The following is a 144,179-nucleotide window of genomic DNA, read 5'->3' as shown; positions in this document are numbered from 1 at the left end:
GAGCGCCAGCATGCCACCTTTCCCATTCACTCTCCACTTTTTCATGCATGTTCCTTGGCATTGTACCTATGTTTCATAGTTGTTTCCAACACTCCAAGGTACGTCTAAACGTCAAGAACTCATCCATAAACGTGTGATCATATACCTTGAATCCATAATCTAATTCAAGGCGAGTTCGGATCAAAGTCAAGCAAAGAGTATAGAGTTTCAAGCTAAGTAAAGAGTTTCAAGTTTCAAGTTTCAAGTCAAGCAAATAGTATAGAGTTTCAAGCTAAGTAAAGAGTTTAAAGTTGAGTTCATTTCTCAAAAGCTATTAGGGAACTAAGTAATCCCAAAGAAGTTTATAAATGTTTTTACATTTGAGTAAGAGGGGAAACGTGTTTCCCAAAAGACCCTTTGGGCTAAGTTTTGAGTAATTACCTCAACTAAAGAAAGATGTGTTTAAAGACACTTATGAGCCAAAGTATTTTTGGGATTAGTATTGAGCACCGAGTTGGGGACACGAGTTCATCTTAACTCAACTCTCCATAAGAACCATGAGCCAACATGGGACTTGACGGGTCATTCTTTTTAGATGATCACGTAAGATTAAGCTAGTGGATCCACTAAGTTAAAGTAAGGTCCTATATCACGGCAAGGTATAGGATGGTCCTTGGGCAACGGAGGTAAAACGTTGTATCACCACTAGGGCTCATAGTGGTGGTTGTCGGTTAAAGAATCTCCCACTAAAGTTATATTACTTTTATATAAGTAAAGTTGAGTTTGTTATTGTTTTATCATTAACAAGCTAAGTTGTTTACACTGTTTTACAAGCTTTATATATTGCATGTGTCTTATTGCTTTATATATTGAGCTCAATTATTCATGAGTCGAACAGAGCCAAGGTAAGTGTTCTCTTGTACTCCTTTCAAGCTTAAGTTGTTGCTTAGTTTTCCATCTCGCATATTCGTACATTCAATGTACTGATGCCAGTTGTCCTGTATCTTATGACGATGCAGACACAGGTACCTAGGATCAGCATCCAGCACGCCGTTGATCCAACTGAGCACTCCAGAGTCAGTGGTGAGACTCTTTGCATTCCGGAGGACTCAATTATTTTGTTCTCTTAGTTTTGTTTTATTAGGATGTTGCGGGGTCTGTCCCAACATCCATCTCAATGTTATAGAGGCTTCATAGATAGTCAGTCAGTTAGTTAGTTTTGAGTCTCTTAGCTATGTATATATATAGTATTCTATCTTGAGACTCGAGTTGCCTTTTTGGCCAGATTTTTATCAGTTGGTTTGTTTTATGACCGTTTATTGCATTGAGTTATTCTGTTGAGTTAGAGTTCTGCTGAGTTAAGAAAGCCAGGCCAAGGGTTCGCTTGGGGCCAGCAATGGTCTCCGGGTGCTGGTCCCGCCCGGGGTGTAAGCTCGGGGAGTGACACCTTCATGGCTTTACAACGCATCACTAGTTGGTAAGGCTTTCTTACTTATATATCCAATATCTCTCCTACGTTTTTGCCGATGTGGGACTTGTTATCTTAAGCTGGGGCGTCATAATCCAAGACCAAGATCGAACATTCAATATTCCGGACAACAAATTAATCAGAAGCTAGGTCTACTGCTTAAAACTTTTCCAATTTATGACAATGTTAGACTTAGACATATGATTTCAAGTAAGAATTGAAAATAATTAGTGTTGGAATGTATGCGTCCACCAGTGATCATAGGATCAGGTCCCCCAACAGAATAAAAGTACAGAAAATAAATAGCACATCATAAAACAGGCACAAGAGTTTTATGTGGAAACCTCCTGATCAAGGGAATAAAACCACGACCTGTCACACAAGATTTTCAACTATTTTCACTAATCTTCTCAAGCAAAAGTGAAACACAGATTACAACCACAACAATGAGATTAATACCCTAATCCCACACTATGTAATACTCCTATTACTTAAACGAGCCAAAGCAATAATCCTATTGCCCACTAAACCAACTAACTCTAGTTGATCTAGACTTTAAGAACCCCCAAGGCTTAATCTAGCCACCAACTCTGATCTCCAAGACAAGAGCTTAAACGAGTAGCAACTCTGCTGCACCACACATCAACTAACTCTAGTTGACACTCCTAGGCATTGTTTTAAAAAACTCTATTAGGACTCGCCTCGGGGCTCGCCCTAGGGCGGGTCTCTAGCAAATCGCCCTGAGACTCAAGTGCGGGGCATAGTTCTGTAAGACTTACGCCCTAAGTGCCCGACTGTATACCCTAAGCACGCCCAAAGCCCAACGCTCTAGACTCGCCTAACAAATCTTACACAAATTATGTGTTAAAATCTTTAGTCAACATTGTTGACCCTCATAATTCTTGAATAATTGAATGATACATAATAATTTTTAATCTATATAGATAAAGTAGATTGAGAATAACTCAAATAACAAGTTTTAGTATCGCATCTTTCCTATTTGGTAACATTGTGAAAGTAATTATATATTACGTAATATTTCTTTTATAAATACGTCACGAAATTTTACTTTTTCACTTATCATTGGTCTTCATGGTTTTGTCATATGTCTCAAAATTATTATATTTTATATAGCTATTTGAAAGTAATTTTATTTTTATTCATGATGGAGTGATGTTTCTATTATAATAGTAGTAATGAAATTAATTATTTTCTTTTAGGGGGTAAATCGTATAGTATGATAAAAAAATATTTATGAGAAATAATGATTCTTTATTATTAGAAAGTTATGATATTAAATTATTTATACTTGTATATGTTAGAAAATAGCATTCACAGCGGAAGCATTCCAGAATCATACATCTTGCACGAGTATAGACAACAATCACAAATACGTATCACATACAAGGTATGCTGAAAATTAATTCAGGATTACCTCTTGAAGCGTGTGCAGATATCTTGAAGCAAATCCAACTCCAGCTCTACAGTCTTCTACAGTGATCCCAAATAACAATTGAACTCTCTCAATACTTGGGTGGGCAAGTATCGTATAGAATACTGAATTCTGTTTCTAGGTTAGAAGAATCCCTACTTATAGAGATGTCTTCCTAGTCCAAAAAGGAGAAGAAAGTATAAATCCTTATTCTTCAAGAAAACCCCAAAACTCACGTTTCTTTCTTGGAGGAAAATATACACGTTACTTTTCCTTCTTCTACTAGAAAATAGGATTCTGAGTTCTAGTTAAATTGGGCACTGGAGGGACCACATAATTTATTACTGAGGTTTCCTATTATGGATATAATTCCAAATAATTAATTTGAATTATTCTTACCATAATAAATTACAAATCATTCCACTAAAAATTCGTAATTGCACTCCTCTATTTATATTTCGAAATTCACCATTAAACACTTATGTAATTCCCCATGTTAAGATTCCAGATACTAATCAATAAATTAAATTACTAACAAATTTAATTCAATGATTAATTTCCTTTAGAGCAACACTTAACTTATTTCATGTGCCAGATTCATAAATCTACCGGCAGAGTTTACACATGAAAACTTATAAGTTTCTCATAAAAAGGTGTATCATCAATCTCTATACTGAGACATGGATTCCATCAACTAACTAATTATTTCACCAATATATATTATTATCATCCAATCTACCAGACATATTGACCCATCTCAGAATCTCACCTTTTAATAAATCAAAACAATAATTAATATATACAGATCATAATCGTTATATCAAGATTAAGAATATAAGTACATTTAACAGTTTAGAGAATATGTTTTTATCAGTCAGTCTAAAACATCTATCTCTGCTTGGTCCCGTTCAATACATACAAAATGCACTAGCACGAGAAGTTAGAACTATACCATTCTCATAATCAAGATAAATTACATTTAATCTCGTGCTACAATCTTTTTGATGGTTTTGTCCAAAATTTTCATCTATGATTGTGAACTATAACTTTTAACTTATAAGAACCGATGATTTAATCTTCTGTGTATAAGCTTAAACTCTATACACCAAATCATCTACTATATAAGTTAAGGACACATATATGACAATTGATCTATTTAATGCAACACTTTATTGAATTGAATAAATGAATAAACAATTGTTCAATAATAATACTATATCAAAACGCATGGTTAATAGTATATCCTAACAGTATAATCATGTTAGAACTTTTATTTTCTATTAGTTTATTTAATCATATTTGTAATTATTTCAAACTGTTGATTTATTTTTATAATTTTGTGTTATTATATTATTATACTATAATATAAATTAAAAATTTAAAGATCCATAGGGCTTACGCCCCACGTCTCGAGGCTTACGCCTCGCCCTATACTAAGTAAAACGTCTCGCCTCATGCCTCTGCCTTTTAAGACACCGCTCCTAGGCAACTCTACCCAAGAGAACATCAAAACAATGATGTGAAAAGGCTTGACTAAAACAAGATGATCCGACTAACTAACTCTAATTAATGCGACTCAAACTAAATACTTAGATAAACACTGCTCTACTATCCTTTATAACTTAGGAGTAGATTTACAATTTAAGCACATAAGATACAAAGCACAAAATACAACAAAGACTCTTTAGCACTATATCAGGTCCCTTTATTGAGTTGAGCAGTGTTCTTCCTTGAAGATGGCCTTCTTTTCAAGCTTATGAATTTTTAGAGAAAATCCAAGTTTTTGTTTCCCAAATCTTGATTTGTGTTTTGTGTTTTGAGATTATATTGAATGAACACAAAACTCTTGAAACGCCCCATTGGCTGAGAGCCTGCTTCTCCAAAAGACGTGCACCTACCATATCAGAGGTGGCAGTTTTTCTGACAGCTATTTTGTTGTCTTTTCACATACGCAGTCTTGCAGGGACCAGGTCCCTTGCAATGTGTTCTTAGTGAGTTCTTGAGAAAACTTGCTAACTCTCTCTCCTTTTGAATGAATGAATCTACTTGTTGTTTGTCATTTTGATTATATCAAACCAAAAAATATTATTGTCCATTGAACAAACAACCTCGTCCATTTCTATTGGTGAAGTATGCTGACGACTTCACCAACCCATTGACAGGACATCTTTACAGCTGTACACCATTATAAATCTAGACGAGAGAACTCTGCCAGAAAGTGGATCCCTGTACTAGTGAGAATCATCAAAACAACTAGAATATAATAATTAGAGACTCCAACTTTACAAGGAACTGACTTTCTGATACTAGAATGGCAATTCTTACCGATACTTGTACTCCTCTTAGGTCATTGCGTTAAAGGATCTTCACAATTTATATTTTTTGAGACCTCATCAAATATATGTGACCAACCATTAAAGCACTTGTTCTCCTTTCACTACAAGGCTTAACATTCTTTCTACAGAGATCCAATTGTATACGCATCAACAACTCAAAAAACAAAAAAATTACCGGGGAATTCGAATATTCAGCTAAAAACAAGGATGTTCAAGGCCTATGATTCCATAAGCGGCTGTGGGTACATAATGTATGAGGTGTAATCTTAATCTTTATGAGCACACTAGTTATGGACATGTGCATTGCACGTGTATTCCTATCAAGTATTTCAAACTTTCTAAAATGACATGAATATTAGTACAACATACATGTGCAAGTGTTTTCAATTTGAAAGTGAAAATACAATTTTTCATGTGAAAATATATGTTGCAACAATATAAAAAATTGCAAAAGACGCTATAATGTTACTCTTGAACAATATAATTCAAGTAGAATATTGAATAATCTTGTTGACTTATATTTACTAAAATCTAAACAATATGAAGGTTAATTACTCCATTCTTATAATATTACAACCAAATAAACAAAATGAAGGTTAATTACTCCATTCTTATAATATTACAACCAAAATGTCCAAAAGCAAAATTGTCATCACACCAACCATTTGAGTTTTAACACTGCATAAAACTACCATCAATATAGATTGCTCATATTTAAGAAAATTATTAGGCTTAGTGTCGCACAAATATAAATGGAACTCTCATTTTTATTTGAAAATTAAGTTGTTAATCTCATTCATACATATCGTAGAAAAACTAAAAATAAAACAAAAAAGGTTAAAATGAACAATATATATGTGTCCGCAACAATATATTAGATAGACGATAAAGTAACACAATTAAAATCTTTCATTCAAAGTAACAATTTTAGCAACCTTTATTTAAATTAATTTGAATTTAGACAATTGACAATATGGATATCTGAGCATATTGCATATATTATTCAAGTATTATCAAACTCATCATACAATAATAGAAGTTATGTCGATTAAGTAACACTTACAAGAATAATAACAAAATGACAAATAAAAATAAATTTCCACAACAATGCAAAATGATACAAGAATTACATAAAAATGTGAATTGCATACCTAATTTAATTTGGACAACCATACCTTGACTCTCAAAATGGAAAAGAAAACTTAAAATTATGAGCTAATAAACAAAGATATCAAGGAATAGATCATCTCTTCTATACTTCTAAGCTCAACTATTCTACAGTAAGAAAACTTGTCTTTTTCATGATTTAATTTCTTATACTTCTAACTTCAACTATTCTATTGTAAGAAAGCTAACTTCAGAATGATGTCATATGTTCTTCTCCTCAATTAGCTTCTTGATGATATGTTATATCATTATCTAGGAAGAAGATTAGAGAACCGTAGATGACAAAAAAGAAAAGAATATGATGATCTAGGGACAAGCAAATTGTGGCTATAATTTACTGATATTTATAGTGATATTTAACTGTCTTTTCACCTACCAAAATTCAATAATGAGACACATTGAATCATGACACATAAATTTTATTTTTGGTTTCAAAATTCAAAGAGACACTGAATTGGAAGAGTTTCAATAATGAGACACATTGAATCATGACACAAATTTTATTTTTGGTTTCAAAATTCAAAGAGTCACTTAATTGGAAGAGCTCCATACATTGTTTTCTCTTCTACTTTAATTAAATTAATTAATCTAATCAACTATAATTATAATGCCATAACACAATAATTAAAGTATAGTTGTTGGGCATCATATATATCATTATGTAATTAAAATCTTAATATTTAACAAATTAAGTAATCATATTTTGATTTAGTAGAGGGGCAAAATGGTAATTCAACTTTGAAGGTTGGAGTTTCCCACTTTTAAGTAAATTGAAAGAAAATATATATATATATATATATATATATATATATATATATAGATAGATTATTTTAAGTAAATTGAAGGAGAAAATAAAAATAAATACAATTTTTTTTTTGAATAAATGTAACTAATTTATTTTTTAAAAGGATAAAAATGTCTAACAATTTCTATGAATATTTTTTCTTTGAATTTTTTACTTAACACCTTTCCACCTTTAGAATTTAGTGTAATGTAATAATATTATTATATAATTGCTATTTAATATTTAATTGATTAACTATTTCATAATATTTTTATTTAGTGTAGGGGTAGAATTTTTGACTTAACACTTTTCCAGTTTTAGAATTTAGTGTAATATAATAATAATATTATATAATTACTATTTAATATTTAATTGAGTAGCTATTTCATTTTATTTTTGTTTAGTGTAGGGGTAAAATGGTATTTCAACTTTTAACTTTTTTTTGGTTCCACTTTTAGTAATACTAGTTCCTGAAAACGTGCGTTGCAGGTTTGTCTCATATAATTATTATATAGAAAATGTTGAAATTAAAAATATTAGTTTTTCCAATTTATATTTTATTCATTAAATAAAATTCAAAATAATCGAATAGTACATTGACCATCAAGCAAGAAATATGGAAAACTAATTATGATACTATAGACTCTAATAATATGAATATATATATATATGACTTATCCTTAATAATCTCTCATCACGCTCCCATATCAGTAAGTACACAAATATGTAGCTACTTAAAGAAACCGCATCAGCAAGGAAATGATAAAAGAAATAAAATATTATAAAAGTACATTTAAAAATGAATATAAAAGTCATAAATTAATAATTTCAGCACTAATAAAAATAGACTTATAATATTCATAATTTTATAGAAGATTAAATTAAAGAAGTATAAATCGATAAATAATACAAAAAAATTAAACAGATAAGAACAAATACAACATTCATATCCTTCTTAAGACTTTAATTATAACAATATATAGTAAAAAAAAATACATAAGGAGTAGTGTTCTTGATGATATCGTCTTCCGTAACCAATCAAAATTCAAAAGCCTTAATAATGATCCAAGTGCTTCACTCCTCATGAATGGTACATAGCATATAAATTTTAAAATAATTGAAAATCCAAAAAGAGCAAGAAAAAGTTAAATGATTTTCTTGACCACAAAGATATGCCCGTCACTTGGACTTCCTAAATACTATTAGTTTAAAATTTATATTTATTACCGAAAATTTTACAAATCTAAATACTAAAAAGAAACTCTAAAGGTTGAATAATTGTGGAATATGAAAGCAATTCCACCACATTGAATTGAATGAACTAATGAGTGAGAATGTATCTGTTTTCTATTGTTTCATTTTAATGAAATATTATTAATATATAGGTAAATTTACTTTTTAATACCAATAATTAAAGAATTAGTGTTTAATCAAATACTCAAATGACTATTCAACCTATAAAGGATAATTTGTAATTCAACTTTTAACTTTTTTTGTTCCTTATTTTAGTGTATATATATATATATATTTCCATACGGTTAACATGAATATTATATGTAATTGAGCACGTCCAACTGATGCTATATATTTTCACATTATTCAAACAGATGTCAGTTTAAACACATTTTTATTTCGAGTTTAAGTTTACCATATGAACCACACATTTTAACATTCAATACAATAAACACAACATTTTAACATTCAATACAATAAATACAAGAGAAAATGGTCTAAAACCCCCCAACCTATACCCAAAATCCCAACTACACACTCCAACTTCACGGATGTCCTATTGCCCCTGAACTTCATATTTCTCTATTTTCTACACACTTAAACGCTGACCTCAACACATAAACCAAACAGATAGTCCACGTGATTGCACGCGCAGGTCCCCATTTCTGTTGATGATCGAAGGATTTTGCTGTGTATTTTGAACTTGATTTCGTAGTTATCAACTAATTTTGGGTTTGATTCATCCATACAAAGCTTATTCAAGTTTTCATTTGCCATTTTTGATGAATTTTGAGAAAATTCAACATTCAAATTAGAGACCTAAATAAGAAATTAGAGCAGATTACAAACCTTAAATTCAAGATTTGAAGTAGAAATGAACATAAACAACTAAACCCTACTTAGTTTTGAGAGAAAATCGTGAATTTTTGAAGGAACAAGGGTTAATGGTGGGGAAGAAGAAACAATGGTTTATTGAATGGTGGGGAAGATGAGTGTTGGAGAAAGAGGAAATTTTCGTCAAAATTCACTTCTAACGCGCCTAGAGGAGGTGAGAACACCTCCTATGACAGGTCAGCGTTTAAGTGTGTAGAAAATAGAGAAATATGAAGTTCAGGGTGTAATAGGACACCCGTGAAGTTGGAGTGTGTAGTTGAGATTTCGGGTATAGGTTTGGGGGGTTTTTAGACCATTTTCTCTAAATACAATAACTACAGAGAGTGGCTATGTAACTTTTTGTTTATAAACTAACATCTTATCAAAGAATTCTGGTCCTCCAATGGGGAAAATTATGTGTATACCATTATTTCTTGTCTAATGTTCAACACCAACAATTCCTAATGTTAACAAAATCAAATTTTACGACAGCGAAAGAACAGTTCCGTTAAGCTTGTAATGAAGAAATAAAACAGAGTTCCGAAGGTGGAATTTGGTTCAGGAGCTCAATTTAGCGCAGCATGAGAAAGAAAGTGCAATTCTATACTCTTACGAATAAGGGCAATAGAATAAACTACCTCACCAATCTAATAAAAAAGAATATTTAATGAAATATGGCATGCCGGGCCTTATTGAGAGCTCTTCTCTAATGAGTTGTACAGGATGCCAACTCTGACTTGTATTTTCATTAAATATGTAGACTTGTGCTCCTTTTAATTGTAATTGAGGAGAGTACTCACTCAAATTCTTCAAACGATATATGAAGCATTTAAATGTTGCCTTTGTTGATCGTATCTCGAGTCTCCTAGGATGACAACTCCATAGCAAAGCATCCAAAAACGTTGGGCACTCCGTAGAATTGACGCACACATTCGTCCATTTGCAATTGGCATCTAAAACGTCCACTTTGGGGGTAGCAACTCCTTGCAAATCTGTCAAGTTGATCACATTGCATTTGGAAAAACGAACGGAAACTTGAGGACAAGAGGTTGAATTTGATAGAAACTTCCTCAAGTATTAAGAAGGGAAAATGCATAAGTACCCCAGCCTATGCCCAAAATCCCTGAGATATACCTAACCTTTACTAAGCTCCTATTACCCCCGAACTTATTTTTAATTAATTTTCTACCCCTTTTCGGCCTACGTGACACTATTCTTGAAAAAATTATCAACACGCGCTTGGCCCACAAGATAGTGCCATGTAGGTCGAAAAGGGATAGAAAATTATATATAAAATAAGTTCGGGGGGTAATAAGACCTTAGTAAAGGTTAGGTGTGTCTCAGGGATTTTGTGCATAGGTTGGGGGTACTTATGCATTTTCCCAGAATATAAACTATTTTAAAAAAAAATATTGAACTTGCAAGCAATTTGCTACGAAATTGGATTTTGTAGTTTGATAAAAAATGAAAATTCTCGGAAGAAGATGAAGAAGAAAGGGGGTTGGCTAGTGTGGGGTTGAGTAAACTGTGTTGTCATTTCATTTTTTTTTTAATTAAAAATAGATAGAAAATTTATTTGAAATAATTTTCATTCTTTTTAACCTAAAAAAATAATAATATTTTATAGTCATTGGGGTCAGTGACACATGTATCTTTTAATTAGTCATTTTTGTCCTATCATAGCAAGTGTATCACACACTTTACTTTTTTTACTGATTATCGAAAAAGGTGTAATATGAACAAGTTTTGGATAGATAAAAGTGTTCAATACGTACTAGCTCTAGTTGAGGTGTCTAAGTGAATTATGCGGACAATTTTAAGGGGTTACATCAGTGGCGGAGCCAGAATTTTCGCCAAGGGTGTTCATACTTTAGGACAAGTAAAAAAATAAACCTTGCTAGTCAGATTATAAAGATTGGCTTCAAAATAGTCATACCTCAATATCAAATTAACCAACTATCCAAAATGAAAATTCTTAAAACGGAAACTTACAAAATATCAATGAATAAACTAAGGAAGATGAAGTAGGACAAATATATTGACGGATAGTTTCATACACACCAAAATATGTAAATTGTAAAGTGGTAACTACAATTGTACTCGACGACACTTCATCTCTTGAAATGTTTTCATAATACACTCATTAGAAACATCTTTAAATACTTTTTTCTCTACATAAGGCACTATGCAACCATCTAAAAATTCATCATCCATTCGATTTTGCAAGTCATTCTTGATAATCTTCATTGCCGAAAAAGCTCTTTCAACTGTAGCAGTGGCAACAGGTAGAAGCAAAGCAAACTTCACTAAAAGAAATACGAGAGAATAGGTTAAATGCTTCTTTGTCTCAACCAACTTTCTTGAAAGTTCTCCAAGTCCACCCAAATTGGAGAACCTTTCATCAATATCACGAACATCAATAATGTAATTAACAAGTTGATTCTCAAGAGCTCTCATGTTGGACCCATCAAAATCATCAGGATATAATTCAGCCATTCTCATTATCTTCTTTATGTCAAACTAGAAAATGAATCAATTGGATTCAAGCAAGATACTCCATTAAGCAAATCACTTGTCACCTCATTGAAATGATCATTAAGTTCTTGTAGTTGCCAATAAATAATTTTATAAAACACATCCACACAATAATGATGCAAAGTAGTACAAATAACTACTTTACGTCGTGATCTCCTAGAATTACCATATGGATCATCAAAATTGGGTAATGAAATGACATGCTTGATACAAAATGCTTCTACCTTTTCTTTAAGTGAATCCCATCCAATATTTTTTTAAAGAGAGGATCCCATTCATTATCTCTTAAAGCTTGCAACCTTCTCTTTGCTACCTTTACAAGAATCATGGCATTTGCAATGTCTTGCTCCTTTTTCTGTAATGAAACATTAAGATCATTTGTGATTCCTAAAACATCTATCATCAAATACAACAAGAAAATAGTCTCAAACGTTTGACAACTTCTGAGAAATCCCGATGCGCTTGCTCTTTCTTCCAAAGTACTTGCATTTTCAACAAGAGTATCAAGTACATCAACAATAGAGTCAAAGCTACTAATAAAGTTTCCAAATGACTTGTAGTGAGATCCCCAACGAGTATCACCGGCTTTAACAAGACCACGTTCTTGATTCAACCCTCTACCCGTTTCTAGTTTCCAAATGACTTGTAGTTATTGTTCACACCAACAATTCCTAATGTTAACGAAATCAAATTTTACGACAGCAAAATAACAGTTCCGTTAAGCTTGTAATGAAGAAATAAAACAGAGTTCCGAAGGTGGAATCTGGTTCAGGAGCTCAATTTAGCGCAGTGTGAGAAATAAAAAAAAAAGAAGTGCAATTCGTCAATAAAGGCATTCAATTTGCAATGGAATAAACTGCATCACCAATCTAATAAAAAATAATAGTTCACCGTCTTCCACTTCCAATCGGACATCTTCCACTTCCAATCGGGAATTGAGAGCTCTTCTTTATTGAGTTCTACACGATGCCTATTCTGACTTCTACTATCATCAAATATGCAAGCTTGTACTGGTCCAGCAAATATGTATGCTTGTGCTCCTTTTAATTCACGATGCCATGGCTCGCTAGAGTGACTCAAATTCTTCTTATATATCAAACGATTAATGAAACATTCAAATGTTGCACTTTTTGATATTATGTTGAGTCTCCTAGGATGACAACTCCATAGCAAAGCATCCAGCAACGTTGGGCACTCCCCATCCGTCCATCTACAAATGACATTTAAAACGTCGACTTTGGGGGTAGCAACTCCGTGGTGCAGTTGCAAATCTGTCAAGTTGATCTCATTGCATTGCCAAAGATCAAGGGAAACTTCAGGGCAAGAGATCGAATTTGATAGAAACTTCCTCAAGTTACAGAACCATGCAGCTTTTAAACTGCCTGAGCAGTTAAGAACAACTTTCAAGTGCTTCAATTGTCTTGCACTTTTAAGTTTAGGAATTTTATATCCCATATACACAAGTGACTCCAAATTCGAAGAATCAATCTCCATTATGTGCACACAAGATTGAATCTTCAAGTCCTTCAAGGGTTGAGATCCAAAAATAAGGTTCTGCAGAAATCCATCAGATATTCTCACACGTGATATATCTAAAGATTTAAGATTCGGACACTCAACAATATCGAATTCCCCCCCTTCATAAGTCAAGTGTTCAAGAGTTGGTGCTTGGATTTTAACTAGTTGGTTTAGTTCTCTCCTGTTCTTAATGTAAACTGACTTAATCTTTTGAAGATTCAACAACTCAATCTTTTTCGACCCCCAACATTGATCAAAGATGAAAATGACAATCAAGGGACAACAATTAATTAGAGTTTGTAGAATGTTTTCGTCTAAATTGACATCTGTTAGAGAAAGCTTTCTCAAAGAGGTGCAATTCGTCACACCACTAGAAAACGAAACAGGTATAAGAGTACAACTTTCCACAACCAATTCTGTTAAAGATTTTCCTGCCAAGATTGTGAAAATAGGCAATAAAAAGTTATAAACTTTAAAGAAGACATACTTTGCACCATTCGTAATGGCAATGTCAAGCCACTTAACAATAATATGATAAGAAAAATTATAGTATGATAATTCAAACTTATCAATTGGAATTTTTCTGTCTCTGTATCTGTCCATGATCGTATCCACTAGTTCCGAATTTCTTCCTCCACCAAAAGGATATTTGAAGTCAATGTTGGGATGCGTAAACCACGATCGTAGCCATATTTTCGAGAGAATACTCATCTTGGCTGCATCTTCAAAACTAAGGTAAGAGACAATTTTTTCAATGAGACATTCAGGCAATATGTCAATAGTGGCTCTCTCCCTCATGAATATTTCTAGATGAAAACAAACCCTAATAAATGTGAACTTAATTTATAGGTTGCTGTGCAGTGTTTGTAACAAGCCGCACTTCTATAGTTACCATCTTTACAGATTTAACAAGTTATTCTTATAAAAATAATTTCGTCTAACGAGTATAAATATTTTTTTGGCAAAATTTAGTTAAACTTCTATTACAAATATTTAGCCCAAAATTTAGTTCGGCATACAACATCCTGTATATATACAATAACATATAAAACTGCCATATTGCCATATTTTATTTTAGGCTTAATACCCAGTTGTCCGCATATATCACTTAGACACATTAACTAGGACTATTACTATCACCTATTAGGAATGAAAAATATTTTTCGATAAAATTAATTGGATCCTCTCAATTTTTCTTTGCAGTTGATTTCGGGATGAGTAACCATTGACAAACTCTCTTTCTTCATCACTATTGCATCAATCTCTTTGAATTCCCTTCTCTCTCACATATTAAGAATATAAACTATTTAAAAAAAAATATTGAACCTGCAAGCAATTTGCAACAAAATTGGATTTTGTAGTTTGAGAAAAAAAAATCTAGGAAGAAGATGAAGAAGAAAGGTGGTTGGGTAGGGTAGGGCTGAGTAAGATGTGTTGTCATTTAATTATTATTTTTTATTAAAAAATAGATAAAAAAAATTATTTTAAATAATTTTCATTCTTCTTAACCTAAGAAAATATTCTATAGTTATTGCCTTATTGGAGTCCAGTGACACATGTATCTTTTAATTAGTCATATTTTCCATATCATAGCAAGTATATTACACACACTTTACTTTTTTTTTACTGATCATCGAAAAAGGTTTAATAGGAACAAGTTTTGGATAGATAAAAGTGTTTAATAGGTACTAGCTCTAGTTGAGGTGTCTAAGTAAATTATACAGACAACTTTAAGGGGCCAGAAATGACTTAAGTAGAGGCGTATCTAGAGGGGGTTCCTTGGGTTCACGTGAACTCATGCTCCCCTCTCTAGATTATATGTAGTAGTGTTATATTTCTTAAAAAATATTTAAAGAGGTGTGAACCCACGTTAAAAGTAGCATATAGTAATACGATAATGATTGAGTGCACATCTCTAAGCAAGGATAAAAAATTAATTCTTATATCTATCTTATTTTTGTTAGTAACACCCCTCCAAGTGATTATCAGTAACACTTTTGACGTTTCAATCAAAGTTTTTTTTGCTTTTAACCTTTCAAAATTTTCAAGTGTGTAACATTGGAAATTCCTAAAAAAAATTAGCACGCTATAATTTTTATATAATTAAATGAAATGTGTATTTAAAGTTTAAAACTAGTAGTATTATATATGTTGGACCTATAATTTTTAAAATTTAACGGTCAGTGTTAAGAATGTAAATGTCAAACCGATCAAATTTATATCTTAGATGCATCTTTTCGTAATAGTGCAACCATCCTTCCGAAATACTGGATACGCTTAATCCTTTATTTTATAAAAATGTTTAAATACTTGATGTATCATATCATCATATATACCATATCATTACTACACACACATATATATTACTAAAAGTGGGAAGCTCCAAAGATGAAAAGTTAGATTGCCATTTTACTCCTAGGCTAAATTAAACATCTAATTAACTAAATAATAATATTTTAATTATTATTTGAATTGTAAGTTATTTATTAGAAAGACAATGAAAGAATCATTATATATATATATATATATATATATATATATATATATATATATATACACACACACACACACCCAGGCTAAATTAAACATCTAATGAATTAAATATTAAATAATAATACTTTAATTGTATTTTGATTTGTAGGTTATTAGAAGCAGTGGCGGATCCAGGATTTTAAGATTATGGGTGCTCACTTTTTAATATAAATGTATAATTATTTTCATTATCGTGAAAATAAAAGGCTTATTATTAGAAATAAGACTTTTAGTCATAAGTTACCGAGCGAACTACGATTAATATTAATAATTTTTTTTTTTAAAAGAAGCTTCTAGTAGTACGATTCTCGACGAACTTTCATATTTTGAAGATATTGAATAATTGTATCATATCATTGCATGTTGACAACTACAAATATTTACACTCTGGAGTTTTTAAAAACTTAAGTTTTTTGTTGTAATAAATGAGATATAGGAAATTCAAAAAGTGAAAAAATAAACTAAAAAAAAAAGTTAAGATTGAAATGTTAGCGGAAAAATGGGCGAAGATTGAAAAAAAGAAAAAAGAAAAAAGAAGAGAAAATGTTTAGTAATATATGAAAGGAGTTAAGTAACAAACCTAAAAAGAATTGCTTCCCTCGAGATTCGAACTCTCGTTATCTCGGGTGCTGAGCGTTGTATATTCAGCTTCAGAACCAAAGCGGCTAAAGCACTTTAGTGTTTGTGGGTGCTCAACTGTTTAATATATTAATTTTAAAATATTTTATGTATAACTTTATACATTATGCGTTGAGATTAGTGGGTGCTCGAGCACCCAAAACCTACAACGTAGGTCCGCCCCTGATTAGAAAGACAATGAAAGAATCATTAATTAAATTGTAAGTTACAATGAATTGTTTAATATATTTATCATTTTACTCTTATATATATATATATATATTGCCCCTATTTTACATCAAAATATAATTAAAACATCTAATTATCTATTTTATTCATATAACAACTATATTGCAATTAAATTCATTGCATGTCTGGTCTTTTTTTTTCCAGAAAATAATTAATTACATCATTTTCTTGCGCATGAATCTTCAGTTACGAGTTCACTTTTATAATTTTCATATATTTAATCTTCATATTCTCATTTCTTAATCTTGACCTTTCAAATTTCTCACACAAATAAAAAAAAGAATACAAATGAGTAATTATTCTTTAAAGACAAGAAATTAAAGAAGATTCTTGTATCTTTTAAAGTTAAATTTCATGCTCTATCTTTTTTATATTTATTTTAATAGTATTTGAACTTTCAATTTTTCATGTGACTTTTCATGTTTCCGTAATTTTTGTCCTATAAATTTAACTTTTTCAAGAAATACTTTTATTTACTACTCCTATAATTCTTGTGTGTAGGAGCTCTAAACAGGTGAAATAATGTCACAATTTGTGGTGAAAGTTGTGAGATCCCCTTATACAATCAGGAGAATAGACAAGAATACAATTACTAAAGCATTGTAGATTGGTGTGTTAGTTTTATACTTATTTGTAGTAATTTGAATTATAATAAGACTTTGTATCTCTTTTGATATAGTTGAATTGTTGTTTTGTTAGCAACTTGCTTTAATTTCATATTTTTATTTTGTATGCTCAAATATTCAATTTACATTATAGAGACAAAAGCAAAAATAAATGCCTAATTGTCTTGCTCAAGTGTATCTTTTATTTGTTCTTTGTACTTATAATTTTACATATTCATTAACTTTAATCCTTAAGTGTAATACCTCGGTCTTAGAAATAGCTAAATTTAGAAAGAGTCAAATTGAGGATTTGGCTATGCTTAAGTTGTGAGTTTTGGGTCAACTTCAAACGGTCATAATTTCTAGGACATGATGAGTTAGGTGGCCTATAAGATATCAAATGAAAGGTCTTTGAATCCTCTTTCCAATGCTATCGAGTTTGCTAAATTTTGAATTCATATGAGGGATATATGCTCGTTTGAAATCAAACTGTCCAGTTAAGAAAGTTTACCCGAATTAGTGTGGGGTATTTTGGTCTTTTCCTTACCCCATCAGCTTAAAACATTTTTAGTAAGGTTTTAGGGGTCTAAAACAATTTGGGTCAATTTTCATAATCCTAAATACACTTAGGATTTTAGAAGAGAGTTCAAGAAGATAAAAAAGGAGAAAAAGAATAACGATCAAGATTTCTTGTGAATCGAGGATTTGTTTCGCCAAATCGAGGTATGTAAGTTCTCATAGTGTTGGATTCATTAACCCACACGCCAATCATGTGGTTTTTATCCTTAATTTCGTTCTTTAGGTTGAATGCTTTGAGTTCTTGAGGTTTTGTGCTTCGTTCTTTGATAATGAAGTTCTTGTTGAGTTCTTGAGGTGAGAGTTGCGAATGAGTTGAGTAAATTGTTTGTTTCTTGTGTGGGTTTCGCTGAGATTGTTCTGATTTATAAAAATTTGAGAGTTTTGACCTTAGAATTGCAGTGGGTATGAGTTGAATCGAGTTTGGGGGAGGAAGAAAAGATCGGGCAAAAATAAGCACCCAGGTCTGTGTCGCGGACATCTTCCCAATTCCAGTCCCCAGAAAAGTACCCCTCTCTCCGCGTCGTGGAGAGGATGCGGACCCTACTGTCCCAAAATTTATTTCATGGCCAAAAAATTTAATGCTTCTCCTTGTCGTGCCTTTGCTCCCCGTCAATATCTTTTTTTTTTTTTATCAAATATCTAAACCCCACTTAATCTTCACAAGATCCTTCATATTATAAATCATAACTCTTGAGTTCATAATTCAAATTCAAGATAGAGTTAAGAGTCAAGTTTGAGAGAGTCTTTCAAGTCATTTTGAGAAGTTTTTTACAAACTTTTAAAACTTGTTTTAAGACTTGAGTACTTGAGTATGATGATGAGTAGAGTTGAGTTTTATTTTTCAAATGAATATATGGGAACTAAGTATTCTCAAAGAGTAAATGTTTTTACATTTAAAATGAGGGGAAACATCGATTTTCAAATGAGTTCATGAGGAGTTTTGAGTACTATCTCTTTTAAGAGAAATCTTTCGACTAATAATCTCAAAGTTTGAGGATGAGGAAATGTTTTTAAACATATGAGCTGAGTTATATTTTGGGAGTAGTATTGATGATGGAATGTACGCGTCCACCAGTGATCACAGGACCAGGTCCCTTGTACAGTTATAGTGCGGAAAGTAAATAACTGGAAGTAAAATATGCACACACGATTTTATGTGGAAACCTCTTTGCTCATGGGAGTAAAACCCAACCTGTCACACACGATTTCCTTCACTAATCTCCAAGAAAAAGTGAATACTGATTTCAACCACAATAATGAGACTAAACACTTAATCTTACACTAAGTAATACCTATATTATTTACTGAGCCAAAGCAATGCATCCATTGCCCACTATATTAACTACCACGAATTAATATAAACTTCAACACCTAAGACACACAATTAACTCTAGCTGTGTTTTTACAACAATATACACAAAGTTTTTGAAACGTTTCTTTATGAATGTGAAACGAATCTTACCATCTAAGAACATAAGACACAAAGCTCAAAGTACAACAAAGACTCTTCAGCACTCTATCAGGTCCCTTGTTGAGTATGAGCAGTGTTATTCCTTGAAGATGGCATTCTCTTTGTAAGCTTATGAATTTTCAGAAATTCAAATATTTGTTTGCCAAATCTTGAGTTGTGTCTTTGGAGAAGAGACTATATCAAATAAATACAAAGACCTGGGGACGACACCATTAGTTGAGAGCCTGCTGTTGTGAAAAGCTATGCACCAACCATATCAGATGTGACAGCTCTTAGCTAGTTGTTGTTTGATTTTTTCACGTATGCAGTCTTTTCGGACCAGGTCCCTTGCGCCAGGAACACTCCCGGGTTGTCTGCCCCCACCCGTTTTTCATCGTTTATCCCGTCTAAGTCCTTCTAAAGTGTACTAACACTTCCTATTGATTCTAACTACTCCAAATGACTTCTAAACATCTAGAAATCATCCAGACACATGAATCCTAATCTTGAATCCATAAATTCAAATTCAAAGAAAGTGAAGAGCCAAGTCTAAGAAGTTCATAAAATCCTTTCAAGAAGTCTTTTGCAAATGTTTTAATCTTGTTTTAAGACTCGAGTTTTGAGTTAAGTAAGAGTAACAAATGAAGTTCATTTCTTCAAAAAGAGTATATGAGATAATCCCAAAGAGTAAATGTTTTCACATTTAAACAAGAGAGGAAACACCGATTTCCAAGAGAGCTTTTAAGCTAAGTTTTGACTAGTTGCCTCAAATTAAAGAAATAGTTTTGTTTTTAAAACCTATGAGCTGAGTATATTTTGGGAGTAGTATTGAGCACCGATATGGGGACGAGTTCATAATAACTCAAGTCTCCATAAACCATGTAGCCATCATGGGTAGAAATGATCATACTTTTTAGATGATTTCGTAGTGCTTTTTAGCATAGACTAATGGATCCACTTAGTTGAGGCGTTCTATATGACGGCAAAGTATAGGACAGTTTTGGCAGCGTGGGCGAGATGTTATATCATCACTTAGGCTCATAATGATGATTGTCGGTTAGAGAAATTCCCACAATATCATATTACTTTAAAGTAAACTGAGTTGTTATTGTATTTCTTTATTAAATTGAGTTATCATCTGTTGTTTTAATTTTTTTTGTATAAAATGCACCATTATTGTTGTTTTTACTTTGCATTTGAGTTGAGTATTCATGAGATGAGTAAAACTAAGGTAAGTGTTCTTTTCAGATTCCTTTCAAGCTTATGTCATGTTTAGTTTTCCCCTTGCATGCTTGTACATTAAATGTACTGATGCCATTTGTCCTGCATCATTTTATGATGCAGACACCGGTAACCAGGATCCACATCTGGTGCCTCGTTGATCCAGTTAAGCACTCAGAGTCAGTTGGTGTGCCTCTTTTCTTTCAGGAGGACTCTTTTTACATTGCTTTAGTATTTCAGTTGTTAGGATGATCCGGTGTCTTGTCCCAACATCCCTCTTTGTTTTAGAGGGTTCATAGACGAGTAGTCACAGTTCTTTAGTCTTGTATATCAGATGTTTTGCTATAAGACTTAAGTTGCCAATTATGGCTAGTTTGAATGTTTATCTTTAAACGTTCTAAGTTTATTTGAGACAGTTGTTTTAAAAATGCATTTGATTCTTGTAATAATGCTTAACGTCTTCCGCTGATAGTCTAGCCAGGCCAATGGTTCGCTTGGGGCCAGCAATGGTTCTTGAATGCCAGTCCCGCCCAGGGTGTAGGCTCAGGGCGTGACAAATTTTGTATTAGAGCATAGAGTTCAAGAGTCCTAGGGAGTCTATGAAGCCGTGTCTGTAGAGTCCTAGTTATCGGTGTGAAGCGCGCCACATCTATAATTAAGAGACTACAACATTTAGGAAATTCTTTTACTTCTTTCATACTCATTTCGTGAGGTAAAATTCATCTCTATAAAGTTTCCTTCTAACTCTTGCTTGCGCGTGTCTTTCAATTAATCATGCCTCCACGAAGAGTTGTCAGAGGTCGTCCTACTAGGCGTAACGTTGAGGAGCAAGGGATACCAAATACACCTGAAGTGCAACCTCAAGAAGAGGTCACCAATGTTGAATTTTGGGAAGCAATCCGAATGTTAAGTCAAGTTGTGACCAACCAGGTTGGGCAACGAAGAGGGGCTTGACAGGAAGAGACTGATACTTCGAGGATCCGAGAGTTCTTGAGGATGAATCATTCAAGTTTCACTTGTTCAAGCACTACTGAGGATCATAAAACTTTGTTGAGGAGCTATTAAAGGTATTTAAGGTTATGCACGTTGTCGATGCTGAGCGAGTGGAGTTAGCTGCATATTAACTGAAGAGTGTTGCTAGGACTTGGTTTGATCACTGGAAGAAGAGTAGGGATGAGGATGTACCGATTTTGAGTTGTGCTGTGTTTGAGGAAGATTTGTTAGGGCGTTTCTTTCCCCGTGAACTGAGAGAAGCCAAGGTACGGGAATTTCGTACCCTTAAGCAGGATTCACTAAGTGTTCATGAGTATAGATTGAAGTTCACCCAACTTTCTCGATATGCTTCGGAGATGGTTGCAGATATGAGGAGTAGGATGAGTTTGTTTGTAGCCGGGCTGTCTCGTCTGTCGAGTAAGGAAGGTAAGGCAACGATGCTAATAAGTGACATGGATATAGCAAGGTTGATAGTTTATGTGCAGCAGGTTGACGAAGAGAAACTGAGGGATACGTAGGAGTTTAGAAACAAGAAAGCTAAGACGGGGAATGAATCCAGGCAGTAAATAAGTAATGTGAATAGTTTTTCCTTTCAGCAAAAGCAAAAGGGGCCTGCTCCATCATTTGCTAGTACACCTGCACCCAAAATCAAAGGTGAGTACAATGGTCAGAATTCACAGAACTTCAGAGCTAAACCTGCACATTCTCAAGGTATTGTGGCACAATGAGGTAACTGGGATCCTGCATGTGCTAAGTGTGGTAGGAACCACCCAGGTAAGTGTCGTGATGGCTCTACTAGTTGTTTCAAGTATGGTCAAGAAGGTCACTTCATGAAAGAGTGCCCTAAGAACCGGCAAGGTAATAAGAATCATGGCAATAGAGGCCAATCTTCTTCAGTTGCTCCACCAGACAGAGCTGCACCTAGAGAAGCTACTTCAGGTACTAGCAGGGGAGCAAACCGCCTATATGCTATCGCTAGTTGCCAAGAGCAAGATGATTCGCCAGATGTTGTTACTGGTATGATCTAAGTCTTTAACTTTGTTGTTTATGCTTTACTAGATCCAGGAGCGAGTTTATCTTTTGTAACTCCTTATGTTGCGATGAGCAACTTCTTGAGCCCTTCAGTGTTTCTACATATGTTGGTGAGTCTATTATAGCTGAGAGAGTCTATCGTGATTGTACAATTTCCGTTAATCACAAAAGTACCATAGCTGACTTAGTTGAGTTAGATATGGTAGATTTTGACGTCATTCTAGGTATGGACTGGCTTCATGCCTGTTATACATCAATAGATTGTAGAACTCGAGTTGTCAAATTCCAGTTTCCTAATGAGCCAGTTATAGAGTGGAGTAGTAGTTCAACAGTGCCTAAGGGTCATTTTATTTCGTACCTTAAGGCGAGAAAGTTAGTTTCCAAGTGTTGTGTCTATCACTTAGTTCGAGTTAATGATTCTAGTGTTGAGACACCTCTTATTGAGTCAGTTCCAGTTGTGAGTAAGTTTCCAGAAGTCTTTTGTTATGATCTACCCGGAGTCCTTCATGAGAGAGAGATAAACTTCGATATAGATATTCTTCATAATACTCATCCTATATCTATTCCTCCATATAGAATGGCTCCAACAGAGTTGAAAAAGCTTAAAAAACAGTTGAAAGATCTCCTTGATAAGGGTTTTATTCGACCAAGTGTCTCACCTTGGGGAGCTCCAGTCTTATTTGTGAGGAAGAAATATGGTTCCCTTAGGATGTGTATAGATTACCGTCAGTTGAACAAGGTTACCATCAAGAATAAGTATCCTCTTCCGAGAATTAAGGATCTCTTCGATCAACTTCAGGGATCCTCTTGTTTTTCAAAAATAGACCTCAGATCTGGCAACCATCAGTTAAAAGTAAGGGAATGTGATATTCCAAAGATTGCATTTAGGACCCGTTATGGTCATTATGAGTTTCTGGTAATGTCATTTGGTTTAACTAACGCACCTGCAATATTCATGGACCTTATGAATAGAGTATTCAAGCCTTATTTAGATATGTTTGTTATCATGTTCATTGATGAGATTCTAATCTATTCGAGGAATAAGAAAGATCATGCTAGCCATCTCAGAATAATACTCCAATCTCTAAAAGATAAGGAGTTATATGCTAAGTTCTCTAAATGTGAGTTTTGGTTTGAGTCTATGGCATTCTTAGGCCAAATTTTTTCTGGTGATAGGATTAGAGTTGACACTCAAAAGATAGAGGCAATTCATAATTGACCTAGACCCACATCTCCAACTGATATTAGGAGCTTTTTGGGGTTGGCAAGATATTATATAAGGTTCGTAGAAGGGTTCTCATCTATTTCATCTCATTTGACCAAGTTAACTCAGAAAATAGTAAAGTTTCAATGGTTTGAAGCTTGTGAGAAAAAAATTCAGGAATTGAAAAAGAGGTTGACTACTGCCCAGTATTGACCTTACCAGAAAGTACCCAAGGTTTTGTCGTATATTGTGATGTGTCTAGAGTTGGTTTACGTTGTGTATTAATGCAGAATGACAAAGTTATAACTTATGCCTCCAGACAGTTGAAAGTTCATGAGAAGAATTACCCCACCCATGACTTAAAGTTGGCTGCCGTAGTATTTGCTTTGAAGATATGATGTCATTATTTGTATGGTGTTCATGTTGATGTATTCACTAATCACAAGAGTTTTTAGTATATGTTTAGTCAGGAAGCAAACAGAGAAGGTGGTTAGATCTACTCAAGGATTATCACATGAGTATTCTTTATCACCCACGTAAGGCTAATGTTGTTGCTGATGCCTTGAGTAGATTGTCGATGGGTAGTACCACCCATTTTGAGGAAGATAAGAAAGAGTTAGCAAAAGATGTTCATAGACTTGCACGATTAGGAGTTCGAATAATGGATTCCACAGAAGGAGAAGTAGTGGTGATGAATGAGACTGAATCATCATTAGTGTCAGAAGTAAAATAGAAGCAAGACCAAGATCCTATTTTGCTTGATTTAAAGGCAAATGTTCATAAGCAAAAAGTATTGGCTTTTGAACAAGGGGGAGATGGCGTATTGAGATATCAAGGTAGGTTATGTGTACCAAGGGTGGATGAACTCTAAGAAAGGATTATGGAGGAAGCTCCTACCTCCAGATATTCTATCCATCTGGGTTCCACAAAAATGTATCGTGATTTGAGAGAAGTTTATTGGTGGAGTAGTACGAAGAAGTGCATTGCAAAGTTTGTTGCTAAGTATCTGAATTTCCAACGAGTTAAAGTAGAGCACCAAAGGCCTGGTGGTATGGCTCAGAATATAGAACTTTCGGAATGGAAGTAAGAGATGATTAATATGGATTTCATTACTGGTTTGCCACGGTCTCGGAGACAACATGATTCTATTTGGGTGATTGTGGATCGAATGACCAAATCAACCCACTTTTTGCGATAAAGACTACCCATTCAGTAGAGTATTACGCCAAATTATACATTCATGAGGTAGTAAGACTTCATGAAGTCCCTGTTTCGATTATATTAGATAGAGGTGCACAATTTACCGCACAGTTCTGGAAATCTTTTCAGAAAGGTTTGGGTTCAAAGGTGAACTAGAGTTTTGCTTTTCATCCTCCGACAGATGGTCAAGCAGAGCGCACTATTCAGACCTTAGAAGATATGTTGAGGGCCTGTGTGATTTATTTTAAGGGTAATTGGGATGATCACCTACCTCTCATTGAGTTTGCTTATAGCAATAGTTACCACTCTAGCATCCAGATGGCTCCTTATGAAGCTCTTTATGGGAGAAGATGCAAATCTCCTATTGGAAGATTTGAAGTTGGTGAAGCTGGGTTGATAGGACCAGACTTAGTTCATCAAGCTATGGAGAAAGTGAAAGGTATTCAAGAGAGGTTGAAAACAACGCAGAGTTGTCAGAAATCCTACACTGATATTAGGAGGAGGGAGTTAGAGTTTGAAGTAGATGATTGGGTATACCTGAAGGTTTCACCCAAGAAGGGTGTTATGATATTTGGTAAGAAGGGGAAGCTTAGTCCTCGGTATATTGACCCTTACAAAATATCCAAAAGGATTGGCAATGTAGCTTATGAGTTGGAGCTATCCCAAGAGTTAGCAGCAGTCCATCCGGTATTTCATGTTTCCATGTTGAAAAAATGCATGGGAGATCCTTCGCTTATCATACCAACTGAAGATATTGGTATCAAGGAATGCTTGTCATATGAGGAGATCCCTGTTCAGATTCTAGACCGTCTGGTTCGCAAGTTGAGGACCAAGGAAGTAGCATCAGCCAAAGTTCTTTGGAGAAATCAATTTGTTGAGAAAGCTACTTGGGAAGTTGAGTAGGATATGAAGAAGAGATATCCATATCTCTTTGAGCCCGGAGAAATTCCAGATCAAGGTACTAATTCTCTTATTAGTACTCTTTAATTGATATGCTTAATGTGTTAGATTTGATTGTTGGGTGTTTGAACTGAATATTTGATGTTACGCCCTTCGCTTATTAAGAGTAATCTCATTTGAGGACGAATGTTCCCAATGGGGAGATATTGTAACATCTCGCTAAGTGAAAGAGCTAGAATTAGAAAAAGCAATTTTTGGAAAGAATGAAAAATCTGGAAATTTGTTTAAGTTATGTTAAGTTGGAGTTTTTGGTCAAATTCAAATTACAATAACTCCTAGCTCAAGAGGATTTAGGTGTGTTTCCAGATACCGTAGGAAAGATCTTTTAATTATCTTTCCAACGCCACCAAGTTTGCTCAATTTTCAGTTCGTATGAGGAAGATATGCCCATTGGAAGTCGGGCTGTCTAGATAAGGAAAGTCAAAACTGGATTTTTAAAGGTTATTTTGGCCTTTTCCGTACCCACTTGATTTAATTCGTTTTTAGTGAATTATTTAGGGTCAAAACTGAATTTGGTTAAGTTTGGACAATTGTACATTCATGCTAGGGTTTTAGAGAGAAGAACTCAAGAGAGAAGATAAGAGGAAAATCAAGATTCATCGTCTTCGTAAGGAATTGATTGCGGATTTCGTCAAGGATTTGATCCTACGAGGTATGTGAGACTTTCATAATGTTGGGTTCGTTCTCCCATGTGCCAAACATGTTTATTTCAGCGTAAATTTATCCTAAAAAGATTGGAAGTTTGAATATTCTTGATGGGTGTTCTTGAATTGCTTTCGTTCTTGAATTTGGGTTGAGATTGAGGAATTCTTGAGAGTTTAATGTCGATTATTAGAGTTACTTTAAGTTAGATTCTTGTGTATATGTTTTGGGTACCTGAATCTAAAGAGATATTGAGAAAAAAGAATCGAACTTAATCGAATTAAAGTCAAAAAATGAGAGAAAAAGTTCGTCAGCTTTGCCTGGGGGGATGCTTGCGTGACGTTCCCCGTAGCGCCAGGAAGGCTAGGGAGGCACGTTAGCAATGCGCCAGAAATGAGCCCCAGTCACTTAGGGGCAGGCGCGCCGCACCAGGAACACCCCCGGGTCGTCTGCCCCACCCGTTTTTCATCGTTTAACCCGTCTAAGTCCTTCGAAAGTGTACTAACACTTCCTATTGATTCTAACTACTCCAAATGACTTCTAAACATCTAGAAATCATCCAGAAACATGAATCCTAACCTTGAATCCATAAATTCAAATTCAAAGAAAGTGAAGAGCCAAGTCTAGGAAGTTCATAGAGTCCTTTCAAGAAGTCTTATGCAAATGTTTTAATCTTGTTTTAAGACTTGAGTTTTGAGTTAAGTAAGAGTAACAAATGAAGTTCATTTCTTCAAAAAGAGTATATAAGAACTAAGTATTCCCAAAGAGTAAATGTTTCCATACTTAAACAAGAGAGGAAACATCGATTTCCAAGAGAGCTTTTAAGCTAAGTTTTGAGCAATTACCTCAAATCAAAGAAAGAGTTTTATTTTTAAAACATATGAGCTGAGTATATTTTGGGAGTAGTATTGAGCACTGATATGGGGACGAGTTCATAATAACTCAAGTCTACATAAACCATGTAGTCATCATGGGTAGAAAGGATTATACTTTTTAGATGATTCCTTAGTGCTTTTCAGCATATACTAGTAGATCCATTTAGTTGAGGCATTCTATATTACGACAAAGTATAGGACAGTTCTGATAGCGTGGGCGAGACGATGTATCATCACTTAGGCTCATAGTGATGGTTGTCGGTTAGAGAAACTCCCACAGTATCATATTACTTTAAAGTAAACTGAGTTGTTATTGTATTTCTTTAATACATTGAGTTATCATCTGTTGTTTTAAATGCTTTGTATAATCTGCACCATTATTGTTGTTTTTACTTTGCATTTGAGTTGAGTATTCATGAGATGAGTAAAGCCAAGGTAAGTGTTCTTTTCAGATTCCTTTCGAGCTTATGTCATGTTTAGTTTTCCCCTCGCATACTCGTACATTCAATGTACTGATGTCATTTGGCCTACATCATTTTATAATGCCGACACAGGTAACCAGGATTAGCATCCAGCGCCTCGTTTACCCAGTTGAGCACTCAGAGTCAGTTGGTGAGCCTCCTTGCTTTCCGAACGACTCCTTTTACATTGATTTAGTATTTCAGTTGTTAGGATGATCGGGGGTCTTGTCCCAACATCCCTCTTTGTTTTGGAGGCTTCATAGACAAGTAGTCACAGTTCTTCAGTCCTGTATTTCAGATGTTTTGCTATAAAACTTGAGTTGCTAATTATGGATAGTTTGAATGTTTATCTTTAAATGTTCTAGGTTTATTTGAGACAGTTGTTTTACAAATGCATTTGATTCTTGTAATAATTCTTAAAGTCTTCCGTTGAGAGTCTAGCCAGGCCAAGGGTTCGCTTGGGGCCAACAATGGTTCTCGAATGCCAGTCCCTCCTAGGGTGTAGGCTCGGAGCGTGACAAACCTGACAAAACAGTTTTACAGTTGTACCCCATTTTGAATCTGGACTAGACCACTCTGCCAATGATCGGGTCCCTGCATTTGTGAGGATCATCAAATCACCTAGAATATAACATTTTCCCCTTTTTTGATGATGACACACAAATATTCCTCACACTGAGTTTATTCATTCATTTCCCATGTCGTTAGTCCCAACAACAAGCATCTGGTCCCTTGTTAGATATCTAAGTTTGTTAAATCATCAAAACTTAACATGAGCTCCAAATTAACATCCCTCCCCCCTTTTTTGATGATAACATACTTATAAACCTTCTTCCCTCTTTCACCAGTTCCTCCTGTCAGCATGACTCTTCAGGTAGCTGGATTGGTCCCCTTATTTTCATCATTTCCAAAGTTTGTCAAATCATCAAAACTTTACATCAGCAACATAATAGAATTTCCCCCCTTTTTGATGATGACAAACTTGTTCAACTTCTTCCCCCTATCGGCTTGACCATGTCCTCTTCAAGTAACTAGCATTGATTCCCCTTATCGGCATGGCCATGTCTTCTTCAAGTAGCTAATGTTATACCCCATTTTAACTCGAAGTCTAAACGGTGTACAACATATTGGTGAATCTTAATGCTAATTTAAAGAGTTGCCACCTAATTAAGTTAAGTTGAATTAGGATACCTATTTTTGCTAAAGTTAGGCTAAATTAGCTCTATATTAAGGTCTACTTAACCTTATGTGATTCTAGGTAAGGTTTTAATTTATCCTAAAGGAAAGGGATAAGGCATCCTTTATGATTCGTTAAAAATACGATTACCGGTCAAACTTAAGTTATTTATATATTAAAAAAAAAGAAGCTTCGAAAAATATGACGTAATCAATATAATTAAGAGAATATATTACAAGTATTTTAAGAGAAGTACCACATAATAAAATAATTTAGACTTTAAAGTTAATTTAAGTAGATAAATGATATGTATATAGAATACTTATAATATAAATTTATGAAAGTAGCAAATTGAGCATTTAAATAGAAAAGTTGATTTTCATGAGTTTGAGTTTATAAAATAAAGTTACAACTATCTTCTCTTGAGTATTGAACTAAAATTAAATTAACTCATTTTTGAAAGCCAAACAATGCACTAAATTGTGATTTATTTGCATGTTATAATCGAAACATTTGATGCAAATAAAATTTGAACAAAGTAAAGAAATATTTTTTAGTCAAATGTTTCTATGAAAATAAACTTAACTTATTTAAAATAAACTTGTTTAAATATAAGAGTAATAATAAGTCATCAAAAATCTTTTCTCAAGGTTAAGGGGATATTTGAATTATTAGATTTCGACTACTAAATTAAATGTCTAGCTACATAGGACACCCCAAGTGATTGCATAGCATTTCTATGTTAATCATAAGTTTCAATGTATAATCCAAAACATGAAGATAAACTCAAACACACCAATAAATCAAAACACAAAAAGTTAGACATAAGAAATGAGTGAAGAAAAGGAAAGAGGATGCCATAGGCACCCAAGCAAGTCATTTGCTCTTATTGCTATAAGATGTGACATAGAAAAATAGAATGTTGACTCCTTGCTTGGATGAGAGATGGAATCGAGTCTATGAGACTCAAATTTTGTGAGAGTCCTAATTGAGACTCCATTTTGCTCCCAAAGCTCATGCAAGTAAAAGAATGAGTTAAATAGTACAATGAATATACTATCCAAATATATGAAAATACACAAATGTCAAACAAAACTTAAAGCCACTACTTCCACAACCTTAAAGCATAAAAATAATGGACAAATCTCCTTATATCTAAGCTACAAAGATATTGTTTATATTATCACTCAAACTAGGAGTAAGATAGTTCTCACATAATTCAACTAATTGGAAAAAGGTAAAAGGGTTCAAAACACATACAAACTTTGGCCAAAATTGCTGTTACACACTCCAACTTTGTGAGGGTCCTATGACCTCCCTGAACTATTTTTTAATGTATTATTGAGGTTATTATCAGCTTAGTTAGATGAGCAAGTGACCAACACTCTTTGTTAGCGCGTAAGGGTGGGATTAAAGTAAAATGAACCCATTAAATATCCTTATTATTTTTTAATTAGGGAATATATACAAATGTCAATTTTTAGTTGGATATCTCTTTAATAAATTAGAATTAATTATTAATTATCATAATATTTCTTCTTCATCAAAAATCCAGCCGCTTCACTGTGTCGATCGCGGTAACAGAAAACTCTGCCGACGCCGACAACGAAAAATTCAATCAACAATTATCAAAAATATAATCACCACCACACGAGTATCCACCTCAATTGTAACAACTACCTCCACACAATCGAAATTGCAAATTTGCAATGAACTTGATCTACAAATTTTACCATTTTCAAATCTCGCCACCACTGAATCGTTATCACTTCGCCATCATCACAGAAAAAACCTCCATCACCACCAAAATGACAAAGACGACCACAAAGTTTTAGTTTTTTTAGAAAGATAGGAAATTTATATGAAAATTTATAGCCGAAAAAATTCATTACTCCTTAGAAAGAAAAACGCAATGTATATATTGGGTTTTCTACTGATTGAATTTCTTAAAGAATTTTTTGTTGATGTAGTTTAAAAGGAAGCTTTTAGGATGTTTTTGTTGGATTACAATGTGAAAGTCTTCATGTAAGGGTCTAAGTTGAAAGGATAGTGTAATGGTAGAAGAAGGTATAAAAAAATAAAGAAAAAATAGGAAAAAATTTGAAGAAAAAAAATTAAAATGATGAATACACTGGCAGACGTGTGTGTGCCACCTTTTGGATAAAAACTTGGTTTTGACCTTTAGAAGAGGTAATAATTCCACTTCAAAATAATACAAGGGGGTCATAGGACCCCCGCAAAGTTGGAGTGTGTAACAACAATTTGGGTCAAATTTTGTGTGTGTTTTGAACCCTTTTCCCTTGGAAAAACAATGATTTAAACTAAAACTCAGATCAACAGAACGGCTTCAAACAATATGCCAACAATTATTATTTTTTTCTTTTACAATACCAAGCTACAGACAAGAAAACAAGATATGAGTGAAGTCAAGCAAGATTTTTTTTTATAGCATCTTAATACAGTAGCAAAGAAAACATCTTGATTAACTAACAAAGCAAATAGAGAGGACGAGGAAGTGAATATCACCTGTTTCCGGGCAGTGAACGGGTGCTTCATTCGAAGGTCTAACTTTGAACAATGACAAACTCGAATAAGCCTAAAAAACAAAGCTTCGGCCAAGATCGAAAGAGAATGTAAAGGCAATATTTTTGAACAGAAATAGTAGTAAGCAGTACTCTGGTGCAATGGTAAAAACCTTTTTTTTAAATGAATGTCTAAGGCTGCTATGGATCATTTTATTAAAAATATATAATTGTCTAAATGAAGAAAACATTAATTAATTTTTTTCCTATATTATCCATGCAATTAATTCTTTTTTAAAGTGTTCACATTTATTTACTAAATTTCCAAAAAAAAATTAAGTGATGAATTAATAAAATTAACTTCTTATTTATGATACTTAATATGCTTGTAAAAAACGAAAATGATCAACTGAGATCGGGAGAGTAATAAAACAACTTGCACTTCGTGTGATAGTGAAGAAAATTATATACATTCCCTTTATTAAAGAAAATACTTTGATTTATTTCTCATCTTAAACCTATTAATTGTCACAAATATGAATACTTAAAATAATTATTAGCCATATATTATTGAGAAGTTAATGTTTTTGACGATTAACACTAGAAAGAATTTGTAAAATATGAGCTATATATCAATTCTCTACTTGCACTTGCTATAACAGGTAGTAATTTATATTAGAGGGGTGCAAAAATCGAATCGATCGATAAATTAAAATGAAAAAAGTGCTATTGGTTTATTGTTATTGGGTTATTGGTCAACAAGTTTTTAATGGTTTTATAAAAAGAAAAAATATATTGGGTTATTGGTTCGATTTTGATTTTTAATATTGGCAATAAGACTATAATAATTTACTATTTTACTCATACATAAATATTAAATATTAATCTCAATACCTTACTAGTTAGTGCATTTGTCCTTTCACCTTCACATCACACTTCATAGTGACTTTAAGTTCAAAAATTTACATTGTACAAAATGTCAAAATATAAAGTAAGAAGCATATTCCTCTTAGTTTCTCTTTGTGTTACATTTGTATAGTTCTTTTCATGTTAGTTATTATTGTTTCTATTTTATGAGTATTTGTAAAGTTACGGTATTATCTTGCCGCGTTAAATTGTTTGAGAAGTCATATATTTGTTTTATAAGTATTTTCTTATTGGTTAAATCAAATATCGAACCGGTAAGGACCCAAAACCAATAAAAAAAATATTTAATTAGTTTGGTTATTGATTAAGCGAATTTATAAACCGACAAACCAAACCGATAATACAAAATTAAATTGAACCGAGCGATGCACATCCGTAAACGAGCATTGTTTATTGAAGAAGAAAAGAAACGAAAGCTACCGCTAATTCCAAAGGTAAATATACATAAGACAATAAATAAATATCTTTTACAAATCACAAGACACAAATACATCAACTTCAGAGAGCAATCAAACATTTATTTATTTATTACAATTACAATTTACAATCAATCATTCTCAAATGCATCTGCAATTCATTAGACATAAAATATTTAGTTGATTTATTAAATAAAATTGTAATTAACATAGCAAACTAACCATCGTGAATTTCATACAGCTTTGCAAGACGTTCAGAGAGAGTAATTGGAGAACCGTTGCCTTGTACAAGTAACAACTTTTTCAATTTAGGCATACTCACATCATTCCTGCACGCTACTTCAGACAACCCATCTGGTTCATCAATATGCAAAACTTCAAGTTGCGGAAAGCTATCACCATCACCAGAGAGATCCATCTTTCTTTCCATATGTTTGCAGAGAAACAATTTAAGTATCCTTAATTTGGGTAATTTCTTAAGTACTGCCATTACATGACCGTCTACCTTACACCAGAGAAGAGTAAGCTTGACAAGATTTGGAGGGAATGCTTCACAGTTCAAGCGCATTGTTTTGCAAGCATCCAAATGCAACTTAACAATATTTGGATAGGACGACAAATTTATTTTCTCACTCATGTCCCTGCAAACTCTGAGCTTCAGAACCTCCAGCGCCGTTGGCACAGGGCTCCATGCTGATAATATCTTAACTGTAGAATCAGTTACTCCTATTATACCCAGTTTTCTTAAATTGATCAATCGGTGCAACAATCTCGCCTCAAAAAATTTATCATCCAGCCACATCAAAGTTTGTACATTATTAGGAGGCAATGAGTACAAGTTTGGGAAAAATGGGCTTATAGAAAAGCAACAGTTAGATGCTTGATTAAAATCTCTATAACGAAGATGTTTCAATTGTGTAGACTTCCAAACACCAGTAGGAAATTTAATTAAACCAATATCGAGAGTCTCTAGATGTTTGAGCTTCACCATACAATTTGGCAGTTTCCCATAAATAGGCCCCTCGAATCGCAGATAGCAAATGTTCCCAAATGTGTTTGGGATAGTAATACGATGACTATCAACTCGAGACACGACAACAACCAACACTTGCAATAATTTGAAGTTAAGATGAGTCATATCAGAAAATATGCAAGGGTTTTTTGTGAAACAGAAAAGTGCACGAAGCTTGTTAGGCTTAGGATTTAAATGGAAGAACTCATTCATGGCATTATCATCAGAGTAGAATGTAATCCTTCGCACCCTAGCAACATTGCTGGGATCACCTAATGCATTGTGCTCGGTGTGAAAGAAGTTACTTTCCTTAGCCAAGTCCACACACAAACTATGTAACAAGTCATGTATGCGACAACTTGAAATTCTTCCATCATATGTCCTTTTGGCAACTTGAATCAAGTTTCTTGAAACCAAATCTTTTAGGTTATCCTCCGCCAAACTTTCAGCCTCTCACCTAATACCACTATTTACAACTATCAACTTCTCAGCAATCCACATATTTGTCAAATCAAAAGCACGAATTTCATGGTCCTCGGGGTAAAGACCAAAGTACAAGAAACATGGCCTTAATGCAATGGGCAAATCATTGTAACTCAGAGCCAATACCTTAGCACATCCATCCTGAATATTATGACCTATACGCTCAAGCACTCTATTCCATTCATGTTCCGTTCTTTCTTTTTTCCTTAACATGCCTGCCGTCACCACAATGGCTAATGGAATACCTCCACATCTCCGAACTATACTTTTACCAATATCTACCAAGACAGGTGAAGCATTAGCCCAATTATTATTATTATCAAAAATAAAGATTTTCTTGGTAAAGAGTTCAAAACTTTTCTCTGAATCTAAGGGTTGCAACTTGTGGAGCGAGAAATCCTCTCCTATGGATCTGCCTACATGATCATATCGAGAAGTGATAATTATCCTACTGCCAATTTTTGAATCACATTCAGGACGAAGGACACGGTTCAGAGCATCCCAGATTTTAGTATCCCAAATGTCATCTAAGAGAATAACATACCTTTTTGTTTCCAAATGTGATCTTAGATTGTTCTCCAAGTGTTCTTTCCTTTGCTCGTCCGGCAGTCCAACTTTCTTGGCTATGTCAAGTAAGATTTCTCCTGCTCTTGGCTGTTGTGAAACGTAGACCAGTGCAGAACACTCAAATTGATGACGGACATGCCTATAAAGTTTCTTGGCAAGAGTTGTTTTTCCTAGACCGGGCATGCCAACTATTGAAACAACTCCATTACACAAATCTTGAACAAGCAATTTGTCTTGGAGCTTGTTGAAGTCATCATCCAAACCGATGACCTCTGTTTCATCAGCATGAAGGAATTCTCTTCTCTGTTCCATTGAAATGCAATCATTATTGTTGTTACTTGTATCTGTGATGTTGAAAGCTCTCCTTAAACTATCAATGTCAGCAAACCTTCTTCTTATCTTCTTAATCTCCGTAGCAAACTCATAGGCAAAAGAAACCGTCTTAAGGCAACAAATTTCGCCTTTGAACTTACTGGATTGTTGGATTTTTGGAAGAAACTCATCTAAGAGATCCTCCACATCACCTGCCAATTCTTGAATATCTTTTAATAAGTTTTTGACCCTTGAATCGCCTCCAACTTCCTTGGCCTTTGCATCGTCTACATATGATCTAATGTGTCTCAGTACTCTCTGGAGCCAATCGATGTCCTCTTTCAAAAAATTCAAGTGGCTCCCTTCTTGAAAGAGTAGATTTGCAGCTATTTCTACAGATTTATTGATGACTGCTGTAAGAAGAATTTCAGCCATTTCTTTTTCAGTAGCTACAAAAAACTGATCAGAATGAGTAATTAGAAAAAAGAAGATAATTGGTAAAGGAAAATTAGAAAGGTCAGCTTAGAATAGTTGGAGTCCACTGCCAAGTCTCCTAATAATGTCAAGTAAATGAAAAACGAAAGAAGAAAGGAACAACACATGCTGTGGATAAGATACTAGTTGAATAGTCGAAGGAAATTACACCGTTCGTTCCAATTTAAGTGTCATTCAATTTAATTCGATATGGAATTTAAGAAACAAACTGTGACTTAATATTTTGTGGCTGATGATTGATAATGTACTTTTTTTTTGAAAAGTCACGTAACTAAGCAAATATCTTTAGTATAATTAATCAATCACACGATATTTTTAAAAAATTACATATCCAGACGCCATTTTTAAATTTCCTAAAATGTCTTGCAAAACTTTACCCAATTTGGGTTCATGGCTGTGAGTTTGGGATATTATGAGACTCAATTTGTATGTTACATGAAAATTAGGCTTTTATGCGATTTGATCCTCTCAAAAAAAAAAAAATTGGTCCGAGTGGACGTTCAGTTATTCGGTTAGATTTTTATTAAACTTTGATTTGGTGGTGAGACATCACCATAATGACTCTAGTGGAATGGTCGAAATGTCTTCACTTTCCTGGTAAGGAATGTTTTGTTCTAAATTTATTGATTAGACTAATTCAAATTCATATCACGTAATGCTAGTTTAAGAAAGAAATACTTTCTACCAGTATTTTTTCATTTTTAGAGCTCGAATAAAAAAAATAATTTATTTTGTTGTGAGTGTAATCTTCAAATCCTTGTGGTATCACGAGGTTATTTCACCAGGACTTACAACAAGGAAAAGAAAAAAAAAAGATATAATTTGAGGAAAATATAAAATATGAAAAAGTCTCGCATTAAAGTTAAAAAATAAATTAAGTAGACGTTTGATCGTGAAATTCAAATATTTTTCACTGAATTTATAGAATTGAAATTGAAAATGGAATTACGTTTAATTATATTTTTCTTGCAAATGAAAGAACAAAATAACGAGACATCAAACTTCTTTGAAATAAAGTGAAAAATTATTTGAAAAAAAAAAACAAATAATTCACATAACATCCGAAAGTAGCTTTCTCAATCTCGACAATTGGAGTTAATAACTTTGATGGTCACTCAACTATCAATTTTTTTCACAGAAAGTCACTCAACTTTCATTTTCAACTCAAAAGTCACTCAACTATGACTTCTTTGCATAGAAAGTCACTTAACATATTTAATTGTTTTTTTAATTAAAATTTGCTGACGTGGAATTTTAATTATTAACCAAAATTTTAAGAACCAAAATATATATCCACTTAAACCATTTAATGACCTGCCCCATTTAACCCGACCCGCTATAAATATAATATTAAACTTTTTATTTTACCATTAATTCTCTAAATTATTTTCCCTTGTCTCCCCCATTCTTTCCCTAATTCTTCGTTCTCTTTTCTTTTCTTTTTTAATTTCTCAATTTCAACTTCTTCTTCACATATCAATAATATATCAAGATTGTGAAGTTGGGTAGACAATTATTTGATGCTAAGTGAGAACAGAGAGGTTATGAAAACTTCAAAAAAAATAAAAATAGAGAGGTTGATAAATTGAAGTAGTTGTTGTCCAAATTGTATGACCCGTATGTCAATAAAACTGGCGTATTTAGATCCACCTGGAGTAAAGGAATCCAAGACAGCAACAAGGTTTTTTTGTAATGGAGGTAGTGAAGTACATGGTGATGGATGACTTGGTGGTTAAGCCGTATGTCAATAAAACTGGCGTAATAAAAAAATAATTTAATATTATATTTATAGAGGGTCGGGTTAAATGGGACGGATCATTAAATGGATATATATTTAGTTCTTAAAATTTTTGTTAATAATTAAAATTTCATGTCAGCAAATTTTAATGAAAAAAACAATTAAATTGGTTGAGTAACTTTCTGTGCAAAAAAATTATAGTTGAGTGACTTTTGAGTTGAAAATGAAAATTGAGTGACTTTCTGTGAAAATAATTGATAGTTGAGTGACCATCTAAATTATTAACTCTGACAATTGCTCATTTACAAGTGTTATGAGTTCGTAGAAGGCATGCTGTACATTAATTCCAAAAATACCCTCTTCGAAAATCAAGGTACAACACCTCTAAGCAGTAAAATTATCCTTTAGTTTATATGGAGCTTTGCAAGTGTTTGGGGTATATTGGTTTTATGTTTGGTTCATGTTGTAGAACTCTTACTCATTGTTTTTTGATGTTTGGTGATAAAAATGAGTATTTTGAGATGGTTTTATGCTTATTTGGTTATGCTATGGTTCTTTGCCTTATTGTTTTGTTATGGTTCTTGATTTTTTGTTACTATGGAACTTTGTTAAGTCTTTGGGGTCTCTTGGTTTTATGTTTGGTTCATGTGGTATAACTTTTACTCATTGTTTTTTGATGTTTGATGAAAAAAATGAGTTTTTTGAGATGGGTTTATGCTTATTTGATTATATAATGGTTCTCTTTTTTCCTTAAATTTCTTTTTTCTAAATGTGAGGATGAAGAAGGGAAAGTAAGAGAAAAAGATGATCAATTCTTGGTAAAAGGATAAGAAAGATGTACTATTTGCTTTAGGTGTTGGAGTCAAAGGCCAAGTCTTGTAGTTACTAATAATAATGTCAAGTAGATGAAAAAGAAAGAACAAATGGACAGAAACAACTACTCGGTTCATATTAAATACAATAATTCATCTTCTCTTAATCATATTAGCTGGTATTTTGTTTTCAAGCATGCAGGGGCGGACCCACCGTTACGCGATGCCCTTAGTTGGAAATTTACGAGGTAAAATTTTAATTTTATAAATATATATATATATATATATATATATATATATATATATATATATATATATTTATACAAGTATTGACACATCTGGACACAAGTTAAAAGGTTTAGTGTAATGGTTAAGGAGTTACGAAAGTTCCTTGAGGTTGTGTGTTTTTGTGCTATTAGCCTCAAATTATATTTTTTTATTACAATTATTGACACCTTAATGATAATCTTTGGATCCACGTTAAAAGTCAGACAATTGAGGCAGTACTACGCGAAAAATTCAATGGCAAAGATGAGTTCACACCGAAGCTTCTGGAATCTCCTTCGTCCGATTATATTTCAGTTCATTAAAACAATTGTTAAATCTTTATTATATATTTCATTTTCAAACAAGAATAAAGAATATTTAGAATCGTCAGTCGATTGAAGCAGTATATGATTATCCCACTAGAATATATATATATATATATTAGTTCTAGGAACGTCCGTTGCACGTTTATTTCCTAATTAACATTAGAAAAGTTAATTTATATAATCATAGTGAAGCGTACATAAATTCATCGCTAAGTTCAAAACTAAGTCCTTTTGTATGTAAATTGAATCGAAAAAAAATACTATTGATTTATTCCTCTTGGGTTATAGGGTCAACAGTTTTTAAATGATTTTATTAAAAAAAATAGTGGGTTATTGGTTCAGTTTTATTTATAATACAACAAACATAGATTGAATGTATAAATAATACAGTTACAAAGGAAATGTGAACAACAAACAAGTGGCAAACTATAAGTTAAAAGCCAGAATCAAATAAAAGTACTAGTCCATTCATTGAAGAAATTTATATTTATAAACAACATATCAAGCATAATATACTTGGATCATTATATTTTTTGATTGTTTGGAGCACAATTTTCGTTACTAAACAACAATCCATACGTGTGAACAACTCCTGTTTTAGGACAATTCTTCATGCCTAAACACAAGTACACAACATTCCATACCAAAACACCCCACAACAAACTCCAATAATAGAAATACAAGTTAATCAAACACACCGCAATTATATCAAGTTCTAGCAAGCATGATACTTGTTTGGCCGAAGTAAACAACGGAGTTGCAACTGCTAAACACGTACCCATAATAGATGCAACTCCCAAACATGTACCCCCAATAGATAGTTCAACACTATGCTTCAAAGCTGTTATATTCATATCACCACCAACTTATATATGTTCTTGATTTCTTTCTCTTTTCTATTTTTTACGAAGTAATGATTTCATTAATGGCATCAAGAAGATGCAGGAATTTACATATGTTCTTGATTTCTTTCGAGGGACTTCATTGATTTATCTCTATCTCCTGGGATTGGACTTTGGAAATACTACAGATTGTGAGTTGCTATCCAATTGTGCTTGCTTTATTGATGAACCAGTTTTTTTTTTCTTCAGGAACCCTATTTCCTCGACAAGTTTTCCCTTATCCTCTTCTTGCATTACTTCAATACATCCCTAAGTCAAATTCGAAAGAGTGAAGACCAACGGAAATTCCCAAATACATACACACGACCAAGCACATATACAATGTACCTCCCTATTGTTTTAGTATGTAAATTTCTATTATTATTAAGTAAACACAAGGTGTTAACAATTCAGTTGATAGTTAATTGTATTATAGAGTTGGACCTATCTCATTGGTAATTACTAATTAGATACATGCCCTACGTTTCTACTTCAGTAAAACATATGTATCACTTTAGATCTAACTATTACTTTTATGGATTAGATTTAACTCCACAATTCTCAATTTCCTTCACTATATTATCTTTATCTACAACGCTCATTCTCATTTTCTACTTCAAGGTATCATCCAGCTTTGGGTGAGTTTCTCAATTGTCCTTTCCTCTTTCTTATTCACTCTCTCAATGTTAAATTTTGTAGTTTTTTTGTCGACGCTTTCTAATTTACTTATTGATGTTCTTCTGCAGCTATATACATATTACAAGTTAAGAAAATATAAGGTTATTAGGTTCTTCTCTTCTATTTTTTCTGATTTTCTTTCTACCGAGTTTGTTTAATGTTCACGTCTTGCGTTCCTTAAAGTGTTGCAATATAAATTTTCTTTTAGTTAACACTATAATTTAGAAATTTGAGACTTTTAGTTAAGATATGATATTGGTGGTTTCTAAAGAGTTTATCCCTTACCTTACTGGAGGACCAAACAATTGAAGAGTCTCCAAATGCACATAGAATCTTTTTAGGATTTCAAGTGGAATAAATGGGCAAGTATGACAAAGATATTGATGTACGAGATCTTTGAGTAGCTCATATTGAAAGCTAACTCCTCAATTTCCGAAAAAATGGTAAGATTTCTTTTTAATATCAATGGTCATGTAATTTCCCTATTGTCATTCCAATGTTTGTTGGTTTAAATTATTTTATTAGTCTCTCTGTTGTTTGCTGGAAGCAAGCTTTGTTTTTGCTGCATCAAATTAAGGAAAGTATTGCAAGATAATAAGTAGACTATAGAATATGTTATTTCAAGTATTTGGAATGCATATTTCGTGTTTCTAACCTTCTTGATGATTTATGAAGTTTTGATGATAGACACATCTGCAATCCGATTTTTGATATGCAATCCGATTTCAAAAGGAGTTCAAAAAGAAGAGTCAAAGAAGGAAAACTTTGAAGCAAGAAAGCAGAGCTAAAGAAGGGAACAAATAAAAGAGGAAGTTGTGTACTAACAGGATTTGTAATAAAAGGTCAAAATAAACCCTTTTCGTACACAACTTTATGTCGTTTCCTTGTACACATTGGACACCAATCTTCCAACTCTATAAAAGGATGTCAAAGCAGACGAGACAAATTGTCTTTTGCAGAATCGAGAAACGAGAGGAAGAAAGAGTGAGAAAATACGCAGAAACCTACTATATTGAGAGTTCTTAGGAATAGAATTCAAGAAGTTCTATAGTTAGAATTTCTTGTGTGAGAAAAGTGTTTTTGATTCATAGTTAGAATCATTGTCATAGATCTTTTGTACAAGAAGTGGGTTTGGCTTCTTGTAGAGTTGAGTTATTGAGAGGTTTGTAACAAGAGGTGGGTTTGGCCTCTTGGAGAGTAGAGTTAGTCGATTATAGTTAGTCGAGAGTTTTTTTGAGGTTATTGATTATTGAGTTGTAATCGTGACATAGTTGTTAAATAATAAAACAAGGTTTTTCCTTCCTTGAGTGAGGAAGTTTTTAACAAAAATATTGTGTGGCTGTTAAAGTGTTCTGTCATAGGCAAATATACAAGAACCTGATTCTTGTTCTAGGGGTAAGGTTTTTTCACTTCTATATCTCTTTGAGGAGTGGGCGGCACAATTTTTGTTTCTTCATTCCTTCTCTAGGAAGGAGAGATGTTGATCAATTCGGGAAAAGCATGATTCCTTTCTGTGCAAAATAAAACGACCAGTATAGTAGTCATTTTATCTGAAATTTTGAGTAGAAACTTTGTAGCTGAAGAGTGAACAGTTCACCAGCCAATTGTCAAAAAGAGAACACACCAATTACGATCTACATAACATGATATCATTACTAATAAAATGAGAAAGCATGGAAATGTGTTATTTATATTTCAGTGATATCTTTGTGTGAACCTTGATAGCGAGAGTTTCATATGTTTGTTCAGTCGTCATGGACATTGTACAACTTCTGTCTATAATGTCAAGCTCAAAAAGGCAACTGCAATGAAAACAAAAGTTACATATAAGTCACTGCCTATCACACAGGATGGTGCAAACCAAGGTAACTCATATGATTTGTAAGGGTTATGTAGGGAAAAAGAGAGCAATAATGTTGTCTTATTGAGTAGACAACATGGTAAAAAGTTTCAATTTAGGTTTTGTACCCATGGAGATATGTTACCGATTAAATGAAAATGGGGAGCTACATCCAAAAAATACTGAGCAAATACATGATAACCATATGGAAAGACATAACAGAGGATTGGCACCATCTGCTTTTTTCAGCAACTTCTCCGAATAACCAAGAAAACCCCTAGGATACGCAACATATACATCTTAGTTAAACAAATCAGTTTCAAAGAAAGAAAACAACATAAGGCTGTCCTATATTAACACAAGCATACAATTTTATACGTACGCCAATATAGCGGTTACCATATTTTCAACACACCAATATCACTTTGAGGAACAAAGTAGGAAAATCTCATCTTCGGTAGCTACTGGTTAATTCATAACTACAAGTACATTCTAAAACAAAGAAAAAAACTACTTGTTAATTTTGGGGAGAAGCTACAGTAAATAGGCAGATTAAAACTAATCTTTTTTTATAAATCTAGAAAATTTTCAAGAGTAATAGCATGTTGAGTTTCCATAGAATGAAGAGCTTTGCTTTTATGACTGGAATTTCTGTTCCCATATGCTAAATCAGCCATCAAAAGGAGTACTCAAGGGGAAAAAGAGTAAATTTGGTTCATATTCGGGTAATTTGTCGATTTTATTTCTCAATATCGTATCCAAAAGGTGAGTACATAATTTTTATATTAGAAGTTATGTTTTTTAAAACTATCTCTTGAAAAAAACAATTTAAGTTGTTGAAGGTCTTTATACCTAGCACCTGCAAGGTGAAGGCTACAAGCCTACAACGAAACAACTCCGGATTAGTAACCGCCTCAACAGTTCCAATCTCAAAAAAACAGTTATACATGTCATTTTATATATCATACACTGCACAGCTCCCAAAATTCCTCGGCAGTGAGGAACTCTCCCCTACGCCTTCTACCATATTCATCTCTATATACACGAGTTCAAACTCCATAACAAAACTCTCGAGAAACTGAATGAATAACTTTTGTACAGTCAGAGACTAACAATGACTTGTAAACAACCAATCATATGAAGGAATGCATAAATTAATACAACATCATTCAAAGATCGATATTTTATACTCAAACAAAGAAAATAAATAAGAAATTCTCATTTATTCTATAGATTAGAAAGCATTTAGAAAATGATAAAAAAAGTTGAAGTCCGTAGAATTTACAGAGAACTTATCAAAATCAAGAGAAGAATAAAAGAAAGTTTATTCACGCTTTCTTAACATCAATTTTCCTCGAACAACATATTAATGTTACCTCTTGTACTTCTCATCTCATCCTAATTTTAACTATAATTATGATTTACCTAAAAAAAAATGAGGCAATTTATCGTTCATCAACCAAACTACAATGTAATTGATATTTTTATTAAAAAATAAAATTTAAAAAAATTATTTAAAAATAAAAAATAAATCCAGAAAAATTAAATTAAAAATCTAGATAAAAAGAAAATTGGGTAAGAATTTTTCATTCATCAAACTACAAAGTATTTGAAATCTTTATTTAAAAAATAAAATAAAATAAATAACAAAAAAAAAAAACATAAATCCGGGAAACTTAAAAATAAAAATCTAGTTACAAAGAAAATTGGATAATTCTTATCTATTTTCATTAACAATACAGTGCGAATTGAGAATGAATTTTTCAAATCTTTTTTTCCTTTAAAAAAAAATGGAGTAGAAGAGCAAATCCCCATATATAGATGTGTTGTAAGCTTTGTAGGAAAAGTAACATATAGAAATTTGAAAGAAAAACATACCTCCTATTTACTGAGCGGAAAGAGAGGATTTTTAACAATAAGATTGTGAAGAAAGAGAGGAGATTAAAGAGAGTGTTCTGAAATGCAAGAGATTAATGAAAGCTCCTGCCTCCTTTGCTAGTGCTAGAGAGAAAGGGGAAGATTTGGATCTTATATAAGATGAAATTACTATTTTGCCCTTATATAGTAATGATTTTTTCTAAAATGCTAGTGGTCGTCCCATGGACTTGGCTCTTCTATATAGTTAAAACTAGGTAAACTGCCCGCTCTTCGTGCAGTGACAATCTACCTTAATTAGCTTACATGTTATTGGATATATTATGCCGTTTATAAAGTTTATAAAAATACAGAAGCACATATCATATATATATATATATATATATATATATATATGATTTTATTTTAACTTGCAACATGAGCAGGTTAAAAAATTTGTAGACAGAGTTGTACAACTATCAGTTTATCTTTTCATTGTCTTTCTATATAGAGTCATCATATAATTGTCAGTTGCTTTTTCTTCTGGTCTATTACATATCTTTATCTATCTACACAAAATCAGTTTCATTGTCATTAGTAAAATTATGTCATAAGAATTCATACCCGTCATAGTGCTAAAATTTAATTTAGTCTTGTGTTGTTTTAATGTACTCAGATAAAATTTAAGCCAGTCACAAAGTGTTGTTTTAATGTACTCAGATACGTCGACTTATAGGCTAGCGTATTCAATATGAAAGAGAGAAATTCATTTTACTACTAAGTTTTCAAATAGTAACAACTTAATAATTCTCAAAGTAATGAGGATACTGTAAAGTTTAAATGAATTTACGGTATAAACATTAGCATACTACTACTGTTAGATTTTTGGCAACCAAATTCCATGTGTGTTAGCATAATATTTCATTCATAAACTTATTTAAACGCACAATTAAAGGAGGATAAGAGTTTCAGGTGGCATGCTGTCCGAGAACACTCTGTTTTGAACTCCATCTGAAAATATCATAAATCTGCCAATGTATACACCTAAACAAATGATGGAAAATTACTAATTTCACAAAGGCCTGCATAAAGCCTTGCAGTAAAAAAGCTTTCAAACTCTGTATTTTTCTCTTAATAAACCGCAAACTATGAACTACCAAAACTGGATGAGTTTTTATGTTATGAGATTAGGAACTATTTGTAGTCAATTCCACTTGAGTATGCACTTGATTATTAAAGACATTGAATTCCTCTAGATGATGCCACGAACCAGTGGAACATTAAACTTTGCACCTTCAATTGACATTCACAGACTAAGTGTACCAAATTGCTTGTGAATGGTTAAGTTGCATACCTTGCCATCTTGTGGGATTTTGGCCAAGTGCTTGATATTTGTTTAGTGCGTGCTTGGCTTTTAAAGTCGTATGCAAAATCACTTATCAATCTGGACAATCAGTCCTAAAAAATTAGTGAGTTTTACAATGTATAAATCCATTCGGGACAAAAATTGTTAGAGTAAACAAACAGAGAAACTCCCAATATCCTTCTTTTACTACAGAGACATGTTTTCAGATTTAGCTTACAATCCTCATTATGTTTACCCGTGATCATTTGTTATCCGTTCATAAACTACACATTCCACACCATTTACAAAAAGGGTGTCTTGTAATGGCTGAAGCAAATTCTGAAATGTGTACAAAATACCTTGTCTAATTCGGCAATTACATCGCATACAATTTGGAACACTTCTTCCAGAACATATTTTTTAATGAAGGCAGTGGTTCGTGTGTCCCTGTCCGCGTTAAGGATGGATCCTTCTCTTGTTGTTACTCCTGATACTGCGACACCTACTTGTACATGGGTGTAAACTGGTTTGGGAAGATACAGTCTGCCCTGGCGAATTGGTTTTCCTTGGCTCTCACTTTTAATCTCGACTCTCCAGCACTCTGTTGAAGAGAATATTGCACATAGTTAGCAAGGAAGAGTTTGTTTGCATAGGACATGTTACTAAAGACCGCATACAGTGGAGAAAGCTATCAAACATGAAACGGAATCTTAAATGGCCCGCAATTATGAAGACAGAGAGATGGAGTACCTGTTGGTCGAGAGAAGAGGACTCATCCAATAGTGGCACCAAAATAGAAATGACTCTACCTCGAGGAAGGAGAAGTAATATAAAGTTGCATATGATTTACCTCTCTAAACTACTCATATCAGGCACCACATCAGTCTTCACTATCATAGTTGGACTTGTCAAAACTCTAATCTCTATTACCAATATGAATATCAAGGCTACACATGTTAAACTTCTATTAGTTCAACCAAGTTTTTGGTAGTGTTGGAGGAGGTACTGGTGCCTCCGCCCAGAGTTTTGAGAATCATTAACCCTCATGAATCAAGTCACAATGTCTGTTTCGTCCATATACAAATGTGTACCCATTCATCTGAAGCACAACTTCACTTCATCGTATTTACGAAGTAATTGTTTTCTACTATCCAAATAATTCACAATATTTTCATTCCAAAAAAATAAAAAAGACACCAACAACTACTAAAGGAATTTCTATTAAATTCTTACGCATATCTACCATATATTCTGAGGTGTAAACAAAAGCATTTAGTATGATCCATACCACAACTCTAAAATACCAAAAAAGAGCAGTCAAACAGAGAAATTTCAAGTGTCCTTAATGCCCACAGATTTATGTCTAAACGTTTTGCATATCATCCTCATTAAGTTTACCCATGCGCATCCGGTAGGTCTGTGCTTAGTATCTGTTTTTGAGATTTTAATTGTACGAAGGACTTACCTACAATGTATGTATTGTATCAGTGAAATTAATTGCTTGATTGGTTATGTCATATAGAACTAAAGTTGTTGTTATGTTCAGCGGCATTGACATTGCATCTCCATCATGAAGCCTCATTTGTATGGCAAGTCATCTGAACATACAATATTAAGAAATGATAATTTGCAATTTATAACTTGTAAGGGTATTTTGTAATAACAAAACTAATTTGAAATGTTTATGAAATACCACATATCTTTCTAAAACTCTTGGGCATGCATTCTCAAAGATTTTTCTATTCATAACATTTTAAATAATTCTCGGGGCTTCTGTGTCCTCGTCTGCGTGGAGGATGGATAATCCTTTTCTTGTTGTTACTCAAGATATGCAACATATAATTGTGAATAATTGTTATGGAAGATACAGTCCCACCTGATGAAGAGTCTGTCCTTGGCTCTTCTTGATTGTCATAGCGTAACATGGTGCTTCATGGACATTTTCTTTTCCAGTTCACAGCCTCATAGGCAGTAAAGTATTAGAAGTCAAGTTAAACTTTATAAAGCATCATACCTGGATAGTGCATAGAGATCTTGGACAGCATGATGGACAACTTCTAAGGCAGTAGGGGGTATTTTTTGGAATTAATTGGATTGGTCCTTAATCTGGGCTAAGAGACGAACTACAATATACATAATGCAATAACAGGAAAGACATGAATGTATTCCAAGAATACATAGAGTTATAAGCATCCACGCATACACACAAAGGAAGTTTTGAAAATTAAAGTGTCAACCGTGCATCTCTGTCCGTCTTTTTTGCGTATTAAACTAAAACATAAAGGGGTAAAGCGTGCAAGAAAGAGTGGAGGAGAAAGCTAGCGGACGGATGAATTAAAGAAGGGAATGGGAGGTTGTGCGGAGTAAGGAAGAAGGTTTATTGGAGGCGTTATTTGAAAGAGTGAAGGGGCAGTAGTGAAGAGTTACGGTGGATGCAGGGAAGGGAAACGTCTGAATATAAGGGAAGGGGTATTTGTGGAATTTTAAAAATGAAAGTGAATGTTGGCTTGTGGTGTTGCCACGTCACCGGGTTGAGGTTTTCCTTTATATATGATATATGATATATGATTAAAATATTGGATTATCGTGTCAACCAATAATCCTTTAAGACTATAATAATTCACTAACTTAAGCCGTACATAAATATCAAATGTTAATCTCGACACCTTACTACTTTATATATCTTTTACAAATCACAAGGCACAAGAAAGCAATCAAACATTTTAATTACAAATACAAACATGCATCAGAAGAAGAGTTAAATCATTCAATAATGCATCTGTAATTTATTAGACATAAAATATTTAGCTCATGAATTGATTAAATAGAAAATAAGCTTGGGATTTTCATATTTTCAGCTTTGCAAGACGTTCGGAGAGACATACTGACCTCTCGCATTTGGTCTCTACAAGTAATAGCATGTTTAGTTTAGGCATACTGACATCATCCGTACATGTTTAGTTTAGGCATACTGACATCATCCGTACATGTTATTTCAGGCAACCAGAGTGGATTTTGAATATGCAAAACTTCAAGTTGCGGAAAGCCATCACCAGAGAAATTCTTCTTTTTAATGTTCGCAGACAACCATTTTAAGTATTCGTAATTTGGGCAATTTCTTAAGCACTACCACTACATGACCGTCTACCATCAAGTGCACAAGAGTAAGCTTGACAAGATTTGGAGGGAATGCTTCACAGTTCAACGGCATTCTTCTTTCCAAATGCAACTTAACAATATTTGGATACGACGACAAGTTTGAGCTTCAGAACCTCCAACGTATTTGGCACAGGGCTCAATCCTGATAATATCTTAATGGTAGAATCAGATGCTGAACTTATACCCAGTTTTCTTAAATTTATCAATTGGTGCAACAATCTCGCCTCAAAAAATTTATCATCCATCCACATCAAAGTTTGTAGATTATCTTGAGCCACATGTTTGGGCTTATAGAAAAGAAACCCTTAAGTTCTTCTCTACAATGAACATGTCTCAATTGTTTAAAATCCCAAACACTACAAGGAAGTTCAATGTCGCCCACTCCAATATCTATGGTCTCTAGACATTTGAGCTTCACAATATTATTTGGCAATTTTCCACTCCAATCGCAGATAGCATAAAGCAACTCATCTTCCCAAATTTGTTTCCCATAGTGAAAGCCCCATAACCATCTTGAGACATGACTACAACCAACACTTGCAATAATTTGAAGTTAAGATGAGCCAATTCAGAAAATATGCAACAGTCTTTTGTGAAACAGAAAAGTCCACGAAGCTTCTTAGGATTAGGATTTGAACGAAAGAACTCATTCATGGCATTATTATCAGAGTAGAATGTAATCCTTCGCACCCTAGAAACATTGCGGAGATCACCAAATGCATTGTGCTCAGTGTGAAAGAAGTTACTTTCCTCAGCCAAGTCCACACACAAACTATGTAACAAGTCATGTATGCGACAACTTGAAATTCTTCCATCATATGTCCTTTTGAAAACTTGAATCAAGTTTCTAGAAACCAAACCATTTAAGATATCCTCCGCCAAACTTTCAGCCTCTCGCCTATTACCACTATTTACAACTATCAATTTCTCAGCAATCCACATACTTGTCAAATCAAAAGCACGAATTTCATGGTCCTCGGGGAAAAGGCCAAAGTACAAGAAACATGGCCTTGATGCAATGGGCAAATCATTGTAACTCAGAGCCAATACCTCAGCACATCCATCCTGAATATTATGACCTATACGCTCAAGCACTCTGTTCCATGCATGTTCTGTTCTTTCTTTTTCCCTTAATAAGCCTGCTGTCACAACAATGGCTAATGGTATACCTCCACATCTCTGAACTATACTTTTACCAATATCTACCGAGAAAGGTGAAGCATTGGCCCAATTATTATTATTATTATCAAAAATAAAGATTTTCTTGGTAAAGAGTTCACAACTTTTCTCTGAATCTAAGGGTTGCAACTCGTGGAGCGAGAAATCCTCTCCTATGTATCTGCCTACATGATCATATCGAGAAGTGATAATTATCCTACTGCCAATTTTTGAATCACATTCAGGACGAAGGACACGGTTCAGAGCATCCCAAATTTTAATATCCCAAATGTCATCTAAAAGAATAACATACCTTTTTGCTTCCAAAAGTGATCTTAGGTTGTCCTCCAAGTGTTCTTTCCTTTCCTCGTCCGTCAGTCCAACTTGCTTGGCTATGTCAAGTAAGATTTCTCCTGCTCTTGGCTGTTGTGAAACGTAGACCAGTGCAGAACACTCAAATTGATGACGGACATGCCTATAAAGTTTCTTGGCAAGAGTTGTTTTTCCTAGACCGGGCATGCCAACTGTTGAAACAACTCCATTACACAAATCTTGAACAAGCAATTTGTCTTGGAGCTTGTTGATGTCATCATCCAAACCGATGACCTCTGTTTCATCAGCATGACGGAATTCTCTTCTCTGTTCCGTTGGAATGCAATCATTATTGTTGTTACTTGTATCTGTGATGTTGTAAGTTGCCCTTACACGATCAATGTCAGCAACCCTTCTTCTTATCTTCTCAATCTCCATAGCAAACTCATTGGCAGCAGAAGCACAAGGGATGCAAGCCGCCTTTAGGAAACAAATAGCACCTTTGCACTTGTTGGAATGTTGAATTTTTGGAAGGAAGTCATCTAAGAGATCCTCCACATCACCTGCCAGTTGTTGAATATCTTTTAATAAGTTTTTGACCCTTGAATCGCCTCCAACTTCCTTGGCCTTTGCATTGTCTACATATGATTGAATGTGTTTCATTTCTCTCTGGAGCCAATCGATGTCTTCTTTCAACCAATATAAACGTGTTCCTTCTCGAAAGAGTACATTTGCAGCTATTTCTACAGATTTATTGATGACTGCTGTAAGAAGAATTTCAGCCATTTCTTTTTTTTTCTAAATCTGAGGATGAGTAAGGAAAAGCTGTAAGAGAAAAAGATGATCAATTATTGGTAAAAGAAAGATCAGATTAGATCTACTATTTACTTTAGTGTTGGAGTCAACGGACAAGTCTTCTAAATAGGTCAAGTAAATGAAAAAGAAGAGGCCACAAACAACTCCTCTGTTCGAGCGGTGAATTCAAACTCTTATAAAAATGCAAGGTAAAATTACGTACAATGGACAAACTTCTAATTTATTCATTTTTAATTAACTTTTTGCATAATTGAGATGCCACTTTTGTTCATTTTCCATTCCCTACTACACGATAATTTAAGAAGCAGTACATGAAATTATCCACTCTTACTATGCTATATTTCAAGACTTGTATTATTTTCTCAGGTGTGTGGTATTCATTTTTGAATAATTTGGATTTACAAGGAATAGTCTCACTCAAAATTTGAATCCGAGACCTCCACCTCTATATCTGATTCCTCTTTATATTTGTACGACATCAAATACTTTAAAACAAATTTAGCTTCCAAAACCACTAGCATTAATTTAATTTTGACCGCAAGAGTGTACTCCAGCTGAAAATATTTTAAACTTATCTTATATAGGAATTCAATTTTTCCATATGTTAAATGGAATAAAAGAAAGGAATAGTCGTTATCTAAGTGATTAAAGAGCTAACAAATCTTATAATTAATGTAGTAAATGAGGTAGTTGTGTGATTAATTTTGGTAGTTGGAGAAATTCATTTGCAAGTTATTTATGGCGTTGATTGTCCACATGGAGGTAGTTGTGTGATTAATTTTGCAATAGATTACTCTCTCCAATTATTTATTTTTTCTATGTTTTGATTTTTAAGAGTCAAATTATTTAATCAATTAAGATATTTTTTTTCATCATATTAATATGAAAAGAATTGTAACTTTTAGTTTGTATAGTTTTTGAATATTTAAATTCCAAATTTTCAAAGATTGAATAAATTTAAAATCTGAATTGATTTTCATACTTCATTGGTCATGAATTAAAAATTAAAATGACTAATACATTACTAATAAATTCATAACTTAACGTATTATACCGACAAGTAATTAAAATCTAAGGAACATGTGCATTTAAAATTAATTTTGAAATATAAATATATCACTTGAATTGACAAAGATTTTTTCCAAACTTTGAGAAAAAGGAATGTATTTGTTAACCAGTTTAAGAAAATAATAGAGGCTTAAAATATTAATATATAATATTTGAGTATGACTATTATAGAAAGGTAATTTTATAAAAAATAAATGTACTATTATAATGAATGACATTGTCGTTATAGTTTAATTGTTATAAAGAAGTAAAGCATAACATGAAAAACTGATTTAAAAAAAAAATTAGACCATTACAGTAAAATATCGTTATAATAAGTGACTGTTATAGAGAAATCTAATGGTATAAGTTACAATAATTACAAACAATTTATATATTTGAAAGACATTCCCAAAATTAAAGTGGTAAAAAAATTAAATAAAAAACTTTTTTAACTCACGAAATAGTAATTGTTTAACAAAATACAAAACTTATAAGTAGTGGCGGAGGTAGGATTTTTAATAAGGGTGTTCAATATCTGAAGAACTAAATACACGAACTAACTAAAGGGGGTTCGACATCTATTATATATACATAAAAAATAATTTTAATCATGTATAAATAGTAAATTTTTCTGCCGAAGAAGGTTTGGATGAACCCCTTAATAAAAGGCTGGCTCCGCCCATGCTTATAAGACAGTGGCGGAGCCAGGAATTTCGTCAAGGGTGTTCAAACTTTAAAAGAGTGAATTTTTTTTTTTTAGCGAAGTGGGTGCACAAAATATGTTTTTTACTAATGAGTGGGTGCATCCAAATTTAAAATTAAATTAGATATTATTTAACTAAATCATACAAAAACTTAAATTATAAAACTATCAATGGTATAAATCAAAATTAACGGAGAAAAACTAAGAAAAACATTATTAGCTGCTAATTGAATAGACTCCCTTTGGTTCATATCAAATGAATTGTTAGGAGTTTTTTCGTGAATTTTTTGTAGTTCAAGAGAATTGGTGAGACTTTTTTTTCTATATTTACCTTTTCTTTTATTGAGATTCTTAACTATTTTAAAAAATAATTTAGAAATAATCAAAAGAATAAAAATGGAAAGTGACCATTAAGTATATCTTTAAATGTAATTTCTTAGTACTATTAATTCAAGGCTTGAAATAGAAAGATAGAGCAACTATTTTTGTTCTTTTCTTCTTCTTTTTTTGGGAAAAAAAATTGTGCACTGAGCAAGAATCAAACTTGGGACCTCAAACATTCAATTGAGCGAGATTACCGCTGGACTAACACCATTCATTGTATTTAAGTGTGTTCATTTATCTATATATTCAAATAATAAAGAATATTTTGCCTATATACGTCGTCTAATTTTCCGACGAAGGGTGGTCAACTTATAAGGTCAAAAGTACAAAAGAGCTGTATATATTTCAAAAGTTCTACAAATTAAAACATCTCGCATTTATACAAAACTTTGAGAGACCTAATATAAATATCATTAGTGGATGATTTCAGAACTCGAACTCATGAAATATAATGACAATTTTACATAGCTCCAAAGCTCCCTTTCACTCACCAAATACATATAACTAAATTAAATATTAAATTAATTTAGTTATATACGTACGTCAATTTTTTTCTTCTTATTATTTTTTTGTTTATGTTTTTTTCCTGCTGTGTGATATAGAAGTTTTTGTCCTCACGATTTGGACAGTATTCAAAACTTTCAAAATCTTTCATCATGACAAAACATTAAGGAGTGAGTACCATGTTCTGGTTGTTGGCATGTGATTAAGAGGTTAGCACACTACTAAAAAAACGATGAATTACATGGGGATTTTCCGGGGGATTAGTATGAAAATTTACAGGAAAATAAATTTTCTGTGAATTTTCATACTAATCTCTAGGAAAATCCTCATGTAATTCACACTTTTCCTGTAGTGGTATGGATCGAGTTGTGAAAATAGACTCTTACAAAAAATACTAATAAAATTACGTATAATAGATTCTCGTGATCCATCTCTTCTTTGGACTCCTCATATAACCGGAATTTAGTACACATGGTTAATAATTTATTTATTTATTAATTATCTTTTAGCATAGTTGAGATGCCACATTTGCTCATTTTATATTCCCTGCTAGTAGAATTTAAGAAGGTTTACATGAATTATCCACTCACCACTCTTACAATCCTATATTTCAAGACCTGTATTATTTTTATTTACTAAACATGGATAATGATAACTACTGTCAATACTTATTAAAAATGTTTTCCACGTTAAAGTTGTGGGTTCGAGAATAGCAAGCTTTAAATTTGGTAGTTGGAGAAATTCATTGAAAGTTATTTATAGTGTGGTTCTATTGTCTACATTGAGGTAGTTGTGCGAATAATTTTGCAATAAATTATTCTATCCGTTTGTTTTAACTTATTACGTTTAGTTTTTTGAGATTCAAACTATATGAATTTGGATTAACATTTTAAGATGAATAATTTTGCGATAAATTATTATATCCATTTATTTCAACTTATTACGTTTCATTTTTTGAGAGTCAAACTATATAAACTTTGATCAACATTTTAAGATGAATATTTTTGCAATTAATTATTCTATCCTTTTATTTTAACTTATTACGTTTCGTTTTTTGAGAGTTAAACTATATATATATATATATATATATATGAACTTTGAGATGTATTTTTTCATCATATTAATATGAGAAAGATTGATCATATATAGTTTTTAAACATCTAAATTTAAAATTTAAAATATTGATTGAATTTTATTCAATGACTCTGAAAGTTAATCAAATTAACTCTCACGAAACATGACAAGTAAATCCATTTTCTTGTTTTTCCACCCGGTACTCACATCCAAATCCTTCCACGCATATTCAGAATTATGGAGTATTAAATGAAATATTTAGTTCATGAACTAACTAGTACAAATTTTAAAAAAATCACCTTATCGAGCATATTAAATGTAAATAATTAACGCAGCAAACTAACCTGTGAGATTTTCATATTCTCAGCTTTGCAAGCCGTTTGGAAAGACTTATTGGGGAACGGAGTCTTACAAGTAATAGCAATATTGCCGAGATCACCAATTCAAATGCATTGTGCTCGGTGTGAGAGGTTGCACGAAGCTTCTTAATCTAGCATTTCTCATTTGTATATCTTTTACGATTCTATCTATTAATGATTTTTGTATACATTTGATTGGCATATTTCTATATGTTCCAACCCATAGGTATTTGTATAATATTTTATATTTATGCAAATCATCATATAAGCAAGAAATTCGAATCAAAGAGTAAATATATCAAAAATTTCAAAAAGATACCATACATACACCACAAATAAGGTCTACTTTTTTCTATTGAGAATAAGAATTTTATTTTATTACTCCATTAATTAAAGATAAATAAACAAAAAACAAAACAAAGAGAAATACAATATTAATTTGTTTTTACAAATCACAAGCAATTAACTTGAAACAGCAATCAAACTTTTTCTCTTATTATTAGTATTATAATACCAACAGGCATCAGAAGATTCTCTCCAACACAGACTTAATCATTTTCAAAAGCATCCCTGCAATTTATTAGAGATGGAATATTTAGTTGATGAACTAAATACAAATTTCAAAAAATCATGGATATTAAACGTAAATAATTATTTATAGTACCTGTGAGATTTTTATATTCTCAACTTTGCAAGCCGTTCCGAGACCCTGAGACTAATTGGGGAAATGATTGGGCCTTGTACAAGTAATAGCTTTTCAATTTAGGCATACTCATATCATCCATGCACGTTACTTCAGACAACCCATGTGCATCCTCAATATGTAAAACTTCAAGTTGCGGAAAGCTATCACCATTTCAAAAATTCATGGATATTAAACGTAAATAATTATTTATAGTACTTGTGAGATTTTTATATTCTCAACTTTGCAAGCCGTTCCGAGACCCTGAGACTAATTGGGGAAATGATTGGGCCTTGTACAAGTAATAGCTTTTTCAATTTAGGCATACTCATATCATCCATGCACGTTACTTCAGACAACCCATGTGCATCCTCAATATGTAAAACTTCAAGTTGCGGAAAGCTATCACCAGAGAGATCCATTTTTTCTGCATCATGTCTGCACCTAAGCAATGTAAGTTTCCTTAATTTGGGCAATTTCTTAAGCACTGCCAATAGATGACCGTCTACCATCAAGCCGACAAGATTAAGCTTGACAAGATTTGGAGGGAATGCTTCAATGTTCAAGAGCATTGCTGAGAAACCAAACAAACCCAACTCGACAATATTTGGATGGGACGACAAGTTTATTTGCTCACTCGTGTTCTTGAAAAATCTGAGCTTCAGAACCGCCAACGCTTTAGGCACAGGGCTCAATGCTGATAATATCTTAATGGTAGAACCGGATACATCCCTTATACACAATGTTCTTAAATTTATCAATCGGTGCAACAATCTCGGTTCACAAAATTTATCATCCACCCACATCAAAGTTTGTAGATTATTAGGAGGCATGATTCGGTAAAATGGACTTACAAAAAAGACACAGTATAATTCTTTTGTGTAACAAAGATGTCTCAATTTTTTAGACTCCCAAACACCAAAAGGAAGTTTACTATAGCTATGAAATATATCCAGGGTCTCTAGACATTTGAGCTTGACAATACTATTTGGCAATTTTACTCTAATTCTCCCCTCCAATCGCACATAGCGTAGGCAATTCATGTTCCCAATTTTTTTTGGGAAAGTAACATGCTGATAATAATCTCGAGACGTGACTACAACCAACACTTGTAATAATTTGAAGTTAAAATGAGCCATTTGAGAAAATATGCAACAGTCTTTTGTGAAACAGAAAAGTGAACGAAGCTTCGTAGGCTTAGGATTTAAATGGAAGAACTCATTCATGGCATTATCATCAGAATAGAATGTAATCCTTCGCACCCTAGCAACATTGTCGGGATCACCAATTGCATTGTGCTCCGTGTGAAAGAAGTTACTTTCCTTAGCCAAGTCCACACACAAACTATGTAACAAGTCATGTATGCGACAACTTGAGATTTTTCCATCATATGCCATTTTGGCAACTTGAATTAAGTTTCTAGAAACCAAATCATTTAGGATATCCTCTGCCAAACTTTCAGCCTCTCGCCTATTACCACTATTTACAACTATCAACTTCTCAGCAATCCACATATTTGTTAGATCAAAAGCACGAATTTCATGATCCTCGGGGTAAAGACCAAAGTACAAGAAACATGGCCTTAATGCAATGGACAAATCATTGTAACTCAGAGCCAATACCTTAGCACATGCATCTTGAACTTTATGACCCATACTATCAAGTACTCTGTTCCATGCACGTTCTGTTCTTTCTCTTGCCCTTAACATGCCTGCGGTCACCACAATGGCCAGAGGTATACCTCCACATCTTCCAACTATACTTCTACCAATATCTACCAAGTCTGGTGAAGCATTGGCCCAATTATTATTGTTATCAAAAGTAAAGATTTTCTTGGTAAAGAGTTCAAAACTGTTCTCCGAATCTAGAGGTTGCAACACGTGTATTGAGAAATCCCCTCCTATGTATCTGCCTACATTACTATTTCGAGAGGTTATAATTATCCTACTGCCAATTTTTGAATCACATTCAGGAAGGACAAGTTTTAGATCATCCCAAATTTCAACATCCCAAATGTCATCTAAGAGAATAACATACCTTTTTATTTTCAAGAGTGATCGTAGGTTTCCCTCCAAGTTTTCTTTCCTTTCCACTTCCATCAGTCCAACTTGTTTGGCTATGTCATGTAATATTTCTCCCGCCCTTGGCTGTTGTGAAACATAGACCAGTCCCGAACACTCAAATTGATCACGGACGTGCCTATAAAGTTTCTTGGCAAGAGTTGTTTTTCCTAGACCGGGCATGCCAACTATTGAAACAACTCCATAAGGCAAATCTTGATCCAGTAATTTGGCTTGTAGCATTTTGAAGTCATCATCCAAACCGATGACCTCTGTTTCATCAGCATGAAGGAATAATCTTCTCTGGTTCAATGGAATGCAATCGTTATTGTTGTTATTATTTGTATCCATGATGTTGTAAGTTGTCCTTACACGATCAATGTCAGCAACTCTTCTTTTTATCTTCTCAATCTCCATAGCAAACTCATCCGCAAAAGAAACCGTCTTAAGGCAACAAATGAAATTATTGGATTGTTGAATTTTTGGAAGAAACTCATCTAATAGATCCTCCACATCACCTGCCAGTTGTTGAATATCTTTTAATAAGTTTTTGACCCTTGAATCGCCTCCAACTTCCTTGGCCTTTGCATCTTCTACATATGATCGAATGTGTCTCATTTCTCTGTGGAGCCAATCTATGTCCTCTTTCAACCAATGTAAACGCGTACCTTCTTGAAAGAGTACATTTCCAGCTATTTCTATTGATTTATTGATGACTGCTGTGAGAAGAATTTCAGCCATCTCTTTTTTCCTTAAATTTCTTTTTTCTAAATGTGAGGATTAGCAAGCGAAAGTAAGGGAAAAAGATGATCGATTATTGGTAAAAGGATAAGAAAGATGTACTATTTGCTTTAGGTGTTGGAGTCAACGGCCAAGTCTTGTAATTACTAATAATAATGTCAAGTAGATGAAAAAGAAAGAACAAATGGACAGAAACAACTACTCGGTTCATATTAAATACAATAATTCATCTATTCTTAATCATATTAGCTGGTATTTTGTTTTCAAGAATGCAGGGACAGACCCACCGTTTGATTTAATATATATATATATATATATATATATATATATATATATAAGTATTGACACATCTGGACACAAGTTAAAATGTTTAGTGTAATGGTTAAGGTATTACGAAAGTTCCTTGAGGTCGTGTGTTTTTGTGCTATTAGCCTCAAATTATATTTTTTTATTACAATCATTGCCACCTTAATGACAATCTTGGATCCATGTTAAAAGTCAGACAATTGAGGCAGTGCTACGCGAAAAATTCAATGGCAAAGATGAGTTCACACCGAAGCTTCTGGAATTTGCTTCGTCTGATTATATTTCAGTTCATTAAAACAATTGTTAAACTTTATTATATATTTCATTTTCAAACAAGAATAAAGAATTTTTAGAGTCGTCAGCCGATTGAAGCAGTATATGATTATCCCACTAGAATATATATATATATATATATATATATATATATACTAGTTCTAGGAACGTTCATTGCATTTATTTCCTAATTGACATTAGCAAAGTTAATTTATATAATCATAGTGGAGAGTACATAAATTAATTGTTAAGTTCAAAACTAAGTCCTTTGTATGTAAATTGAATCGAAAAAAATACTATTGATTTATTCCTCTTGGGTTATAGGGTCAACGGGTTTTAAATGATTTTAATAAAAAAAATAGTGGGTTATTTGTTCAGTTTTATTTTTAATATTGGATTATTGTGTCAATCAATAATCCTTTAAGACTATAATAATTCACTAACTTCAGCCGTACATATATATCAAATGTTAATCTCTACCCCTTACTACTTTATATATCTTTTACAAATCACAAGGCACAAGAAAGCAATCAAACATTTTAATTACAAATACAAACATGCATCAGAAGAAGAGTTAAATCATTCTATAATGCATCTGCAATTTATTAGACATAAAATATTTAGCTCATGAATTGATTAAATAGAAAATAAGCTTGGGATTTTCATATTCTCAGCTTTGCAAGACGTTCGGAGAGACATACTGACCTCTCGCATTTGGTATCTACAAGTAATAGCTTGTTCAGTTTAGGCATACTGACTCATCCGTACATATTATTTCAGGCAACCGGAGTGGATTTTGAATATGCTAAACTTCACGTTGCTGAAAGCCATCACCAAAGAGATCCATCTCTTCTTTTTTATGTTCACAGACAACCATTCTAAGTATTCGTAATTTGGGCAATTTCTTAAGCACTGACACTACATGATCGTCTACCGTCAAGTAGACAAGAGTAAGCTTGACAAGATTTGGAGGGATGCTTCACAGTTCAAGGGCATTTTTTTTTTCCAAATGCAACTTAACAATATTTGGACAGGAGGACAAGTTTATTTGCTCACTCGATTCATTGTAAAATTTGAGCTTCAGAACCTCCAATGTCTTTGGCACAGGGCTCAATGCTGATAATATCTTAATGGTAGAATCAGATGCTGAACTAATACCCAGTTTCCTTAAATTTATCAATTGGTGCAACAATCTTGCGTCAAAAAATTTATCATCCATCCACATCAAAGTTTGTAGATTATCATGAGCCACATGTTTGGGCTTATAGAAAAGAAACCCTTAAGTTCTTCTCTACAATGAACATGTCTCAATTGTTTAAAATCCTAAACACTACAACGAAGTTCAATGTCGCCCACTCCAATATCTATGGTCTCTAGACATTTGAGCTTCACAATATTATTTGGCAATTTTCCACTCCAATCGCAGATAGCATAAAGCAACTCATCTTCCCAAATTTGTTTCCCATAGTGAAAGCCCCATAACCATCTTGAGACATGACTACAACCAACACTTGCAATAATTTGAAGTTAAGATGAGCCAATTCAGAAAATATGCAACAGTCTTTTGTGAAACAGAAAAGTCCACGAAGCTTCTTATGATTAGGATTTGAACAAAAGAACTCATTCATGGCATTATTATCACAGTAGAATGTAATCCTTCGCACCCTAGAAACATTGCGGAGATTACCAAATGCATTGTGCTCAGTGTGAAAGAAGTTACTTTCCTCAGCCAAGTCCACACACAAACTATGTAACAAGTCATGTATGCGAATATTTCCATTTGGCAACTTGAATCAAGTTTCTAGAAACCAAATCATTAAGGACACCCTCCACCAAATTTTCAGCCTCTCGCATATTACCACTATTTACAACTATCAACTTCTCAGCAATCCACATATTTGTCAAATCAAAAGCATGAATTTCATGGTCCTCAGGGTAAAGGCCAAAGTACAAAAAACATGGCCTTAGTGCAATGGGCAAATCATTGTAACTCAGAGCCAGTACCTTAGCACATCCATCCTGAATTTTATGACCCAAACTCTCAAGCACTCTGTTCCATGCATATTCTGTTCTTTCTTTGGCCCTTAACATGCCTGCTATCACCGCAATGGCTAGTGGTATACCTCTGCATCTCTCAACTATAGTTCTACCAATATTTACTAAGTCAGCTGAATTATTATTATAAAAAATAAAGTAATTTCATGGCCAAATCCATGTTACTTGGCTCATAAACAACATCTTGTCCTGTTACTCTAGCTGGTCCAACTGAGGATAATTTTATGTTGTAAATTAGACCATCTTCTAATTTTGAAGACACCATTTTTGGATTTTTTTATTTTTTTTTTCTAAGTGGGAGTAGAGGAGCTTGTAGACAGTTTGGGATGTTCTTGATTATGTAGGGGATGGTTTATATAGGATTTTGAGGTGAGATAATAAACTAGCAATGATTTATATATAGCTCATGGTATATGGTATACTAAATAGGTGTATTATGTATATATTGTTAGCTGACAGCAGTGAGAAATGATCGAGTTAAATTATATTTGAGCTGATTAAAATTAAATAGACTGAGTTAATAAATGATGGCTCAATGAAATGTTTATATAGGCATTTGAGGTGAGATAATAAACTAGCAATGATTTATGTAGCTCATGGTATACTAAATAGGTGTATATATTGATAGCTACGGTGTGAAATGAGCGAGTTAAATTATATTTGAGTTGATTAAAACTAAATAGACTGAGTTAATAAATGATGGCCCAATCATATACTATTAGGTTGATATAAGTTGGATCATATAGGCTAAAACCATGGGTCATAATAACTTAATTCGCCCAAATTTTTACATAAGTTTGAGAGTTTTACTTATAATTTGTATAATTACCTAAAAATTTATTGAAATTCACCTAGTTTAATGATAATTATCATAAATATTTGAATGTTTTATTTTATATATAATATATTTTTTGCAAAATATTATTATACAATATTGAGTATGATTGTCATAGAGGGGTAATTTTACAAAAAAGTCTACTGCTATAATGAATGACACTTGTGGTTATAAGTAAATATAACATGAAAAATTGATTATGAAAAAAATCTGGTTGCTATAATGAAATATCATTATAACGAGGGTATAGCTATATAAATACTCACTTTTATTCTTATTTTATTTTTGTTTCTTTAATATTTTTTTTCCTGCTGTGTGAAATAGAAGTTTTTGTCCTCAGGATTTGGACAGAATTCAAAACTTTCAAAATCTTTCATCATGACAAAAAACATTAAGGAATGAAGTACTGTGTACTAATTAATTGATGATGTGTTATCGGGAGATCAATATAAATTCGAGTTATGAAAATATTTTTTTTATAGAAATATAAAATAAGATTACGTACTATAAAATCTTATAATTCTGTTCTAATCAGAATTTAGTGCACAAGGCTCTTAATTTATTTTATATTTTAATTAACTTTTTGCATGATTGAGATACCACTTTTGCTCATTTTCTAGTCCCTACTAGGAAAATTTAAGAAAGGTTTACATGAAATTAACCACTCCTATTATCCTATATTTCAAGGCTTAAATATTATTTTTTCATCTGATGAACTGTACTCATTTTAGAATTCGATTAATCTAGATTTATGCGCGACAATTCCATTTTGAAGTAAAACTTTTCCTATTAATTAAACGTGAGTTTACACTTAAAATTTAAACTCGAGATCTCTGTTATAAAACAATTTTAGCTTCCAAAACCACTAACATTAATTTGGACCGCAAGAGTAGTTCTCTAGCTGAAAATATTTTAAACTAATCTTATATAGGAATTCAATTTTTCCATATATAAAATGGAATAAAAGAATAGTCGTTATCTAAGTAATTAAAGAGCTAATAAGTCTTATAATTAATGGAGAAAAAAAGTATACATAGGTGGCAAGACTTTAAATTAGGTAGTTGTAGAAATTCATTGCAAGTTAATTATGGCGTTTTGTTGTCCACATTGAGGTAGTTGTGTGATTAATTTTGCAATAAATTACTTTCTCAGTTCATTTTTATTTATTATATTTCACTTTTTGAGAGTCAAATCGTATAGACTTTGATTAATATTTTAAAATATATTTTTTCATTATATTAATATGAGAAAGATTGAACGTATGATTTTTTGAACATTTAAATTTAAAATATTGAATTAATTTAATTCAACCTGACTCTGAAAATTAATCAAATTAACTTTTGCGAAACATGACAAGTAAATGCAATTTTTTTTATTTCCCACCTAGTGGCTAGTACCCTCATTGAAGTCTGACTAAATCCAATTTCGTGTCAGGAGTCCCAGATTGAGAGGTGAAGTGCTTTTTAACGAAGACAATATCGTACAAAGGAGAACTCAAATCCAAAGTCTCTAATTAAAAATAGATGGATATTTACCATTCCACTACGACCTTATCAGATATATGCAAACCCTAGTTGCATGTTATCCATTACCCATATTTAAGCCATCTCCTTCATTGCAAAAGATGAAAAATAGGGTGTAAATAAATATACGTACCAATTTTAGAGGTGCAATATTAAATATTTTACCAGATGCAACATAATATAATACTATATATAGTGTACCATATAACTAGACAACTGTAATATGCACTTTTTGTAGGTCATCCCATTACAATATTTACTTCAACTACCCCCAAATAGTTGCCTTTTCTAGAGGTACTAGTTATTAGGTTCCCGCGCCAGCGCGGACCCAATATATATTACTTCCTCCGTCTCATTTTATGTGAGGTAGTTTGATTCGCCACGGAGTTTAAAAAAGAAATTAAGACTTTTAAAATTTGTGGTCCAAAATGAATGATATAAATTTGTATGACTGTAAATTATTTCATTAAGGGTAAAATAAATATTTTATAATCAAATTGTTACTTAATATAGAAATGTGACATTCTTTTGGGACTGACTAAAAAGGAAAACAAGTAACATAAATTGGGAGTAGTTCTTTGTTTCAATTTATGTGACACCGATGAAATTTGGAGAGTTATATAATTTTTGTATGTGATTTTGTTAAATATATTTTGAAGTTGTTAATTTATTGTGATTTATAGCACTTCTTATATCATTTTCAAATAATATATATTACTCTTTATGTTCCATTTTATGTGACGTAGGTACTTTTACGAAACTCAACTAAACTTCTTATATGATTCTTAAATATTTTTAGTTGTTATTTTACTTTAATTTACGGTACTTTTTATGTTATTTTCAAACAAACTTCTTTTGTTTCAATATGGAATTAAAGAGTCAATAAAATTTCTTTTATGATTTTTAATTATGTTTTTTTTAATATCTTATATTATTACATTGTGATTTTAAGTACTTTTTATGTAATTTTTAAATCTAGAACAAATTAAAAGAAAAACAAGGAAAAATTTAAATGAAGAAAGTACTAAAATTTTCAAATAATCATATTTCTGTGTTAAAATGTTAAAAACTTTAAAACTCCACATATATGCAGAAAATCATATACGGAAGACAAAAGAATTTTTAAAATATATATTAAAGCTCTTTCTAATAATATCACATATTTATTCTATTTTTCAAATGATATATATTTCTCACTCAATCTCAATTACGCAGTACATATGAAATTTCGAGAGTTAATCAAAATTTTAGTACTATTTTAGTACTATTTATATAATTTTCAAATAATATATGTTACTCACTCTATTATATTATGCAATACATGTGAAAATTCAAGAATTAACCAAATTTTTAATATTTTAAATTGATTTTTAGTACTATTTTTGTAGTAAATAGAGGAAGTTGAAGAAGAAGGGCAAATCGGTCAATTGACTGACTGACCCTAAGCTCCTAAACATTCTCACTTCTAAATGCAAGCACGGGCACAATATCCGTTAAATTGTTAATTATTATGATTTATAATATTTTTTACATTATTTTCAAATAATATATGTTATCTATTTTTAAATACTTTAAGTTGTGATTAATAATATTCTTAACGTAATTTCAAATAATATATGTTACTCCATTTGTCCCAATTTATGTGACACATGTGAAATTTTGAGAGTTAATATGTTTTTCAAATATTGTAAGTTGTTAACTATTGTGGTTTATGGTATTCTTAATGTAATATTTCAAATAATATATGTTATTCCCTTCGTCTTAATTATACAATTCGCGTAAAATTTCGAGAGTTAATCGAATTTGTAATATTTTAAATTTATTTTTTAGTACTATTTAAAAAGGAAAAAATTAAAATATAATGAAAGAGGAGTGTATAAAAGTAGGTGGACCATCTTTGTGATAGGCCAATGAAGAGTGTGCTTATTCACTCTTCTTACATAGTAAAATATAATAATATAATTTGACTCATATTTAAAGTTAAATTTGATTAGTTTAATTAAATATTTTAAAAACTATACAAAAAGTACTATATGGTAACCCCCCCCCCCCCATATAATTAATATCAGAATATGATCGTAAAAATAATACACGTTAATATATTAATTAAAGTTCATATACTTTGACTATCGAAAAGCGAGTCATCAGAATATTTTGGAAAGGAAGGAGTAAAATGTAAGGAGAACTTTGGTTGAGATAACAAAATGTCAGTATGTTATATACTGCTATTTCTTCTATAAATTGAGAGACATTTCTTAAAAAGAAAAAAAAACCTATTAATTGTAATTTAATTTTTTTTACCACATTATCTATGAAATTAAAATCTGGGTTAGAATAGTGGGAGTGAGTTAGAACACTTCTCGATTAGGATGGAATTGCATTAGGAATCAGCTCTTAGCATGTTCTTTTTTGTCTTAATGATGGACTAATTGACACGATATATCCAAAGTGAGGTGCCATATATAGTGTATGTTATTTCCAGATGCAAATGACATAATATTGATTGTCAAGACGTGCAATGGAGTTAATGATAGATTAAAAGTTTTGGAAAGAAGCTCAAGAGTCTAAAAGTTTCAAGTTAAGAAGGATTAAGTTGAGCCTAAGAGTTTCAAGTTAAGAAGGATTAAGTTAGAATACCAAGAGTATAAGTTTAGTAATGTGTTGTATGATGCGGAAGTGAAAATGAAGTTCGATACACTAGTCATATTCAAGAGAGAGAAACCTTCAAGTACCTTGGGTCCATTTCTCAAAGAGACGTGGCAATTGATGATGATGATGCACATCAAATTAGAACGGGATGGGTGAAACAGAGGCTCACCTCTGGAGTACTATGCGATAAAAGTATGTCCCCAAGGCTTAAATCTAAGGTCTAGAGAGTGGTGATTCGACCAACACTATTGTATGAAGTAAAATGTTGACCAATAAAAAATGACTACATTTCGAAGATGAAGATAGTTGAGATAAGGATGTTTAGATGGATGTATGGATTTTTTTGAAATATAATTAATTATATCTTGTTTTCATAAGTTAAATACGCAAAATTAAATTAAAATTAATAAAATAAATGTCATGACCCAAAAATGGACGATGGCACTCGTCTTATCCCACCAAGACAAGTCAGCCTAAAACTCAACCATTACAACAAAATGCGAATTTTTTTATTATCAACTCAAAAATACCCCCAAAATTTGGTTGTCACGTGTACAAGCCTCTAATGTGTTATAACAAAATTGAAAGAAAATACAAGTTTCTAGAATAGAACAAGATCATAATTAAGGAGAAAAAAGGTCCGCTGAAATGACAAGTAGCTACCTCACAAACCTCCACAAGAAGCCTCAGACAAGGAGAAGAGAAAATATCACAAAGGTCCTGGCTAGTAACCTACAAAAAATGTAGTAGCAAGGGGTGAGTACCAAACCACACGGTACTCAACAAGTAAACCTCTAAACACAAGCTAAGGGGATAGAATATGGGTACTCCTTACACTCCAACCGAACCTCTACAACTACAACCTGCATAAAATCAGCCCAACCTAATAGCTCACAATTTACAAACACATATTATCTCAATAACAACATTCTAACAATCACATATTCTCAACAACAAGCTCAATATTTATCAATTATAACCTCCACAACTACAACCTGCATAAAACCAGCTCAACATAATAGTTCATAATTCACATAGCACAAAGCTCAACAACAACACTCTAACAATTACATGTCCTCATCAATCAAAGTTCCACAGAAAAGCACTCACAAGATCAGCAAAACACAATATCAAATTCACTAATGATAAATATGTGCAATGCAATGTCAAGTATAGTGATGCATGTCTGACCTAGTAATACACACCCGCTGTCTCTCAGTCCGGGACCCATGGGGAACGTATCTCATTCAGCTCGAGAGAGTGAATGGGCTAAGGCGGAGGTTGTGCTTAATGCATCAACTCGGTGTTTGAGGGACACCGAGTTTATTCGAGGTAAGTTGCTCGAGAGAGAATTTACCCCCACTATAGTCTAGCCTAGTCACAAATACTCAACAATTTACTATCAAAAGCATGTACCCAATAATTCAGTCTATCCCGTATTCCTATCACATCCCAAGAATCCCATCTCTCTTTCTCGTTTACATATATTTTTGTTGCTTTTAGTTGTTAATTACTATAACACCTCCCATTGATAATTGACGCTTGCGTCACCCCTTAGATTTAGTATGTTTATATTCGATAATATCTATATCCATGACTAATTAGAACTAAATTTTATTTTTTCTATTAATTCTCAAAATCACTCCCTTGGGACTTGACCCAAACCCATTCGATTGGGTTATATTACTATTGTACGATCGTAGACACTCGAATTGGAAGTTGTGTCTTGATTATGCAAAAATCAGGGTCTATTAGGCTTATATTGGTGGTCTAATAACTAATTAACCGACCTCACTTAACCCCTAACTAATAAGAAATTAACCCCCAAGTCCCCAACATAAAACAATTTCATTACAAACAGCCTCTACCCATGAGACCATGACCCACAGACCGTGGGTGGGTCTATGGGGTGTGCTGCACACTCGTAGGTGCTGGTTTGGAGCCCCTCAAATGGGGCCTTTACCAATGCGTTACCCCCACAAGGAATGGATGGACCTATGCCCCGTAGATCCCATCCATAGCTCACTGAAATTGGCAATTTTGTGTCTTGTTTTGGGGTCCTCCTCAATGACCGCTTTGGTTGGTTCTTGGGGAGTCGTACCTTGACATTTAACCCCTAAACCCCTCATTCTAAGTTAGGTAAGTCATTTAATGATTCTATTCCTCACATCAAACTCTAAAATTCTCAAGTAAAGTTCTAGAACTCTCTAGTTTAGCTCACTACTTTCCAGGGTATTACAGTCAATCTCTGTCACAGTCTCTCCTGCTCTCATCTCTATTCCATCCTGATTTCCATTTATTCGTCGCGACGCATGATACAACCCTCGATAATAGTAACCATCGCGACGCGCGATACATCTCTGGAAATATAGTATCCATCGCGGCGCATGATACATCCCTCGAAATGATACATCCTCTTTAATTTCTTATTATTTCTCAATTCACATAACACTTGTCACAACGATGTCTCAGAACAATGCAAATGACATGTTCACACAAATAATGAGGAGATGACCATTTTCATAACATTGCACAATTAACAACAACACAATCATGATACAACATCAACAATGATTCAACAAGCCTTTCAAACCATTCTCAACACATCACACACAAACAATTAATCACATTGCCTTTTATTACCCCTTTTTCATCATTAGCATTAATCAATGTACACAAGTCAACCCATCACCAAGTCTCATTACCCCCAAACACATATTATAAGGAAATACACAAATTTCATACACTTAACAAGGGTTTAGAAATTCACTTGCCTGAATCAAATAAGAATTTACTCCGAGACTTGAGTCTTTCCCTTTTGTTGAACTTCCAACTCAAAGCAATCTATTCACATTAATAATCACAATAAGATTTTGAAACTAAAAACACCCACATTACTTTATGTCTAGACTAGACCAAAAAAATTCACTCAAATCTATAATCAAATTCCTAATCTTGATGCCAATAACATGTCAAGTCTTTCAATTTTCTCCAAATTTCAAGTCTAGGGTTAAGTTCCAATTTCTCCATATATCATCAACCTAATGGTATTCATATAATTCAGTAACTCAATATTTAATTACCTATCTCAATGTAATAAATATTTAATTTATAATATGATAATTAAGATAGGAACAACTAACTATGAAATCTACTGGCAGGGGCGGCTCAACATAATTCGAGGCCTAAAGCGAAATTTTAATTAGAGGCCTAAAATTTAAATAAAATTTATTTTTATTTATTTATTTTTCTAAATTTTTAGCTGTAAATTACTACTTAATATCTTTTATATAAATGGTTTTTTCAAATACTTTTTTTAATTATTATTTTTAGGTAAGATTTTATCAATTCAACATTGAAAAACATCATTTTATTGATTCAATTATTATATGAATTGTTAACATAATTCTGTAAGTAATAAGTTGATAAACTCTTAAGATAACAGTTAGAATCATAGAATCTGATTCAAAAAGTTGATAACTTGGTATACCTAATTTAATATAAAAATTTACGAAGAAATAAAAAAAATTGTAATTCACTCTGTTCAACACTTTTTTACTATTGATTCATATTTTTGAGAGATTATTACTCTAACTATCAAATATTTGAAAAAATAGAGTGCAGAAGGAGTTAAAAATGATAAATAGTGTGAGTGTTAGCAAAGAGAATGTAAGAATCCAAAACAGTGTTTTCTTGATTTCTTCTATTTTAATGGGATTAAAATACATAATTTTTTATTTGTAGAATTTTGAGGTCCCCAATTTGCCAATGCCTTAAATTTTATAGGCAAGAGCCAGCCTTGTCTACTGGTCACGCAAATTCATGGCAGAACCATGAAAAACACACGAAAAACCCAACACTTACTCATTCATGACAATGATTACATAATTTCATTATAACAATCACACCCACCTTGATTTTCAATTCAAATTTCCCTTCTGTTCAACTCCAACAACGTACTGACACTATTTTGTCTCTTTTCTTTTAAAAACAAACAATTTCTAACCATATCCCTTAACAATAATATCACCCTAAGATATATATATATACAATTTTATAAAGAATCTTGATTAGAACTAACCTGAATCACTCGAATTTTCCTGCTTCTTTGTTTTCTGTCGCACGTCTAGGTTAGTTTTTCTTTCGCCTCTTCTTTTTTTTTAATTTAATTATATATTAAAAGTAATAATTCCTACTAACCTATTTTAACATTTCAGATTTGGTCCATTATTTTTAATAATAAACAAATTACCCTCAAATTAATTAATTATAGATAAATGACTATTCAAAGTTATCAAAAATGACCTTTCGGGTCCGAGTCATTACAATAAATCGGAGGTCTACTCTAATACGACAACAACAATTTCTTTTGATTTTTACTATGTCTCAATTTCCAACAAGTTGTTATGATCGCCTAATGAATTCATACTATCTACTACCAGAGAATGCAGTGTAGCGGATGGGACTATGTTTTTCCCTTAATCAGATTTCTTGGGTTCGATCTTGAGTATGGAAAAATTCTTGGTAAAGAACACTTTCTCCAAATGGGTTCCTATGCGGCGTGAATTCAAAATAATAAGACTCCAATGAATACTGAACACCAAATGAAAACTTTAATTGAAAAAAAAAAAAAAAAACTTACTCTATAGAAATTTCTTTTACAAAATTAATTGAGTTTTAAAGGAGGTATCAAATATCAAATGAAAAAGAAGTTTGTGGGTAAACTTCCATATATCTACAACTAAATTAATTCCCACTCCACAATTAAAAAAATATTAATTAATACGATCCACATAAAATAAATGAGACCAATTATTAACATAGGTATACTTCTTTGTCATTATAATAAAAATAGAAATAAATACAGACTTATAGTTGAGAGTTGAAACAAAGAGCTATTATGAGAAGGATAAGACAAGTTTATGAATGTCGTGGAAGCACGTGCCGGATGTAGAGTTGGGGCTCGAGTTCTTCTGAATTTAATATTTTTAACGCTATACATAAATTTATATAATAATTAGAAAATATGATAAATTTGAACTTATAATTTTAAATTTGTTCAACATCAAAAATCTTTAAAATCGAATCCATAAATTCAAATTCTTGATACGTCTCTCCGTGAAATTAAAGTCCATAGAAGTCATGTGTATGATATATGCTCTGTCGATCTAAGAAACACATTGTTTGCTTAAACTCAATTGCTATTGTTGTATATGTAGTGTTGTGTGTGTTTTATTTAAAAATAGATTTAGACAGATTTTAGAGTCGCCACTTAATTTTTAAGAAAAATCAAGAAAACTATTGTTTTCAAAAAACTAAAACAGAAATCTAATGAAAACTTAAAAGGGGTTCGGGGTTCTTATTAGCATTTCGGAAAGGGATTTAAAACACCCGAAATGCCCGCTAACATGCGGTTATCCAATAATTAACTATTTGGCTAAATTCGTTGACTTAATTTGAATTGAACAATTTTTATAGTTAAGACCATTTTAAGAGAAAAAGAAGAAAAATATTAAAATATTATCCAAGTGGAGTATTTGTAAATTTATTTATTTATTTATTAGGCCAAGTAAGAGATGAATAGTTTAGTTAAGTGATTAATTCAAAATTGGTGTCTTTTGGGGATTTGATTTTTTTTTTAAAAAAAAAACCTTAAGATTAAGTAACATATATCGGCAAGTAAACAAACACGATAAACCAAAGAGGGAAAGAGATTTGAGCCCAAATCTGGTTTTCCTGTCCGCCTGGGCCAGTACTTGGGCCTGGTTTCAGTTTTGGGCCTTTGGCCCATTTAAGTCATTTGTACCTGTTCTATTCTAATGTAATAGAAATATTTTTATTTGGGCCCTTGGCCCAATTCTTCCACCTGTCCTAAATTCTAACAAAATAGCAAAATGAGCTTAGGCCCAGAAGTAACAAAATACAACTATTATGAATTAAGAGTGGGCCTTTGGCCCAATCTTTTCAAATTTTTCAATCGGTTGCTCCTTTCAACTTCGGGACCTGTTCGTCGACTTTCAATGGCCAGTAGACTCGGATAGAAATAGAATTAGGCCTCCATGGCCCAAAGAAAAATGCAAGGATATGGTCCTTAGGTCCCGGACAGATTTCACATGCAACAAAAAAGAATGATAAGAAATTAGAATTATTATAAACAATAATTAAATAAGGCATCAATTGGGTGTAAGCTAATGTTAAAATCTAAGATACAAGACAAAATGGTGTCATTGACTAATTAATAAGATTTATTGCATTTTTACCGAGAATGAGTATTCGCACGACACATTATTTAGTAAAACTAAGTCACATGGTAGCACCATATCAAAGTCACATGCCGAGTTACATCAACTGACAGAGATATCACATTCAATCATAACATAAACTAATCAATATGGCGTATTATCATAAATGGGCACATGGTCTATTACTACATAATAAATTTTGAGGAAAAAAGTAGCCCAACTTAGATAAATATTCCTTTAATTAACTAAAAAAAAAAAGAGGCGACTAAGCACATACATATAACTCTTAAAAAAAAAAAGATTAGATACTAGTCTAGAACTAAGGCAACCAACAAACATAGCATTAAAAATAATCCATTCAACTAGCACAAACAAATTATAATGCAAGGACACTATTTTTTTATTTTTTATTTTTATTTATAATTTGAGATTTCCCATTTGGGATAGTCAAACCATGGTCAACTTGTGATCACGTGACTTTGCATAAACCTATACCCCAATAATAATTCCATGGCAAATCATTTAAAGGAGAAAATACATACTAGTGACAACAAGTAACAAAAAATAAGAGAGTCAAAGCATGCTCTTATTACATAAATTAATATGACTAAACTCCAAAATGAAACATGTGAAGTCAAGGGAATACTAAAATGCTAGAACAACCCACAGTTAACAAATATTTAGCTCATTATTACAGCATAAATGCACATAAACAATCTTCTCATCCTTAGTAATCAGTGAACTCCTAATAATTAAATGAGGATAAACACCTTATGCTCTCATAAGATTAAGCAAAATGGCAAACGGCTCATATGGTACTAAAATTAAATTACAAGCTTCACATGCACCAAAGACAGTATTAATAAAGTAAGATAAGAACCCACAAATACGAACGGGAAAGGAACTTCAACATTTTTACACTTCATTAAGATGGGGAAGAGAGGGGAACATGTTTTAGCATTCTTTTCAGATACCATTCCAGTAAGCAAAACATAATACCATTGATAGAACAAGAACTATAGAAGAAGCAATATATGGGCCTCATAGCAAAATCATCTAAAACATAAAATGATCGTGAAAAGCGAAATAAATATACGCCTATTTACATTAGCATGAATTTCGAATCTAGGCCTAAAAATATACAAAGGAGTGACAAAATAGTTTCATCGACATTTTCAGCGCATATAAACAAAACAAGAAAAAATTATCCAAAACCGCTGGAGACAAAACAAAGTCAGAGTGATCAACAAATAAATAGGCTGAGCTTAAAACGAGAACAACAACCAAGGACTTAAGCAGACTACAAACAGAGAAAAGCATATTCAAGTAAGCACTAGATCACTTTGAAAATGACACAAAGACATCTTAATGAAAATGACTACTTGAGAGACCGAAGTAGATACAGAAAGGTTGAGAAGAGGAAAAAGCTATAAGCGAAATAAATGCAATATTCTCACCTTTTCCGGGGTAGCGAAACAGAGACCAAACGAGTGAAATGACAACCTTCACCACGGAAACTTGAGCACGAAAAGTAGCCGAGAAGTCTGGGCAATAATGTCAAATCTAAGCACTAAAACAAGAGTATCTCCTCTGTTGTTGACACCCAATTTTGGACCTCCACAATATAAATTAATCATCGAACTTCCTAAATTCTAAATGATTTGAAATAATTGGTTTTATAAAATTCAAAATAATTTTCAAATCATTTTAAGTAGTTCTGTCATTTTTATAAATTTCAAAATAATAAATATGATAGTTTCTATAATTATGTGTCTAATTAGTATATTTTGTGAATGGTCGAAAATTGTGTCAAAAGGATTTTAGTTTTATTTAAATATTTGGTTATTTAGTTTAAATTAATTAATAGCTTATATTTTAAGTTAATTAGTTTATAATTAAGTTAATTATTATATAATTATGTATAATTAGTATATATTATGAATATTGGAAAATCATATCAAAGATTTTATTTCTTACTTAAATATTTTTATTAAATTAGTTTAGTTTAAATTATGGTTTTAACTTTGAGTAATTTAGTTTAGCTAAATTTATTATCTTTTTCAATTGAAATTAGGAAGTTCGTTAATTGATTATATTAGTTCATCTCATTTAAATTTTAGCCAAATTCTTTACATAACGTTCTTAATACACTTGGCTATTGTGTTTATAAATATACCCATTTCTATAATCCTAATTTCAACTCTTAAAATGTCAAATTTTGGGGGCCATTTACAAATTGCAGCAACCTTTTTTTTCTCCCTTTTATTCAATTCAAACAACAGCCCACCCTTTTAATTCCCCAAACTCACAATACATATAACAACAAAACAACGTACACCAACCGGCCCCATCCCCTCTTTCCCGTCTAATTTCAACAATAGCAGCAGCAGTCCAAAATGTCAACAGCAGCCCTGCTGCCTCGGATTTTCTGGGATTTTGGAGAAAATTTCATACCAAACTCAGTTGCTCCCTTGTTGGCCTTGAAAAGAAGCAAGAAATTTGAATTTGAAAGGAAAAAAATTTCACCCGATTTCCCCTTAATTTCCATCTATATATTCATCTCTTTTGATCACTAAAAGGGGGAGGGGAGGGGGGGAATTTTTTTTGGAGAGCAAAAATATTAAGATCAATTTAAGCAAAGTAGTCAAATACATACAAAAATACACTTCTAAAAAAGCAGAGGAAATTTTTTTTTTAATTAATTAATTAAATTACAGTTGGTTGTTAAACAAATACACCTAATATATCAACTTTTGTTCTTGTTTTGTGGCTGCGAATTTGCCGGAATTCTCGAGGCTTTCGAGCGGTGTTTGGAAGTTGAAGTCGTTCCTGCTCTTCGTTCTTAGTCGTTGCCTGGAAGAAGGTGAAAATCCTTTCTTAAACTATTATTTTGTTTGATCTTTAATTGTTGTGCTTACTATTTATTTATTTACTTTTCTAGATTATGTCTTGATTTTCTTTATAATTAAGATTGGGAAAAATCGATAATGTTTTAGCTAGATTTATCTTCCTGGGCCAAATCGTGGTCACTGTTTGTTCATTGATATGTGAATATGAATATTTGGTATTTTGTTCTTTTTCTTTGGCTACTTTTAGCCTTGTTATGGTTCTTTAAAAATGTCCAATACTTTCAGTGTGTTTAATTCATCTCCTTGTGGTTTGTTTAGCTTGTATTCATGAAGTCGACCATGTCTCGGTTTAAAGGTGTCATTGCTAAACTTATTTCAATTGTTGCATATATCTTTTAGTGGGCTATTTTTTATTCATTGATTGTTTAAGTTTCCATCTTCACGTCCTTTCAAATATTGACTTCTCAACATGCTCATTTTAGTTTAACTCCCATGATTAGTATATTATCTTTGGGTTAGATGTTTTGGGTCTTATTTTGCTAAATAATCTAAGATATGTGTGATAACATTTTGGCCATTCAAGTTATGTATCAATGTAGCCAACGGGACTTATATCTTGTCCAAAATCTTACTGATTTATTATTTTATTTTTTTAAAAAAATGAACATGACATATGGTTATTTCAATTCCTTTCTGTTGCTTTGTTTTTTTTTTTCTTACTTTAAATTGTTTTGATCAAAAGAATATGCTGCTAAAGTTTTAATTGTTGGCTTGTTGAGATATATTTTGTTCATTTGCACATTCTTAGAATGTTGTCAATTGGGCCTAACAATGGCCTTTGGTTTTTATTTTTTATCTTAAAATATTTAAGTCACTTTTATTTGAATTCAATTACATTCATTTGTTTCCTTATTTCAAATGCTAATCTCTACATCTTTTCTTTCTCTTTGTGTGTATGTGAATCCCTGTTCATGGTGGACTTATCTATCTTGCATTACCGAGTTGAGCCATAAAGGCTCGATCTTTGCTTTCCCTATTTCTCGAGTCAACGCCCCTATACATTCGGAAGCTGTTACGGGTTCTAGAACTCCAACGTTCTGCGGGAAATTAGTTCAAAAGCCTAAGAAATGGGCTGTATACATATTGTATACATATTGTATACAGCAGCATACACTCATTATACAACGATATACGGCTCAAAAACGCAAAAATATAGGGCTAAGGCGAAATACAGGTGTTTGGAAGCAGGAGATACATGGAAAAAGCTGATGTACATGTCGATATACGCTGATATACAGTCAATGTATACAAAAACGGGATTGGGTTTAAAACCAAAAAAACTTGCAGCGAAGTTGGCCCAAAAAGGGGCCCAATTTCATTATCTCTTTTACTCTCCTAATTGTTTCGATTATGTCTAACTAATTTTATTTAGCTCTAACTTTAAAAATTGTTAATTAACTTAATTAGATCCCCAAAAGATGAGTTATTTTCATTCTGTTGGTTTACCCTTAAAACATCTTTTGTGTCTAGTATACCGGTCAAATTTTTATATCTTTAATTGAGTATATTTGTTCTTAAAAAGATATGCTATTTAATTAATAACTTTTTTTTTACTCATTAAAAAAAAAAGTTTTAAGTTAATCAAGTAAACTAAAAAAAAAAAAATGTTTTTCTTTACTCTATCACTTTCTCAAAAGTTAGTCAAAACTTTGGTTCCTTTTCATTTTTAATTAATTTAAGATAGTCTTCATGCTTTAATTTATCAAATCGGTTCAAATTATTATTTTTTAAAACAATCCAAATAGGTTTAATTAGTGTAAATTTGTTAAAATTCTTTACCTATAATTTAATTGAAATGTTTCAATTAAAGTTCCCTTAGCTTAAATAATAGAAAAAATGCGTCATTTATTTAATTGTTTTCTCCAAATTAATCAAATATTGTAAGTTATTATTTTTATGTTAAATCGTTATTTTCTAAAAATAGTCAAATATATTTTAGTCAAGTCGCAGGTCAACCGCATGTTAGCGGACACTTTGAGTGCTTAAACCCTTCTCGAAGTGTAAATTGAACCCCGAACCCCTTTTTTGGTATTTTCAAATGATTTTTTTCTGTTTAAATCTTTGAAAATTATAAGTTTTCTTAATTACTTTAAAAAATTAAGTGGCGACTCTTTTCTAAGTATTTTTCTTAAAATGTTTTATACTTAGAACATTTCAACATAGTGATTTTTCTAAAGATAGAAAAATTACGACACAACAGAAATGACGACTTCCGTTGGGGACTTAATTAAGTTCTAACCATAAGATTTGACTATTTGACTAATTATTATTAATTGTTGAATTGCTTATTTGTGCTTAATCTGCTTAAATTGCTATAAACTGTTGCATTCATGGCATAACATATTTCGTCAAACGACGCTTATTTTTATTTTCCACTCAAAGGACGATTATGCGGGCCGCAGTCGTTCGTTAACCAAATTGTTCTCGGGGCACCTTGACGAATGTAGTTGGCTACTGGATAGTCAACGGTCATTAATTGTCCCAGCCCAAGTAGTCCGCTTGGCTTACCAATCCACTTTAAAGAAAACTCACTCTTAGTCATACTAGGATAGAGAAAGACCAAATCCCGAAATTTAGAGCATTGGCTTAAGATTACCCAACACCCAAGGCGTGTTGGGCCCATTAGAAAGACCACCTTGAGTCCAAAGGGCCCACGGCCCGAATGGACGTTCATACTTACGTATTTGAAGGATGTATACGTCATTTGCCAAAACATTGTCTCTTAGGGTTGGGAGTTTAATAGTTTGTTTGAGTCGAAGAAGGATCAAGTTACCATTTCATCCAAAGCGTGGACATTCGGAGATGACAAGAAATCAAAAAGAATGAGTGTCCATGGAAGCATAGTTTAGGATTGTACCATTGCGTGAGATTGATCATTTGTATCCCTTTTCCCTATTATGTATCCCCTTTCAGTTTTATTTGTAAAATTTGTACAAATTTCGGTTTCGAGGCAATGCAATGTTTCAAACGACGTTATACATCTTTCGAATCGCTAGGCCCACCCTTGGCACAAAAGGGTCACATACCTGTTTAGAATGCGCGATAATTGTCTATGTGTTATAAATGCTTGTATAATTATGTTTCTTTATTTGGAGATATGCTAGCTCATTCCTTCTCGAATTATCCTGTAGAACCCTTTAGGCACAAATATCAAGTCACTATCAAAAGTGCGTCCAAATACTCTTCGAGTCTTTAGTTTCACAACAAAATTCGATCTTCATTTTTCAAATCTCAGTTTCTCATTAAAAAAAAACATAATAAAATATAATTAACCCTTTATCTCAAATCGAAGGGATTCAAGCTGGTCGAACTACGTAGGACCTGAATTCTCCCTCGTGAGATACGTAGGCAACCTTTTAAGGCTCGGTCCCCATTTTTGAGAAATTTTATCATTTCAACTCTTGCAACGAGATTCGAATTTAATTCATCTCAATCAAAAATCAGAAGTATGTCAATTAAAGGTACAATTGACTTTGTCCCGATTCAAATCGACCTTATCTCGACTCAAGACAACTTTTCTGATTCACTAAGATCAAAATCAAATAGACAAATTCCTGTCTATTTAGTTATTTCTCTAAATATGTGGGCTAGTTTATCTTCAAGTGGAGCAACTCTTATGTGTTTGTGGTCATATGTGTGATATTTTGTATTATTTATCATCTACATAGATTAACACGTTTATCTTTTGAGTTATTTTTCTTTGTCAGGTACTTAGAACTGATCTGTATTGATAAGCTGGCTGGTCATCCTTATTTCACAAGATCTAAGGCCCCCAAAGATTCCTTCCCCGATCAAAGTTTTCAAAAAGGAAAGGCAGTAATGGGTGATAACAATGACGAGATTATCCTGACTGATGTTGTCGTGGCTCAGCCCGCCGCCGCTGATCAAAGACAATCTGCATGCATCCTCAATATGCAAAACTTCAAGTTGCGGAAAGCTATCACCATCACCATCACCATCACCATCACCATCACCAGAGAGATCCATCTTTTCTGCATCATGTCTGGACCTAAGCAATGTAAGTATCCTTAATTTGGGCAATTTCTTAAGCATTGCCAATAGATGACCGTCTACCATCAAGCTGACAAGAGTAAGCTTGACAAGATTTGGAGGGAATGCTTCAATGTTCAAGAGCATTGCTGAGAAACCAAACAAAACCAACTTGACAATATTTGGATGGGACGACAAGTTTATTTGCTCACTCGTGTTCTTGAAAAATCTGAGCTTCAGAACCTCCAACGCTTTGGGTACAGGGCTCAATGCTGATAATATCTTAACAGGGGCGGCTCAACGTAGTTGGGGGCCTAAAGCGAAATTTCAATTCGAGGCCTAAAATATAAACAAACTTCGTATACACATTTATTCAAATTTTATTTCTACAAGTAATAAGTTGACAAATATTGAATAAAGATAAGAGCTAGAACCATAGAATCTCATGAAGTTGATGACTTGGTATACCCCATTTTAATATGCTTGTTGTAATGCTTCAAGCTAAAATTTAAAAACAAATAAAAAAGAATTTGTAGTTCACTTTGTTCAACACTTTTTAGTTTTCATAATTAATTTTTATTTTTAACAAAGTACAAAAGATGTTAAAGTGGGTAAAACAATATATTTTTAAAATATTATACTTTTAATCATAAATAATCAATTTTTTCTATAAAATTTTTAACACATAATTTATTCTTGATAAAAATTTGGAGCCCCTAAAATTTGGGGGCCTAACGCATAAGCCTTATTTTACAAAGCATAGAGCCGCCCTTGTATCTTAATGGTAGAACCGGATACATCCATTATACACAACTTTTTTAAATTTATCAATCGATGCAACAATCTCGGTTCACAAAATTTATCATCCAGCCACATCAAAGTTTGTACATTATTAGGAGGCATGATTCGGCAAAATGGACTTACAAAAAAGACAGTATAATTCTTCTCTGTAACAAAGATGTCTCAATTTTTTAGACTCCCAAACACCAAAAGGAAGTTTACTATCGCTATGAGATATATCCAGGATCTCTAGACATTTGAGCTTGACGATACTATTTGGCAATTTTCCTCTAATTTCCCCCTCCAATCGCACATAGCGTAGGCAACTCATGTTCCCAATTTTGTTTGGGATAGTAACATGCTGATAACAATCTCGAGACGTGACTACAACCAACACTTGCAATAATTTGAGGTTAAGATGAGCCATTTGAGAAAATATGCAACGGTCTTTTGTGAAACAGAAAAGTGAACGAAGCTTCATAGGCTTAGGATTTAAATGGAAGAACTCATTCATGGCAATATTATCAGAGTAGAATGTAATCCTTCGAATCCTAGCAATGTTGTCAAGATCACCGAATGCATTGTGCTCAGTGTGAAAGAAGTTACTTTCCTTGCCCAATTCGACTCACAAACTATGTAACAAGTCATGTATGCGACAACTTGAAATTCTTCCATCATATATCCTTTTGGCAACTTGAATCAAGTTTCTAGAAACCAAATCATTTAGGATATCCTCCGCCAAACTTTCAGCCTCTCGCCTATTACCACTATTTACAACTATGAACTTCTCAGCAATCCACATATTTGTCAGATCAAAACCACGAATTTCATGGTCCTCAGGGTAAAGGCCAAAATACAAGAAACATGGCCTTAATGCAATTGGCAAATCATTGTAACTCAGAGCCAATACCTTAGCACATCCATCTTGAACTTTATGACCCATACTCTCAAGTACTCTGTTCCATGCATGTTCTGTTCTTTCTCTTGCCCTTAACATGCCTACAGTCACCACAATGGCTAGTGGTATACCACCACATCTACCAACTATACTTCTACCAATATTTACCAAGTTAACTGAATGATTATTATCAAAAGTAAAGATTTTCTTGGTAAAGAGTTTAAAACTGTTCTTTGAATCTAGGGGTTGCAACACATGGAGTGAGGAATCTCCTCCTATGTATCTTCCTACGTTACTATTTCGAGAAGTGATACTTATCCTACTGCCAGCTTTTGAATCACATTCAGGAAGGACAAGTTTTAGATCATCCCAAATTTCAACATTCCAAATGTCATCTAAGAGGATAACATACCTTTTTCTTTTCAAGAGTGATCTTAGGTTGCCTTCCAAGTTCTCTTTCCTTTCTTCTTCCGTCAGTCCAACTTGTTTGGCTGTGTCATGTAAGATTTCTCCCGCCCTTGGCTGCTGTGAAACATAGAGACCATTCCCGAACACTCAAATTGATCACAGACATGCCTATAAAGTTTCTTGGCAAGAGTTGTTTTTCCCAAACCGGGCATGCCAACTATCGAAACAACTCCATAAGGCAAATCATGATCAAGTAATTTGGCTTGCAGCTTATTGAAGTCATCACCCAAACCGATGACCTCTGTTTCATCAGCATGAAGGAATAATCCTCTCTGGTCCAACGGAATGTAGTCATGTTGATTGTTGTTGTTACTTGTATCAGTGATACCATAAGTTGTTCTCAAACGATCAATCTTAGCAGCTCTTCTTTTTATCTTTTCAATCTCTGCGACAAACTTGTTGGCAGAAGAAACATTACAAACGCGACAACCAATTGTTCCTTTGAGTTCAATTTTGGGAAGGAATTCATCTAAGATGTCGTCTGCATCATCCGCAAGTTGTTCAATATATTTGATCAAGTTTTTCACCCTTGAATCTCCTTCAGTTAATTTGGTTCTTGCATCAATAATGTAAGAATGAATTTGCACCATTTCTGTTTTGAGCCAATTCATGCTCTCTTCTATTGAATTCAAGTTTGACCATTTTTCAAGGAGTAGATTTCCAGCTGCTTCTGTTGCTTTGGTGATAACTGCAGAATGAACAATTTCTCCCATCTTTTGTTTTTTCTTTTCTATCTGTTTCAATAAAAAGGAAGAATTCCAATTTTCAAGACTCAAAAACTGCATATTTTTACTATAACAGTTTTGAAGAAAAACAATTTGTGTTCTATCATTCATTTGAGAATTGCTTTTTTCAATAATTAATAAGTAGATTGTGTTTGACCAAGCTTTCCGAAAAGTCTTGTTTGTTCTAGATTGGTTTTTAAAAATATTTGGTTTATTTTATTTAGTAAAAAAAATCATATACATATATTTTTTTTATAATTATATATAACATAATATGTTGTTTTATGAATAAGTTTAAATATTTATATGTTTTCATTAAAATTTATTCAGAAGAGGGCCAATTTTTTTATCTTTTAAAGAATATATATTTCTTTACTTAATGGGTCAAAATGTCATTTTCCTAATAATATATTATTTCTTTACTTTATCAACACATTCTACTCTTGATAAAAATATTACTTTTAAAGAACCATATTCTTGTTTTTTTTTTCTAATAACTTTAATTAATAAATAAGTAGGAAAGAATTGTTTTTTCTTCTTAATTTTATTTTATCAATTAAAATAGAATAAGTCTATGTATATTTTTAAACAATACTATAGGTCATATATATGAGATCATAGTAATCAAATCATTAATTTTTCTTTGGTTAACATTCTACTCCTCATAAAAATATTACTTTTAAAGAACCATATTCTTGCTTTTTTTTTTCTAATAACTTTAATTAATAAATAAGTAGGAAAGAATTGTTTTTTCTTTTTAATTTTATTTTATCAATTAAAATAGAATACGTCTATGCATATTTTTAAACAATACTGTAGGTCATATATATATGAGATCATAGTAATCAAATCATTAATTTTTCTTTGGTTATCATTCAAAAAATTCTAATAATAGGAAATATTTTTTATTTCTTAATCTTTTTCGAATTAATGTAGGTTAATCAATTGCTATAAAAAGTTGCTATTATTATTAAAAGAAGGGAAAATGGTCAAAAATGCCCTTAAACTATGTGAAATGAACAAAAATGCCCTATGTTTATGATTTGATCCAAAATGCCATTGTCGTCAATACTTTGATCCAAAAATGCCCTCATTGTAATTTCATGGGTCAAAAATGCTCATTTTCCAAATAAATATATCATTTATTTTCTTTTTAACACATTTTTTTAAAAACTAGCCAATGTTTATCCTACGTTAATTTAGAAAAAAATAAAAAAATAAAAAAATTTCTTATTTTATTATAATTATTTTTTATCGTTATATAAATAAAAATTAATGATGCATATACTATGATCTTATATATATGATATGTTATTCGTCGAAAGGGTACATGAAGTTATTCTATTTTAATTGATAAAATGAGATTAAGAAGAAAAAAAAAATCATTTCCTACATTTTTATTTGTTAAAGTGATTTTAAAAGAAAGAAAACAAGAATATGAGTCTTGAATAATAATTTAATTAGGAAGATGTGTTTAAAAAGAAAAAGCATAATATATATTTATTCAAAAAAGGGCATTTTTGACTCATTTAGTAACTATAGGGGCATTTAATTTCTAGACCAAAGTATGACGACAAGGACATTTTTGAACCAAAGTATTGACGGCAAAGACATTTTTGAGTCAAACTATAAACGAATGGTATTTTTAATCACTTCACATAGTTTAACACCATTTTTGACTATTTTCCCTTAAAAGAATGCGTTTATAAAGAAAATAATTAATTTTTGTTTTCTAATTGAAGTAGAATAACCATTTTCTATATTTAAAAAAATGAATAATATATTTACTTGGACCAGCAATGACTTTTTTGGAACAAATTATTAATTTAGGGCATTTTTGTTCAATTTCGGACGATTTAATGACATTTTTTAAGCCTTAAGATGTCTGTTTGATACATTAATGAGGATAATGAGGGCTGCTTATTGAACGGATTAAATTACACTCAACGGTTTGACTTATTTAACAACTTTAAATGTACTAATATGCTAGCTTATTATCAATAAAATATCGGTTGAATCCATTGGTGACCTCCTAAAGTTGGCACCAACGTTTCACTTAGACACCTCAACTAAGCTTTGTTCATTTTAGACACTTCATGTCGTGTCCTGTTGTGTTATTTTTTAAACTACATAGACACTTTTGATAAGTTATTTTTTAAACTACATAGACACTTTTGATAAGTTATTTTTTAAACTACATAGACATTTTTGATAAGTTATTTTTTAAACTACATAGGCACACTAACCGAACAAAATAGTATTATTTATAGTGAACAAAACATCTGACAATAAACCAAGTCAATTTTTTATATCCAAGTGTGATTAACTTCATCGAGTGTTAATCTGATAACACAATATCAATAAGTTAATTTTGTGGTTGAGTTATTGCATACGTTTCAATCTTGAACCATATTCTTATTTTCTTAAAGAATCATATTCTTTTTTTTCCCCTAATAACTTTAATTAATAAATATGTAGAAAGAATTATTTTTTCTTCTTAATATCATTTTATCAATTAAAATTGAATAACTCTACGTATCTCTTTAACTGATAATATTGGTCATACATATAAGAGAATAGTAATCCAATCGTTAGTTTTCATTTGAATAACAATAAAAAAATAATCTAAAGATGATAGAAAACTAAAAAATATGCCTTTCATACATTAATGTTACCAACTTTCACACAAGAATTACCATTAAACAAAAAAGAAATATAGAATGATTTAGATCTCAATTATTAAATGAGTGACTTTAATCTTTCATGATAATTTCCCCATTTTCTTCCTTCCCTCGATATAATTTTGTGTGCGTGTGTTATTAAACAATTTATTTACTACTAGTTCTAACTATTTTGTAATAATCAAATATAAATTAAAGCTTAAAAAAAGAGAGTAGGTGTACCTGATAGGTTGGAGTTTGGCTGATGCGGTTCCTTGATTGGAGTAAATATTAATTATAAGTGTGTTTTTTCAAAAGATGGAAATTTACAAAGTAACCAAGCACTTCAATTCTATTTATAAGTATATTTTTTAAAATAAAAATAAAAATTAGTTCAATACTTGACTTGAATGTGAGGGTAAGATGGGTAGTAATTTCCAATTTATCCTTTACTTAAACCGTATATAGGCATCTTACCTTTTTTCTCATGAAAAAGCAAAAGGAAAGTATAATGTTGGAGAATTAAAAAAATAATAATCATATTTTCACTTTTGTCTGGATGTAAATGTTATAAAAAGATAAATGAATATTTCAAACGAAAGTATTTCTCGTGAAGAACTCTTTTTTTCACTTTAGTTGTAACTATTCATTCTGTAGTTCTGTTTCTGTGTTTCATTTAGTTGATCATTTTATTAAAAATATATAGTTGTCCATCTTTCTAAATGAAGAAAGCATTAATAATTTTTTCCCTATATTATTCATGCAATTAATTCTTTTTTAAAATGCTCACATTTATTCATTAAATTTCCAAACTTTTTTTAAGGGATGAATTAATAAGACTAACTTCTTATTTAAGATACTTAATATGCTTGTAAAAAACGAAAATGATCAACTGAGATCGGGAGAGTAATAAAACAACTTGCACTTCGCGTGACAGAGAAGAAAATTATATGCTTTTTTTTTAAATTAAAAAAAAATACTTTTTCTCATCTTAAACCTATTAACTCTCACAAATATGAATACTTAAATAATTATTAGCCATATATTGAGAAGTTAATGTTTTTGACGATTAACACTAGAAAGAATTTGTAAATTGTGAGCTATATATATATCAATTGTCTACTTGCACTTGCTAGAACATGTAATTTTTATTAGGGGTAAAAAAATTGAATCGAAAAAAGTGGCAATTAGTTTATTGTTATTGGGTCAATAGTTTTTAATGGTTTTATAAAAAAAAAAATATTGGATTATCGGTTCAATTTTGACTTTTTATATTGGGTTATTGGGTATACCGATAACCCGATAAAATTATAGTAATATAGTACTTTACCCGTACATAAATATTAAATATTAATCTCAATATCTTACTAGTTAGTGCATTTGTCCTTTAGCCTTCCCTTTACACTTCATAGTGACATTGAGTTCAAAACTTCCATTATACAAAACGTCAGAAAATAAAGTAAGAACACTATTCCTATTAATTTCTATTTTTGTTACACTTGTGTAGTTTTTCTCATATTAGTTATTATTGTTTCTATTTTATGAACATTTGTAAAGTTAGTTATTATCTTGTCATGTTAAATTAGAGAAGTCATATATTTGTTTTAAAAGCATTTTCTTATTGGTTAAATCAATTGACCGATAAACCATAACCAAAAACCGATAAACTAAAATGACAATACATAAAATTGACCTGAACCGATCGATGCAAAGCCATAACTTATATTGTGAACTTTGATTCTTGAAGAAGAAAATAAACTAAAGCTACTAATTCCAAAGTAAATATACATAAGACAGCCACAAATACATCAACTTGAGAAAACAATCAAACATTTAATTTATTTATTTCAAATACAAACAGGCATAGAAGATGCTCTCCAGCAAAGACTTAATCATTCTGAAATGCATCTGCAATTTATTAGACATAAAATAATAAGTTGAGGAATTAAATACAAATTAGCTTATTTTGAGATATTAAAAGTAAATAACTAACCTGTTGACACATTGGGATTTTCATATTCTCAGCTTTGCAAGTTTTTCCGAGAGCCTAACGTTGGAATCAGTTCTTTCTATAAGTAATAGCTTTTCAATTTAGGCATACTGACATCATCCGTGCACGTTACTTCAGACAACCGGAATGGATCTTGAATATAAAAAACTTCAAGTTGCGGAAAGCTATCACCATCACCAGAGAGATCCATCTTTTCTTCCATATGGTTGCACTGATACATTTTAAGTATCCTTAATTTGGGCAATTTCTTAAGCACTGCCACTACATGACCGTCTACCTCAAAGTTGCGAAGAGTAAGCTTGACAAGATTTGGAGGGAATGCTTCAGAGTTCAACGGCATTCTTCCATTCAAATGCAACTTAACAATATTTGGATACGACGACAAAGTTTATTTGCTCACTTGTGTCCCTGAAAAAGTAAAGCTTCAGAACCTCCAAAGTTGTTGGCACCGGGCTCAATTAACGCTGATAATATCTTAACTGTAGAATCAGATACGCACCATATACCCAGTTTTCTTAAATTGATCAATTGGTGCTACAATCTTGGTTCAAAATATTTATCATTCATCCACATCAAAGTTTGTAGATTATTACGAGGCAATGAGTACACGTTTGGGGAAAATGGGCTTATAGAACAGCAACTGTTAATGTAACATCCGGTAAGTTGAAATAACTATGAAGAGGCTTAAAAATCGAAAATAGTCATTTTTGGAAAGAATTTTAAAATCTGGAAAATTTGGCTAAGTGTGGAGAAATGAATTTTTGGCCAACTTTGAGCAGTCATAACTTCCAGCTCAGGATGATTTAGGAGTAGTTCTAGTTATGGTTGTAAATCTTGTGGAATGAACTTTCCAACGCCGCCGAGTTTGCTCAATTCCGAGTTCGTATGAGCGAGTTATGCCTTTTAGAAGTTGGGCAGTTGGCAGGGGAATCTGTCCGGAAAATTAAGGGCATTTTGGTCTTTTCCCTAGCTATTTATTTTGAGGTTATATTGTTGAGTTAGGCTGATACTTGGATCATTTTGTTCCATTTTAAGAGAGTGAAAGCTAGGGTTGAGAGTGAAGACGAGAAGAAGAAGGAAGAAGAGAGAAAGAAGAGAAGAAGAAGAAGAGATCAAGGAGTTTTCGTCAAGATCATCGTGGATTTTCGTCGGGGGTGATCCCTATCAAGGTATGTGAGCTTTTATTGTTGGGTGATCCTTTCCCCCACACACCAAACTAATTTCATTATTGAGAAAGGATTGATTGTGTTGTTGAAGTTGTTAGTTGTTGTTGATGTTGTTGATGGTGTTGTTGAAGTTCTTGTTGGTTGTGGGACATGATTTAGTTGTGTTCTTGAGTTGAAATCTATTGTATATTGAGGGATTTTGTGATCCCAAATGGTTGGGATTGGAACCCTTGAAGTTAGGGTAGTTTAGAGTTGAAGAAAAGAGGGAGAAAAGTCGAGTTTCTGGGCAAAGAGGTTGGCGCGTCGCGCCTGGCAGCGCACCCCAAAGGGAGTTCTGAAGTTTCCCCCTTGGGGCGGCGCGCCACTCAGTACGCCAGCAGGCCCTCTCTGAGGTTTGGGGTCTGGCGCTCCGCTCCTCTCAGAGCGCCAAGAGCGCCAAGAGCTCCAAGTCTTCCCATTCCTCCCCTACTTTTTCATGCATGTTCCTAGGTGTTATACCTATGTTTCCTAGTTGTTTCCAACACCCCAAAGTGTTTCTAAACATCCCGAACTCATCTATAAACATGCGATTATATGTATTGAATCCATAATCTAATTCAAGGCGAGTTAGGATCAAAGCTAAGGTGAAGTTAGAGTCAAGTCAATAAATGTTAAGAAGTAAGTTCAAGCAAGTCCTCCAAGCTTTTCAAGAGTCGTTATTGAACATTTTAACTTCGTTTCAAGTTTCAAAGTCAAGCAAGAGTGTTGAGTTCCAAGTCAAGAAAAGAGTCTCAAGTTTCAAGTCGAGTAAGAGTCTTGGGTTTCAAGTTAAGTCAAGAGTTTAAAGTTGAGTCCATTCTCTCAAAAGCTATTAGGGAACTATGTATTCCCAAAGAAGTTTATAAATGTTTTACATTTAGGTAAGAAAGGAACCATGTTTTTCCAAAGGAGCCATTTGGCTAGGTTTTGAGTAATTATCTCAATTAAAGAAAGATGTGTTGAAAAACACTTATGAGCCAAAGCATTTTTGGGAGTAGTATTGAGTACCGAATTGGGGACACGAGTTCATACTAACTCAACTCTCCATAACAACCATGCGCCAACATGGGACTTGACGTATCATTCTTTTTAGACGATCACGTAAGATTAGGCTAGTGGATCCACTAAGCAAAAGTAAGGTCCTATATCACGGCAAGGTATAGGATGGTCCTTGGGCAACGTGAGGTAAAACGTTGTATCATCACTAGGGCTCATAGTGGTGGTTGTCGGTTAAAGAACCTCCCACAAAAGTTATATTACTTTTATATAAGTAAAGAAGAGTTGGTTATTGTTTTATGCTTAACGAGCTAAGTTGTTTACACTGTTTTACAAGTTATTTATATGTTTCATGTGTCTTATTTCTTTATATTAAGTTCAATTATTCATGAGTCGAACAAGGTCAAGGTAAGTGTTCTCTTGTATTCCTTTCAAGCTTAAGTCGTGGTTTAGCTTTCCATGCTCGCATACTCGTACATTCCATGTACTGATGCCAGTTGGCCTGCATCTTGTTATGATGCAGATACAGGTACCCCGGATCAGCATCCTGCACGCTGTTGATCCAGCTGAGCACTCCAGAGTCAGTGGTGAGCCTCTTTGCATTCCGGAGGACTCAATTATTTTGTGTACTTAGTGCTGTTCTATTATGATGTGGCGGGGTCTGTCCCAACATCCATCTCAGTATATTAGAGGCTTCTCAGTTAGTTTTGAGTCTCTCTTCTATGTATATATGCAAATATCTATTTTTAGATGCCCTTATGGCCAGATTCTTATAAGTTTAGTTGTTGTGTAAACTTGCATTGCTTTAAGTTATTCTGTTGAGTTAGGTTTTCGCTGAGTTAAGAAAGCCAGGCCAAGGGTTCGCTTGGGGCCAGCAATGGTCTCCGAGTGCCGGTCCCACCCAGGGTGTAGGCTCAGGGCATGACAATGTGTCTGGGATACGAACACCACTAAAATAATCAATAAAGATGACTACAACCAACACTTGCAATAATTGGAAATTAAGATGCGCCATATGAGAAAATAGGCAATTGTCATTTATGAAACAGAAAAGTGGACGAAGCTTCGTAGGCTTAGGATTTAAACGGAAAACCTCATTCATGGCATTATTATCAGAGTAGAATGTAATCCTTCAAAGCCTAGCAACATTGCTGGGATCACCGAATGCATTGTGCTCGGTGTGAAAGAAGTTACTTTCCTTAGCCAAGTCAACACACAAACTATGTAACAAGTCATGTATGCGACAACTTGAAATTCTTCCATTATATTTCCTTTTGGCAACTTGAATCAAGTTTCTAGAAACCAAATCATTTAGAATATCATCCGCCAAACTTTCAGCCTCTCGCCCATTGCCACTATTTACAACTATCAGCTTCTCAGCAATCCATATTTTTGTCAAATCAAAGGCACGAATTTCATGGTCCTTGGGGAAAATGCCAAAGTACAAGAAATATGGCCTTAATGCAGTGGGCAAATCATTGTAACTCAGAGCCAATACCTTAGCACATCCATCTTGAACTTTATGGCCCATACTCTCAAGTACTCTGTTCCATGCATGTCCCGTTCTTTCTCTTGCCCTTAACATGCCTGGAGCCACCACAATGGCTAGTGGTACACCACCACATCTACCAACTATACTTCTACCAATATTTACTAAGTCAGGTGAAGCATTAGCCCAACTATTGTTATTATCAAAATTAAAGATTTTCTTGCTAAAGAGTTCAAAGTTGTTCTCTGAATCTAAAGGTTGCAACACGTGGACTGAGAAATCTCCTCCTATATATTGTTAAAGAATGACAAAAGTCCCACATCGGTGGTTAATGAGATGGGTGGACTCCTTCTAAGGCTTGGGCAATCCTCCTCCCTTTGAGCTAGCTTTTGAGGTGTGAGTTAGGCCTAAGACCTAATTTAACATATTGAAAATAAAAATATAATCAAATAATAAAAAAAGTGTGGTCTCTCTAAAAGCTTAAGCTTTTAGATAAGCTTTTAGATGAGATGGTCACACAGGTCCTGAGATCGAATCTCACCGTCACCTAAATAAAAAAAAAGAATTTCCACATGCTTGGCCCATGAAAAAAAATTCAGGCCCACACGTGAGGGGGCGTATTGAGAATAAAAATACAATCAAATAATAAAAAAACTGTGCTCTCTCTAAAAGCTTAAGTTTTTAGATGAGATGGTCACACACTTCAACATATATCTGCCTACGTTACTATTTCGAGAAGTGATAATTATCCTACTGCCAATTTTTGAATCATATTCAGGAAGAACAAGTTTTAGATAATTCCAAATTTCAACATCCCAAATATCATCTAGGAGGATAACATACCTTTTTCTTTTCAATAGTGATCTTAGGTTGCCCTCCAAGTTATCTTTCCTTTCCTCTTCCGTCACTCCAACTTGTTTGGCTGTGTCATGTAAGATTTCTCCCGCCCTTGGCTGTTGTGAAACATAGACTAGTCCCGAACACTCAAATTGATCACGGACATGCTTATAAAGTTTCTTGGCAAGAGTTGTTTTTCCCAAACCGGGCATGCCAACTATTGAAACAACTCCATAAGGCAAATCTTGATCAAGTAATTTGGCTTGTAGCTTATTGAAGTCATCATCCAAACCGATGACCTCTGTTTCATCAGCATGAAGAAATAATCTTCTTTGGTCCAATGGAATGCAATCATTATTGTTATTACTTGTATCCATGATGTTGTAAGTTGTCCTTACACGGTCAATGTCAGCAACCCTTTTATTTACCTTCTCAATCTCGATAGCAAACTCATCGACAAAAGAAGCATGAGAAGGGATGCAAGCAGTCTTAAGCCGACAAATTGAGCCTTTGCACTTATTGGATTGTTGAATTTTCGGAAGGAACTCATCTAAGAGATCATCCACATCACCTGTGAGCTCTTGAATGTCTTTTATCAAGTTTTTCACCCTTGAATTGCCTCCAATTGCCTTATCCTTTGCGTCATGTATGTAAGATCGAATGTGTCTCATTTCTCTCTGGAGCCAATCAATGTCCTCTTTCAGCCAATTCAAGCGGCTCCCTTCTTGTAAGAGTAGATTTCCAGCTATTTCTACGGATTTATTGATGATTGCTGTAAGAAGAATTTCAGCCATTTTTTTCTGTTGATTTTTTCCTTTTCTTTTCAGTAGCTTGAAAAACTTCTAATCTGAAGTTATAAGGGCAGAGATACTTTTAAAGAAAAGAATGATATTGCACTCCATTGGAGTAGTAATTTCACTTGTAACAAGCAATTTTTGGTTCTGAAGCTAAATATATTTTCAGATAATTTTATTTTCATTTACTGTTTGTATTATTTTTCTTGTTTTTCTTGTTCATATTGCTGGATTCTAGCCAAAAAAGAAAGGAAACGCGATTGGACCTAATTCACTCGCCTTTTACCTTATTTTTTACAAATCCAAACTTAGTTTGTACCTACACGATTTATCCAAATCCTAACTTAGTTTGTACCTACACGATTTATCCGGCAAACATGTATGTTATGTAAATGATATAGAAAAATACAATAACTTCAGGCAACATGTCCGGTTCCTCAATATGCAAAACAATGATTGGTGTAGTGAGTTTACCATTTTAACTCTATTAATTGATGGAGTCCCAAATGCATTTTTCATATACATTAACTCAATGTTGATAAATTGAGGGTATAAAAGGAAAAAGAAAATTGTCCTTCCTTGATTTATCAAAAATGACAAGTAAAAAGGGACATCAATTTATGAAATATTTGACAAGTAAATAGGGACGGAGGGAGTAGTGCACATCATAACACTCCCAAAATTTATGTGTCATGTCAGCGTCAAGTGTCCATGAGACACAATGAGGACAAGTTTGGAGTATTAATAGTCAATTGATCGAAACCATGTCTAGATGTGGACTCTCAAAGTTGAATGCTTACTTGCCAACTAATGTCACGGTGTATGTTTATGTACAGATGCTTAGCTGCAGTTTTCACACCTTTATCAGCTCGCCCAGGAACACCAACGACACTATTTTTCACTGCAAACCAGATTTATTGAGTTCCCGCCACACAATCATGGCTCGATCAAGAGAATGAACACCATCTTGATCATCATCTAAAGTTCAAGCCATAACACCTTCCTTTCGAACCACTTTAGTCATTGATTGCTGCCTCCAAATTATCTATTTGCAACACAACATCCTCTTGTTTTCATCTACATAACATCAAATCCCTGTCAACTACCTTTGCATTTGCATTTCCTAGGTAAAATTGAATGTGTCTTGCTTCTCGTTGGAACCATTCAAATGTCCTATTTCAACCATTATACACACTGCCCTTATTATTCCTCAATCAATCGCGTACTTGCACTTGCTATAATAGGTAATTTCTATTAGGAGTGTATAAAATTGAATCGATCGATAAATTGAATCGAAAAAAATACTATTGATTTATTCCTCTTGAGTTATAGGGTCAACGGTTTTCAGTAGCTACAAAAAACTAATCAGAATGAGTAATTAGAAAAAGTAAGAAAAAGAAGATCAACTTATTGGAATTAATGCATTCACACCTTGATGCTTAGTCTTTCAATATTGTCTCTTAGTTTTTCAAGAAGTCTTTTAGGATTCTGTAATACATGTATCTAGTAAATTGTGATACATGTATCTAGTTATTTGTGCAAGACCTTTAGTTTTATATTTTGGGTAGTATAAATAGAGATCTAGTTGATGATTATAATCACCTCAAGTGGTCTTAAGTAGCTTATATAAAACTTGAGCATTCTCTAAAGATAGTATTTTCCTTCTATATTTTCCTACAAATTGGTATCAAGAGCAAGTTTTCGTTCTTAATCTGGGGTTAGGTGAAGAAAAAATATGGCATCCAAAACAAATGAAGGTGCTGATTTTTCAGTTGTTCTTACTCCATTTTTTGATGGAACTGATTTTGAATACTGGAAGATAAGAATGAGAACACATTTGAAAGTTGATGGTTAGTAGACTATTGTTACAAATGACTTTAAAGAGCCAGAAAACGATGGTGAACTTACAGTAGCAGAGATGAAAAATCTTGAGACTAAGTATCGTCAAGATGCAAAAGCCTTAAGCAAAATCCAAATGGGAGTCTCAAGAGCATATTTTGCAAAAATTGCTACTTGTGAGACTGCAAAGGAAGCTTGGGAGTCTCTGGAAACTGAGGTGTATGGTGACGAAAAGGTACACACTATAAATCTTCAAACTCTTAGAAGAGAGTTTCAAAACTTGATGATGATAAAATCTAAAAAAATAGATGAATATTGCACAAGAGTCATGAATATTGTTAATGAAATGAGAAATCATGGTGATACAATTTCTGACCAACAAGTTATGGAAAAGATTCTAATTAGTGTCACATAAAAGTATGAGTATATTGTTGCTATCACTGAGGAGACAAAAGATTTTTCTAAGCTTTCTATCAAAGAGCTGGTCCGATCATTTCGGGCACATGAGAAGCAAAGGTTTTTTCGTGAAGATCAATCCAAAGAGACGGCTTTCCAGTCCAGAACAAATGAGAATTCTCAAAATTTCTCAAAAAATCAACAAAAGAAGAATTACAATCCAAAAAAGAAGCAGGATCATGATGATTCTTCAAAGAAGGTTGAAGAAAAAGGTGAGAAAAGTACTAGTCTTTTTTGTAAAATTTGCAAAAGGACTAATCACAATGCAGAAAAATGTTGGCACAAAGGCAAGCCCCCAATGTAACTTTTGTAAAATATTTGGCCACATTGAGAATGATTGTTGACACAAGCAACAGGAGCAAACAAATTTCTGTGAAGAACAGAAGGAAGAAATCTTTTTTTTGCTTCCCAATGTGATGTTTAAGCAAAAAGCAATGAATGGTATATTGATAGTGGTTGTAGCAATCACATGATTGGAGATGAAAAAGTTTTCCTCTCAACTAATAGTAGCATCACTACTAAAGTAAGAATGGGGAATGAAGCCTTATTTGATGCAAAAGGTAAAGGTACCATTTCGATCAACATAAAAGGGAGCGGTAAGCAAATTCATGATGTGCTTTATATTCCTAACATAGAAAAAAATGTGCTTAGTGTTGGTCAATTCATGGAAAATAGTTATTCTCTTGTGTTTAGAGATAATTATTGCAAGATTTATGATAAAATTGAACCAAATCAAGTTGTATTTTAAATAGAGATGATAAAAAGAAATTTTCCTTTACAATTTCATTACAATGCATTCAAAAATGAAGTTGTAGATTATTCATGGCTTTGGAACAAAAGATTTTATCACTTGAATTTTCATGGTTTGAACCTTCTCAAACAAAAAGACATGGTGCAAGGCCTTCCTGAGATACATATTGAGATTAAGGTAGAGGATACTTTTATCATATCTTTAGATGTGTCAAATCAAGAAGAGGATGAGGAAGAGGAAGATTCCCTCAAAGGGGAGAAATCTCATATTCATATGATGAAGATACACCTCCAAGAACAACAAAAATGTTGAGTGACATTTATCAAAGATGCAACTTTGCTGGTGTTGAACAAGAAAATTATGAGGAGACAATAAAGCATGATGTTTGGAAGAAAACCATAGCAAAAAAAATCCGAATGATTGAAAAAAATAATACTTGAGAGTGTGTGACTATACCCAAAGAGAGAGAAGTTGTAAGTCTAAAATGAATTTACAAAACCAAACTCAATCAAGAAGGAGATATTCAAAAGCACAAGATAAAGGCGAAATTCAGTTGCAATTATTGTCAGACATGAGAACAACTTGCTGACATCTTCACCAAAGCACTTCCAAGAGAAAAGTTTTGCTATCTTTGAGAAGGGATTGGAGTTGTCAAGCAAATGCATTAAGGGGGAGTGTTGGAATTAATTTATTCACACCTTGATGCTTAGTCTTTCACTATTGTCTCTTAGTTTTTCAAGAAGTCTTTTAGGATTCTGTAATACATGTATCTAGTTATTTGTGCAAGACCTTTAGTTTTATAATTTGTGTAGTATAAATAGAGATCTAGTTGATGATTATAATCATCTCAAGTGGCCTTAAGTAGCCTATATAAAACTTGACCATTCTCTAAAGATAGTATTCTCCTTCTATATTTCCTACAATACTATTTGCTTTTGCTTTTTTTAATGATAGCTGGAATCCATGGCCAAGTCTCCTAATAATGTCAAGTAAAGGGAGAGACAACGTGGGACAGCTGCACACTAATTGAAAAGGAGAAATAAATTATACTCTAATCTTACTATAACAATCATTCTCGGTAACAATATGTTTTTTCCTTTTAAAAAAAAACTAATGTTATATTATAAGTGTTTTTTTTTATATCAACATTATACTATAAACATTTCAAGACAAAGAACTTCCGTTATTTGACTGTATGAGTATGTCGCAAAAAAAATTGAAAGGATCAAATCGCATAAAAACCTAAAATTCATGGAACATACATATTGAGTCTTATAATTGCCCAAACTCACAGCCATGAACCCAAATTTGGGTAAAGTTTAGCAAGACATGCATTTGTCAAACAGTTAGGAAACTTAGGGCCCGTTTGGCCATGCGATATGGTATCATGGTATAGAATCATGATATGATATCATAATATGGAGTTATGAGATGAAATTGAAGTTTTGTTTGGACATGTGATATGGAATTTTGGTGTTGTACATTTTCTCATAAACATAAGAATCTCATAAGTTGTAAAATTATTAAAATAGCCCCAATTGTTTATTCAATCTTACCAAATAAACAAAAATTTATAAAATCTCATAATAAATTATTACATTGTTATTTGTTCTCCACTTAAGTAAATGTTTCATCTAACTTTAATTCAATAAAAAAAATTGAACATAAATTGCAGTGTACTAGTCTTTAATATTACTCAACAATCGGTTGGTGTGAGTTAAAGTGATTATATGTTGGTGAGAATAATAAATTTATGTATGTGAGAATAATAAATTTTAAAAAGTAATGATGTCATTATAAATTTTATTTACATATAAAATAAATTGTTAGTAGCTATAAATGTGGGGTTATTTTAACAAAATATAAACTTGTAGTTCAATTTTAGTATTAAAATTATCTGAAATCATGATATGGAATTCTCATATCATGGTTTTTTGGAGAATATGGAATCACATCTCATGATATGGAAACATGAGATGGAATCAGCGTAAAATCACATGACCAAACGTTGATTTCATCTCACGATTCCGTATTGTGATATGGTATCGCATGGCCAAACGCCTACTTAATTTCAACACTTATCTCTACTTTTTTTTCAGAGCATTATGTCTCTATAAGAGTTTGAGACCACTTGTTATGTCATGTGACTGATCGGGGGTGTTCGACGGTTTAGTTAGTCAACTAGAGGGGTGTTTTTAAGACTGTCAATAATTTATGGATGAAATTAACAAAAAAAAATCTGAATTTCTACCACTAGACAAAGAGTCTAGCAGTAGTTTTTCTAATAATGTGCGCTAAGTTAAGGATGTTTTTCTATACTTCTCTCTATATAATTTTCATAATCAAACATGTGTTAAAATAGCTTTCTCAATCTCGACAATGGCTTATTTACAAACTATATATTATGAATTCGCCGGTATGGTAGACGACACACGGCTATCAAAACAAGAGAATGCGTGTAACATCCGACAATTTAAAAATGAATATGAAGAAGCTTGAAATTTGGAAATAGTCATTTTTGGAAAAATTTAAAAATCTGGAAAATTTGGCTAAGTGTGGAAATCAGTGAGTTTTTGGCCAACTTTGAGCAGTCATAACTCCTAGCTCAGGATGATTTAGGAGTAGTTCCAGTTATGTTTTCGAAGCTTGTGGAACGATCTTTCCAACGCCACTGAGTTTGCTCGATTCCGAGTTCGTATGAGCGAGTTATGATCTTTGAAAGTTGGGCAGTTGGCAGGGATTCCGTTCCGGAAATTTAAGGGCATTTTGGTCTTTTCACAAATAATTTCTTTTGAGCTTATATTGTTGTATTAGGCTGATATTTGGATCATTTTGTCCCATTTTGAAAGAGAAAGAGTTAGGGTTCAAGAGAAGAAGAAGAGAAGAAGGAGAAGAAGAAGAGAAGAAAGAGGAGATCAACAAGATTTGTCAAGATCATTGTGGATTTTCGTCGGGGGTGATCCCTATCAAGGTATGTGAGTCTTTAGTGTGGGTTTATCCTTTCCCCCCACATACCAAGCTCGTTTTTATGATTTGAGAAGAGATTGGATTTGTTGTTGAAGTTGTTAGTTGTTGTTGATGTTGTTAGTTGTGTTGTTGAAGTTATTGTTGGTTGTGGGACAGGATTGGGCTGTGTATTTGAGTTGTGACCTATTGTATATTGAGGGATTTTATGATCCTTAGTGTTGGTTGGTTCATACCCCCACACACCAACTCGTTTTTAATTCCAAGAGAAGATTTATTGGTTGTTGAAGTTGTAGTGGTGTTGTGTTGAAGTTCTTGCTGATTTAGTACAGATTTCTGGCTGTGATTTTTGAGTTGAATCTATTGTATAATAAGGGTCTTTATGATTCTAAGTGTTGCTGCTGAAACCTTGAGGTTGAGAGGGTTTAGAATTGGAAAGAAACAAGGGGAAAAAGTCGGATTTTTGGGGAAAAAGGGGCTGGGCTGTTGCACCTCTCCTAGTGCCAAGGACACCAATCCTTCCCTTTCATTCACCATTTCTTTTTTTATACATGTTCCTAGGTATTATACCTATGTTTCCTAGTTGTTTCCAACACTCCAAGGTACTTCCAAAAGTCAAGTAAAACTACAAGTCAAGTGAAGTTAGTTTCCAAGTCAAGTGAAGTTAGTTTCCAATTCAAGTGAAGTTAGTTTCCAAGTCAAGTGAAGTCAAGCTTAGAAGTAAGTAAGTCAAAGCAAGTCTTTAAGGTTTTCCAAGAGTCTTCATTGAGCGTTTTAACTTCATTCTAAGGCTCAAGTTCCAAGTTAAGTATTGAGTTTCAAGTCAAGTCAAAAGTTAAGAGTTTCATGTTAAGTTAAGAGTTTCACATCAAGCCAAGAGTTCAAGTAAAGTAAAGAGTTTAAAGTTGAGTTCTTTTCTCAAAGTTATTAGGGAACTATGTATTCCCAAAGAAGTTTTAAAGAAATGTTTTTACATTTAAACAAGGTTGGAAACTGAGATTTCCAAAAAGCCTTCGGGCTAGTTTTTGAGTAATTATCTCATATCAGCAGGAAGAAATATGTTTTAAAAACATAAGAGCCAGTACATTTTTGGGAGTAGTATCGAGCACCGAATTGGGGGAGCGTTCAAAGAACCCACAGCCCCCATAGAACCATGTTAGCCACCATGGGTAGAAAAGGATCATACTTTTTAGATGAATCCTTTTCAGATTAGACTAGTGGATCCATTAGGCAGTTCAGGTCTTATACCTTTGGCCGGGTATAAGATGCTCTGGCAGCGTGAGGTCGATCGCTGTATCATCACTATAGCTCTTATGTGATGGTTGTCGGTTAGAGAAACTCCCACAACAGTTATTGTATTTTTCATACACAGAGATTATTGTATTTTTTATATACATCAGTTCATTGTATTTTTATACACATTTCAGGCTTATTGTATCCTTGTATACACACAGAGTTCATAGCATGTTTTAAGCAATCTTTCTTTATATCGCACTTGTTTTAAATTGCCTTATATTGAAAGAAGTCAGTCAGGTTGAGTTAAGTTGAGCCAGGTAAGCTATTCAGTTTCTTCCAGTTTTCCTTCTAGCCTTTGTTGCTTAGTTTTCCAGCTTGCATACTCGTACATTCCATGTACTGATGCCAGTTGGCCTGCATCGTTTGATGATGCAGATTCAGGTACCCCGGATCAGCATCCTGCACGTCGTTGATCCAGCTGAGCACTCCAGAGTCAGTGGTGAGCCTCCTTGCATTCCGGAGGACTCAATTATTTTGTGTTCTTAGTTTTTGTTTTATTAGGATGTTGCGGGGTCTGTCCCAACATCCATCTCAGTATTTTAGAGGCTTCATAGACAGACAGTCAGTCAGTTAGTTTTGAGTCTCTCATCTATATATATATGTAAATATTCTATTTTGAGATTCGAGTTGCCTTTATGGCCATATTTTATAAGTTAAGTTGTTTTGTAATATTGCATTGCATTGAGTTATTCTGTTGAGGTTTCCGCTGAGTTAAGAAAGCCAGGCCAAGGGTTCGCTTGGGGCTAGAAATGGTCTCCGGGTGCCGGTCCCGCCCAGGGTGTAGGCTCGGGGCGTGACAATGCGAGTTGTGCATCAATTCCAAAAATATGTAATATTTTATTACGTATTTTAAAACTACGTAAAAAGTACTATAAATCAAAATAATTAACAACTTGAAATAATTTGATATCTAATACTCTAGCTAGTAATATAGGAATATGGTGATTTGAAAACTTTACTATTGTACTTTCTTTGATTTAACGTTTTTTATCTTGTTGTTCATTTAATTTGTTATATATTTGAAAATAATATAAAAATGCGTAAAATCATGATGTAATAACATAAGATATTTTAAAAAAACACAAGAATAATTTATATACAAAATTTTGTTGATTCTCTATTTTCATATTTACCACGTATATTGAAACAGAAGGAATAATATACATTGTTTGAAAGTAACGTAAAAAATAGGGGAAAATGCATAAGTACCCCCAGCCTATACCCGAAACCCCAGAGACACACCTAACCTTTACTAAGGTCCTATTACCCCCCCCCCTCCCCCCCCCCCCCCCCCCGAACTTATTTTATATGTAATATTCTACCCCTTTTTGGCCTACGTGGCACTATCTTGTGGGCCCAGCGCATGTTGACATTTTTTTCAAGGATAGTGCCACGTAGGCCCAAAAGGGGTAGAATATTATAGATAAATTAAGTTCGGGTGGGTAATAAGACCTTAGTAAAGGTTAGGTGTGTCTCTGGGATTTCGAGCATAGGCTGGGGGGGTACTTATGCATTTTCCCTAAAAAATAGTATAAATCATAGTAAAATAACAACTAAAAATATTGCGAAAATGCATAAGTACCCCCCCAGTCTATGTGCGAAATCCCAGAGACACACCTAACCTTTACTAAGGTCCTATTACCCCCCCCCCCCCGAACTTATTTTATATGTAATATTCTACCACTTTTTGGCCTACGTGGCACTATCTTGTGGGCCCAACGCATGTTGACAAAATTTTCAAGGATAGTGCCACGTAGGCCGAAAAGGGGTACAATATTATAGATAAATTAAGCTCAGGGGGTAATAGGACCTTAGTAAAGGTTAGGTGTGTCTCTGGGATTTCGGGTATAGGCTGGGGGGGTACTTATGCATTTTCCCAAAAATATTTAAGAATCATATAAGAAATTTTCTTGACTTTTCTAAAATTACCCGTGTTACATAAAATGGAACAGAAAGAGTAACATATATTATTTGAAAATGACATAAAAGTAATAAAAATCACAATAAATTACTCCAACAACTTCAAGTAAGTTTAGTTAACTCTCCAAATTTCATCGATATCACATAAAATAGAGATAAAAAAAATAATATATATTGGGCCCGCAGTGGTGCGGGCACCTAATATCTAGTATATATATTCAGTCTGAAAAAGTCAAAATATATACTCTTTGTCCTTGTGATTGATTAGTTTCATTATGTTTCAGATAAATATAGATAGAAGCTATATTTATTGTGTCGCATAATTTATTATTTATCCATCCATTATTCTCATAAAAGTATAATTTGTTTAATATCATTAGCAAAGATTGTAGCAGATATTTGTTCAATGTCAGCAAGACACCTATTAATTATAAATTATAAACACATATGGAGAAAGATGAACCAATGTGCCCATTTTCTAGCAAACGAAAAGAACAAGTATAATGAAAATTTGAAAATTCAAAAAAATATGCTCAAGGATATAAAGTTTTTTCTCTTGACAAATATAATGTTTCATTGCGCTGTAATGAAATTGATTGAGTTACAAATCATTAAGTAAAACACATACAGGACAAATATATTTCTGAAAGATATATCCCTTCAAGTATTGTTTCACATTATATAACGATCTACTCTTCATTGTAAAACTTGAAGCTAACATCCCTGCAATTAATTAGACATGAAATATTTAGTTCATGAACCAAGACGAAAAAAAAAAAAGATTATCAAGGATTTAAGCATAAATAATTATAGTAGCCACTAACCTGTTGACACATTAATATTAAACGTAAATATTCAATGAATTTTTAACACAAATATATGATTTTAGCTGAAATTGTTAGATTTTATCGAACACATAGCTAGTATTCTAACTTTGATTGTGAGAGATCTTCAATTTTGCAAAATTCTTTAGCAAAGAAAAAGTCATTATACATTGTAAGATGAAGTTTAGAACTTTTATAGTTTGGGGATGAAATGTGTAGAAATTTTTTTGTTTAAAGATGTATACCTTGTATTTGACATAAATAAAACCAAAATATATAAATAAAATATTGATTAAACTAGTATTTATTTTTTCAAATTATTGAATGCTGGAGTTATATTCTGATCATGATCAATTCTACACTTTAAACTGAAATATAAATACAATCGTAGACTCGTAGCAATTATAAACTCAACAAAGATTGGGGTCGATCTCATGAAGAGTGCGCATGTGTCAAGGTAAATATACATAAGACAATAAATATACTGTATTACTTAATAAAACTAGAATTGTGAGCATTGATTCTTGAAGAAGAAAAGAAACTAAAGGTACTGCTAATTCCAAAGGTAAATATAAATAAGACAATAAATAAATATGTTTTACAAATCACATGCCATAAATACATCAACTACTTCAGAAAGCAATCAAACATTTAATTTATTTATTTCAAATACAAACAGGCATAGAAGATGCTCTCCAGCAAAGACTTAACTCATTTTGAAATGCATCTGCAATTTATTATTAGACATAAAATATTTAGTTCATGAATTAATTAGTAATAAAAAAATGAGCTTATTTTGAGATATTAAAAGTAAATAACTAACTAACCTGTTGATGACCCATTGGGAATTTCATACTCTCAGCTTTGCAAGTCTTTCCGAGAGACTAATTAGTGAATGGACTCCTATAAGTAATAGTTTTTTCAATTTAGGCATACTGACATCATTCATGCAAGTTACTTCAGACAACCCACTTGCATCCTCAATATGCAACTTCAAGTTGCAGAAAGCTACCACCATCACCATCACCAGAGAGATCCATCTTTTCTTCATGATGAATGCACCCACACATTTAAGTATCCTTAATTTGGGCAATTTCTTAAGCACTGCCACTACATGACCCTCTACCTCAAAGCGGTCAAGAGTAAGCTTGACAAGATTTGGAGGGAATGATTCAGAGTTTAAAGGCATTCTTCCGGTCAAATGCAACTTAACAATATTTGGATAGGATGACAAGTTTATTTGCTCACTCATGTCCATGGAAAATCTGAGCTTCAAAACCTCCAGCGCCGTTGGCACAGGATTCAATGTTGATAATATCTTAATGGTAGAATCAGATACTTCCATTATACCCAGTTTTTTTAAATTGATCAATCGGTGCAACAATCTTGGTTCAAAAAATTTATCATCCATCCACATCAAAGTTTGTAGATTATTACGAGGTAATGAGTACACGTTTAGGGGAAATGGGCATATAGAAAAGCAACTGTTAGATGCTTGATCAAAACCTTCATAACGAAGATGTCAATTGTGTAGACTTCCAAACATCAGTACAAAGTACAATGAAGCAACTACCAATAATATCTAGGGTCTCTAGACGTTTGAGCTTCACCATACAATTTGGCAGTTTCCCATAAATATCCCCCTAGAATCGCAGATAGCGTAAGCAACTCATGTTCCCAAATGTGTTTGGGATACTGACAGCACAAAAATCATCAGCACGGATGATTACAACCAACACTTGCAATAATTTGAAGTCATGATGAGCCATATGAAAAAATATGCAACGGTCATTTATGAAACAGAAAAGTGCACGAAGCTTCGTAGGATTAGGATTTAAATGGAAGAACTCATTCATAGCATTATTATCAGAGTAGAATGTAATCCTTCGAATCCTAGCAACATTGCCGGGATCACCAAACACATTGTGTTCTGTGTGAAAGAAGTTACTTTCCTTGCCCAATTCGACACACAAACTATGTAGCAAGTCATGTATGCGGCAACTTGAAATTTTTCCATCATATGTCCTTTTGGCAACTTGAATCAAGTTTCTAGAAACCAAATCATTTAGGACAGCATCCGCCAAATTTTCAGCCTCTCGCCTAGTACCACTATTTACAACTATCAACTTCTCAGCAATCCACATATTTGTCAGATCAAAAGCACGAATTTCATGGTCCTCGGGGATAAGGCCAAAATACAAGAAACATGGCCTTAATGCAATTGGCAAATCATTGTAACTCAGAGCCAATACCTTAGCACATCCATCTTGAATTTTATGACTCATACTCTCAAGTACTCTGTTCCATACACGCTCTGTTCTTTCTCTTGCCCTTAACATGCCTGCGGTCACCACAATGGCTAACGGTATACCTCCACATCTCCCAACTATACTTCTACCAATATTTACCAAGTCTAGTGAAGCATTGGCCCAATCATTATTGTTATCAAAAGTAAAGATCTTCTTGGTAAAGAGTTCAAAACTGTTCTCCGAATCTAGAGGTTGCAACATGTGAATTGAGAAATCCCCTCCTATGTATCTGCCTACATTACTATTTCGAGAGGTTATAATTATCCTACTGCCAATTTTTGAATCACATTCAGGAAGGACAAGTTTTAGTTGATCCCAAATTTCAACATCCCAAATGTCATCTAAGAGAATAATATACCTTCTTATTTTCAAGAGTGATCGTAGGTTGTTCTCCAAGTTTTCTTTCCTTTCTTCTTCCGCCAGTCCAACTTGTTTGGCTATGTCATGTAAGATTTCTCCCGCCCTTGGCTGTTGTGAAACATAGACCAGTCCCGAACACTCAAATTGATGACGGACATGCCTATAAAGTTTCTTGGCAAGAGTTGTTTTTCCTAGACCGGGCATGCCAACTATTGAAACAACTCCATAAGGCAAATCATCATGATCAAGTAATTTTGCTTGTAGAATATTGAAGTCATCATCCAAACCGATGACCTCTGTTTCATCAGCATGAAGGAACAATCTTCTCTGGTCCAATGGAATGCAATCATCATTATTGTTATTACTTGTATCCATGATGTTGTAAGTTGTCCTTACACGGTCAATGTCAGCAACTCTTCTTTTTATCTTCTCAATCTCCATAGCAAACTCATTGGCACAAGGGATGCAGGCCGTCTTAAGGCAACAAATGAACTTATTGGATTGTTGAATTTTTGGAAGGAAGTCATCTAATAGATCCTCCACATCACCTGCCAGTTGTTGAATATCTTTTAATAAGTTTTTGACCCTTGAATCGCCTCCAACTTCCTTGGCCTTTGCATCGTCTACATATGATCGAATGTGTCTCATTTCTCTGTGGAGCCAATCAATGTCCTCTTTCAACCAATATAAACGCGTTCCTTCTTGAAAGAGTACATTTCCAGCTATTTCTATTGATTTATTGATGACTGTTGTGAAAAGTTAATTTATATAAGCATAGTGGAGCGTACATAAATTCATTGTTAAGTTCAAAACTAAGTCTTTTTGTATGTAAATTGAATTAAAAAAAAATACTATTGATTTATTCCTCTTCGTTATAGGGTCAATGGTTTTTAAATGATTTTATTTTATTAAAAAAAAATTAGTGGGTTATTAGTTCAGTTTTATTTTTTATTTAAGAAAACAAGTGTAAAAATTGATAATAGTAATTTCGATAATAAAACTTAAAATTTTAATAGTAATATAGAAACATAATAACGATGATGATAAATGGTCGTAGTAGTAAATAATAGTTGTGAAAAAGGATAATTTCATACGTTATTAATTTAGAATCTCGAAAACAATAAATTAGAAGAAAGGAGGGTCAAAATTCAGTGTCAAAACCTAACATCATTGATCTCACACCTTAACAATTTTCCCCCTTTTGACATAATAAAAAAGGGTTAAAGTAGTAAACCAAGGTGACAGAAATGCAGTTCAAGCAAATCATGGTCACTTGGGAAAAACATTGAGTATGAGTAAAAATGCATAAAGTAATGAGACAATTCAGTAGAAACAAGAAATTTTCATTCATAAATAAAAGATCAGCAATCAAAGCATTGCACATATTATTACGAATGAGAACCAAGACAATACCCACTGAGTTTCGATAGAAAACGAGGAGGACTGACACGGGCATTTAGGAAGAGAGGGGATGTCTTAGGACCAAGGGATTGAAAGAATATGATTAGTAGAACATATTCCTTAGCACGGATTTTCAGAAGCTTCTCTTGAGGTTTAGCATTTTTGCTGCTCGGGCTTCATGTTGTCTTCTCAACCTGGTCCCTCTGATTGTGATGTTTCAGAATTTAAGCCTTCATGAAAACTATTTCAGTATCCCTATTAACAAAAGCAATTGTCATAGCTTCCAACGCAAGCCTGAGTTTCTCATGACAGAAAGATTGGTAAACTCAAAATTACTCAAGGCCTTTGAGATGAATAGATCAATAACTGAGGAACCATTTCATTTTTTTTATTTCAAGGTCAGACACCCTCCTATTCAGAATACTTTGAGTTCTCAGAGTATCAACCCTTTCCTTTTTGAACATCATCTTTTCCACCTTCTTTTTGTTGCTTGCTGGACCTGGTCCCTCTTCACACTCAAAAATTTCTTCATCGGGAAATTCTCCAGTAGGAACAAAGGGTTTACACATTTGGAGTGTTTTTGAGAGAAGAGAAAAGAAGGTTTTGAAAATTTCTGATTTTTTTGAAGGGGATTTGAATTTTCTGGGGAGATGGAAAGAAATATGAAGTATAGAGAAAGTGAAAAGGTGCATCATGTGAAAGGAAGTGTTATCTTGGTATTCAAATGATGGGACAACGATCAGATACTTGAATGACATACATGTGGCAATTGCAACGGTTCACATGCATAATTCAAAATGAAATGTTAAGGGTGCTAACCTTCAAGAACGGACTGGGTCCCTCTCTGTAGTTTGAATGTGATTGCCTAGATCTGTCCTGAACTCCCTTTTCCTTCAACCCTTTTGCCATGTGTGTATACCTACAAAAGGTATGAGACTGAATTTGCTAAAACATACATAACTGAAAAGCAAGGATACCTGCTCCCTTTGCATAGTCATAAGAGGGTTGATTGCTTCAGGCAGGATCCATTCAATAAGGTTTCAGCATTCCCAACTGCAGTTTGATTATCTTGGTCAGGTCTTCTAAGAGCTTCAAGTTGTTTCTTGATCCACAAGATTGAGCACATCAAGTTGAACCTGCTACTTACTCTGCCTCAGTTGTTGAAAGAGCAACTGAATCTTACCTTTTAGTTCCCCATGAATGAGAGATCAGCCTAGAAAATAATTCATTCATGGGGTACACTTTCTATCAACTTGATACCCAGCATAATCAACATCACCATATTCCTCCGAATCAAAAGATCTCCTGATGGACAGAATAGAACTAGGTCCTTGTCTTTTTCAAATGTCTTAGGATTCTCTTCGCAGCCTTAAAATGTGATTCTATTGGACAAGCTTGGAGTCTTACATAAATCCTAACACTTGTATCATTTACATCTAGACCAAATCCATCAGTATCCAGCTTCGAGTTGGTCCTCATGGGAGTACTAATTGACTTAGCATCCATAATATGAAACTTCTTCAGTAGCTTCTCTGAGCAAGAAACATGTCTTTGTTCTTGAAAAACTTGTCTTTTCTTAGCCCTTGGGTAAAGATGTAAGCCACTTGATCTTCCATTTTGCAAAGCTTTATGATGCCATTACCCCTTTTTAACATTGTCTTGACTTCAAGTATGTTAAGCCTTTTGAGTATCTTTTTGATGTACTTTTTCTTGACAAACGAGGGTATCTTTAGAGGTTTTGTCATGACCCAGGGGTACCCACTAGATGTAACATGGCGTACAAGACCCCGAGAGGCCTCATACAAGCCACTTAGCATATCATAACATTTAGTAATAGAAATGATGAGGAAATTTAAAACAATTTTCAACACAATCAAAAGTCTTTATAAATGAGCGGAAGTCTAATACATTTTTCGCAAACCATCTAAAACAATGGAATCCTTGGGACACAACCCATACAATAGTTCAAACATGAAATGAAAGATATAAAGGAAAATGATGGTCAAATCCTCGAATGCTATGAGGATTGATGAGTCCACGATTTGGACTCATTAAGGATTGATTTTAATAGATTTAGTGTCCTCAAATGCATATTTTGTCTCAATAACAAATGTAAATCCTTGAATTTTAGGTATTTGAACTTAGGGACAAAACATGGACACTATGGAGCAAAAAGGAACAAGGTAGCTAAAAGAATGAAGAAAAGAAGGCCTGAGGATCGCCTAAACCATTGGGCGAGTCATCGAATGGACTTAGTCTCGCCCAATATTCCAGTGTGCCAAGCCTTGAAGGACAAAATCAAATAGGCGACAGAAATGAGTAGTCAGCGAGTCGCCAAACGGTTCCGCAAGGCAGTACCATATCGCCTAAAGTTATAGAGCTTGAAGTGTTGAAGGCCAAAGCGAAAAGGCGATAGGAATGACCAAAGGGCGGATCGCCAAGTGGATCAACGATCCCGACTTACTGCACCGAGTGATCCTTCGCAGCACACTTTTATTCGCTGTTTAAATGTGATTTCATTTAGTGGTTGTGTTTGAATTTAATGGGGATGTAGTTGCAAATACAATTTCAACTTTGTGTTTTTGGCTTGCTCGAGAGAGAGAGGGGTTTTAAAACCAAAACCATTGAATCGATGGTCTGTGGTTATTGGGTTGTCATGGGTTCAGCTCGAGAGAGTGAATCCTAAACCCTTTCCCACACATTCTGCTCGAGAGAGTGAATGGACTAAGGCGAAGGTTGTGCTTCATTGCCGCTTATCGGTGTTCTAGAGAAACCGATTTGATTCAGGGTAAATTGTTCGAGATAAAGTTTACCCCCACTATAGTCTAGCTTAGTTACCAATTTACAACGATTTACTATCAATAGCAATTACCCAGTTGTTTACCTTAGCCCATAATCCTATCACATTCCAAGAATCCTGTCTCCATATTTGCATTTCTTATTACTTGTTATTTTTAGTTGCTAATTAACTACAAACCCCCCTTCGTTGATAATTGACACTTGTGTCAACCCCTTAATTTATTATGTTTTTCTTTGTAAATGTTTCTTTGCTATAGTTGACTTGAGCATGTTTATGCTTTTCTATTGATTCTTGAGTACGACCACTCCGTGTGGAAACGATCCCAACCCTTGGTTGGGTTATATTACTATTGAACGACCGCTTATGCTTAGTATTGGATGAAGTATCTTTGATAGCGTTCCCCCAAATCAAGGACTCACCAAATCTTCACTCCTTGCTCTACTATGATCCTATCCACGAAGGTGAGTCGATATCGCCGAACCCTACATTTGGATAAGAAATGTAGGAAATAGTATGCATTAGTACAAACATGTACTAAATATGAAAACTTGCATCAACAACATAAACATAAGGGTTAGTGAATATAAACCACAATTACAATAAAGGCACATAAGTCATCATAATAAAGGAGGACTACTTCTCAAGCAACCTCTACATATCCTTAGTCAAGACTTGGGTCGTCCGTCTCTAGTCATGCTTACTTCATGGAAGGAATCTCAAGCAACAATCCAAGTTATTCATTTTCATAACATAGTTCATCTTACTCATACTTACTTTTAAAGACATGGGGATTCACCTTTTTGCCTCCTAATAAAGGCTAATGGGTATTCACCTCTTGCCTTGCTCCAAAGGCTAATGAGTAGCCTCCTCTTGTCTTACATACTTTAGGGCCATGGGTATTTGTCTCCATGTCCATCATCATAAGACACGGGTATTCGCCTCCACATCTTTTCAATAAGGATCATGGGTATTCGCCTCCATGTCCAATCATCATAATAGGAACGAGGATGATTACCTCTAGTTCAAGTTTACATAATAGGAACATGGGGAGCCGCCTCTTGTTAAATTCTAAGGAGTACGAAAAATCACCTCATATCCTTCTCATATAAAGGTCAAGGGTAGTCGCCTCTAGCCTCATCAATTACATAGTCTTTTAGTCTAGATTCATTTTAGGTGAGCACTCCTTTCAACCTAGAATCATTCATGTGAGAAAGACTTTCACATTCATACATTCATACGTAAGCAATTCATGTGGGAAGTATCCCTTCTCCAACAATAACATCAATTACGAAAAATTCATATCATAAGCTTCACTCTCAAAGCCTTAGAAACCGTAATTCATCTTATATGCCCCAATCTCAAGACAATCTATAATGTACCATGTCAATCCTATTTGAATACATCTAAATCCTCAATTTCCCCTTTCATAGCATAAAACTCACTTACTTCAATTCCATTGTTCTAGACATGCGTTAGGCACGGGTACATGTAAATTCATCCTATAAACATGTAATTCTATCAATTCAATCATAAACAATCATAATCCACTCAATTGGATCAAAACCCATAACATTAGAAGAAACCCTAACTAGAATTGAGGAATTCTTCTTCTAAATTGGGGAAATCATAGGGGTTCCATGGATAAAAGGATTCCATGGAAGAAAAGCCATCATACCTTGATCACAAAGCCCACAATTACTTGAGGATTGGAGACTTGAGCTTGATCCTAGCTTGGACTCTTTCTTCTTCTTCAAGTTCTAGAGAGAGAAATATTAGAGGGAAAAACTCTGGGTTTTCTTTTTGGTTCTTGAGAGAATGACTTTAAGTTGGGGGAAATTTGGGAATAAAATGCTTATATACGTTTCTAAGTGAAGGATCAAATGACGTAGTATCGAATTAAGAAGACTCCAAAAAGACCCTAATTTATTCTAGGAGATGATGTACGATGAGGCTCGCCCAAGGGCACTTGGCGATTCGCCAAGTGATCCCTTGGCTCACCTAATTTCCAGTAACTCACCTTAGATGGCAGGACACTTAGGCGATAGGGGAGGGTCCTTTGGCGATATGTCGACTGGAACGGCGAGCCCGACCTGGCTCACCCAAATTTCCAATAGCTTGGGCTATGGAGACAGTCCACTAGGCGATGGTGACTCCACTTGGCTAATCGCCAAGTCACTCGGCAATGGCACTTCACCTCACCAAGTTGGCTAAAAATGGAAATGTTTTCCTTAGCAAATCCGAGGTGTTACAGGTTTGCCTGATCTGTAGCTCTATGAAGAATTCTCTCATCATGCTCATTTGGAACTCACTACCCATGAGTGCGGCAAACTCTTCACATAACACCTCAAGGGTTGCTCCAAAGATGATATCATCGATACATACTTGAATAATCAACAATTAATTTCCTTGAGATTTCAAAAAGAGGATTTTGTCAATTTTACCTCTTTTAAAACCATTGTTGAAGAGGAACTTGGACAAGCTATCAGCTAGTTGGGGAACCGAGTGTCATACTTTGCTTCTTTCAAACTGAGCTTGATCAACTTCTTCATTCTCACCTTCAGAATTCACATTATCGATTTGAACTACAACATCTTTGTTTAGCATTGTCTACCGGACTAGGTCCCTCATCAGGTTCATCGTCTATATCAGCTTCTTTAGATTGCTGGATTCATTAAGATGATATTCTTCAGCAAGTTCACTGTTTAGACCATCTCTCTGAATCTGAAGCAACTCTTCCATCTCAGAATCTTCTTTGTTTTGCAACTTGTCAATTCTTCCAGACTCATCAAAAATCACATGAACACTTTCTTCAATGCACAATTTTTGTTTTTATACACCCGATAAGCCTTGCTAGAGGAAGAATATCCCACAAATACTCTTTCAATATCATTGAGATCAAACTTATCAATATCATCATTTTGGTCACAAAACATATAGTATTCACCACTTCAGCCCGAAAGTTCTTTGAAAGATTAAAAGCCTGATTATTCCACTTGAAAGATGGTCTAATCTGCTTCTCTTTAACACAAGCATCACAAACTTTTCCATCTGCAAATTTTATTTTGGGCAGACCGCGAACCAGGTCCCTTGACACAAGTTTGTGCAATAGCAAAGCACTCACATGAGCACGTCTCTTGTCTCATACCTCAACATTCTCACTTTGAGAACTAAGGCAAGTGAGACTGTCACTATGAGCAGTATTCAAATCAACAATATACATGTTCTTGCATCTCTTTTCTATCAAGATCATCACTTGAGAGAGCAAGTTTGTGACAACACTTTTATCAGATAAGAACTTAACTTTATTTCGTCCATCACAAATCTGTGAATTACTTGAAAGATTGCTTCAACCATTGACATAGTACACATCCTCAATGGTGTGCTCCACAGACTTCCCAAACATGCCTGCGCCAAACGACACCTTTACTTTGAAGTGCCTTGATAGAGAGAGGAAGTTTTTTTATTTTTCGAGTTATGTGCTTTGAGCAGCCGCTATCCATGAACCAGTACTAACTGCTTCCTCTCTTCTATAGGTAAGAATCATTTGTTAGCTTTAGGAACCCACTTAAGACAGGGTTCCCAAAAACTATCAAAAGGCCTAATAAGAAATCGTTTGGTCCATGGAGGCAAGGTTTTCTTGCTGAAGTGATACCTAGGACCAGGTTCCTTTTTATTTTCAAATTTTGAGAACTCAACTTTGCTCACTTTTGCCCTTTTCAGAGACTCACAAGTTCTTTTCAAGTGACCATTTCGACCACAGTAAGTACATAACAAGTTGTCATACACAAACACACATCCTATGAGGGTTGTATGGAGGTTTTATCTTTCGTCACCCTAGGCCCTTTCCACTGTTAAATTTTTGGTTTGCCAAGTTGGTGAGAATCTTAAATGAGTTAGTCCACTTTAAGGATTTGTTTAATTCTTCCTTAATTTGAACTAAATCAACCTCTAGCTGAGAATTTCTTTCTAGTGAGGTTGCTAGTTTTGACTCAGTTTTCTTAAGATTATTTTCCAGATCTAACTCAAAACCACTCAGTTTTCTTATTCCATTTAAGGTGATTCCTGAGTTATCTCTAAGCTGTAGAAGTTCAACTTCCAACACCATCATTCTCTCTTTAACTTCAAATATATGAGAGACAAGAGTTATCTTTTCATCTTCACAGATGTCGAGATTCATTCTCAAGGCATCTCTCTCACCAGTTAATTCATCAATAGAGTCGATTAACACAATAGTAAGTTTTCTTAACCACTTAATGGAGAAAGTGTTTATGTCATTTTTAAGGTCGAGAAGTGTTACCTCGTCCTTGTTATATTCATTATCAGTTTTTGCCATCAACGAAAAAATGGAGTTGAAGATGTCCTCGTCATCCTTGACCGCCATCATAGACACATCTTCATGATGCTCGAACTCCTCAGAATCACTAGATTTCCACATACATCAAAGGTCTTCTTTATCACCTAATCAGCATTAGCCTTTCGCCTAACATAGTCAGGGACCTGGTCCCTACGCTTATTCTTGTCTCCTCTTGTATGATCTCTGTATTCTTGCTTATTACTCAGAAAGACTCTCATGAAATGTCCTGGTCTTCCACATTTATGGTAAAGATCATTCGCATTAGTTGTCCTGCTGGAGTTTCCCTTTCTTTGGAAGCCACCATATTTCTTGACTATCTTTTGAAACCTTTTAGTCAAGTAAGCCATCTCCTCCTCATCTTCAGTTATGTCACTTGGAGAGGCTTTCAGAGCCACAGACTTTTTTTTCTTTCCCTCTCTCTTAGATGAATCTTGTTGTCTATTCAGCTGATAGTTCTACAAATTTTCGATGAGCTCATCCATTGTGAGAGTCTTCAGATCTCTAGCTTCAGTGATGGCGTTGACTTTACTTTCCCAATATGTTGGAAGAACTCTTAGGATTTTTCGAACTTGTTTACTTGGATGAATGGGCTCACCAAGGCATCGAAGTTCGTTAGTAATGGAGGTGAATCTAGAGTGCATTTCATGAAAAGTTTCACCTTCATTCATGCTAAAATTTTCATACTGAGTAGTTAGCATGTCCACCTTTGATTCCTTAACTTGAGTTGTTACTTTATAGGCTATCTTCAAGCAGTGCCATATTTCCTTGGCCGTTTCATAGGCCGAAATCATGTTATATTCGTCTGCTCCTATTCCACATACCAGCAACTTCTTGGCCTTATAATTTTTCTCGATCTTCTTTCTGTCTGCTTCATCATATTTCTTTCTAGTTTTGGGAATCACTCGAGTGAGTTCTCCTTCTTTGACATCTTTGGTGGGAACATAGGGACCATCAAGCACCACATCACACAGCTCGTTGTCTTTCACCATAATATAATCGTGTATTTTGGTCTTCCACCATCCATAGAACTGGCTGTTAAATCGAGGAGGACGGGTGGTGGATTGACCTTCTTCTAGGCTTGGTGGAGCCGTCATTCCTTCAGGATATTCTCTTGGTGTTAACCAGATAGAGAATCCAACGCTCTGATACAAATTGATAGAATGTACGCATCCACCAGTGATCATAGGAACAGGTCCCTTGTATAGTTATAGTGCGGAAAGTAAATAACTAGAAGTAAAATATGCATACACGATTTTACGTGGAAACCTCCTTGCTCAAGGGAGTAAAATCACGACTTGCCACACAGGATCATCAACTGCCTTCACTAATCTCCAAGCAAAAGTGAATACAGATTTCAACCACAATAATGAGACTAAACTCTTAATCTCACACTAAGTAATACCTCTATTACTTATTGAGTCAAAGCAATGCATCCATTGCCCACTATATTAACTACCACGAATTAATATAGACTTCAACACCTAATACACACAATTAACTCTAATTGTGTTCTTACAACAATACACACAAAGGTTTTGAAACGTTTCTTTATGAATGTGAAACAAATTTTACAATGTAAGCACATAAGATACAAAGCTCAAAGTACAACAAAGACTCTTTAGTACTCTATCATGTCCCTTTTTGAGTATGAGCAATGTTCTTCTTTGAAGATTGCCTTTTCTTTGTAAGCTTATGAATTTTCAGAAATTCAAATCTTTGTTTGCCAAATCTTGAGTTGTGTCTTTGGAGAAGAGACTATATCAAATTGACACAAACACCTTGGGACACCATTGGTTGAGAGCATGCTGTTGTGAAAAGATGTGCACCAACCATGTCAGATGTGACAACTTTTAGCCAGTTGTCGTTTGACTTTTTCACGTATGCAGTCTTTCCGGGACCGGGTCCCTTGCAATGTTTTCTTGAAAAGACTTGCTACCTCTCTCTCTTTTTGAATGAATAATGTTGTTTGTTTATTGTTATATATATAAATCACCAACAAGAGTTTTGACCACTGAAACAAACAACCTCGTCCGCCCTTCATATTGGTGAAGTACGCTGCACTTTTCACCAACCAACCTAATAAGACAGCTTTACATCTATACCCTATTTTGAATTTGGACGACGAGAGCACTCTGTCAGGGACCGGGTCCCTGCATTTGTGATGATCATCAAAACACCTAGAATATAACAATAAAGCACCGATATGGGGACGAGTTCAAATCACTCAAAGTCGTCATAAATCATGTAATCAACGTGGGTGGAAAGGGTCATACGTTTTAGATGATTCCTTATTGCTTTTCAACATAGCTTAGTGGATCCACTTAGTTGAGGATTTTTTATACTCCGGCAAGGTATATGACAGTTCTGACAGCATGGGAGAGATGTTGTATCATCACATAGCTCATAGTGATGGTTGTCGGTTAGAGAATCTTCCAAATAGAGTTATTTTGTATTTTTACATACAAAGTGAGTTATTATTGTATTTTTAAATACATTGAGTTGTTATTTACTGTTTTAAAAGCTTTTTTACAATGCATCTCTATTGTTGCTTTTATATTGAACCGAGTTGAGTATTTTCTGAGTTTGAGTAACTTTGAGTTGAGATTATGTGAGTATGTTTCTTCAATTCCAGTTCAAGCTTATGTCATGTTTTAGATTTCCCCTTACATGCTCGTATATTCAATATACTGATGTCATTTGGCCTGCATCGTTTCATGATGCAGATACAGGAGATCAAGGTCATCAACGGGCGCTTTGTTGCTACCGTAGCAGTTCGAGTTAGCTTTGGTGATCCTCCTTGCTTCCGGAGGATCCCTTATTTTATTTCTAGTATTTCAGTTTTGTTAGGATGATCGGGGGTCTTGTCCTAACATCCCTCATAGTGTTAGAGGTTTCATAGATAGTCAGTAGTAGTTGAGGAGTCTTTACATTTCTATTATTGATGTTTAAGACTTGAGTTGCCTCTTTTGGCAATTAAATGTTTTTAAATATTCTAAGTTAGCTAATTTTGAGTTAAAGCTTTACTTTTGAGATCATTTATTGTTAATTTGAGCCTTTAAATCTTATTTTATTTTTTTCTTTCATTCTTTAGTGAAAAAAAATAATAAGAGAAATAAAAAGAAAGAAGTGTGAATGACAAAGATTAAAAAGTTTTAAAAAAAATTAAAATTATTATATGTCGTAGCTATATTATAATTTAGTTTTTATATCTATAAAAAAATTTGGGGTATCTATATAACAAATTTTATAAAAAAAATAAGTGAATAAATTTAATCATCAAATATATATAATCAAATTACTCGATGAATAAAAATAGTCAAAAGAAAAAAAAAGGTGTGAGAAAGATCAAATATACCCCTACATGGATTATCTTTTTTTAATTAAAAATAAAAAATTAATTACACAATTTTTAAATATGAAGAAGTTAAATAAGAATAATTAGGGATAAACGTACAACACACATTCCATGAGACTAGTTAGGTATATAATATTATACATCAAGAATTTAAACATATTTGTAAAAATAAAATATGAAAGTTTTGTATATTATACCAGAATCCAGATGTATATTGTAGTATGCCGAATTAAATTTTGGGTTGATTGTATTTGTAATACAAGTTTAAGTAATTGTACTTTTCTGAAATTTTGCCAAAAAAAAATATTTATACTCGTTAGAGGAAAATATTTTTATAAGAATAAATTGTTAAATCTGTAACTATAGAAGTACGGCTTGTTACAAACAATACACAACAACTTATAAATTCAGTCCACATTTATTAGGGTTTGTTTTCATCTTGAAATTTTCATGATGGAGAGAGCCACTATTGACATATTGCCTGAATGTCTCATTGAAAAAATTGCTTCTTACCTTAGTTTTAAAGATGCAGCCAAGATGAGTATTCTCTCGAAAACATGGCTACGATCGTGGTTTACGCATCCCAACATTGAATTCAAATATCCTTATAGTGGAAGAAATTTGGAACTAGTGGATATGATCATGAACCGATATAGGGATGAAAAAATTCCTATAGATTAGTTTGAATTATCATACTCCTTTTATCCTCAAGTTTCTCAGCCTATTGATAAGTGGCTTGACATTGCGCTTCAGAATGGCGTAAAGTATCTCTTCTTTGAAGTACATAACTTTTCATTGCCTATTTTCACAATCTTGGCAGCAAAATCTTTAACAGAATTGGTTGTGGACTGGTGTACTCTTATGCCTGTTTCGTTTTCTAGCGATGTGACGAATTGCAATTCTTTGAGAAAGCTTTCTCTAACCCATGTCAAATTAGATGAAAACATGCTACAAACTCTACTTAATTGTTGTCCTTTGATTGTCAGTTTCATCTTTCATTATTGTTGGGGGTTCAAAAAGATTGAGTTGTTGAATCTTCAAAAGATCAAGTCAGTTTCCATTAAGTCAAGAGAACAAAACGAACTTGTTAAAATCCAAGCACCAACTCTTGAACACCTGACTTATGACGGTTATTTATGGGGAAAATTGGATACTGTTGAATGTCAGAATCTAAAATCTTTAGATATATCATATGTGAGAATATCTGATGAATTTCTGCAGAACCTTATTTCTGGATCTCAATCCCTGAAGGACTTGAAGATTCGAAATTGTGAGGATATAGAGGAGATTGATTCTTCAAATTTGGAGTCACTTGAGTATATGGGATATAAAATTCCTAAACTAAAAATTGCAAGACAATTGAAGCACTTGAAAATCAATCTTCAGTGCTTTAGCAGTTTAAAAGCTGCATGGTTCTGTAACTTGAGGAAGTTACTATCAAATTCGATCTCTTGCCCTGAAATTTCCCTTGATTTTTCCCACCAACGCAATGGGATCAACTTGACAGATTTGCGACTGCACCAAGAAGTTGCTACCCCCAAAGTCGACGTTTTAAATGTCAATTGTACATGGAGTAATGGGGAGTATGCCAATTCTACTTCTACATGGACGAATGGACAGTGCCGAATGTTTCTGGATGCTTTGCTATGGAGTTGTCATCCTAGGAGACTCAACATACAATCAACAAGTTCAACATTTAAATGCTTCATTAATAGTTTGATATATATGAAGAATATGAGTAAGTACTCTCATTGGGATCATCAATTACGATTAAAAGGAGCACAAGTCTACATATTTGATGATAATACAAGTCAGAGTTGGCATCCGGTAGAACTCAATAGAGAAGAGCTCTCAATAAGGTCCAATTGTAAGTGGAAGATGGTGAACTATTATTTTTTATTAGATTGGTGAGGTAGTTTATTCTATTGCAAATTGAATGCCCTTATTCAGAACAGTATAGAATTGCACTTTATTTCTCATGCTGCGCTAGATTGAGCTCCTGAACCAGATCTCACCTTCGGAGATGGTCATTACAAACTTAGCCCTGTACTCTGAATCAGGCAGCAAACTGTTTTATCATCAAGTAAATGCAGAGAGAGAGCTTTACTTCTTTTTGTCTTCTATCATGAGGTTCTTTTGCTGTCGTAAAATTTGATTTTGTTAACATTAGGAATTGTTGGTGTTGAACATGTGGCATTCACAATAACTGTGAAAAGAAATGGTATACACATAATTTTTTGGAGGACTAGAATTCTTCAATAAGCTGTTACTTCATAAACAAAAAGTTACATCAGATGATAGCTACTCTCTGTAGTTATTGTGTTTATTGTATTGAATGTTAAAATGTATGGCATCATTGATTCGTATGGTATACTTAAACTCGAAATAAAAATGTGTTTAAACTGACAATCTGCTTGAATAATGTGAACTTTTGATCACTTCTTACTATTGAAAGTTAAAATGTCATTGCAAATTATGGTGAATTTAATATTTGTGCAAATAACTAAGAGGTGAGTAGAAATTACAAAGTGCTTTCCTCCATTTTGGGGCGTGGCGTGACAGTAGTCGTCTCTTAATCTTTCATCGACAAGTTCTAACACATTTCCAGCATGAGCTTATCAAATTTACTTTCTCAAGTTTAACATGTTAAGGCCTCCAACCAGACACTATTTAAAATTTGAGTCTATTCCCTAAAATTTAACTTCGAGCAGTAAGAAGTAAAAACTTGTAGTACCCAAATTCACAATATTTGACAAGTCCTTGGTAGGGGAACTTGTTCTTTTGAGACACCCCATGGTCTAGAATGTTAAGAAAATTTGTCGAATCTTGGCATAAGCACCTCATAGTGATACGAAAACTGGTGTACTCTAGTTAGGGGAACTTGTCTCTTTTTTTTTTTTTTTGGGAACTCTTTAATTCCAACTTTCCACGCGACATGTTGAATACCACAAGATTAAAGGACATTTTGGTACACTCTATATATCTTTAATTTGAGACCACAAGATTCAAAAGTCTTCTTTATTTTCTTAAATTCTGTGTCAAGTCAAAATCACGCAAACAAATTGAAACGGAGGCCGAGTAGTGTCGAATTGCAGGAAATGATCTCAGATAAGCAAACACTTAATTGGAAGTACTTGTTCTATCTGTTGAACATATGCAATTGAAATAAAAGGTATATGAAGTACTGCTCACCTAGTTTACCTGGTTCTTTCATATGTTCATAGAGAAAAAAAATAATACAATAAAGTTGCTATCAATTATATATATACAAACAACAAACCAGAAAATTAATAAGAGAGAAACTAAAACGGAAAAATTCCAACAACTAGTCCACAACTGTAGCCTATGACTACTGATTCCCACGAAAATCCACTTGCAAAATATAATGACTCGTCTTCATCTTCTCCAGACTACAATGGCCGAGGAGCATGCTATGGATCACTTGTTCCACATTGTTTTGTTAAAGGAGGACTGCATAAATCAAGGTTTCCCACCATATGAGTCATTTTCAAATGTGTTGAGTTGTGGCCCGACAAGAAGATTCTGAGAGAGGTTAAACATTTCCAGAAAGGTTAGCCTTGTCAATTCTCGCAGAATCTTTCCTGTGAGCAGATTACAAGAGAGATCTAATGCTTTAAGTGTATTCAACTGTCCCAGTTCCATTGGAATATCGTCTGTGAGAAGGCTAAGATTACTCATGTTACAAATCGATGAAGGTAGTGACTTCTCAAGGAAGTTAAATTTTAGATCAAGAGACTCTAGACTATAACAATGAAATTGAATTAGGTGGCCTGTTAATGAATTATGTGAAAGGTTTAGGTCCCTCAAGAAGTCCTGTGCCTCATGCCGGTAAACCGGTTAGGGATTTGACCACAAAACTTATTGTTAGAAATATCCATGACTTCAAGTGTCTTTGCATTTCTCAATAAGTATGAAAAATCCTTCAGTTCACAAGATGATAACAGTAAAACTTCTAGGCTAGGAAAAGTGATTTATATTCCCACATCGACGGTGATGTTATTTGATGAAAGGTCAAAAGATAGAAAGGTTTGTGAGATTCATAGGTGATTGCGGAAATGGACCGATGAAGCTGCAACTAGAAAGACTTAGATAACATAGTTCTTGGAGGTTAAGGGAAAACATTGGGAATTTCGCCTCCAAGGGAGTTAGATGAAAGAGCTAAAAGTAATTGTTAGCAAGGTTTAGTGTCTGAAGTTGGACCAGGCTGCAGTTGGGATGAATACTTCCATTGCGATAACATGAATGTTTAACATGTCACAAGTAACTCCATCCCCCTCTCAATATTCCATGAAACTGTTTTTGGGAAAGAAGTATCACATAGGGAAAAGTCGGATATTTCAAAAGATTTTATAACTGAAGCAAAGCAGAATCTTCACTAGGAGAGCAAAGATGATTCTCAAAGGAAGAAGAGAAAACTTTGATTTAGAAAGACACAACAGAATGATGAAAAAAACTATTGGCGGATGACATAGATGAGCCTTTTCTCAAAGTTCGATGGCATATTAGATTTTTTCGTTAAAAATCCAAGAAAAGTTTTTATGTGATATATTAGATTGTCAATCTAATTGATTTGTTTCATACATTTATTTTTATGGAGACATTTGCAATGAGCTTATTGGTGATACTTTTGCTTTTTACTAATTAGAATTGATTTTTTTTTTGGATATACTAACTAAAATAGAATAGCTACAGACTTGCAAGATGTTAAAATTTAGTTACTACAAATTATGAGAATTTAAGTTTTAATAGTATGAAAACCATAAAATATGATGGGAAGCCTATAAAATATGCATGAAGCAATACTTTTAAAGTTACAAGAACATCCCATGGATGATGAAAACTCTTCTGCATTTTTCATAAACCAGGTGTGAATCTGAAACCATAGAATTGCCTCTAAGTGCCTGAAACCACAAGGAAGGGAATAAGAAATCGATAAAAATGTTTAAAAAATAAATTTCATGTCTAAAAAGCAACATTCATGATGTTTTTAATCGATATAAACAGCTTATTTGCAACACAGTAGTGTTAAATGAAACTTATAGCAGTAATAATTTGGCTAAGTGTATGTATTCTCTAGTTAATGATAAAAGGGCAGGTCGGTACTGGACCACAAGAGTCTATTATATGCAGTCTTACCTTGCAAAAATGCAAGAGGTTGTTTCCACAGTCTGCAGTTAATGATAGTAATACTAACCTTATTGTTTGGTTGGTTACAATCATGTAGTACATGGTGCATGAGATAGTTTTTCAAAAATATGACGGAGGCCCTCATGCTTAACCATGGATTCTAGTATGTTATCCTCTGACACGGAACGTGAAGGATCCATCTTGACTTCATTTCTAGACAAAAGTACATCTGAATGATACTTTTTTCTCGTCTGCTGTTCGATCTTGTCAACCTCCCATTTTGATATCACTGGATTGTAAACATGCACAACTTTAGTCTGACCATTCCTGTAGGCTCGACTGATAGCTTGTTGTTGTACTGAGGGATTCCAGAGAACGTCAAGCAAAACCACTCTTGAGGCCCCTATAAGACTTATTCCTTCTGAACAGGCTTTTATCGAAGCAAGAAGCACTTTTACATCACTGTTAGGGTCATTAAGAGAATTTATTGATATCTGTCGCTGCTTTACATCAAGTTTCCCATCCATATAGAGAATCTCGCGGCCTAAAGTCCAGCCGAAGAGAGAATTGAGTTGCTCCTTGATCAGGTTTAGAGGATCAAGTAACTGGCTAAATATTATAACTCTCTCCTTCGGCCCACCACAGAGTTTGATTAGTTCAACAACAAATTTCATTTTTACTCCAATGTCTGGATCCAACCGACATCTTTGTTCTTTTAGATGACTTACTGACTCAGAAAACTCCTTCCTCTTTGCCACTAATGAAGGATGAACAGAGATCAGAGACACTAGATTTTGTTCGTAAAACGAGCCTGGATTCTCTGGAATTCTTTTAAGCAACTCTTTCTGCAAATCTGTCGGCTTCAAGTGTATCACTGTATCCCTTATACCCGGAAGACTTACCTTCTTTACATTTTCACTACATCTATGAACAAATGGTGAAATAATATCCCTAAGCTCTTCCAATGCTTGGGCATTTTTGTCAATGGAACTGCTAAGAGAAGCCCATTTCTGCTCCAAATCTGAAGCGAACTTCGGACTAACTACATAGAGAGTGTTGTACAACTCTTTGATGTTATTCTGGAACGGAGTTCCAGACAAAAGTATGCGCTTCTCTGTTTCAACCTTTTTCAAAGCTTTCCACACAAGGCTTTGCTCATTCCGAGCAGTGTGCCCTTCTTCAAGGATCAGAAGACCGGGTAATTTTAGAAGGATTTCTCTAATCTCTTTGGCATAACCGTCTCCATCACCTCCCGTGAGAATCCTGAACAAGTCATAGCTGATTCCCAAAACACTCTTACTTTTAGCCCAGGATCTCAGCTTCACCATACGTATAAGCTGTGGATTTTTTCTTCCGGCATGGGATAAACAGTGGAAGACACTAGCAGTAGCTTTATCTTCCTGGAAAGAGAAATCCTTGTTGTTCAAGTTGTGGAAGGGAATGTCCACCTCCCATTTATGGAACTCGGCTTCCCAGTTAAGAAGCAAATTGGAAGGAGCTATGATTACAGGCCGACACTTTGGAAACATTTTCAGAAATGACTGAAGAAATACTATGGTGAGTCGGGTTTTTCCAGTGCCAGGTGGATGTGAGATTATGCATCCTCCCTTACTATCAGATAGGGGCTCTCTCAGTCTCTCAAGAATTATATCTCCAGCAATGTTTTTCCACATGAACTCAAATCCTCCGCGTTGATGAGGAAACATTGTTGCTTTGGCATTTGACGGAACTAAATCCCACACTGTTCCTTCTTCATAAACAGGAGAATCCTGGACTGTGGAAGAATCAGAAAATCTGAAGCCGTCAACATCCAAGAGTGATGGCGACTCTCTACAATATTTTCTTCCATTCCTCCCTCGAGTTCTCTCAGCCTGCAGATAACATAAATTCAAGATTTTAAGAGTGAAGCAAAAATAAATTGGAGAGCAGAGTTTATAAAATCAAATATAAGGATGACAAAACTCGTATACTTACAAAAGGAGGGAAGATGTACTTGATCTCCAAATGCACGTGCGAACAAACTTTACAGATGAGTCCAATTTGTTCATCTAGCACGAGATGGTGGTTCCCCATCTCACAGCCACTTATGTCCCCATTCTGCATCAGCGAAACAGATGGATTTGTAAAGCCAATATGTGATTCTAAGATACACATGTCCATTTCAACAAAAAGATTTTCAATTTCCTTTTCCCATTCTTCTTTCTCCGGGGGGAGAGGTTCCTCGTCTTCAAACCGGAATACTAAAGGAAGTGTTTCTTTGACAGGAACCAGTTCCTTCTCTTCAGGAGGAGTGAGTTTATCATGATCATCAACATTTATTATAGAATCAACAACAAACTTCAGAAATTCAGAATCTTCAAGAGTGTTCTTCCTAGTCTTTTTAATAACATCCTTTTGAACAATATTTTTCGCAGAGTCATCAACCTCACAGTCCTCTTCAGACAAGGATTTAGACTCCTCGTCATCACTAAGAATAATCGGTCTACTACAATTTTCATCGTTTAACTTCTTCTTTTTCGACTTAGAAAGTGAGCGTGGCTGAACAATACATGCTCGGCCTTTCTTGTGTTTCTCACCGTCAACAACAAGCTGAGCTACTAGTCCCTGATTTGACTTCTTTTTTCCTTCTTCATTATTTTTAGGACAGCTCAGATCATCATGTTCTGATACCTCATCATCAGAACCACTTCTTATTTCATCAGAACTCGATGATTCAATCAGCCGGTAATTCTTGTCTTTGGGGTTCTCACTAAGAAGATTCGATCTACTACAGTTTCCATGGTTTAACTTCTTCTTTTTGGACTTAGAAAGTGAGTGTGGTCGAAGAATATATGCTTGGCCTTTCTTGTGCTTTTCACCGTCAACAAGCGGAGGTACTAGTCCCTCATTTGACTTCTTTTTTCCTTCTTCATTATTTTTAAGACAGCTCAGATCATTATGTTTTGATTCCTCATCATCAGAATCACTTTTTATTTCATCAGAACTCGATGTATCAATCACCCGGTAATTCTTGTCTTTGGGGTCATCACTAAGAAGAATCGATCTACTACAATTTCCATGGTTTAACTTCTTCTTTTTGGACTTAGAAAGTGAGCGTGGCGGAAGAATATATGCCCGGCCTTTCTTGTGCTTTTCACCGTCAACAACAAGCTGAGGTACTAGTCCTCGATTTGACTCCTTTTTTCCTTCTTCATCATTTTTAAGAGAGCTCATATCATCGTGTTCTGATTCCTCATCATCAGAATCACTTCTTATTTCATCAGAACTCGGTGATTCAATCACCCGTTTATTCTTGTCTTTGGGGTCATCACTAGGAAGAATCAGTCTACTACAATTTCCATGGTTTAACTTCTTCTTTTTGGACTTAGAAAGTGAGCGTGGCCGAAGAATATATGCTCGGCCTTTCTTGTGCTTTTCACCGTCTTCAACAAGCTGAGGTACTAGTCCCCGATTTGACTTCTTTTTTCCTCCATTTTTTTTAGGATAGCTCAGATCATCATGTTCTGATTCCTCATCATCAAAATCACTGCTTATATCATCCGAACTCGATGATTCAACCACCCGGTTATTCTTGTCATTGGGGTCATCACTATCAATATCATCACTTGAAGATTCAAATTCCGACTCAGAAGATGAGGTTATATCAGTTAACTCTTCGGATTCATCAGTTGTGCTACACATGCTTGAGGTAGACGAAACAACCTCCTCTGCTGCATTCAACATAGGACTCCTTAACCCAACATTGGACGAAGATCCTGACGTATTTACAGCCTCCTCCTCCTCCTCCTCCTCAACGATAACAAAATCAGGATCACTCTCCTCCTTAGAATCATCATCAGACATTTCCTCGATGAAAGGCCGTTTCGTGATGGACTCACAAGTTCCTGGACTAAACTTCCTCCTCCCATTGTTTCCCACATTTCTTACCACCCTTGCATTTTTTGATTTTCTCTTGTCATCTCTCGAACGCTCCGCCATTTTTCTTTTCCTCCCACGACTAACATCCTCTCCACTATTCACATTCATAGAACAAGTCGTATGATTACCACTTTGACTCAATCTGTTCCTCTTCTTATTTAACTTGGCCCTTTTTTTAAAAGATTGTTGTCTAGTCCTCCTCTTTGAAACAGAGCCATCCCCTGAATCCATCTTCCACCTGAGTCAAAACACACAATTTGATTCATCACATGTATATATGTATCTTAAAGACATTTTTTACAATCAAAATGAAGACTGAACAGGGACTGATGACTTTGAAATTTTTTAATTCATACACACACTAATATAGCAAGAGAAAAAAGAAACACATTAAAATCTGTCTTTAGCTTCAAAACCAACTAGGAAAACACCTAATATACACCACAACTTTTATTATTTAGAGTTGATATATTTCTCGTTATAAAAGTCACTTATATATACTTTTACTATTATATAAATGACTCACATATACCCTTTTCTTCTCACGAAAGTGAAAAACTGATTTTTAAATTAATTTTTTATTTAAAAAAGTTCATGTAGGGGTAGATTTGATCTTTCTTGTATTTTTCAACGGCTAATTTGGATTTATTTTTTTATGGTGAAATTTATATTTTCACTAACTTTCTTGTAAAATTTATCATTGATGCCCCAATTTTTTTTTTACAAATAAAAAAAAAAAATTATAATATAACCGCAAAAAATGGTTTCAATTTTTGTTCTGACTTTTTTTCTCTTTTTCCATTCACACTTTTTTTTTTTTAATTTCTCACATTTTTGCATTATAGACTAAAAGAAAAAAGTGAAATTAGAATAAGAAACTCATATAATGATAATCAAGAAGTAAAACAAAAATCATGTGTGAGAAGGATCATATATACCCCTACATGAAAATTTTTTAAAAAAATAATAAAAAAACATTAAAAAAAAAATCATTTTCGTTAGATGAAAATATATCATATATATGAACCACTTTTGTAATGATAGGGTAATTTGTGAGCTACTTTTGTAATGATGGAGTCATATGTGAGTGACTTTTATAACGAGGGATTTATCAGCTTCAAATGACAAAGTTTGGGCATTTTCCCAATTCACGGTCAAAAGCTTCTAAGATGATGTCAGGATGATGTAGGTCATGTGTTGCGACATGATAATAGTTGGTTGGTATGACTCAGAAGAGCACTGAAATGAAAATTGGAATAAAACGTGAAATGAAGATTGAAACTTAAGAGAATCTACAGGGTTTATCGACGCCCCGGCTTAACACAAAGAAGTCACACATCAACAAAAATACATGAGGTATGTTGTGTATATAAGTAAGCAGACCTAACTAACTAGTGATGCGTTTTAAAGTCGTGCGGACCTAGGATCAGAGCGAATAATATCACTAGCGGATTGAGCCGTTACAAGTTACTCAAGACAAGTTCACGTCTTCATCCGTAGAAGTCATTAAGGATCTAGGCAAGTTACAACACAACTAGACAAATCACGAAATATCCAACCTTACAAATCCTAGAAAACTCATGATATGAGACTATTGTGAGAAGGAACCTAGGCAAGAGAGTGGGACTGGGGAAATATGTTAGTGTGACATCTTAATATTAATAAGAATATATTATATCTCACATTATGTATCATGTTATGTCCATTGGTGGACATTATATTTGTATCTCTTTAATCTCATCAATTTTGGAAAAAAGTGATTATTAGTTGTTAGTAACTTTTGTAGCCACCAACTCTTCATTTCACTCATTATTCTACCTAATTATTCTTGTAACATATGTAATATTTGGGTCATTCATTTGCCCAATTTACTACACATTATCTTCCTATTAATTCATTGCAAGGAAGAATTCATCACCTATAAATAGTGATGGGTTTACTTTGTGGAATGAACTAGAGAAGTACAAGAAAATATAGAGTAAAAAAGTTTAGTATTATATTGTGTTTATATTGAGATTAGCATAGTGAAAGAGAGAGTTGAGACAAATAAAATATTCTAAGTCTTCAACTATATTCACTATACAAAAGAGAATATTTATATGTTAAAGGAAGGTGTTCTTATGTGGAATTTTGAACTCCTCAACTAATCCGGGTTGCTTGAGATTTACGACATTGTTGGGTTGTTGTATCCTGGAGGGGACAAGTCAAAAGTGATACTATTGGATCAGTGTAGATTATGCCGCAGTGGGCATGAATCTCCTTAAAGAGGGCGAGATATACACGCCTCAGACTAAATGATTATTCATTCATTTTATTGTCAACGTACTGTAATATTTTGTATTTATGGTATATTACACCAACAATTTAAAGGAGATTCATGTTTTTATTACAGCTTGAAAAAATGTGGATATTAAGATAAGAAATCTCAACATAATTTCGCTTAACGTCGCTCTCTTCAAGAGATCATGGAAGAGAAGAGGTGTATGGTAAAGTATGTTTTTACTTGCTCAATCCAAGTAGAGAAGGGGTAAAGGGAATTTTATTTTATTTTTACCTAGTATTTTCATGAATAAAGTGATACTACTTTTCATGAAAAAATGTTATTTGAATTCTTAAAATAGTGCGGGTTCATGAAATGAGGAAAAAGTCATTGTGAAAAATAATGTTTTTTGTATCTTTGAGATATGCTCTAAAAAGGGTATTACAAGTGCATATATTTATTGTAGAATAAATCACATGTTGTTATTTGACGATAATGAAATGATTTTTGGCTCTAACATGAGAGTTATAAATAAATTATGAAAAACATGTTGAGTAGTCATTTAACATAAAATGTTTTGGGTGAGAAAAATTTCATTCTTGAAATGGAAAAATTATCATAAACATGTGATGAAATTTTCCTTATCAAGTCACATAATATCAAAAAAATTGTGAAACATAATTTTATTGGTTGTGTGAGTTTTGCAACTCCTTTTGATTCAATTGTGAAAATGGTGTGACAAAGAAAGAAGGAGTTTGCTAGCCAAATAAAAAAATATGAGATATGTGACTAATTGCACTTTATATGATATTGTGTATAAAGTATAACATGTACAAGCAAAGCAAGTAAATTTACTTGGTACGAAATTTGATGGCTTGTATTGTGCTACACTTTAAAGTTTTATTAGTGCAGATGAAAAATCTTGGTGCTACTTGTTGGAAGTAAGAAAAGCAAACTATATTGTTTGCTTATCTACTATGAAGGTTGAAGTAAAAAAATAATAATTAATTGTTGACTTGGAACAAATGTGTGCTTTCATGCATAAAAAGAGCGTAAGATAAAAATTTAGATAAAAAATAATTGAAAGAAAAATAAAAATACAATAAAAACACCAAAAAACAAAAGATTGAAAATTAATTTTCACTTCTATCTTCTTTCCCCACCCCCACCCCCACCCCATTTCTTTTTCTCTTTCGTTTTTTCCCACCCACTCCCCCTTCCCCACAGCTCTCCAATTTCTTCTTTTTTCTTTTGTTCTTCCCCGCTCAGTTCTCCTTCCTCTCGGCTCTCCAATTTCTTCTCTTCTTTTCTTTTTTACTTTTTTTCTTCCCAAATTAGGAACGAAATCACGCTACAATTTGTGAGGTGGCAGATCTGATAATTTTGGTGGGTAAAAAGTAATTGTTAAATGTTTTTTATGAAATCAGGTGGAGTGGATTGTGTAAAGTTGTATATAAATACTAAGATAGATTGAGGTATTTTAGTGGTAATTTGATGACATAATGGAGAAAAGAAGTGTATGGTGTTTAAGTGATGGACGAAGTGAAAAAAAATTGTGACTGAAAGTTACGAATGAATAAAATATAGAGAAGAATGGTGATTTTTTGTGATTTAGACAAGTGGTGATATTGATGGTAAGGATGAAAGGTTGTGTGGTTTGATCTAAATGTAAAAAATGGAGAGAGGGATGGTCAAGAAGAATGAGGAGGAATGGAGTGATAAAAAAGAAAAATTGTTTTTTTTTAATAAATAATAAATTGATGTGTAATTTTAAATCAGACGTGGATGATGATGTGTCATTTTTGTTGAGAGTTTGAAGTGCACACAGAGTCAAGGGGATTTTAAATGTTAAGTTACATTGAATTTAAGGGTTTAATTGGCAAAGAGTAAAGTAGAAGGGTCCAGAATTCAAATGCATACAAGTACAAGAGTCCATCAGACCATTTCGCCTTATTAATTTTATTCAATCCCTATGTTGTAAGTGCATCTATCCTATAATGATTTGTGAAAGTTGAGTCTTTGAACTCTTAATGAAAGTTTGTATCTCATATGAGTGGGGTGCCAAATTATAGGAGCACCCTTGACATATTTCACTTATATGAGTGTGAAAGTAGGCCCCTTTCTATGAGAATGGGCTTGTTCTCAGAAAAATTCATGAAACCGGGATAGCACAAGGCTGTAATGTGTTGGCTAAAATAGCTTATGTCAACACCTTGATTGTTGTGTGTAAGTAGTAATGCTTTATTTCCCTTAAGCAGTCATAGTTCAAGTCTGAGACGACTAGTGACTCTGGAATAAAGGTTACTATTTTAATAAGTGAAAGTTCAATGCAGAGCACACCTTCACTAAGCATGATAGTCTACCTTCAACTAAATTGTGGAGTACCCTCTTATCTTAATATTAAAATGAGTGGGGGATTGTTAGTGTGACATTTTAATATTAATAAAAATATATTATATGTCACATTATGTATCATGTTATGTCCATTGATGGACATTATGTTTGTATCTCTTTACTCTCATCAATTGTGGAAGAAAGTGGTCATTAGTTGTTAGTAATTTATGTAACCACCAACTCTTCATTTCACTCATTATTCTACCTATTTTTTCCTGAAACTTATGTAACCTTTGGTTCATTCATTATTGCTCAATTTACTACACATTATCTTCCTATTCACTGTAAGGAAGAATTCATCACCTATAAATATTGACGATTTTACTTTGTGGAAAGAGCAAGAGAAGTACAAGAAAATATAGGGTGAAAAAGTTGAGTAGTATTGTATTGTGTTTATATTGAGATTAGTGTAGTGAAAGAGAGAGTTGAGACAAAGAAAATATTTAAGTCTTCAACTATATTCACTATACAAAAAAAAGAATATTTATATGTTGAAGGAAGGTATTCTTATGTGGAGCTTTCAACTCTTCAATTAATCCGGAGTTGCTTGAGTTGTACGACAACGTTGTTGGGTTGTTGTATCCTGGAGGAAACAAGTCAAGAGTGATACTGTTGGATCAGTATAGATTATGTCGCAGTTGAGTTGAATCTCCTTAAAGAGAACGAGATATCTGTGTCTCAGCCTAAATGATTATTCATTTCATTTTTGTCCATTTTATTTTTAACTGTAATATTTTGTATTTGTGGTATATTACACCAACAAAATACATTATGGTCAATCGTGAAGATATCTTGAAAAGCTCACTTAGGCAGGACAATAGGTCTCGCAATGACAAGCCCATCACGAGAAGGTCAACTTGATCGGTCCCCAAGAGTTCACGCCAAGAGCGATTCATAATGGTCCCCTAACTATAAATAAGTGAGAACCAAGAGATAGAATAGATGAAAAAGTTTAAAATTAGCACATTGGATTTTGAACTTTGTAAGAGGTTTGGACCAAGAAGACAAGAATTAATCATACAAATTGAGGTATGGTGTTTATGATAATCAATAGTAATTATAATTCATTTATGCTAGCGCTAATCATAGAATTCTTACATTTTCTTAGAAGTCAGGATTCTCCCCAAAATCTATCAAAGTGGTGTTAGAACCTAGCTTCAAAAAAGTATCCTACCACTCATAACATATTTATTGTGTATAAATGTATATAATTAGATATGTCATATGTATGAGTTTTATTTATGATTTGGTTGAGGATTGGAAAGACACAAGGTGATGGTTATTAATGGTGATAATTAGATGGTTGGAGAGGACAATGAATAGTAATTAGTTAGAGGTATCAAATGAGTCCTCTAGACTCTAATTAATATTTCTAAGTTATAGAATCATGCAAATGAGATGTGTGGTCAAAGGCCAATACTTAAGACTTGTGAGGGGTGAAAATTTTGATTATTAACTCTTCATTTTGAATTAACTTATGATATTATTTAAACTTCATTTCAAGTCAAATTATATTACATAAAATGAAATAGAAGGACTGATAAATTCAAATGAAATAGAAGGAGTGATAAAGCTAAGTTATGCACACATCTGCACTTTATTCAATGAATAGATTTTTCTTTTATTCTTTTCCTATATTTTAAAACTCACTGGCCAAATGAAAATCTCATTATTATTGAGTGTCGCATGCAAACTGATAAAAAGGATAAAAATATATGTGACACATGTACAAAACTATAGCAACACATTAGTCATTTCATATCGTTTTGAGATATTTATGTAGGGTTTAAAAAAAAATTTGAAACGATTTAATCTAATCATATCGCATCGATTTTACATTTTTTAAAATAAAAACCGAAGGTTTCAATAGAAAACTATAATCGTACCAAATAATTATTGTGGGCTTTTTATTTATAAAAAATACCAAAAAAAATTCCAATTCGATTACACCCCCTTAAAATTTATTTTCCTCTATTACATCTGATTTCATTTTTGATCAGACAAACAATCAAAAAACAGTTACACTGATTATATTTGAGGTTTGATTATAAAAATTACTTTCAAAAGAATGAGGATGATGCTTTCCCTCAAAAAAAATGATTCAAACATACATGAAATTAATAACAATTGATTGTTGGAGATGCATTGGTGAAGAAAATCTATGAGAGAAGGTTTACCTCACTAGGTTAGGAGAACAATTAGAGATTGTACAAGATGCTGACATCGAACAGTTAAAGGATTCATTCTCATTTGATTTAAGACTGTCAGCCTATTCACTTTGAGCTGAAGCAGAAAATTAGATATATTCATTTAAAAGAGTCAACTTAATACATTCAATTTGAACTAGCAGATTTCGAATCAATCTATATTATGTGACGGTAAAAAAGTCTGCAGGGCCTTAAGCTTGGTGAGGTGGGTTCTAAAGATGAAAAGTTTATGAGGAGGCTTTTCTAAGAGAAAAAAATAATCCTTAAAATTACCAGAGCATTCGATTTGATCATATGTGATTAAACGCTCACAACACATTAATTGTAAAAAATAATATAATAATAAAAATAGAGCAATAAAGAAAAAGAAAAAATATATATATGATAAGAAAAACAAACAGGTCCACCCAATTTGGGTCTAGAGAGAGAGTGTGTGTCATATAATTAGTTAATAATAGAGAGAGAAAAAAGGAGATAAAAGTTTTATATTTACTGATGAATGAAGCCCAACAAAGTGTTTGCAACGATGATTTCCACGACGGAGATTCTCAATCAGAAAGAGAACTTCTTTTAGTTTTGTTACCAAAAAGTGTAACCGAATAGAGAGTTCATCGGAGTTTTAATTAAAAGTATAATGTATGAGGAAGAAGGATAAAAAACAGAGAATTGAAATGAAAATATAATATGATGTAAATAATGCACTTTTTTATATAGCATCAAAAGGAATGCACCTATGATTTCTTACCTAAATTGAGTAAGTAAATACATTGTAACAATATAATTAACTTGTAATAACGTACGTCACTTACCATTCTTATTATGTTACGAGTTAATGTCTTCTCATCGAAATATATACGTAATTAACTCATAAATTAATTGTGTAAATAATTTTTACATCGATAATACGTTTTGTTTTTGCTTTTGTATGGTGGGGTAGAGTTGGAAATAACATTGGACTCGAGGTCCTAATATAGTTTATGACATTTCGATAACATCGAAGTTGAAATTTCTTATGATGGTTTCCTAGGGGAATGATGTGCATTCATCTTTATTACTGGTCACTGACTAATTAGAATTTTTTTTCTAATTTAATGTCTACATCTAGTACCAATTTTTTTTTAAAATTTTAATTGTTATTTCAATGTAATCTCATTTTAAGTACAAAACACTTATAAGATTTCTATTAGGTAACTGGGAGGTCAACTTTGCGCAAACTTCTAACTATTCACATGATAGACAATAGCTAATAATTGATGGTCAAATAATGCTCAATGTTGGGCAACAACTAATTGTTGAAAACAAAGACAAGGATGAATATTGGACAATGATAGCACGAAAGAGTTCTTCATACAACATAAAAATCAGCAATATATATAATATTGAATTCCGAAATATAGTTTTGGTAAAAAGAATGTACAAACTATATTCCAGGGGATCAATAAGATGACATAATCGGATTGACAAGGCGCACAAGCAGGGTATGAATCATACTATCAGTACTTCATCCAAACCAAGTTCACAAGTTGTTACTAAGGAAAGAAAAAACAGGAAACGAGTGTTTCTAAATGGGAAGATTTAGTTGAGAAAAAGGAGTATATTACTTGACCTCCTAGGGGAGCACCTATATTTGTGTGTTCAAGTAAGGCAAATTCATCTATGGCAATGATATATACATTGAATGCAATTAATAACTCTAAAATGAGTTTGACTGTTACCACCATGGATATGGGAGTATTGGCAATGAGTCATGAGCTAGGAGTTGTAGGTTTAGGACTTATAAGTCCAACTACAACCTATGATATTGACTTGGGCAATGAACTTTTCAGTGGAGATTATGAGATGATGTGCTTTGATAAGGTGACCAAGAATGGGGATTTCTCACCTATAGGCAACAAAGAAGTGAAAGCGGTAACATAAAAAAAAAAAAATTAAAAAAAAAAAGGACACATGAAAGGCAACATGATTGGGATGGTAAAGTGACTGGCGAATTTGCTCCAAGGCATCTATCGATGTGAATGGCAAAGCAGAATCATATTACAGTGTCAACAACATCCAATAAATTCAAGAAAAAGTGAACTACCCAAGTCATGTTGTTAGAAAAATTTGATGAAGAAGACAAAGAGAAAAATAATCGACATTAAGTTAGACGGGCAAGCTAGCTTTATCAATTCATACACAAAAACATGAAGTTTGAGATTGATATTTCAACTTTATTCTTGTCATTTATAGTTTTACATTAGTGAAGCAATAAACATGCATCCTTATTATATGATAGTTTGTTGTACATGTGAGACATATTTTCAGTTTACATGTGACACTCACTAATAATAAAATTTCCATTTGTCTAATCACACTTTTTAAAGACAAAAGATGAAGAGAAAAGACAAATATTTTCAATTTGTGTGCATATAATAGATTTATACATGCACACAACTTAAGCATTGATAGACACATAATTTGAGTGAGATGCAACGTAATGATATTGAGTTCAGTATTTTAAATAAATGGAAAAAAAAGAATAAAATAATAATTCAAAACTCATACTCATACGAATTATGTTTAAAACCCATATTAAAATTGCGATATAAATTAAAGTAATTAAGCACATGAATTCTATAACGGATGGTTTTTGGTGAACCGAGCATATTTTATTGAAACCTCGAGAAGATCAGATGTCTTGGCATATCCCTAATCGTTCCCTTGTCTCATGCATTGCAACCGAACAAATAAAGTTGTGCTTAGTATTGAATATTTAATTTTCCTATCCACTCATTCTGGACATATATACCCTGCCTCAAATGTGTCTCGCAATTATATATATATATACCCTCCTTTTTTGGTTTGCAGATTATAGTATCCCAAGCAATTATCCTTATTGATTTGCCCACTCCGATCCATATAAAAGTTTCGCATCACCGACCTCCAATTCCCCTTGCTGAAAATAATTAAGCATGTCATCTGCAAAACATATATATATATATAGGTGGTTCAGTACTTTTAAGCTAGCTTCTGCACTAATTAATTTGTATGATCCCCATGCATATGACAAATAATAGTCGTAAACCTCTTTTATTCCCTTACTTAATTTGAAGTTTCCATGCAACCCTCCATTAATTGATATCGTATACTGAGTAGTTGCATTATTAATTCCATCCCCCATCTTATAATGAGCCCATACAACATTTCTTCCACAAATCCCCACTCCACTGAATCATACGCCTTCTTTAAATCAATCTTTATCAAGCAACTTCTTCTTGTATTCTTCCTATTATATAATCTTACCAGGTCTTGGCTTATGAGAATGTTTTGTACAATGGTTCTCCGGCCCCTTCACAAAAGCACTCTCAGATTATATCTGGTAATCACCTCATTTAATCTGTTGCATAGTACCTTTCATATGATCTTGTAAATTGTCTTGCAACATGAGATTATATCTGGTAATCACCTCAACTTGCTATAGAAGCTTGCACAAAATACATAGACTCAGAAACCCCCCAAAAGCCCTCATGTCGCAACGTATCTTCGACCCTTGACATCCCAAGTTATCCCCTTCATGTCAAGTTTGATATCAGGAGTTTTACTCATCCAAATTTGATTTTAAAAGGCCATATGGTTCCTTAATGTCTTAGCTACTAGAAAACATAAATCAATCCTAGACATATGATCACTAACCCATTCCTGAATTCTCCTAGACCCCACCTCACTCAGATTCCGTCTAAAACTGGCCTAGCTTAAAATTTTTAAGTCTCTACCTGAAATATTTTTCAACCCAATTTCTTTTACCATTGATCTACAAATAAAGATTGGGACGGGTCATTACAATAGGTACTAATTTACCCATTGCTCGTTCCCTAGTGATCAAATAAGAAAAACAAGGTTAACTTAGAAAAGAGTGTGGTATATGAATCCTCGAACAAGTAAGGGTACTTATCCCGCATGTCCCTCCCGATCTCCCAAGTAGCCTCATCATTTGGATGATGTTTCCACTGAACCTTACCTAGTGATCTCTTTCTCTCTCAACTTTCAGACATCTCGATCAGGAATCGCAACTTACTATGAGAGATTTGTATCCCCTCTCATAGAGTGCCTCGAATGGATTCGTATCAATACTGAAATGATAATTATTATTGTAAGAGAACTTACACAAGGGTAAGAACTGATCCCAATGGCCTCTAAACTCAGTTCGCATTCTCTCAACATATCTTCCAACACCTAAATCATCCTCTCTAGCTGACCATCAGTTTGCAAATGAAAGGTTGTTCCAAAAGTAAGCTGAGTACCCTACGATTTATGCAACTTACTCTATAATTTGGAAGTAAATTGAGTACCAATGTTCTAAATGATAGAAAGGGGCACCTCATACAACCTTACTATTTCCTTGACATAAATAGTTTTCAACTATTGAGAGTTATAATCCATTCTGGGATAAATTGGCTGACGTAGTCAATCTATTAATAATGAGCCAAATTGAGTCATACCGTAACCCTTCAGGATTTTGATGTTCATACTTTACTTGCTAACAATTCTGAAATTTGGATACATACTCGACTATTTTTTTTTTCATTCTCGTCCACCAATAGAGCCGCCCCAAACCTCGATACATCTTGGTCACACCTAGATGAATTGAATATCGTGAACCATGAGACTCTACCAACACATGCATTCAATATCAACTCATCAACCTGAGGAATACAAATTCTTCCTCTAAAACTGAGCACTCCAAATGCATCGAGAGTGGCATCTTGGGCCTCCCCAGATACCACCTTATTTATGAGTTTGTTAAAGTCCTCATCATCAAACTTCTTAGTCTTGATCTCCTCTATAAAAGTGGACCTAACCTTAATACTGGATAATACTCACCTTTCTTTGAGATACCCAACTACATGAACTTAGACTCTAGAGCTTGAATCTCTCTGTCTAAGGGTTGCATAGACACCTCCAAGCAAGCCAAATACTTCTCATGCTAACTTTCTTCTGGCTCAATGCATTTTCCACTACATTATCCTTACTCGAATGGTATTAAATGGTCACATCGTCTTTTAACAACTTCATCCATCTTCTCTGTCTCGGATTCAAATCTTTCTGAGTGAATATATATTGCAAGTTGCGATGATCAGTGAACACCTCACACTTGATCCCATAAATATAATGCCTCCAGATCTTAAACGCAAACACTACTAGTGTCAACTCTAAATCATTGGTTGGATAGTTCCTCTCATGAACCTTCAACTGCTTGAAGCATAAGTTATGATATTCCTATCTTGCATCAACACAACACTTAAATCTAAATCTGAAGCATCACAATAAACAATGAAGTCTTTACCCTTCATCGACAATGTCAAAATAAGAGTAGTGGTCAAGAGAGTCTTTAGCCTTTGGAAACTTTCCTCACATTGGTCAAACCAGACACAAAGGTTACCTCCTTTTAGGTCAACCTTGTCAGATGCATAGCAATAGAAGCAAAGTTCTTATCAAATCTATGATAGTAGCTAGAAAGACCCACAAAACTCCTAACCTCTGTCACAAAATTAGGTTGAACCCAACTTTTAACTACCTCAATCTTTTAGGGATCTACCATCACCCTCTTTTTCTAAAACTACATGCCCAGGAAGGCAATCGAGGACAACCAAAATTCACACTTCCGAAAAAAATTTATACATCTTTTGCTTTCCTAAGATACCCAGAACCATACGAAAGTGGTCTACATGTTTCTCTCAAGATATCATCAATGGATACAATTATAAAGGAGTCCAGGAAAAACTTAAAGATCATATTAGTAAAGCTCGTGAAAGTTCTCGGTGCATTAGTCAACCTAAACAACATCATTAAGAACTCATAATGCCCATACCGGGTCCAGAAAGTTGTCTTAGGTATGTCAACAGGCCTAATCTTTAAGTGGTGGTATCCTGATCCCATATCAATCATAGAGAAAATAGAAGCACCCTGCAGCTGGTCAAACAAATCATCTATAAGAGGTAATGGGTACTTATTCTGGATGGTGACCTTATTCAATTGTTGATAATCTATACATATTCTCATGCTGCCATTATTTTTCTTTATACCTTGTTGGGGAAGCATTAGAACAAATAAAACCCTTATCAATGAGTTCTTGAAGTTGAGTCTTGAGTTTCCTCAACTTTACCAGAGCCATGTGATAGGGAGGAATAGATATTGGGGAAGTACCCAGTTTCAAATCAATATAAAAATCGATGTTCCTATCCGGAGGCATACCAAGCAAGTTCGTAGAAAACACCTCCCAAAACTCAGAAATTATAGGAATAAACTCAATGGAAGGGGACTCCGCACTGACATTCCAAAGATGAGCCAAATAGGCTAACTAACCCTTCCCCACTAACCTCTTTGCCTGAATAAAGAATATGATATTTAAGGGCTTAGACTTATACACACTTTCCCACTCTAACCTCCCTACTCTGGATATCTATAGTCATTGTCTTAGCATTACAATTCAACATAACAAAGTGAGGGGACAACCAAGTCATAGCCAAAATCATATCAAAATCGACCATATCCAGGATTACTAAATCTACCCAAGTGTGAAAATTCACAAACATAACAGAGCATGAATGATATACATGGGTAACAACAACAGACTCTCCAACCGGAATGGAAACATGGATAGGGGCATCAAGAATATCACAATTCAAGTTAAGTCACAACGCAAATCTAATAGATACATATGAATAGGTGGAATCTGGATCAAACAAAACATAAGTTATACATTCACAAATAAGAAGAGTACATGTTATCATTGTATTGATGCCTCAACCTATGTCTTGCCCAGAAAAGAGTAACATTGAGCTCTATCATCAATAGGGCAACCCCCCTACAGGGTTGCGCTGCTCTTCTTCCTACATTACCATTTCTTTGGCCTTAATTGCCTCTCTGATTACCTTCTCACCCACCCTATGGACTTCTTTCGTCATTATTACCTCCACTTGTTGGTACCATGGCCTTTACCACATCTGTCTATGGGGGAATTCCCTTTTGAAGTGTCCTTTTTCACCAAAATTAAAGTATTTATGGTCAAGTGACTGTCTGTTGGCTAATGAGTAAGAAGCTCTTTAACCACCCTGAGTCAGAGATTATTGTGGAACACCCTAATACATATATATACACACACGACTGAATTAGATCATAAATAAAACTCATACATATCTAATCATATATATTTATACACCAAAAATAAGTTACGAGTGGTGGAGTACTTTTTGAAGCTTAATTCTAACGTTAATAACTTTGATATATAAATTTTACGGAGAATTGTGATTTGCGAAAAATTTAAAAATCTAGGATTAGCGCTGCATAAATGAATTCCTATTATTCCAAATTATCATAAACAACATCCTCAATTAGTAGGGTTGATTTTTAGCTTATTGGTCCAAACCTCTTTTAAAGTTCAAAATGAATGCGCTAACTTCACATTCTTTCATGTGTTTTCATCTCTAGATCTCTATTATTTATAGTTAGGAAACCTTTATGGTTCGCTCTCGATACGATCTCTTATTGGGACCTACCAATTTAGTCTTATTGTAATGGGCTTGTCATTGAGAGGCCCACTAACCTGGCTAGGTGAGTTTTTCACAATATTTTTATGATTGTCGATAATGTATTATTCCATGTCCTTATATTTTGCCTAGAATTTTTTCTTCTCACAATAGGATTAGTACATCATGAGACTTTTCGAATTGGTAAGGTTGGATAATTCACGTCTAATTGTATTTAAAACTATTAAGATAAGGCAGAAGCCTAGACAATAGACGAGGCTGCGCTAGGGAAATACATTATGATCAATCGCAAAAAAATCTTGAAAAGCTCAGTTAGGCATGTCAATAAGCCTAACGATGACAAGCCCATCACGCGAAGGCCAACTTGATCAGACCTCCAAGGATCTTTTCGAGAGCGAGTCATAAGGGTTCCCTAACTATAAATAAGTAAGAGCCAAGAGATAGAAACAAACAAAAAAAAATTGAGTTAGTGCATCAGATTTTGAACTTTAAAAGAGATTTTGAGTTTTGACCAAGAAGGCAAGAATCAACTCTACTAACTGAGGTATGGTGTTTATGATAATTTGGAGTAATTGTAATTCATGTATGATAGTCCCTTTTAAAGTGTCCTTGTTCACCAAAATTTAAGTATTTGCGTTCAAGTGACGGTCTGCTAGCTAATAAGTAAGAAGCATCTTGACCACCCTGAGTCAGAGGCTATTATGGGACACTCGAATACCCAACGGGCATATATATCTGTCTGAATTGGATCATAAATAAAACTCATACAAATCTAATCATATATATTTATACACCAAAAATAAGTTACAAGTGATGGAGTACTTTTTTGAAGCTTAATTCTAACTTTCATCACTTTGATATATAAATTTTGGGGAGAATTGTGATTTGCGAAAAATGTAAAAATTCTAGGATTAGGGCTAGCATAAATGAATTCTTATTATTCCAGATTATCATAAACAACATCCTCAATTAGTAGGATTGATTTTTACCTTTTTGTTCCAAACCTCTTTTAAAGTTCAAAATCAATGCACTAACTCCACATTCTTTCACGTGTTTCTATCGTTGGATCTCTCTTATTTATAGCTAGAAAGCTTTTATAGTTCGCTCTCGATGCGAGATCTAATTGGGACCTGACCAAGTTAATCTTCTTCATGGTCTTTTCCATGTCCTTATATTTTGCCTAGAATTAATGGTATATTCCTTAGTATTTGTAAGAATTAATCAACACTTATTAATTTTGAAAAGAATTTCAAGCATCATTCTCATTCTTCTGAAAATAATTTTATAATTGAACCTCAAGTCTAATCGGTGTATCTGTACATATTTAGACTGTTTATTTGATCAAATATGAAATTAGATGTAATGGATGAGAATACATTTTAAGGGGGTACAATCTTTCCAAGATTTCTTATAAAATAAAAAATACACCCTAATTATTCAAAACGATTATAGATTTATATTGAAACCTTTGATTTTATTTTTTTTAAATCTAAAATTTGGTGATTAAACGCTAATAACACAAATCTTTTAAAAAAAAACTACTATAACAATAAAAATGGAGCAATAAAGAAAAAAGAAAAAAAAAACACGATAAACGTGATATTGAAAGTATGACGGAGAAGGAGAAAAGAAAGAGAATTAAGATGAAAACTATATAAAATGACGTAAAATAATGCACTTTTATATAGAGGGCCAAAGGGAATTCACTTAGATTTCTTACCTAAAATTAAAATGAGCAAGTATACATGGTAACAATATTATTTAACTTGTAATAACACGTCACTTGTCATTCTTATTATGTTACAAATTAATGTTTTTTTTTCATTAGAATATATATACATAATTAATTACTCAAAAATAGTTGATTGTGAAAATAATTTTTAGGGAAAAGGCACAAAATACAACTCTGAACTATATCTGAAATTTCAATGACATACTGAAATTTAATTATCGTCTTATTATCTCCCCCCCCCCCCCCCCAAACTCATTTATTCTATATTTTCATTCTCCTATTATGCTGGCGTGGAGCCAAGACCCAATTCAATTAGTTGCAGTGATATACACGTGCCACCATGTGTATACGTTTTTTTTCATATACTTTTTTTTAAAAAAAAAAAATCTTATTTTCTTTGCCTTGTATTTAAAAAAAGTTAATACATATATTTTTTTTGCCTAGTATTTTTATTTTAAAAAAAAATTTCATGACCTTGTATTTAAAATAAAAGTTTCTCAAACACAACGTAATTTTTTCCCCATTTTTTACGTTCATTGATTGTTTTAATCTTCTTTTTACTATTGATTTTATTTATTATTTTTTTTCTTTTTTTTCACCAATTATTTTTATTTTCTTTATCTTTCCTTTTGATTTGATTATAAATTTAATTCAAATTATCTTTTATTTAAAATAAGTTGATGTCAAACGGATATACAAATAAGTAAAAAAAAAAGCTAAATTAAAGGCCACTTTATTAAAATATTATTATTTATTTTTCTAAAAAGTACACGTAATTTTAAAAAATAACTAAAACAAAAAGAGAAGAAATTAATGAAAGAAAAAAAGAGAGTTTAAAGTGAGGAGGGAAACAAATATTTTACAAAGAAAGAAATGAAAATAATTATATACATACAAGTTTTAATGTTAAAATTTATGTGTACTAACTAATTCTAAAATGTCCAATTAAAAAGACAAGTGTCCAATATTGATCAATTTTTTTCATACTTTTTGCCGCTCACTTGTTTTCAAGAAAGTGACCACACTCTCTATGACACGTGAGCATAAAAAAAATACTAAAAAAATGTATTTAGGAGGGGTGGGAGTAGGGTGAGGGTATATCACTACGTCTGATGCCTCAACCTCTAGCTTGCTCAAAAAAGCGTAACACTGAGCTTTATCATCATTACGGGCAACCCAACTACTGGGTTGTGATGCTCCTCTTCTTGCATTACCATTTCTTCAGTCTCCACTATCTCCCTAATTACCTCCTCGTCCACCCTATGAACGTCCTCTGACATTATTACCTCCACATATCGGTATTGTGGCATTTACCTATTGCATGATGCGCTCAGCCAACCATATATCTGTGAGGGCATTCCCTTTTGAATTGTCCATGTTTACCACAATTAAAGCATCCACGGTCAAGTGAGGGTTTGTTGGCTAATGAGTAAGAAGCTCTTTGACCACCCTGAGTCCGAGATTGTTGTGGAACACCCAAATATCCACCCATGGAAGTGGCATAGTTGACTGAATTGGATCATACATAAAACTCATGCATATCTAATCATACATATTTATACACAAAAAATAAGTTACGAGTAGTGCAATACTTTTTTGAAGCTTAATTCTAACTTTCATCACTTTGATATATAAATTTTGGAGAGAAATGTGATTTCCAGAAAATGAAAAAATTCTAGGATTAGGGCAAGCATAAATGGATTCTTATTATTCCATATTATCATAAACAACATCCTCAATATTAGTTTTTACCTTCTTGGTCCAAACCTCTTTTAAAGTACTTCAAAATCAATGTGCTAACTCCACTTCCTTTCATGTGTTTCTATCTCTGAATCTCTCTTATTTATAGTTAGAAAATCTTTATGGTTCGCTCTCGATGTGATCTCTAATTGGGACTTGATAAAAGTAGTCTTCTTGTGATGGACTTGCCATAGAGAGGCACATTGACCTGGCTAGATGAGTCTTTCGCGATATTTTGATATGATTGTCAAAAATATATTTTTCCATGTCCTTATCTTTTGCCTAGAATTAAGTTTGTCTTCTCACAATAGGATGAGTACATCATAAGACTTTTTGAATTGGTAAGGTTGGATAATTCACGTCTAGTTGTATTGAAAATTATTGTGAGAAGGCAAAAGCCT

The 144,179-nt window shown here is 33.4% G+C and overlaps 3 protein-coding genes, 1 long non-coding RNA gene and 4 pseudogenes across 4 annotated transcripts; 2 read left to right on the top strand and 6 right to left on the bottom strand.

Annotated features, from left to right (window-relative positions):
* Positions 1-21,353: 21,353 nt before the first annotated feature.
* LOC125829577 (uncharacterized) lies at positions 21,354-24,103 on the top strand. The gene is made up of 5 exons (XM_049508788.1): positions 21,354-21,509; positions 21,710-22,060; positions 22,169-22,283; positions 22,347-22,589; positions 24,099-24,103. The coding sequence occupies exons 1-5, from the start codon at positions 21,354-21,356 to the stop codon at positions 24,101-24,103; spliced, it is 870 nt and encodes a 289-aa protein (XP_049364745.1).
* A 9,102-nt stretch (positions 24,104-33,205) lies between these two features.
* LOC125829576 (toMV resistance protein Tm-2(2)-like) lies at positions 33,206-35,864 on the bottom strand (annotated as a pseudogene).
* A 12,580-nt stretch (positions 35,865-48,444) lies between these two features.
* LOC125829457 (toMV susceptible protein tm-2-like) lies at positions 48,445-51,013 on the bottom strand (annotated as a pseudogene).
* A 5,016-nt stretch (positions 51,014-56,029) lies between these two features.
* LOC125829456 (toMV susceptible protein tm-2-like) lies at positions 56,030-92,224 on the bottom strand. Its single transcript, XM_049508670.1, has 3 exons — positions 91,308-92,224; positions 90,603-90,888; positions 56,030-57,421 (listed from the first exon to the last, which is right to left on the bottom strand). Exons 1-3 carry the CDS (start codon positions 92,222-92,224, stop codon positions 56,030-56,032), a joined length of 2,595 nt encoding a protein of 864 aa, XP_049364627.1.
* On the top strand, positions 57,687-91,648 carry LOC125829537 (uncharacterized). Its single transcript, XR_007443102.1, has 2 exons — positions 57,687-57,862; positions 91,463-91,648. It is a non-coding gene; the product is annotated as an uncharacterized LOC125829537 (long non-coding RNA).
* LOC125829460 (toMV resistance protein Tm-2(2)-like) lies at positions 79,469-82,241 on the bottom strand (annotated as a pseudogene).
* Positions 92,225-103,124: 10,900 nt separating the features above from the next.
* On the bottom strand, positions 103,125-105,693 carry LOC125829575 (toMV susceptible protein tm-2-like; annotated as a pseudogene).
* A 16,025-nt stretch (positions 105,694-121,718) lies between these two features.
* LOC125829455 (SNF2 domain-containing protein CLASSY 4-like) lies at positions 121,719-126,150 on the bottom strand. The gene is made up of 5 exons (XM_049508669.1): positions 125,541-126,150; positions 124,975-125,270; positions 123,976-124,461; positions 122,069-123,872; positions 121,719-121,775 (listed from the first exon to the last, which is right to left on the bottom strand). The coding sequence occupies exons 1-4, from the start codon at positions 126,148-126,150 to the stop codon at positions 122,091-122,093; spliced, it is 3,174 nt and encodes a 1,057-aa protein (XP_049364626.1). The 3' UTR covers positions 121,719-121,775; positions 122,069-122,090.
* Positions 126,151-144,179: the final 18,029 nt, after the last annotated feature.

The sequence above is a fragment of the Solanum verrucosum genome, unplaced genomic scaffold, assembly GCF_900185275.1.
Source record: "Solanum verrucosum unplaced genomic scaffold, falcon-dt-bn FXZP01000031.1, whole genome shotgun sequence".
In the NCBI taxonomy this organism is placed as follows: Eukaryota; Viridiplantae; Streptophyta; class Magnoliopsida; order Solanales; family Solanaceae; genus Solanum; species Solanum verrucosum.
Note: the sequence above shows the minus strand (reverse complement) of the source record. Positions and strands in the feature narration are given on the sequence as shown.

Coding starts and splice junctions, on each gene's coding strand:
- LOC125829577 (XM_049508788.1), top strand. CDS start 21,354: ATGCCTCCACGAAGAGTTGTCAGAGGTCGTCCTACTAGGCGTAACGTT. Junction 21,510..21,709: donor GTCAAGTTGTGACCAACCAG/GTTGGGCAACGA, acceptor TATTAACTGAAG/AGTGTTGCTAGGACTTGGTT. Junction 22,061..22,168: donor TGATAGTTTATGTGCAGCAG/GTTGACGAAGAG, acceptor TTTTCCTTTCAG/CAAAAGCAAAAGGGGCCTGC.
- LOC125829456 (XM_049508670.1), bottom strand. CDS start 92,224: ATGGCTGAAATTCTTCTTACAGCAATCATCAATAAATCCGTAGAAATA. Junction 90,889..91,307: donor CGAAATAGTAACGTAGGCAG/ATATATGTTGAA, acceptor CATTCTTTAACA/ATATATAGGAGGAGATTTCT. Junction 57,422..90,602: donor TTCAAGATGGATGTGCTAAG/GTATTGGCTCTG, acceptor GCATGTGCTAAG/GTATTGGCTCTGAGTTACAA.
- LOC125829455 (XM_049508669.1), bottom strand. CDS start 126,150: ATGGATTCAGGGGATGGCTCTGTTTCAAAGAGGAGGACTAGACAACAA. Junction 125,271..125,540: donor GGTTGAATCATCGAGTTCGG/ATGATATAAGCA, acceptor TGATTGAATCAC/CGAGTTCTGATGAAATAAGA. Junction 124,462..124,974: donor ATACATCGAGTTCTGATGAA/ATAAAAAGTGAT, acceptor CTTAGTGATGAC/GAGGAGTCTAAATCCTTGTC.